Source organism: Mustela nivalis (genome assembly GCF_964662115.1).
Source record: "Mustela nivalis genome assembly, chromosome: 15".
Taxonomy (NCBI): domain Eukaryota; kingdom Metazoa; phylum Chordata; class Mammalia; order Carnivora; family Mustelidae; genus Mustela; species Mustela nivalis.
In genome coordinates this window covers 14981694-15105193 of record NC_139034.1, presented here as the reverse complement: position 1 = coordinate 15105193, position 123500 = coordinate 14981694, and the positions used below count along the sequence as shown (strand labels likewise).

The window sequence follows — 123500 nt, the reverse complement described above, 5'->3', positions numbered from 1 at the left end:
ATAACCCGATAAGGGGTAAAAGCACACTTGGGCTTCCAACAGAATCATCCTTCACTTTGTTCAATGTGCAGCCTGGAAGAGAACTTGAATTTGAAATTTGACAAAGACTTCTTTAGAATATTCTAAAAAAAAAAAAAAATGAGCTTTGGGCCACTGGCTTACATATCCTAGCAGGATAGCGCTTGCTAGAAAAAGAAGGGCAAAAAGTCACAAGATCTGTCCAGGCCTTCTGAGCATTTTACAGCGTCAGCAGATGTGTTTAAGCTTGCCATCATTTTATTCTAATAAATGCTACTGGTGTGATTTGGTTTCAAATAAATGGTAAAATTTTATTCTGATCCCATTTATGCTTTATAAAACAGAGCTACCTGTAATCCTATTTGTAGAAACTCCCTTCCAGGAATAAGACAAACCCAAGAAGAGATGTGATGGATAAATTATATCCTTACAAGAAAGTAAACTCGGGACGCCTGGGTGGCTCAGTTGGTTGAGCAGCTGCCTTCGGCTCAGGTCATGATCCCAGCGTCCTGGGATCGAGTCCCACATCGGGCTCCTTGCTCTGCAGGGAGCCTGCTTCTCCGTCTTACTCTGCCTTCCACTCTGTCTGCCTGTGCTCGCTCTCGCTCGCTCTCTCTGACAAATAAATAAAATCTTTAAAAAAAAAAAAAAAAAAAAAGAAAGTAAACTCAAAGTCCAGCATTTTATTAAGCCAATAACTTATTTCCGGGTCCCTGAGGCTACTTATCTGTTTTTGCTATTTATGGAAGAGAAGCATATATGCATGAACTAAGGAGAGAGAGGCTTATGTTCTTCTAGGATTTTAGCTCTGCCCGGCATCAGTGAGTTAGCGCAGACTGTCACACAGAACTTTTTCTAATTGTTACCTGCTTTTACCCTCAATCCATCTCAGAATGAAACAGACCTATATATGAATCCCAGTGATCTTGACAAGGTTATCTGACTTCTGAGCTCTTTTCCTCATCTGTAAAAAATGGGCAGTGAGGTGACTTCATGGGGTTATCATAAAGATTGTAAAAACTAACATTCTTTAGGTCCTAAATGATGCCTGACGCAGAGGTCATGTGGGGAGGGCTGGCGCCGTCCAGCTGTTTTTTAGCTGCTGTTCCCTTTTCTCTCCATTCTCCTCTTGTCTTTTCCTTCTCCTGTTCTTGCTTTCTGTATGCTTAAGACAGGCAGAGAAGTGTTGAATCCAGGAGAGTTTGGGTTATTCCACATTCTTTGCCCATTCTGCTATTTGATTAAAGCCTCATGCAGTATGAAAAAGGGCAAGTAAAAGAGCTTCACAAATTCATTCATATCCGTGACTTTGTAATTGGTGCGAATCCCCTTGCGCAAATTAACGAACAGCCTGGGTGTAATTTACAGATGGAAGTGTTGAGAGCTAGGAGGAGCCGGAGAGGCTCAGGGGAGAAGCAGAACCACTAAAGGGGGTTGTCTCCACACTTTGCCTCCTGCCCAGGGCATCTGTTCTTGTCCTTCCTGTGTTGCTGTTAACTCACTCTTTTGCAAACTTTACATCTGGGGGTACAGCTCTGTTTCTTAATTTCTCTTCTGTTTATGTTTGACTTTTAAAAAAAGATTTATTTATTTATTTTAGAGAGAAGGAAGGAGAGAGCATGAGCAGGAGAAGGGGCAGAGAGAGGGGGAGACCAGCAGACTCCCTGCTGAGTGCTGACCACCCCACCCCACCCCCAGATCCTAGGACCGTGAGATCACCACCTGAGCCAAAATCCAATGTATCAAGAGTGGTCGCTTAACTGACTGAGCCAGCCAGACACCCTTATATTGGACTTTTTTATGTAGCACATAGAAGTATTTGGGGCAAAGTGTGCTCTGAGCTCCTTAGGATTGAGGAAAGAGATGACTTTGTTAAAAGATAATGAATCATGGAGATTTTCAGTAATGAAAACTGCTGAGGTTCACTATTCAGATCTTCAGACTATCGTGTACAACGTGAACTGCTCCATCTATATCTTTCTTCAAATTGCAGCTATGTTTTGAAGTACTCACAAAATAAAGTATTGTAGGGAAATCCCATGTTACATTGTTTATCAGTAGTCTATAACCTTTTACTTCAACCTTGCAGGTGATTTAAAACCCATGCATGTTTTCATTTTCAAGCTCAATTGGAGAGTTTATGATTTCACTTCTGTTCGAAGATGGCAAGACACAAATTCCACTAGCTAGACTTAGGAAATGATCTTCTGGGGCTCTAAGGAATGGACAAAATTACTGTGTTTCTCTTCCATGAGCTCCGGATCTCACTGAAGTACTTATATTCCTACTTAAGGTCACTTGGGTATAAGATCAGGGATGGAAATGTGATGAAGGAAAAAAATGACAGTGGGAAACATGCAGTGAAACATTTCATGAAAAACCTACCCTCAAAGACAAAATAGAGATTTCATCTCCAAATCCCCACAGAATTTGAAACTCTCAGGACTGGCCGTACCGAGGAGCCAGAAGCAGCTTTGCTTACAAGTCAGAAACATCCTAATTCCCCACTGACTCCATTTTCTTTGCCTACCCAAGACAATCCAATAAATCTTGTAAAGCAATATTTCCCAACCGGAAGGATGCTAGAAGATTCCTAAGAGATGCAGACCCCAGTCACCTAGACTTCCTAGTTTCTTTGGCTTCACAATCTAACTCATAGAGTTTATTGAGCAACTACTATGTGCCAGATTGTGACAGCATATCAGGTAAAGCTAGGAATTTAGATGCTTCTAATATTTCCTTTATGTGAGGAATACCTGCCACCTTCTGACCCCCAGATCTTCACTTGGTTGATCCTTGTTTTCATTTAGTTGTCAGATCTTTTCTGAGAACATTGTCTTTTCTAAGGCCTCTGACCACCCACCCTAGAGCCCCCCCCCCCGTCCCCTGCACCTGTCACTCTTCCTTTCACTACTTTATTTTGTTTTTATTTTCTTGAAACATTTATGACTTCTTAAAATTATCTTGTATATTCATGTTTTTACTTTTTGGGTATATTAGCTGTCTCCCCAACTAAAATACAAACTTCATAAGAGCTGGGCCTTTTCTGTCCGGTCCATGTCCTCACCAGGGGCCTCACCAGGGGTCTGACACTAGTAGGCAAAGGAAGGCCAAAACAGAGTACATTCCTATGAAGGCCATATTCAAGTGATGCCCCTTGGACAAAGTGGTCCCCAGTGTCTTCCACTTATTATTTCTGAGGCTGAACCTATGATTGAGATTTGGGAAGTATATGGACTATTTCTGGTGAGGCACTGAGTTTCAAAGAATGAGTAGTAGTTAGTTGGGTGATGACAGGGGAAAGATACACCGAAAGAACAGCTCACACAAGGGTAGGGACCCCCGAAAAGTTCCCAGATTTGCAAGTTTTTGTGCAACTGTAAGAGGCATTGAGGGTGAAGATAAGTAAAAAATTATCGAGGGGGAGATGGAAGAAAATCAAGGAAGCAGGGGCCAGACACGGAGGAAGACAAGCTAGGGGATTTGGGATGTGGTTGAAACATTTTTAAGCAAGGAAACAAAAAATATAGTGGGGAAGACTAACCAGAGGCTCCTGAGTGAGTCAGACCTGGGTTCAAGCCCCAGATGCCTAGCTTCCAGGCCACGTGACCTACTGTCTGTGCAGCTCTAACACAAAATAAGACTAGAACTCACCTCACACACTAACTTTGAAGGTCAATTTATGCAAAGTTACTTTGCCTTGTGGTAAGCACATAAAAATGTGCAATCACTTTATGCTTGGATGATGATTATTGGGGACAACAAAATTGTTTGTACATTTTAGAAAGAGCTCTCTGGAATCAGTGCAGACTAGATGTGATAAGCTTTAAGATCTCATGACAAGAAACAGTTCACTTGGAGGGGCCTGGGTGGCTCCGTCCTTAACCATCTGCCTTCGGCTCAGGCCATGATCCGAGGGTCCTGGGCTCAAGCCCCTCATCGGGCTCCCTGCTTTGTGGAAAGGCTGTTCTCCCTCCTCTCCTGCTCTCCCTGCTTGTGTTCCCTTTCTGGCTGTGTCTCTCTCTGTCAATTAAATAAATAAAGTCTTAAAAAAAAAAAAACCCAACAACAGTTCATTTGTTTGTTTCTTTAAAACTTTATTGAAGCAGAGTGGATGCATAATGAACTATACATTTTAAGTATATTATTTGACAAAACACTTTAAGGGTATTTGGAGACCAAATAGGAAAGTTAATTCATTTTAAAATATACATAACAATGATGACCTACTATCGACCATTTCAAAAGAAATTGTTTTAATGCCAAAGAAAAGTTGGGAAAACATTCTCTACAAACAAATAGCAAATGTTTAAATTGGAATACATTACTTCATGGAAAAACCTACTGCATTATTTTCAACATTTTCCCACAGATCAGAGAAAGCCCTATCCTGCATTGGTGTTTGCAACCTCTGACATTCAGACTTTATTAAAGGGTATGAGCCTGGATGCAGGGAGGCAATCTGGGGGGCAGTTGGTCCCAGGAGGAGCTTATGAAGAAATAGACCCAGGTTATGGGAGTGGGTACGGAGATGAGGGTGATAGATTGAAGAAATACTAGGAGGACAGAATCAGTGGGAGTTGGATGTTGGAGGTGAATGATGGAAAAAGTCAAGGATAGGCTAAGGGAAGAAGGATGTCCAACTCAGGAGAAGGAGGAGGCTTAGTGGAGAAGCATGTAATGCTTTGATTTGTCATATGTTAACTCTGGAGTCTCTGTGGGCCACCCTAATAAGCGAGGTCTGGTGGGCCATTGAGATGCATGGATCTGGAGCCCAGGAGAGAGGTCTGTACTTGTGAAACAAAACTGGACACCATCAGGTTCAGTGAGGTATTTGAAACCACTGGAGTAGAGGGTGTACAGAGGGGGAGGGAAGAGCAGGGGAAGAAGAGCCAGGGGTATTGTCTTAATTAAGCTCCTCTGACCCAGGGAATCTTAATAAGCAGTCAGGAGAGAAAAGCACCATAAAAAGAAGCAGGTGAGATATTAAAGTTTGATAGGAACACCTCATATTTGTAGAGGGATGTAAAGTTTATAAAATTCTTTTTCATATATTGTCTTATTGAATATTTGCAATCAAACTCCGAGGGGAGAAGTACACCCACCCAGGTAAGGAAACAAAGACCAAAATCAATATTTAAGGATCAGATATTAGCATAGAAATTGGGGAAGGAGATGGGGAAGGAGCAAAGTAGTAGTTGGAAAATCCGGGAAGGGTGGTATTGTAGCAAACTGTGTGTCAATTTTTTAAAAGATAATGATAGTGAATGTTTCGAGAGTGCCTTTTATCTTTCAGACATTGTGCTAAGTGCTTTACAAAGGATTTCATTTGACCCTGAGAACAACCCTCTGAAGAAGATACTATTATTAACCATATTTTACAGTTGAGATGCTCACATTTGGCTCGGATTAAGTAAACTTGTTCACAGTGCTGTGAGTGGCAGAGCTGGACTCCAGTCCCGCCAGGTCTGATGCCAAACCCGTACAAGAGCAAAGGAGCAGCCATTATGTCAAGGACTCAGAGACCCGGTCAAGGATGACCAGGCCTGAAATTCGTCCACGGTATTTGGCAGTTCAGTATCTTAGCTCAAGAGTCTGGGGGAAGGAGGAGGAGGGAAAGCAAAAAGGACGAAGGCCACACTGGCATGGATAAGGCTATCATGTGTCATCTTGGAAAATGTGTGTCACCTTCATTACAAGAGGAGTCACTCTTGTGAGGTTGAGACAGCCCCACACCACAGCCCTGAGTGAGGGTTAGACGGAGTACACAGGACACACTCCCGTATACTTTAGAGAAGCTGAGGATAAGGGGAAAAAGATAGTTAGGAGTGGGACGCCTGGGTGGCTCAGTCGGTTAAGCCGGTGCCTTTGGCTCAGGTGGTGATTCCGGGGTCCTGGGATTGAGTCCTGCATCGGGCTCCTTGTCCAGCGGGGAGCCTGCTTCTCCCTCTGCCTCTGCCTGCGACTCTGCCTGCTTGTGCTCTCTCTCTGACAATAAATAAATAAAAAATCTAAAAAAAAAAAAAAAGTCTTAAAAAAAAAGATAGGAGTTAAAAAGAGTACTGAGGAACAAGGAGATGCTTTTAATTAATTAATTAATTAATTATTAAGATGGAAGAGATGTAAGCATATTACCATGGTAAAGGAGAGTTTGCCTGGGATAGTCCCAGCTCCCTGGAAAATTGTCAGCAAGGTCCCCTTTCCTCTAGCTTTTCCTGGTTAGGACAACACATTATATGGTCATCTTAGGTAGAAGAAACTTGAGAGGGAGAAGCAGAAGAGAGAAGTGTTATTTGTTGGAACAAAGTTCTGGAGACAGAGAGAGTGGCTCTGGGTAGGTAGGAGGAGGGCCACAGGGCTTCCCCCGGCGCAGGAGAGCCATGAGGTGAGAGTAAATGTAGATGTTAACAGGTCATGGGCTGGATGTAAGTTTGTGAGATTTCTTGCTTGACCCTTTCCTCTGGGAAGTGAGCAGCCACGGGATTAGAGGTCAGCATTCAGATTCATGTTCAATTTGCTTTTCAGTCTGTTAGCTCTGAGGCCAATCTTTTCCCATAGGTGTTTCCATTGGTCTCCGTAATAAAAGGCAGACAGTGTGAGTAGATCTGAGCTAAGCATGCACCACTAGCTGAAAACATGTGCCCTAAAAGAAGGGAATTTATTCCTGTTACTATGGCTATGAAAATGTTAGCCCAGCAGCATAATAGTATGAGACAGTTCTACACCACGAATGATTGAAAGCGTCTATCCTATTCCTTTGTCATTACAACAGCAGCTTATTACTGAGAGCTTACTATGTGCTAGGAAGAGTTCTATTTTAGATCTAAATTTTAGCGTAACACTATAAACGTACGCACTTTTGTATTTTTATGACTCTCCCTTTTTTTTAATTGATGAGAAAATCCAGTAACTCATCCAAGTTCACACACCTAGGAAATGGCAGAACCCCTATTTAAATTCAGGGCTCACACTCATATCCACTAGGTTATCTTCCTCTTGCTCTCTGTCATTACAATTTGTTGATTTAAGTTCATTTTAGGTCTTCTCCTTTTATCTGCGGCATTAACCAAAAGTTGTCATTATGATACAAATGACCACTGAGTCCCCCCAAAAGAGATGAGACAGTAATCTGATGTGAAGGCTGCTGGCCCATGGGACTAGAGGCACTGTTAAAGAGGGAATCGGTGCTTTGTTGGTTGCTAGCCCTTTGAGACGGCCAGGCTCTGGCTGCTCTGCGAGGTTTCTGGTGAGCATGCTCGAAGAAGCATGCGAGAAACGGATCATTTGGTTTAGGAAACGTGGTCATAAAATCCAGCCATGTGGGCCTTTGCCCAGTAAGGCCTGATCAAGAAGTGGCTCTGCGACGACAGAGGCCGCTCTCTGGCTCTGGTCCTTCTCCAGCTGTGGTGAGCTCCCTGGTAATGCGGGGCACACTGGAAACATTCAGGAGCAAACACAGGGCTTTGGAGAAATCTCTCCGATTTGTTATTCTGCTCTCTTAAATATTAATATAATACACAACATGTTTGTTGATAGACAATGTCACTGTCTCCCTTGGTAAATAGGAAAACAATTTCGACAGTGTGGGATAATTATGGATCAATCACTCAAAAAAACTAGTGTCAAAAAATGACTAATAGTAGAGGCTACTGGGGTAAAAAATAAATTGAATTTACAGTTCATGCCACAAGGTTAGTGGTAAGGAGAGTTCTCTTGTCAACACTGATGGGAATATAATGCTGATTTAAGATTTTAATTTGTTGGGTTTTTTAAAAAGATTTTATTTATTTAATTGAGAGAGAGCACAAGAGGGAGAGGGAGAAGCTGACTCCTCACTGAACAGGGACCCCAATACTGGACTGCATCCCAGGACCCTGGATCATGATTTGAGCCAAAGGCAGATGCTTAGTGGATTAAACCCCCCAGACACCCTGGGATTTTTTTAATTGGATAGATTTTTACTACTTTTGTCCTTAAAATTTTTTTTTCATTGAATAACTCTATGATGATGGGCTGATTTTTATGAGAATGAAACCAAGAATAATGTGTTTTATGATACAAATTCAATAACACATCTTATGCTCCCTTGGTGTGTTTGTCATAACCTAACTCAAAATCATAAAATAATTCAACAATTACATAATGTCACTAGGAACCATTTCGTCTCTTTGTTTCTTGGAACATTTTGGAGGAAACTCATTCTTATGCATATTTGAAAATTATAGAGAAACTGTGGCTGCTTATCAAGAAGGTTTTATTTCTTCATTTGTTAAAAAAGATGGAGATGATAACAGGTCCTTCTAGCTTTAGCCCTGGATCTTCACTAGGTGAGCAAAAGTAGGGTCAGGTCAAGAAGGAAGGCATTGTAGGACATTAGTAGGAGGCAGAACACAAGTACTACTTTTCTGGTGGCTGATGAATTCTTAGACTGCCCAATTCATATTGTTGAATGTTGAAAGAAGAAAGAAAGACAGAGCTACCAATATGTTACTGTTAAAAAATATATTTTGTTTTTTGTCAAAAGTGAATCCCAGCCTTCACACAGAAATTGTCTTCTTTTCTGTTGGTGTATACTCTTAATCATGGAAGAGCAAATGAGTTAAGCCTTTAGTATCATTTCTGTGTGAATGAGACACACTTCTAGGTCTGAGGATAATATGATCAGATCATCACTGATTTTACAGAAATGACAGGAGTAGGAAAGTTCATCTCTTCAAAGTATGCATGGACAAGTTTTGGGGGGTACTATAGATCTCTGTCAGGCTCTGCACTATAAAGATGAGTACATCCCAGCTCTGGCCCTTCAGGAGTTGGTAGCTGGGGTAGGTGGAGACCCAGCGCACAGAGGGAAAGGTGGATGTAGACTATGAGATGAATAACAAAGCTGCCAATCTGTAGCAAAACTTGGTGCGGTCTCCTCCATCCCTGATGCGGTGGCCCAGACGCTGTGTTATGTCAGCATGTTTTTGGAACATAGATTGGAACATAACTTCAGAATTTCATCAAATTTATATTTGTCCTAAGATGACCCTTTAGGGTTGAGAAAGTGAGTGTACAGTCCAAAAGCAAGCTCCCAAATGAGTGGTCTTCTGAGGAACTAGCAGGTGAATGGAAGTCCTGCTGTTGTCCTTGTGTTGCGTCCCGCATCTCTCTCCCATGTCCAGTGGGATGGAGAGGACCCCCATCTCACCCCACATCAGGGACGGGTCAACAGACGCCCCAGCTGTGAAGCAGGCCTGCCGGGCCTCGTCCCATACCTGCCCCAGACATTACCGCATTCGCTGCTCTGTTTCTGCTTTTTTTTTTTTTTTAAAGATTTTATTTATTTATTTGTCAGAGAGAGCAAGCGAGAGCGAGCACAGGCAGACAGAGTGGCAGGCAGAGTCAGAGGGAGAAGCAGGCTCCCTGCGGGGCAAGGAGCGATGTGGGACTCGATCCCATGACGCTGGGATCATGACCTGAGCCAAAGGCAGTTGTCCAACCAACTGAGCCACCCAGGCGTCCCTGTTTCTGCTTTCTTAAGTCAGTCCTTCAAAAATGTTTATTTCTTAGGCACAGAAGAAAGACTGAAGGGGCACCTGCGTGGTTCAGTCGGTTGGCTGTCTACCATGGGCTCGGGTCATGATCTCAGAGGTCCCGGATTGAACTCCCCATAGGGCTCCCCGCTGGGCAGCAAGTCTGCTTTCCCTCTCCCTCTGCTCTTCATCCTGCTGTGTTCTCTCTTGCACGCTCTCTTTCTCTCTCTCAAATAAATAAATAAAATCTTAAAGGAAAAGAAAAGAAAAGAGATTGAAATCTTTGAAATGCAAAATGAATAACCACAAAGCATAGGGGTTTTTTGTTTGTTTATTTTTGTGTTGTTTGTTTGTTTAGCTTAATAAATTAGCAAAGATAGCCAGGGCCAGCTCCCCAGTGTCTAAATATAAGGGGTTTTCTATCTGGTTGGAGTGGGTGTGGGTGTGGGTATAAAGCTGTGTTTGCTATGCAATTTGTAGTGGGTTTTTTTTGTTTTGTTTTGTTTTAAATTTGGAGTGTATCTTTTTTACCTGGAGTGTACCTTTCCTTAGAGTGGGGAGGAACTGATGACATTATCCAAGAGGGGCTCACACCTCTCCCTGCCACCATTGTGCACTGGGGCTGTGTCAAGGGCATATGTATGGACCAGAAACAGGTAGGTCTAGCTATAGATACATGTAAGGGCTGGAGGTATTAATGTGCTCAGTGTTCTCATTCATAGGTAGCTTTCTGAGCAGGGAAAGAACTTGGCCCTGTAGTTTAGGAACCGCAGGAAAGCTCACAGAATTTGACTTGGTGATAACAGTATCTGCACTCTCTCCTGAACAAGTAATTCAAAATGCAGAAAGGTTTACATGCACAGAAACCAAACAACTGGGAACAACTCTCTGTGTGTTCCTAAAAAAAAAAATGATTTCCTAAATTGTAGCATACTGATGCAACAGAATAGCATGTAGCATTTAAAAGTGAGGAATAGGAAGGTTAGGTAGCCATTTGCAAACATGTACATTTTGTAATGCTTAAAAAATGAATTTTTATTTAGTATTACAAGAATAATACTTACAAGGTAATATTATAAGAATAATATTTAATATTATTTAGTATTACAAGAAAAATATATGTATGCCATAAATATAGAAAGTCATGTAACCTGAAACCTGGAAGGAAATACATAAAAAGTGAAAATAGTTTTTCTAATTTCCTGAATTTCTGGAAATTAGAATAGTTTTTCTAATTTCCTGAATATTGATATTACTCTTTATTTTAGAAATAGCAGACAACCTGATGGTTTACGTAGAAGTCCTAAAGAAGTAAAACAAACAAACACAACGAGAACTAAAACAGAGGTTTAGCAAGGTTCTCAGAATACAAGGTCAACATATGAAAAACCAACTGTATTTCTACATACTGCTAATAAATAACTGGGAATTTTTTTTTAAAATTCATTTCTAATAGTGTCAGTAATAAATAAAATTCTCAAGAATAAGTTCCATAAAAGACATGTAGAATGTTTGTACTAAGAACTATCAAACATGACTGGGAGCAATTAAAGAAGACCTAAACAAATGGACAGGGGTATCACGTTCATGGAGCAGAAACTCAATAGTGTTGAGATGTCACTTCTTCCCATATTGACTTAATAGAACCCATGGAACCTCAATAGCAGCAGACTGCTTTTTAAAAATAGAAATTGACAAGTCTACTCTGAAGTTTATATGGAAATACTAGGCATCTAGAATGCCAAAACAATTACAGAAGAGAACAGATCTAGAAGACATATACTGCCTGACTTCAAGACTTGGATAGACAAAGAGTTCAATGGGATAGACCAATGCAGCCAAGCCCAGGAATGGACTTATTCTCATAGAGTCAGTTGATTTTAAACAAAGTTACCAAATAAATTCAATAGAAAAAGAAAAGTTTGGTCATCAAACAGTGCTAGAACAACTATAAAAATAAATAATAACATAAATATAAGAGTGGAAACAAAATAGGGAACACAAGATAATATCTTCATGTCCTGGAGGTAAGTAGGGAGACAGAATATCATTGAAGAAAAATACTGGTAACTAAGATTTCATCAAACGGAAACAATCATGCGTATCAAAAGATATTGTTAAGAAAATGAGAAGGCAAGCTAAACTGGGGAATATATTTACAAAGGACTTAGTTCTAGAATACCTACAATGGAATAAAAGAAAATGTCAAGAGAAAGAAAAATACTGTATAATCTCACATTTATGGAATATTAAAAAAAAAAGCCTAGAGAAAATACATCTTGGGTTGAATATGTATCGTGTAGTGGGATGACTGAAAGAATTTGTTTTTGTGGAACTTTGTTGGCAGAACAAGGAGTAGTCGAACAAGCACTATTTAAGGAGTTGGTTCTGGTCTCCCATGAAACTAGTGTCTTCCTGATCTGTGAAATGAAGAGTTAGCAGGTTTGACAAGCTCCAAGACCCCTGAAGAGCTTTTAAATTATGTGGATCCAAGAGGTCACATAACAGGACAACTAACTCAATACAGACAAAAGTTACCATCAGACTTTAAGGGCTTTTCCCATTTTTCTATGAAAACAAATATTATCATGACACTTCCATTGGTTCCACTTGCTCTCACAGTAAATCCCAACTGCTTAGCCTAAATGGCAAAGTCCTTGGGGATTGGCCTCCAGTTTCTCTAGTCCCACCCCACCCCTACTCCGAAGCAGCAACCTGAACCTCAGTCACCTCCTCTGCCTGCACCCCTCTAGCCAGGTCTTGACCCATGCATTCTCTTCTCAACCACCCGGCTTGCTCAACGGGCCTTCACCTGGTTCAACCCCAGATACCTCACTGCTGAATTTGCCTCATTGCCTACGTGCTTACCAAGTGCCCAGTGCTTATTCCTACAGCTCATCACATGGTATTTTAATTTCACATTATCTGTCTCTATCTCTTCCTAGACTCTGAGCAAACGAGAGCAATGTATTGAAAGAGAGAGACTGAGGCTATCAGAGGTGAGGTCAATGCCCTGGTTGCTAATGATTACAGTGGGGTGGGGCAGGGGGTGTGAGAGACAAGTGTGAAAGATTATTCCTTAAACCACTATGTCTGCGGCCAAAGGCCACCTGGACAAATCACGGTATCTCCAGGTTATCAGTCCTATAAAGCGAACCTGATGGGGAAAAAGGAGGGAAGCTGGATGGGAAGGTATCTGGCTTACCTTGTGTTTCTATCATGGTTGCACATGAGAATTACTTGGGGGAGCTTTGAAAAATACCAGCTCCAGGTCTAGCCTTGGAAAGTCTGTCTTAGTTGTGCTATGATAAGGCTCAGGCACTTGTCTTTTTAAATGGGTCCTCGTAACTCTTATGAGGATCATACTGAGAATCTCTGATTAGGGAAGTGTAAGGTTAAAAGGGCGGGCCATTTTTGCAGTGTGTGTAGGGGGGCTCCTGGGAGTAAAATTAAGTCAGCCGGAGTGTCCCATCTATTTCCATGATATACACGATTCAATTCTGCTCTTCAGATCCCAAACTCCTTCAGATCACAATTCTCAAACCAGAGGAACACAGACGTTCATTCTGCTCTGGCAAGAGTAAAGACTAAAGACTTACTAAATCAGTAAACAAATGATTTCTGCTTTCGGAGAAAAGACCTTGGCCGGTTGTGGCAGGGAATTAACATTTCTTGAGACCCTCTTCTACATTAGTGGTCTTTACATTGATATTAGGGGGCTTCCTGTAGATTGTCTCAAGAGAAAAAAAAATGTCTAACTTACAAAATGAACTATTGAAATGATTCCTCCACTGGAACTAAAGAGGACCAGACCTGCCTTGGGCAAAGTTGGACAGAGGTGGCAAAGGTTGTCTTCAGTGCTCTTGCTTCCTTCCATTTCCGGCAGTCCTGTTGTGTCCGTGCCTCCTTGGCCCTAACACCCCCTGCCCCCAAGCATTGTTGCTGACCTTCCTTTGCCTCTTGTGGCAATTTCCTAGTCCCGGATCTTTAATAACTGAGACTGGACGGAATAATGAGATAATCAGCCACAGTAATACTTGATTAAAGGTTACTGGTCTCACAGAAAGTAATACTTCTGTCTAGTTAAAATTCATGAGTTGGCTTGAGAAGGCCCTTAAGGAATGATCTTAAGATGGGAATCATTTCAGACCCTTTACATGGCAGATGGGGGAGATACAGTTTTAACGGCTTCATTGAGATACAATTTACATATTATAAAATTCACGCATTTTGCAATAGCCAAAAGGTGGAAGCGACTCATATGTCCATAATGGATGGATGGATAAATACATACAATGGAATATTTATTCAGTTTTAAAAAGGAAGGAAATTCTGACACATGCTATACAGGATGGACCTTAAAGAAATTATGTTAAGCAAAATAAGCCAGTGACAAAAGGAAAGTTACTGTATGATTCTGCTTATATAAGGTACAAGAGCAGCCAAATTAATAGAGTCAAAAAGTAGAATGGTGATTGCCAGGGGCTGGAAAGAGGATGGAATGGGGAGTTGTTCAGTGGGAATGGAGCTTGGATTCTGTAAGATGAAAGAGTTCTGTGCACGGATGGTGACAATGGCAGTACCCCAGAATAAATGTATAGAGTGCCACTGAATTGTGTACCTAAAGGAGGTTACGATGGTTAATATTACGTATATTCTACCATAATTGAAAATAAAAAAATTAATTTGCCAACTTAAAGTGTACAACATAATGGTTTTCAGTATACATACGGAGTTGTGCAACCATCACAATAATCTAATTTTTTAAAGATTTTTTAAAAATTTTATTTATTTCACAGAGAGAGATCACAAGTAGGCAGAGAGAGAGAAGGGGAAGCAGGCTCCCTGCTGAGCAGAGAGCCTGATGCAGGGCTCGATCCCAGGACCCTGACATCATGACCTGAGCCGAAGGCAGAGGCTTAACCCACTGAGCCACCCAGGTGCCCCACAATAATCTAATTTTAAAACATTTTCATCACCCACCCCAATTCCCCCCAAGCCCTCCTCATACTCATGAGCAATCACCTGGAGAAGATATTTTTAACATGCCATAGGTGTCACTCAACACTCATAGACTCTTAGAAGGGACCTGAGAGATTTGGTCTTACCTCCTCAGATGAAGAAATTGAGGGTCAGGTAAGCAGAGTGTGTTGTCAAAGGTCACATAACTAATTCATGACAGAATCAGGTCTTGATTTTCTGGGAAGTTCTTTGTCTTGCTACAAAAATGCTATCCCTCACTTTCTTCAAATTGATGCTTACGATAGACAAATAGTATCTGGAGATATTACTGCTCTCCGCTGAGGGCAACTGGGCTCTTTCTTCAGCCTCCCTTCACATCTGCCTGAGCTAGAAAGCAGAGAGGAAAAGAGTATAGTGGGGGAAAAATGGAAACTGTGTTCAATAATGCCCCCTGATGCCTTAATTACATTGGGGAAGAGTCATAACAAGTTTTACTGAAAATCATATCTCAGCCCCTCATAGAAGAATGACTGGAAACACAGCTAGGTGCAGGGATCTTACTTTTGAAGGATGTGGTGTTTATGTAGTGGAGACAGGGGCAACTGGCAACAAACAGCAACATCATGGGTCAGCAATGCCAAGGTCCTGGGCTGGCCGTGGTGGTCACAATACCCCTTGCTGTCTGGCTGTTGGAGAGTTGCAGAGGAAGTGGGGGCTGCAGCTTCTGTAAGTCTTGCAATCCTCTGCTTCCTGTAGCATTTAGGCCCAGCACGGGCTTGACCAAGGAAGTCATTGGATAAAAGTTGGGGTTAAGGGAGCAGAGGATAACTAACTTTGTGAGTGAAAGCCTTCCAAATGTGTTCCAGTATTCCTTTGGAACTCATTGTCAGCTGAAGCATTTTCAACTGTCCTTATTTCCAGGAGGGCTGGTGGGGAGGGCCTGTGGTTGCTAATGGTAGGGAATGAGCAACCAAGTATGAGAGGCCATGGAAAATCATGTAGCTGTAGATCTGGAAATTTCTACACCAAGTCCTGAAGCCTAATTGTGAGATTTGGGCCTCTCTCTCTCTCTCTCTCTTTCTCTCTTTTTTTCTCTCCTCTGGTTTCTCTGAGAATTTGAGCTATCCTCCTCCTTCCTGGTTACCACCCTAACTCACCACAGGCTGATGTAGGTCGCTTGGAACGTCTCCATCTGGGCTACTCAAGGGGCAAATACTCTAAACTCCTGTGAGTTTCCACCCTAATGAGACAAACCTGACTGGAGAGACTGCCGTGGGGAATGACATAGGTTTCTAGACAACAAATTCCCTGAGGACAGTGTCTGGATTATTCATTTTTACTGGTGCCTAGCAGAGTGCCTGGATCATGTGTTTGCTGAATGAATGAGTAGTAACATTTCCTATCAGATGATGCATTATTACTTACAAAGTGATTTATTTCCCACACATTAACTCATCCTTGCAACTGCTCCTACCTTACCCCTGGAAGGTAGGCAGCAAGACTGTTTTACATATGAGGTCACATAGCTGTAGGTTAGCTTTCAGAGTCTAAATCCGTTGGCATTCTCATACAGGTGTCTTGAGACTGCCCTTGCTAAAATATTCTGCCAAAGCCCTGCAAGATCTCAATATGGATTCAGATAGACATTGGTGGATTCTGAATTTTGTTCCTAAATTTGGAATATACATATTCTTCATCTAAATATAGTCTCACTAATGGTATGATTTTGTGCTATTTGCTAATCACTGTGGGTGTGTAGGATTCTTTATTATTATTACATTTTGAGTTACATAGAATTTAGGGGCTAGCCTGGTAAACTGGTGAATCCCCATGTAGTTTGTAGCAGCTATTTCCTGATATAGATTTGGCCTGATATACTATTGTACCTAATACAGTTTTTGGTGATTTCAATTAACTAGATTGTAGCTTTATGGACCTAGGTCTTCAAGAAACACATGTTCAAACATTCTCCCTCCTTAATGAGATCCTTGTTCCTGTTGAACTTCTATGACCTTATTGGAAATCAATGATTGCTTCTGATCCTCCAAATGTAATGTTGAAAAGACCTAGATGAAATCACTATACAAAATGCTTTGAGATTGCAGGATGTGGAGAGCATGCTGTCATTAAAATGAATGATTCTGCTTGGAGGTAAACCGTATTTTCAGTCTGTGTGTATATTGCGCATGAGGGAATTTCTCTGTGCAGAATGATTTTCTCCAAATAATTCGCACGCTCACAGCACTGCTGGTAGCAGGTATCACCTAGCTCCTAGGTGGCAGCTTGGCTAAAGCAAGCTTTCTTTTCCTAGCAACTGTTGCTAAGAGGGGCGTGGCTAAGGAGTCCAGCTAGGACGCGTTAGGCCGCCCCCCCCCGCCACGACTACACTTCCCATCATGCTCGAGGGTGGTCTCCGTAGTGACGCACTGGGTGTCCGAGCAGTGGGAAGGAGAGGCGGGGGCGGTGGCGGCGGCAGCGAGGAGGGGCCGTGCTCTCCCCGTGTCCCCGACTTGCGCTCGCTCAGGCAGCTGCCGCCGCCGCCGCCATGTTGGCTTGAGAGGCGATGACAGGAGGCGGCTGCGGCGTTTGGGACTGAAAAGTGGAGGAGAAGGAGAGACAAAGCTCCGAGAGGAAACCATTCCCGGGCTGAGGAGAGGGAGGACCCGGCCTCTTCCGGGGACCAGCCGAAGTCGGCGTCGGAGGGGAGGGGAAGGTGGCGGCGGTGGGGAGGCGGAGGCAAGAGAGGAGCGCGGAGAAACCGGAGACGATGCGCCCGGAGACCCGACGCTGCCCGGAGGCGCCCGCGGCCTGAGCCCCAAGGGGCCGTGGGGTCTCCCACGCGGCCCGAACGCCCCGCGCCCCGCGCTCGCCGCCCCGGGCTTTCGCTTCGGCTCCCAAGTAGTTAAATGCCCTTGAGCGCGGGTTTCCGCGGCCCGGCTCCCAGCCCCGGCAGCGCGAGTTGAGCTGTTTCCCCGCGCCGTCCGCCGGCTCCAGCGCGGCCGCCACTCACTGCTCACGCGTCCATGTGTAGCCACATAGTTATCTATGTACATCCACGCTGGGGCATTTTCCTCCTGCTTAATGAGGACTTGACTCGGGAGCAAGTGTGAATCACTGCCGGGCTGGGAAAGGAGGAAGGCAGATTTAACCCCCTCCCACCCCGCTCCATGTCCGTGTGTCACTCGGCTGGGTCTACCTGGTGCGGCCGGTCCTGGGGCTGCTGCTGCCGCTGACGACGACGGGGGCTGCTGCTGCCGCTGCTGCCGCTGCTACCGTCCCGGGAGTTCTCTCCGGCTTCGGCCACACAGCTCCTGGGGATTGTTCTCTTCGCTCGGAACCTCGGTCAGGCCGGCAATTTGGCTCCGAAATAACTTATTTTTTGGGAGGCACATCACGAACCAATCAAGATCGTTAAGGTTGATTGCTGTACCTTGAAGAGTTCTCCTTTTTATTTGTTGTTGCTTTTTTTTTGTTTTTGTTTTTGCCCCCGGTAAACATCTCTGGGTGTATATCAAACGGCAAGATGTCCAGTAATGTCCCGGCAGATATGGTAAGTGAAGGATAAGTTACGACATTCTTTGATTTAATTGTGGTTTCCAATCTTATTTAATCAGAAAAGATGCAGGCGTGGGGTGAAGGTTTGCAGGGGACTGTTGAAAAGCCACGGTGCTGGGAGATTTGGAGAAGTTGGAGGAGGTTCTGGTTCCCCCTCTTAGGAAGTACAGCTTTTAATATGGCTTTTCTCATTTGGTTGTGTTTTCTAAATCATCAAAGACAATGGAGAAGTAGGGGGAATGTGGCAGTGTAGGTCGAAGTGGAGAAAATATCTCCCTCTTTGCCAGAAATCTTTGAACATTTGTAAAGCTTCTGAAAACGTCAGTGACAGGAGGCAGAGCTGAGGACGGGTGTCCCTACTTACATACAGAGGTAGGCAGGGAAACTGGAATCTTGTTCTTTGACACTGACGAGATCATTAATGCAGTAGAGACAAACTTGATATTTTCAAGAAAACGGACGTGTATGTCTTCAAGAAAAAGTCTGCTAGAATTTGCTGTGAGCTTTTTGAAATGTCTGGGTGAACAACTATGGCAACAGAAATACTGAGATGTTTTGGAATTTTCGGAAATCTAGACTGACCGTCTATTGGTACTTAAGATTTTCCAGGACTTTTAGTACCAGATATTTAGTAGTATTACATCATTGGACTTTTAAAAGCTAATAAAACACAGTATTGAGCCTTGATCTTTGAATGTTGAGAACTTGAAACAAAAAGTACTATTGTTTATTGATGCTTTTCTTTCTGTTTCTAAAGGTTAATGTTTGTTAATGTTCTGAGTCTGTTGGCTAACAGAACCCTGTAGGCTTACAGTGAGGGGAGGTGGTGGATTTGTGAGTTGAAATTACACTTTGCAGTCCTAGGGACAAACATAATGCAATTAACAGGAAGATCTCTGAAGAATTGAAGTTAACATTAGTATTTGAGTGTTCGTGTATTCCAGTGAAAAAACAAAATTGAACCTGACCGATTAAATTTTTAAACGTCAGATAATTTCTGTAGGAGCGAACCTCATTTACAGACTTAAAAACAAACCTAACTGGCTGTAAATGGCATATTTTGACCTTGGTTTAAAGCCGTTTTGCTTACATTTGATTTGCCATTTGATGTACTATTTTAATGTATAGGAACCACAGTGTTCTGTTGTGTGGCCACACAGCAACTTACACTCTCCTTCCTGAGTCTTAAAACTCGTGAATTGTCCCTTTAGTTTTTCCCTTCCCTCCTGGTGTGCACATGGGAGAATAGTCTCCTGACCGACTGAGGATAAGCTGGACATGGTTTCCTCTACCCCAAGCTTGAAGTTGCCTGGAAGGGTGTGTGGACTGAGTTGGAAAATGTTATTTCCCCTGTCTGATGAGTGTTTGGGGGGCTAATCGCTTACAGCACAGATTTGTTCTCTAAAGTCTCCGTTTTATATTGTCGGTGGTGCAAGATATGTTCACTCTATTCTGTCATAGAAATTGTAATGAAATAGATTTGTGTCTTTAAAACAGTGCCACTACTTTCTTTAGGCCCAGTGATGAAGAAAAGCTGGAATGTGCGTAGCATCAGTTAAAAATTGAAATGATTTGGGGAATACTGTTTCCAAGTCAGAAGAAGGTTCGGAAGCTAATGTTCAGAACAGGGGAATGGGAAGTAGTGGCAAGATAATATTAATAGGTACAATTATAAAATATAACTATTTCTGTTTTAGACTGTATTTTAAGGCCTTGATTCGGTGGTGCTTTGAGATCCCTTGATTAAAGGTGATATGCAAGGGCAAAGCAGTATTATGTAATAAACATATAATGCCCTGATGATGCTGTTTCAGAGTATGTCTAATCTACAGCTCAGATTAGATTGTTCTGAGTATTTTTTATGTCTCATTTTCGAATTGCTCAACTTGTTGGAAGTCTTGAGGTTTTTTTCCTATGTCACAACCTCTTAAGCCTTCATTTACTCTTACTTATATCGCATTTTTGCTTAAAAAGTACCTTTATTTGAGAAGTGCCTGCGATTCTCCACTTTTTGAAATATAACATTATATGGTTAAAAGTTGTTGATTAAATGCTTTTTGTTTTGTTAAAGTCTTCGTATCAGTAATTGACAGTTTGTGTTTACATTTATGACTTAAAGTAAGAACCATTTCAGCACTTTGAATCTTGAACAACCTTAGCCTCCCTACCCCCACCTCCTTCCACAAGCTGACGTTTCTTTTGCAACGTAACTCCTAACTGATAAGGATATGTACTCTTGGAAGTATGAATGCATACATTTTTTCAATGTGCAGTAAAATGTTCAAGTTTCTAATGGTGACAGTCTGTGCTATGTAGAAACAAATGTTACGCCCTTTTACATGTCCTTCTATAGGAAAATCCTAGTTGGGAGATGAGGTAGGGCAGTGAAATTATAACCTCTGTCATTTTTTCATTAGAGATAATTCATTGTTGAGCTACAGTAATTGCTAAATCAATTGAAGTTTTTGGTAAAGTCTTCATATGGCAATGATTGTGACTGACTTTAAAACCAAATTTTTTAGCATCTTTTTTTGTTTTGTAAATACAACTCCCATTTCAAATTTGTTTCTAAACATCCAGTTAAGTTCTTGTGTACCATAAGGAGTCTCTCTTTTTTTTTTATAACCTGAATTCAGCAAGTTAATCTTTTTGGAGAGGAGTGGCACCCCTAGTGAATGGATTGCTATACTCTTTAAAAAAATTTACAGTTGGTACTTTAGCAATTAACATTCTGTAAATATGTACTATATATAAGTGTATTTACATAAAATATTGGTTTTTCTTTAGCTGTAAGTGATTGAGTTTGAACCAAAAGATATACTAGCATTCCAGTATAATAACTTACTTGTGGAAAAAAAAAAACCCTAAAAATACTGAAGAGAATATCATTGTAGTACATTGTATTTAAATGATTCATTTCCTTTATTTTTTTTTTCAGCCCAAATCATAATTCATGATGGGGCAGTATTCATTGTTGATAATTGTAGGACGAATTATGCTAATGACTATAGGTTTTCTGAAAGAAAATGTTTACTCTTTCTGTTAATGGTAAGGCCTAAGCCTGGATAGGTAAGGTGGTTAATTTTGTTTTCTGGACTGGGAAAATTATCAAGAAATAAATTATTTATAGGAGTATTATAGAAAACATCTGAGCTACTGTTTAAAGTTTTGAACTAAAATTATATTTTATGATATTTATAAAATTGAAAGCCCCTATGTAAAAAAGAAATTGACAGTGTGAGAATATTAGCAAAGCAATTCTGGTATTTGAAACATTTTAATTCATAAAACAAAGAAAAGCCCTGTATCTTTTTAAGCTATTAATATAGAAATTGTAATAGATACAACAATTTTTAGTCTGGGGTTAAGTATAAATAATGAGAATTTGAGTTTTTTCGTTGGTTAATGATTATTTTTTTTGTAATGTTATATCTCTTTTGTTTGTGGAGAAATGTGGGAGCCCTCTGGTGGACAGGAAATTACTAAAATGAATTTCCTTTCAAATTGAACTTTTATCATTTTTCCAAGTTAAAGTAAAGTGACAGATGTAGAGTATGCCAGGGGACGATGTCATGCTAGAAAAAGGTCCAGAGAAAAGAAAATTTTTAACTTTGAAGAAAGAATATATTAAGATCTAGTGCCCCAGATATTCTCTTTACTTATAGCTTCTTTTAATTTTTCTTTCTCTTGCTGGAGCTCTTATTTCAAATATAAGTGGGGAAGTTTTATGAAGCTAAAGGGTAGATAATATGTTTACCTATGTAAACTTGTGACAATGAACAGTTTAATAAATAATATAGCTCAAATGGCATGTTCTTCTAATTGTTTTACTTGAATATATCTTACATTTTATGTTCTGAATTAGACGTTTTTCATTAAGAAAACAGAAGACAATTTACTTCAGCTTTGAATGCCTTTTGCTTTCTGGCTCTAAATCCTGTTCCAGCTCATGTCCCCCTCCTGTGAAGATCGCTTTTAGTTCATTTCTAGCCCTCGAGTGTGAACCATTTTGTCTCAGTGTGTTTGAGAGTCTTCTTATACAGTGTCAAATTTATATGGATATCTGTCTTATATTACATCTCCCATGATTTTTAAAACAGACATTTAAAAGCCAGTGAGTGAGTTTCTTAACTCATGGAGCATTACTCTCTTTATTGTAAAAAAGTAAATATTGTTTCCTATTACTACTACTGATTTTATGAAGTGTATGATGCCTGCTTCTGTTACTACTTTGAATATGGAAAATGTATTTTTAATATTAAATCTTGAAATTCTTTTAAATTAGTGGTTGGTTACTGATGGCTCTAATTTTCTTAATATGGAACAGTAGATATATTGTAGGAAACTCAAGTATATGCTTCCTAAATATATTCTTTAAGAATTCCTCTCATTCTGGGGGAAAAGCTGAAAGTGACTATAGAATTCCTGGTAACTGGAATCCCTGAGGAGTATCATTCTGAAACAGTAAATTTTCTGATTTCATGAAGGTTATTTTGGAAACACCCGAATCTAACAAATAGGACTACTATCCTATTTACTTGAGCATGATATACTGCACATAATTCACCTTATTTTCGATGACCTAGAGCCATCATTTGAGTAATATTGATTCAGTTCAATGTATGTTCTTCGTTGAGTACTTCTCTGTGTAACATATGATTATTCTATAAGCTACAACTTCAGATCCTGAGCACTTAATATGGATTGTGAAGCTTTATGCCCCTTTACTGGGTCAATAAATTTACAAAGTGACACGAGGCAAGTCAGTTGAGATGTGAGAATAAAAATATTAGAATTCCTATTTATTATGTTTTGCTCCAAAAAGAGGAATTAAGCTTTTGTATTAATACATGGATTGGCTTTGAGGCTTTTCTGGGTCCACATTCAGATGGTTACAACAAGTGTGGTTTGCTGAGGGAACTTGTGTGAGTTCTGTAATGTGGAGGCCAACAGCAGCACATGACTTTCTCAAAGTTTTTGTGGTTTTTCTGTTACAGTATATTATATAGTTACTTTAAAAAATGCTTTTTAAAAGAATCTGTGATACTTTGAATTGAGATAGGGTGCAGAGGTTCACTGTCAGTGTTTAAAAGAGTTGCTATAAAAAACAAGTAAAACTCAAAGCTGAATTACACATTTTTATTTCACAAAAGAGGAATATTATAGACGCTGATATTTTCCATGATGACAAGAAGCTATCAATATTATGCTACCTAGCAGATATTGTTGAGAAAACAAACACTAAGTTGTCTCTATAAGGCAAAATTGACATTTTAATCAATAAGTGAGACAGTATCTGTTTTTCAGAAGAGACTAAGGTTATAGAGAGAACATTTTGAAAACATGTTTAGACATTTCCAGTCTGTTGAAAAATCTTACGGAGAATTTCAGTGGACTTTGGACCCATTTGTTAGAAACCTAGAAACACATTCTACCAAGCTTTCAAAAATATCTGACATCAGGAAAAATAAAATTTTCATAACACTGACATCTGGTAACTGACTTTTAACAAAAACTTGTGTATATTTGGTGATAGAATAGAAGAGTGATACAATTTAGTAAAACAGTAAGTGACATATTCTTCTGTAAAGATCGGTGCATCTTTGTGAACTAAGTTTTTCAGTTATGACTTAAACAACAGTTTTTAAAATATCAAAGTACGGTGAACTTCACAAATTAGGAAAGCAAGATTTTGAAAAAATAAAGAGACATATTGAATAATAGCGCTCTCACTTAAAACGTTAATAGCAGTAGCATTTTTAGTGATTTTAAGATCAAAACAAACGAGTATTTAACATAGTTAATAGTTAAAACAATATTAAAATCTTTTAATTTCTATTTTAGTATTTGTTTTACAATATATATAAAATATTTACAAATGAATATACATATATTGGAGGTATATGCTCAAGTATTTTATAGTTGGTGTGTTCAAAAAAAAAAAAAATTTAAGAGCACCTGGGTGGCTCAGTCAGTTAAGCATCTGACTCTTGATTTCAGCGCAAGTCATGATCTTAGGGTCTTGAGATCAAAACCCATGTCAAGCTCCCCACTCAACCCAGTGTCTGCTTGGGACGCTCTTTCACTCTCCCTCTGCGCACCACCCCCCTACATATGTATTCTCTCTCTCTAAATTGTTTTATTATTTTTTTAAATAATAAAAAAAATTATTTAAAAAAATAATAAAACAAAATTTAGAAGCCATTGTATAAGATGACTTCAGATTTTTGAACATTTTAAGTTTTTGTGCTTGATATTTAGGTTTAATGTTTCCTGCCTTGTTGAACAGTTACATTTTTGTGTGGTCAGTATGCCTACCTATTCCTCTCTAGCTATTTATAGTTGCTAATTCTAGTTTGCTGTGGGTGTGGAAGGCAGATTTTCAAAGTTTATTAAAGTATATTAAAAACATCAAATGGTGTCCAAGTAGGATTTTCAGGAGTTGCCCTATAGTAAAGTGCATAATCTTTGTTTCATGGACTTAAACATGTCAGTTTTGGCTGCTTAGAGTTCTCTTTACTTGAAGGGCTTATTTTCTAGCTCTTAACTGTGTTTTGTTTTGCAGAAATGTAGGTTTTTGATAGTGAAGAACTAGCTAGATGATTTAGAAAATAAAATTAACATGTACAGCTTTATTTTGAGCACATAGGAGAGAGAAGGTAGTATTTGTTGTGCACTTGCTGCTATACTAGGCAGCTGCTTGGCATTTTACACAATAACATTTTATTTAATCCTCACCATGACCCTGGATAAATACAGTTGGTATATAGGGAAAGAAGCTACAAGTGCCTGTCAGGAGGGGACCACCAGGAATGCAGCGGTAGTGAAACAAAGAAGGTTAATGACTTGCTGTAGTGAGGAAGAGCACACGCCTGAGAAAACCTTGCCTAGCCTCAGTAATAGGAAATGCGAAAAGTTTGGGGTAGGGTTTGGGTTGTGCTGAATGATTCTAATGAGAAACCAGGCAAAGTAGAAACTAGCTCTGGATTGTGGACTATGGGCCATGAAGTGGAGGTGGGTTTAGTAATTGGATCTGTCAGTGGTCTTTGTTCAGGAGGCAGGAGAAATGAAGGGGGCTGGGGCAGATCTAAGTCATTTTGGAACTCTAGTGTGGTGATGGGAGAAATTTTTGTTGCCTGTTGGTCTTCTGTTGGCCTTGTCTGTGTCTTTTAGAAACACCACAGTGTGATTATCAGCAGAGGTGAGTTTTACTTTCTCACAGTCTAGGTTTAGAGGGGATAAGGAGGTCAAAGAAGCTAGTAAAAAGCAGAGCCAGGATAGGAATTTGGGTCTGATGGCAATAGTGATAAACATGGGAAGTTCTTTCCCCCCTACCATACCTGAGCTAAATCACTGAGGCAGAATACCTTAGATTCCTTGCCCCAGGCATTCACCACTGGCTGGTCTGAGCTAGCCTGGTAGAGTAGAGATGACACCTGTTTTGTATACCTTCCCCAACTACTATGTAATCTCTAGGTTGGAATGATTTTAATGAGCATGGATTGTCTTATTGATTGCTAAAATAAGGGGAGTTTTCTTTAAATTTGTTGGAACTCTGAGTCTTATGTATATACAATAAAATACAGTACAATAGAATTTTTTCTATAAAGGTACCACTTTTAATGTAGAAACTTATTGCTTTATATATCTAACACAGATTTTTAATGGATTCAGTGCTTTCAGAATATTTTGTTTTTGTTTTTATACTCTAGCTACTTATGTATGGTGCAGATTTTTTTTTTTTTTTTTTTTTTTTGGTGTAGATTTTCTATTGACTGATTCAAACCCAGTAGCATTTTTTAATGGTCTAAATAAAATATATATGTGGGCAATTTTCTATGACGAGATTTTGAGAAGAAAATGTTCTTTCTGCTGATGAAAATTGTCTAAGTTAGGCATTATATCTTTTGTTTATGAACTTAAATTAAGATGGCAGTTCATTGTGTCTAGACAAAATGTTCTCATGATATATGTTCAGTTTTTTCACTTTTATATGAAATTAGTGTTTTTGCCTTAGAAATATTCCTACTTCTATATGCTGCTTTTTTCATTTAGTTGTGTATTCATGAACAAACAGCTATCCATACAAATAAGTATAGAACCATATTACAATTTTGAACTGATTCTGATAGATGTACATAAATTGTTTAGCTAATTCCATATCCATGGGCATTTAAAAGCTATTATAAGCAATGATATAATGCATATTTTATTTATTTATTTTTAAAAGATTTTATTTATTTATTTGACAGAGAGATCACAAGTAGGCAGAGGCAAGCGGAGAGAGAGGGGGAAGCAGACTCCCCACTGAACAGGGAGCCCAATGTGGGGTTCAGTGATCCCAGGACCCTGAAACCATGACCCAAACCAAAGGCAGAGGCTTAACACACTGAGCCACCCAGGCCTTCCTATGTAATGCATATTTTAAAACATAACTCTATGCCTTGCTTGACTCTTCTTTTTTTTTTTTTTAAGATTTATTTTTTTATTTGAGAGGGGGGTAGAGAGAGACAAGAGAGCGTGCTAGTGTGAGCATATGCCCATTGGGGAGGGGCAGAGGAAGAGGGAGGGAATCCCAAGCAGACTTCCGGCTAAACATGGAGCCCACTGTTCTGCTGGATCTTGCAACCCTGAGTTCATGACCTGAGCAAAAACCAGGGATCTGACGCTTAACCCACTGAACTACCCAGGCACCCCTGATTATTTTCTTAGGATAAAATTCTTAGGAATTTTAGTTGCTCTCTGTTAAGTATGTGTTAAAATTTGGGGAAGAGGAGAGTTACATATTAATTAAGTTTAAAACATCCTTGAATTTCTGGATAACCTTAAATTGTTTTTTATGCATTATCCTATTAATACGTTTTATTACATTTCATTTACAATGTGTGCATTTTTGTTCATCAAAAAGATTGACTAGTAAAGATTTAGTTATCAAACTTATGATGTCTTCATAAAATAGGCTGGGAATTGTTTTTTGTTCTTTGTAATAAAGACTGTGAAGATTAATTTTATTTCATTCATAAATGTTTGAAAGAATTCACTGGTGAAGCTCTCTGGATTTTACTTGTGGGGATTGTTGAATCTATTTCATATATATATGACTATTCACAGTTTCTATTACTTTTGTGTCGGTTTTGACAAGTTTTACTTTTCAGGAGATTTGTCTATTTTATCTAAATTTTCCAACATGGTTTATGATTTTACATGCTTTGGATTTATTTATCTTGATGTTCATAGTAGTGATACCTGCTTTTTAAATCTGCTTATTGATAATTTGTGCTTCCTCTTTATCTTGCTCAGTTTTCAGAGAGCCAATTTAATTTTCAAATTTAAAATGTTCTTTATTTTCTAATTGGTTCTGCTTTTAGCTTGCTTTCTTCTAGTTCATTTTTCTATTTTTTTTTTGAATTTGCTGTTCTTTTTCAAGTTTCTTGAGATGGATACTCAAATCATTAACTATCTTCTTTTTTAAATGTATGTATTTAAGTCTATGAAATTTCCCTCTAAGCAACTTTTCCAACAACTTTAACTGGATCTCACAAGTTTGATACATCGTATTTTTATTTATCACTCAACTCAGAATATTCTAGAATTACCTTTGTGGTTTCTTCTTTGATCCATGGGTTATCCAGTAATCTATTATATAATATCTAAACATTTGGGGATTTTTTTCTAGCTATATTTTTTGTTGTTGATAACCAGTTTAATACAACTGTGGTCTAGGATTATTCTGTGATTTTACTTGTGTGCAATTAATTGACACTTGGTTTATGGCCAAGTTTTAGAATATTTGAGTGTGCTGTGCTCAGTGTCACTTAAGTCAATTATATTAATCATGTTTAAATCCACTGTATTGCTACTTTTTTCTTTTTTCACTCAATTGAGAGAAGTGCATTAAAATCTCCAACTGTGTCCTCTTTGTTCTCTGAAATTTTGCCTCATATATTTTGAGACTAAATTACTGACTGCAAATAAATACACAATTATATCTTCCTGTTACTGTCATTCTCTAGTAATAATCTTTGTCTTAAAACTTATTTTTTTGGATGTAGTGTGCTTTTCTTTTGGCTTTTTCCCATCTTTTTACTTAAAATCTTTCTTTGTCCTTAGAGATGAAGATGAATCTCTTCAAGTATCATATAGTTGGGTTTTGTTTTTTATTAAACATTTAATTGCCTTAATACATTTTGGGGGCTTAATTTACAATTTGTTTTCTACTTGTACTGTCATTTGTTTTAACATCCTCCCTCATTTCTTGCTTTCTTTTGGATTAATCAAACTTTTTCCCCCCTCATATCCTGGCTCTTAGCTTGTTGTTATAAATTCTTTTATTATTTCCTTATGGGTAACCTTAAGTTTGCAATTTACATCTTTAGCTTGAATCTGCCATCAGTTACTTCCTTTACCTTTTCCAGGAAAATGCAAAGGCCTTAAATACTTGAATCCCATTTCTCTCTTCCATGCTTGGTTTTAGTTTAAACCTCCAAAGACGTCATTATGGTTGCTGTTGAGATAATAGTAACACTAGTAGTAGTAGTAGTAGTAGTAATAACAATGTTGTTATTAAAATAGCCATTACTCATTTCACTTTATCCTTACATTTACCGTTTTGGAAGCCTTCATTTCTTCTTGTTTGGTTTTGTTTTGTTTTGTTTTTAATATTTTATTTATGTATTTATTTATTTGACAGAGAGAGAAGTCACAAGTAGGCAGAGAGGTAGACAGAGGGGGAGGGCGAAGCAGGCTCCCCGCTGAGCAGAGAGCCCCACACGGGGCTCAGTCCCCAAACCCTGAGATCATGACCCCAGCTGAAGGCAGAGGCCTAACCCACTGAGCCAGCCAGGTGCCCCCATTTCTTCCTGTTTTACTGTATTTACTTCTGGGTCATTTTCCTTTAATATGAGGAACTTTAGTATTACTTTGAGTGCAGGTCTTCTGGTGATAAACTGTCTGTCTTCATATGCTTTAAAAATGTATTTATTTTACCTTCATTTTTAGGGGTCTCTTCTTTCTGCACCTTCAAGTTATATTATGACTTCTGGCTCCCACTGTTTCTGTTAAGTCAGCTTTTGGTTTTACTATTGCTTCTTTGAGGTTAACATGTTTTCCTTTAGCTGTGTTTTAGATTTTATCTTTGTCTTTGGTTTTCAGCAATTTTACTATTGTATGCTTATGTATGACTTATTGTAATTATTTGTAGAGTTTGTAGAGCATGTTGAGTCTATGGCTTGTTATCTTTTGTTTCTTTGGGCGTTTTCTTAGCTGGTATTCTTTAAATATTGTTTCTATCCAGTTCTCTCCTTTCCTTCTGAGACTATAGTTATATGTATGTTAGGTCATTTCATAGTTTCTACTCCCACCCCTACTCTGTGTTAGTTTGGATATTTTTTACTTATTTCAACTTAGCATATCTTCTCTGTCTAATGTCCAGTTATACCCAATTATTGAGTTCTTGATTTCAGATTTGTATTTTGTATTTCAGGCCCCAAATTGACAAAGGCTTAAGTTCTCACAACATTTTCATCAGTTTTCTTGAGTGTATTAATCATTGTAATGTTTCTGTTTGATGACTCTGATACCTAGATTACCTATGAGCCTATTTCTCTTGCCTGGTTTTTGATCATTTGATTCTTTTTTGTAGGACACCTGGTAATGTTTTATTAACATTGTGATGAAAAGTTATAGAGGATCTGAATGATGTTATCTTTCTCCAGGTAGGCTTTAATATTCTCTGGCATGCAGTTAGAAAAACATAGGTCACTTTGATTCATCAGGGTTTGATATGACATGAGGCCGAATTCCAGGCCATCAGGAAATTCAAATAGTCTTGAAGTACATAGCCCTTCTATGGTCTCACTTAAAAGTTTGGAGTAATTACCAAGATGCTTCTTTTTTGATTAGCCTTGGCAATTTTAGGTACAGTGCACCCTGGAACAACACAGGTTTGAGCTGCACAGTTCCATTTACACATATGTATTTTTTCTTCCTGTGATTTTCTTAATAACATTTTCTTTTCTCTGGCTTACTTTATTTGTTTGAATCCGTACATAATACTGTTAACTTAAAAATTATTGGTAAAGCTTCTAGTCAACAGTAGGCTATTAGTAAAGTTTTTGGGAAGTCAGAAGTTATATATAGATTTTTGACTGCTCAGAGATCAGCACCCAACCCCCATGTTGTTCAAGGGTCACTGTATTGCGAGGCTGATGAAAGGCCTGCTTAAGTTTTTAGTCTCTTTTAGTCTTTTTGCTGGGTTTTCCTGTATTTTAGTCCATGCTGTTTATGATTCAGCACATTTCTGGGAGGCAAAAACTGAGCAGAATGTTGGGCTTGTTCTTTGAAATTCTGTTTTATCTGAGATTCTCAATTCCTGGCTACCTTGGAAGTACAGAATTCCAGTTTCTGTCTTTCTAGTCCACTGAAACTGATGCAAACTCCAGGATGTTGCTTTCTGCTTGGCCTTTATGCCCTGTACTGATAGTTGGCAAATAACCCAAGGGGAAAAAGTAGAGATCTCAGCGTGTTTTCCTTCTCTCTGGGCTCTTGGCTCCTAATGTCCTGGTTCTCTTGATTGTCTTTCTATGTCTTCAAATAGCTGGGTTTGCTTGTTTAGTATTTTACTGTTTTTTTATAGTTTTCAGTGGGCAATATGATTGATACTGCTGTTCCCTCATAGCTTGACTAGTTGCTTTTTTTTCTTTCTTGGGGGAAATTTTGGCTATACACTCACCAGCTAGATCTCTCTTTTATTTAGAATAAAAGTGGCAAAGAATAGCTACAATTAATTAAATACGTAATGTATGTTACTTACTATGCCACCATTAGTCAAGCAGTTGCTTTAAGTTAGACATCTAAGAATCATCTTTGAATCCTCCCTTTCCCTTATCCTTAGATCTAGTCCATTACAAAATATATCTGGAATCCATCAATGCTCTTTGTCTCCATACCACTACTCTGGTGCAAGCGTCATCTCTTTCTCCTGGACTACAGCATTAGTCTTAGAACTCATTCTTCCATTTCTATTCACATTCCCCAAATACATTTCCAAAAATAGCTTGAGTGATGTTTATAAGACATAAATTGCATTATCTTTCCTCTCCGAAAAACAGAAAACTTCAGCAGCTTTCTATTGAAGAATAAATTCCCATAGAGTAAAGTCACAAAACCTTACCATGGTCCTTCAGAGTCATCATCTGGCTCTTTCTTGTCCCTGAGATCTTCTCTCATTTGACTTATGAGGCTTCAGTAATACTGAGTTCCTCTCAGTTCCTCAAATAAGCTCCAGGCTCTTTTCCACAGCTAGGCTGAGTCTTTGTATATTTTAATCCCTGTGCTTGCAACACTTATTAGTATACTTCTGTGCCCTCTCTATATGGCTAATGCCTTCTTATTTTTTCTCTCCACAGAGATACTTCCTGACCGTATCTAAAGCTGAAGTCCCTTGCTCTCTGAGTTTATGCCTCTGGACTCATTAGTGTCCTCCATAGAACTTGTCACACTTTGTATTTATTTGTCTTTCCCAGTAGACCATAGATAGAGTCTGTGAGAGTAAATACGTTATCTTTCGTTTGTCACTGTAGCTATTATCTAGTATGGTTCCTTTTGTATAGTAAGTTCTTTGTGAATAGTTGTGTATTAAAGGAATACATGACTCTTATAGGCACTGTACAAAGCTTATTACTCGAGAGGTTTAATCCTCTAAGAAAATTCTCAGAACAAGCCCATTAGGTAGGTAGGTTCTAGTGTTAGTGTTAATTTATTCATAAGGAAAGTGGGATTTAAGATTTTGCTAATTTTCCTGAAGCTACCAGCTAGGTGGGCTTTTTGTGTTCTTGGATTGTTTTTTACTTCTCTAACTTTTGGACCTTTATTACCTTACTTATAGCATATCCTCTTTACTATGTCTTAATGCTAATTTCTGTGATTATACAAATATTCTGGTATTTTAACTTCAGCTTCTTGCCTTTACTTAACGGAGGATTTTTGCGGCTATCAAGTATGGTGAATGATTTTTCAAGCTATAAAATCTCTTATTTTATGACTGTAAATAGACTGTTACAATCAATTACATATATTTAAATATATTATATATATTAAGCACGTATTTAAAGAAAACATTTTGTCTTTTTTACTTAAAGAACTATTCAGTTATACGGATTATTTTAAATGCTCAAAATATTAAAATTTCTGTGATAGGTATCATTTTATATCTATATTTATTAGTCTGATATAATAATCCTGCCCTTTTTATGTATTTGCATTATTCACTCAATCAGCAAGTATTTGTTGAGCAAATGCTATATGCCAGGCACTGTTTTAGGCTTTGGTGTACAGTGGTGAATGAAACAAAGTTCCTCTCCTAATGGAGCTTACATTTAAGTAGTAGGGAGATGACATTAAACAAGCAAGTAAAAAGTAGAGTATAGTAGGTGTTGTTAAGTACTACAGAGAAAAATAAAGCAGGATAGGGGGTTAGAGAATGCTAGGAGAGTATGCCTGTCTTGGCCAGTTTTAAATATTGTGTTCAGGGAAGAGCTCACTAGGATAATGACATTTTTATATGGATCTGAAGGAGATGGGGAACAAGCCATTCAGATATCTTAAGAAGTCATATTCCAGGCTGTGGGAATACTGCCTCATGATTTCTTTGTTATTTGATTGTCTCACTGTTTCTTCTGCCAGTCCTTACCTTAAATTTTTGTGTTTCTTACAAAACAAAAAGTGGTTTTTGTTTATTTTCCTTCTGTGTGAGCTAAGTGATTATTACCTTCCTCACAACTTTTTTCTTGCAACAAACATTTATTGGAGTCCTTTGTGCCAGATAGATTCTGTCAGTAGTTAGAGCTGATCAATTTTATTTAGTGTATTCCAAGTCCATTTCCTCTAAATTATCTCCCACCACCTTCAACCAAGTCTTCATTCAGACATTGGTCCCCTTTATCCACTGCTATCCACCTTTCACTCAGGTTTGTCTTTTGAAAATACAGATCTCATCCTTGGACTATTCCTCTTACTAATGGCTGGCTGTCACTTACAGGCCAATCCTGGCCAGACTCCTTAGGTGGTAGCATTAAGGCTCTTAGCAGTTGCCTTCCATCCATCCTCATCTCTTGCTTTTACCCCTTTGTGTTGTGATGAACCCCCTGCTTGACACAAATCTTTCTGTTAACTTTTATGCTTCTCTCTGAAACTTGCATAGACTTCTCTTTCTTTACCAAATGCACTGCCCCTCCTTTTTGCACCATTTGTACCTGAGACTTGTTCTCAATTGCAGGGCTAATTCTTTGGTAATATCTTAAAACTTTGTCAGCCACTCAGTCACCCTAAGTATAGCACATGCTGGAGGCTCCAAACCAAGTGACAGTTGAGGCAAAGCTGCCTTCTAGGAGGGACCGGGGAATTAGAGTAGCAGGACGGATTTTTTTCCATCAAGTGTTGGCGGCAGTGTAAAGCACCAAGTCCAGAGAGATGGAGCTTACATCCTGGTTAGGGCTTAGCATCTCTGGTTCTGAGCCCAGAAATTTCTAGGTACTGATGAGTCTTAGCATTTCTTGGAGAACCATCATACCAGCAGACAGACAAGGCCCAGTCTACAGAAGTGCTAGGTGAAAGCATTGGAATCCTAGTTAATTGGGCTGGAATTAATCTTATTACCTCTACGCTAGTACTTATAAATATTTTTAGCTGCTTCTTCAGCTAGATGGGTGATCTGCTTTTTGAGGGCCGAGAGGAGCCTTATCTTACTCATCTCTCCCTGTACCTAGCACAGTGCCTGTTATATAGAGAATACTCAGTGAATGTTGAATTAGCACTGCAGCTTTGTCCAGTAGAACTTTCTGCATTGATCAAAATATTTATGCTGTCCAGTAAGGTTGCTACTGGCTCCATGTGGCTTTTAAGCACTTGCAAAGTGGCTGGTGTGACTCAGGAACTAAATTTTTAAATTTCATTTTAATTAACTTAAATGTAAATAGCTATGTGTGGCTAATGGGTACTGCATTGGACAGTGCAGTTATATATGGTTTACATAATTAATTCTCTCAGTGGGTTAAAAAGATCACTGGGTTTTTGGCTTATCTTCCAAATGGTCCCAAATTACTGAGCGTTTGGTTTTATTTTGTGTGTGTGATTTTTCTGTTCTCTTGGTGTCAGCATTAATTTTTTGCTGTTCTCATTATGTATACTGTCATCAGCCTCTCTTTTAGCTTTTTGGATGTTAGTCTAAGTGGCATAGAAAGACATGTAATCAAGCTTATAGCATTCTCTTTAAAAAGAGCAAATAGTGTAGGAACCTAGGAGTTGTCTTTGACCTCTCTTTAACCCTAGTAAGAATGTGAAATTAGCCCTAAGGAAAGAAGAAAGGGCTGAAAATATACATTAGTGTGCACATTCAACTGAAGAAAAAAATCCTATCAATATGACATTACATGAATTCATCAAGGGGGAGGTGGGACAGCCCAAAAGTACAATGCCTCCATTTAGAGATAGGAGAATTTAAAAATGAGAACAGGAATAGAGTTAAGGGAAAAATTTTTTTCTAAGTTTCATTATTATGAAAGCCATGCAAGGAAAAACTCGAAGAGGAATAGTGGTGGGCTACAGCAGATATTGCAAGGAGGTGAAGAATAAGGACTAATTGAAGTCCATTTGGGGTAATGTGGTGAAGGCTAAATGGATCTTAACTCATTGTCAAGTATTTTACTGTGGTTAAAATAGTGTTTTCCTTGTAATTCTTCCATATTGAAGTGCTAGGCTTAGAAGGATTCATTATGGTCACTCTTTTTGAAGTCAGTATTATTTTTTAGTTTCTGTGTCCCACAGCTACCTTTTCTCAACCTTTTCTGTCAAAATGTTTTGCTTTGCTAGTGTAGAATCTGGATAGGCATTAATAGTACTTTTTGCTCTAAAATTGATTCTTTTTAATCCTGTACAGGTGAATTTCTCCATTACCTCATAGTAGGGCTGTTGTTTCAGTAGTGATCATTCAGTTCATGCTTTGATGCAGGGTTTACTAAGAGATAGTGGTTAGTGGTTTTTTTTTGTTGTTGTTGTTAATTTTCCATACCCAGAGAAAGACCGTTTTGCTAAAAATTGGGGCATCTTGCCTCTTAGGGGTGCTTTCACATTCCAGCTGGCATAGGAAGCAAGCAAATGGCTTTTTCATTTCCCGAAGTGTTGTCTGCGTTACTCCTTTGAGACTTAGGACAGGCAACCAAGGGGAAAAAATGAGGAAAATATTTTTCCTACATATCTTTATTCTAAAGTAAAGACGAAGTCACTCTTAGGTTGTGTATAGTGCAGATGTAAGCGTATTGTGTTTTTATTTTCAAGTTAGGCCAAGACATGAGTCATTTTTGAAGTCTTTGTTACTCAATTAGAACTACTACCTATACAGCTGAAGTCTTCTAGAATAGCTCAAGTAGCCATTCCTGTTGGACGCAGGGGAGAGTCTGCCCTGAAATTGTAAAACTGCTTTCTTGTTTCCCAGGTGACTTGACTAACTTATGTAAGTTACAGTTACCTGGGAAATGCACCAGATATAGTCACAAGTGCAAAAGAGATATCTGAGAATGGGTACATCAGATAGTAAAGTGGCAAGAAGAATAGTGTCCGCCACTTCCATTTTATTTGAAAACAGCACAGTATATTAATTTTAGCTAAAGAATAACTTTCCTAATTTGACCGTCCTTGTTTTGTAGCATCTCTTTTTTAAAATAAACTATTTAGAAGGAAAGGTAATCATAATTATGCATTATCGAGTAGGTTAATGAGCTTGTCACTCAGTAGTAAATGAATATAATATCTTACATAGTAAAATGAAATGGTATTTATCCTTTCTGTGATCTCTTTTTTAATAAGATATATTTAATTATTTTAGAGAGAGAAAGTGCATGCATGCGCGCATAGGGGAAGAGTGGAGGTAGCGGGGAGAGAGAATCCCAAGCAGACTCCCTGCTGAGGGCACTGAGCACAACACAGAGCCCAATGCCAAGCTCTATCCCAGGACCTTGAGATCCTGATCTGAGCGGAAATCAAGAGTCTGACACTTAACTGACTGAGCCACCCAGGCACCCCCTTTCTGTGATCTCTTCATTTACCTGACCAGTATTTTCTAAAGAGAAGTATTTATCTGGTTTGTCTTATTTTGCCATTTTTTGGCCATAATCTGTTTATTTAGTGTGTTTTTATTTACGAATCTGAATTTCATTGTTTTATTATTGTCTTATTCTAATTTTATACCTAATTAGAAAGCAGGAGAATTATTGTAAAACTTGTAAAAAAGAAAACATTTTAAAGAAAATAATGCCATTTATAAACCATTACTTAGTACGGATGCTTAATGTTTTTGCTTTCTACCCTCTAGCTTTTTTGCATGTGGTATGTGTGTGTATGCAGTTGATGATTCATTTTAGAGTGTTCTGATTTGGAGAGGTCTTAAAGATCAAATTTAACTATGTGTAGGCAGTTTATATTGACTCATTAAAAAACCTGTAAGTCTATGAGTTTGTACAAAGAATAAAGTAAGTTTCTTTTTAACACATCATATGTATACCATTACTTTCTTTTAAGATGCAGTCTTTGTGGGCATTCTGTAGAGTCTAATATGAAAGTATCTGAAAACATTTTGCTAATTTTAATTCAGTAATTTCTGTAACATCATATCAAAGCAAAACTTCACCTAAACCAGAGTACTTTAGTAGAATCAAAAGGAGGAGGAGTTCGAGTTTATTTATAGTTGAGATTTGCAGAAATGCTTATTTAATGGCTTTCTGATCTCACCAAAGGACTCAACTTTTTTTTCTTTCTTTCTTTCTTTTTTTAAACCCCCTCCAGTTAGTACTTTGCTTTGTCCTATTTCTAGTTTGGAAATACATATATGGTATATGATAAGATCTATATATATATGTCTTTATAGTACACAAGATTTTTTTTTTTAAGATTTTATTTATTTAGGGGCGCCTGGGTGGCTCAGTGGGTTAAGCCTCTGCCTTCCTCTCAGGTCATGATCCCAGGGGCCTGGGATCGAGTCCCGCATTGGGCTCTCTGCTCAGCAGGGAGCCTGCTTCTCCTCATCTCTCTCTCTGTCTGTCTCTCTGCCTATTTGTGATCTCTCTCTCTCTGTCAAATAAATAAATAAAATCTTTTTAAAAAATAAAGATTTTATTTATTTATTTGACAGACAGAGATCACAGGTGGGCAGAAAGGCAGGCAAAGAGAGAGGAGGAAGCAGGCTCCCCGCTGAACAGAGAGCCCGATGTGGGGCTTGATCCCAGGACCCTAGGATCATGACCTGAGTCGAAGGCAGAGGCATTAACCCACTGAGCCACCCAGGCGCCCCTACACAAGATTTTTAAAAAAAAATCCTATACTTTGAATTTTGTTATAGTTTATTTACTCCCCTGTCCAATTGTCAAAAATAAAGTGAAAACAAATTCTAAATGTATGCTTTACAAAATTTATACATTGTGTTTACTTTTTAGAAATGACATTTGTGTAAAGATTATGACTTACTGAGTTTAGTTTCTGCCAGTTATGAGCTACTTTACTTGCCAGATATATTCAGCCAAGGCAGTGTATTCCAGTGGTGGTATTGTTAGTTAGATCAAAATCAGTAACATCAGCACTGTTTCTCAGTAGTCCTGAGTGAGGAATTTCTACATCTAACTGAAGTAATTTAGCAAAAGGCTTTAAAAAGACCAGTTGCAGTCACCTGGTGACTACTTATAAAATACTTTTGGTTACATCTAAATTCCTAAAGAGCATGTTTGTTAATGATTCTGTTTGGGGAATTTTTGTACAATCAGGTAATTCAGATTATGTATTTCTTTATTATGTCAGTACAGTACCATTAACCAAAAGCAAGTTTAAAGAAAGTTAAAGTTTTTGTTTGGCCTTGTACTAGAGAAATATTAAGGAAGTAAAATTGGCATACCAAACCTTATTATCTGTGGAATATATATATATATATATATATATATATATATATATATATATTTTTTTTTTTTTTTCAGCAAATAAAGGATACATTCAATGATTAAAGAATGAACAAGAAAGATGGTAGAAAATTCAAAGAAGTTAGCACATTCTTTTGGGAAGAACAGAACCTTTAAGTTCTGGGTGAAATTTAAGATCTGCAAAGAAGTAGTAGCACAATATTTATTTGAAAGGTTTTAAAGTAGCACAATATTTATATGAAAGGTTTTAAAGTTAGGTCTACCTAATAAACTTGCAGAATGGCTTTCTAAGCAATTTGATTAGTTATCCAAAAACTGTGATTACTGTGAAATGGCATAGTAGAACTGTAAATAGTAAACATAACTCAGTCCTGGTATGTGTGCAGCTTTGCTATGTCATGAGGAAAGTTTTTTCTTTTTCTCTGTGATGAATTTAGTGTAATAAATCAGATACGTCATCTGCAAATAATAGGTTTAAAAAGCACACAGGCCTCAGATATATTGAAACTTTGCTCAGATTTCAGTCTTTTGGAGCTTAAGTCATTAAGCCTTCTTGTCTGATTTATGTTATTTTCAATATGTAAAGACAGTTTAGATAAGCACATACTGAGTGGCCAGATGGGCACTATTCTAAGTGCATCACACATGTATTAATTCAATAACATTTCCCTAACAGTGTCATGAGTGGGGTATTGCTGTTACCCCCATTTTACAGATAAGGAAACTGAAACATGGAGAAATTATGTAATTTGCTTGTATCTGGAGGAGTCAGGATTCAGACCCAGTCCTTCTGTATCTAGAGCCTATTATGTAACAATGTAACATCTCTGGGTTTCTGGGAAGTTGTGTTATATTATTAAATACTACATATATTAGAAATGAAGCAGTTCATTTTATGTATGCATGTGGTAATATTACAGAGCAATATGGCAGCATTGATTCAGCGAATAATAGCAAAAAAGCTAAAGGATTGACTTTAATATCTGTAGTATGCAGTTAAATTTACAAAGCTAAAGGGCTGACTTTATTATCTTTAGCATGCAGTTTACTGTTTTTAGCATGGTTGTAACCTAACATGTTGATTTGAACAATGTCCACAGTTGATTTTTTTAGGTTGGAAGAACAAAAGTAGCTTGGAAAAAACTCAAGAAAAAACAACAACAACAAACCCTTTAATATAATGTTTTAAAATGTCTAATACCACTTCAAATATAGGAACCATGATTGTACAATAAACTCCAGGACTGCAAGGAATCTGGGAGTAGCCTAAAATTCATTTTATGTTACTATAAAAAGTCTGAGGACCTTTCAGATGCTGCTGGTCTCTGGTACATCTTTGTTGCTGAGTCCCTACACTAAAACGAGGATCTTTATTAAAGATGCTACTTCCATGTGTTTGAAGTACTGTAAGTTAAGAGACATTGTTAAGCTTATCCAAACACCATGAATCATTCTATTAAGTTTATTCGTCAGATCTTTCATATTTCCAAAGTGGTTGATATTTCATCCTTGCAGTTGTCTATAGGAAAATCTGGGGGGAAGGGGGTAGGGGAAGGGGATGATTGTCCTTCCTTGTAATGGAAGTCTCTGGCCTTTTTTGTTTGTTTGTTTTGTTTTGTTTTAAGTCTCTGGTCTTTTAATTCGCCTTTAATAAATGTTGCTCCTTTTGAGGGGATTGGATTCTTTCTAAATTGTTTCTCTCTAAATTGTTAATACATTTCTCTCCTAACTCCCCCCCACCCCTTAAATTGATGTCTGTTCTGGTGGAATGAAGAGCACATTTTACTTTAGAAAACTGCTCTAAAAAAAGAAATCTACTTAATTTGCAGTACCCTGGTATTTTAATTTATTATTATAAGTAAGCAGTAGGTATCCGGGATGGGTTACAGAAAATGTAATATTATATCAGGTCTTCTAATTCCATGAATAGGTGGCTTAATTTTTTCCAAATACTTGGTCCTATTAAAACCATCTCCTTAGTTTATGGACTTGGCAGAAACTTGTGTTCACAGGTGGCTGTGTTTCTTTTGAACTATTACCATGTTTCTTTATTCCAGGACTTCTGGAATAGATACATACTGCAACAAAATAGTTAGTCTTGTTTGGCCTTTCCTCTTCAATCTTACACTGACTGCACGTTTTCTGTCCCAGAGCTAAGTGATCAGTTGTACAGTTTGACCCAACTCTTCAAGATTATAACGTTGAGAAATGGAGAGAATAGTATGATGAAACCACCTGTATCCATGTCCCAACTTCAACAATTAGCAGCTAATGGTCAATAATGTATCATCTGTAAACCTACTCTAGTTGCTCCTCCTGGATTATTTTGAAACAAATACCAAAATTATGTGTGATATTATATCATATATGATATGAGGATAATATGATATAGGATAATGACTCTTTAGAAACTACCACAATACTCATCACAGGTTTAGAATTAGCAGTAATTACTAAATTACTAATATTACTATTACTAAATATTATCGATATAAAGGTAAGTTTTTATGCTACCTTTTACCTGAAAATGCTGAAAAATTAACATTGCAAAAACGTATTTAGCATTAAAGTGGTTTTTGTCTTATGAACATTGAGAAATAGAAAATCCATAGGAAAGTTCTTTTTAAATCCCACTTTAGACGATATTCTTAGAGTTCTCAGTTTTTCTCTTGTACATCAGAAAGAAATAAAAAAAAAGTATTTTGACTGTACTGTCAGAATATATACATTAGCCAGTAATGTCAAGCACATACAAATTTGTGATATACGTATTTTGTAAAGTAGGATTTTTTTTTTTTTTTTTTTTAATAACAAGCTCTTTGAAAGGCTAAAGTAATTGCCACAAGATTTAGAAATAGTTCTGGAACAGAGAAATTTCTTTCTGATGATTGATTGGCTTTAGTTTGGGAAATCATTAGGTTGCTGTCTGTCTTTTTTATTGAGAGGAAAAGGAAGAAAATAAATAGTATTTTTACCTCTGGTCAAGTGACCTAAATAGTTTGTTCTCTTTTTCCTTTGCTCTCTAATAGATTAGTATTTATTTAAATAATTGATGTTAAGTGTCCCTGAATTCCTGTGGTTTGAAGGCTTTCCAGATACTATTAACTTTCTCTTCCTGAGTGGAGGATGAGCATGATAGTATCTTTTTTACTTTTGGTCAGTCTAAAATTAGACTTCTTAATCATGAATTAAAAAGCTTGTGAATGTATGTGAACTAGAGGTAAAGTATGGCTGTATTCTTAATTCTTCACTTTTTCTGCTTAACTTCCTTTTTTCACTCTTTGATGCAGTTAAGGGTTAATGGAGAGCTAAATATAAATGTTTATAAACAGCTCAAATTAGAAGTTATTTTTTGTGTAACTTTAAACTGAATAAAAGCAAGTGTTTAAAAACTTCTCTGAATCAAATTTAATTTGGAATTCTTGGCTTACAGAGAAAGCAGTTCTTTATGTCTGGTTGCCATTTACCAGGCTCCTGCTTTCCCTTCTCTCAAAACCTTGACCCATTTCTGGACTGGAGTAGGGATTGGCCACATGTACTTGTGAATTTAACAAAATTGATCTTCTGTTGACTAGAGATTATTTTTTTCTCTGATTACTTTCCGCTTTTAGAGTTGTACCACAGATTGATATTTAAAAAATTAAAAACCTCTAGAAATCTTATCCTAATACATTTGAACTGTTTTGTTTATGGCCCCTTCTTGTGACTCTCTTGACTCTGTTCTCTCGTTCCCATCACTGCAACTAGCCTTTTCATCATAGCCCTATATCTCTACCCCCAAGGTGGGTAAGGGACTAAAGCAGTGACTAAAATGTAAGAACAAGCCCAAAATGGCTTAAGTCATATTTTTAAGAATTTAGGGTTTCTGCTCCCTCTACATGCCTGCCAGACAAGAAGCAAGGTAAACAGGGACACTGAAATTTAATTATTACAATTTATATTTTCATTCTAAGCATTTAGCATACTACTTTGGTAACTACTAATCTTTCCTTATTGACCTTCAAAATCTAAACTAGAAAATACTCTTGTTCCTTTATTCCAGAATTCATGCAGTATAGCAGACAGATTAAATTTATGTTTTCACCTTCTATTCATGATTTTAAAGATGGGAGTGGCTTAGCATTTGGCATGGTAGCTTGGAATCAAACAGTCCTCAGCACAGAATGTCCAAGGATAAAGAGGACACATCATAGCAGCATTACCACAGGCTTTGTCTTGCTCTTGAGGATGTTGCATGCCCTCTAGGTAACTTGCGTTCCATATCTTGAATCAAGAAATGATGCAACATAGGATAGATAATTCCTGATTTGCGTAGTGTTTATGTGTATAGCAATCCCCGCTACCTACAGCTTAGTCAGGACTAACAGAAGAGCAGCAGAGGTCTCCAAACAGCAAAAAAATCACACCAATTCTTGTAACATTGATGAAGTTTATTACTAGAAGATTTCAGACTTCAGCATTGATGGCACTCTTCTAGATCCTTTTAAGTCAGTGTTGGTACTTTCATTTTAGAAATAGCTTAAAACTGATTACCTCAGTTTTAAGATTAAGATTTTGATTATCTTGATTATCATCAAGAGATCCACTCTCTAGGTAAGACAGAAATGCTGCCCAACAAGGCATCTTCTCTGAAAAAACTCCTTACTATATTATTCATTGGTTCCAAAAGTAAATTCCCTAAATTCTATTATTATAGTCCCTAATCTAGTCAGTTTCTTCAGTACATTGCTTTAGCCAAGGGGAAGAAGGGAACTTATGCAAAATAACATAGTAACAGTAACATTAATATTAAGTAATACCAAAAAATTGTAGTATATTTACAGAATACTTTACAATTTACAAAATGCTTTCATATTCTTTTTCTTTTTATTTTTAAAGAAGATTTTATTTATTTATTTGACACAGAGAGAGAGATCACAAGTAGTCAGAGAGGCAGGCAGAGAGAGGGGAGGAAGCAGGCTCCTTGTGGAGCAGAGAGCCTGATGTGGGGCTCCATCCCAGGACCCTGAGATCATGACCTGAGCCGAAGCCAGAGGCTTAACCCACTGAGCCACCCAGGTGCCCCTATCTTCTTTTTAAAAATAGATTTAGATTTCTTCTGAGTCTGAGAAAGGAAATCCTAAAAAGTGGCAAAATTCCTAGCATAGTGCCCCTGCAAGTTTAGGAAAAATATCCCTGAACACCTTCTTAATTGGTCCAAAAGGCATCATTGTATGATAAATATATCTACAGTGGCTATGCAGACTGATTATTTGATAGTTATTGAAGGATGCTAAGCATATCTGCATTAGAAATGTGTAAATTATGCAGCTGTTCACAACTTGAATTGACTTCAGAAGATAAAGCTGGTATAGGAATGTATAGGTTGTTTTCTTCATTGCATTCGAGTTCTTCAGACATCTTCAACTGAGTGCTTTTCTGTTTGGATTGGAGTCCATTTGATCAACCTGTGAATTATAGTCAGTTGTTTGCCCATGCATCGAACCTAACTTAGAGATAGATCTCATTGTGGTTCAGGAAGCACAATTGAGAATTTCCACAAAATGCCAGTAATGTTGCCTGAAAAAAAAAAAATTTTTTTTTTAAAGAGTGCGCATGCGCACCAGGGGGTTGGGAGGGACAGAGGAGGAGAGAGTCTTAAGGAAGCTTCATAGCCAGCACGCAGCCTGAGATCGCAAGACCCTAAGCTCCTGACCTGAGCCAAAATGGAGAGTTGGACTTTCAACCAACTGAGCCACGCAGGCACCCCAACTGGAATTTTTGCCCTGTGGTTCTCATTTGAGAAGATAATTCATATTTGGGGTATTCAGAAGACTGAATATAAAGTTGTATTTTTAGTTTTGCTGTAGGTTGTGTATATTCCATGGCTTCTGGCCCTCTCACGTTTATTTGTTCAGGAAATTTCTAACTTAGTGAAGTAGTTTTAATGTTAATATCTTTTGATTTATGGCAGATTGGTAATTCATGGCAATTTTGTGGGGTATGTGTATTTATAATTTTATAGCATTCAGACTTAGAGGATTTCAGAAATTTGAAGCAGGTTTATTTTAAGAAGTATCCCAACCCATCTCTCTCCCACTGCCCACCCCAACCCACTTCCCACTTGACTAACTCCTATTCTAGGTCTCAGCTTAGGAGTCTCTTTCTCTGGGGTACTGTTCTAGACCCTTTTAAGTCTGTGCTGGTGCTTTTTCTGTGTGCCTGATGACGCAAGATTTCTGTTGTAGTGTTGAGCTACATTTCAGTTGCTACTTTTTTGCCCAGAGTTAGGCCAGTTTATGTGGATTGGGAACTAACAGCATTCTTTAAATATTTGCCTAACATATATTTAATGGAAAAGGATAAATTTTTTGTAATGTTTTTATATAGGAACAAATACCTTATTCATTTCTACTGGTTGAAGCAAGATCAATTTTATAAAAATACTTGGACAAAACATTTCACAGATCTTGGTAGTTTTAATTTATGATTTTTCTGAACCAGACAACTTTCTAGAGGGCATTTAAAATTTAGAAAAAATCTCTAACTGTTCACTTGTGGAACTTGAGCTCACTGCAGTCAAATAATGGCCAGTATATTCCAGTGTTGCCTTAGTGTCCCCTGTAGATCTGAATTCCTAGGCAACAAACTGCCTACCTGGGCCATGCTTTCATCAGACTCTGGTCTCTCCAGTGAGAGCATGGGAGACACATCCAGCTTAGAAAAGAGTGGGTGTTCAGTAAATATGGGATTAACTGTTGAAAGAGTATTAGTTTTTCTGTTACCCTGTCCAAAATTTGGCTTGGAATTTCAGAAATAAAATTTTTACTGTTGTTTCTTATTACATATTAGTGTGTATCTCTGTATATTAAGTGATTTATTTATGTGAAGAATAGGAAACTTAGAGCAAACTTTCAGGTTGTTATCAAGAGTTTCATTTCTGGATTAAGTTTTCTTTTTGGTTCGATAGGAATTTGTTTTTTCTTTTTCTTTTCCTTTTTTCTTTTTTTTTCTTTCTTTCTTTCTTTTTTTTTTTTTTTTTTAAAGATTTTATTTATTTGAGAGAGAGTGGAGAGAGAACACAAGTAGAAGGGAGGAGCAGGCTCCTCTCCATCCCAGGACCCTGGGATCATGACCTGAGTGGAAGGCTTACCCACTGACCCAGATGCCCCAGAAATTTGTTTTCTTTGTAAGCCAAAAAGTGGGCTGTTTTAGTTAAGGACTGAAGAGTAAAATATGTGAATATGTAAAGATTTTGTTGCTACGTATGATACTTGAGGTAATTAGATCAACCGATTATTGGCTGTAAAATAAATAATTTCACAAACTCTATATCCAAATTACAGTACGTAATTTTTTTCCCCCTGAGCTTCTAAGTTAGACCCAAAACTCATCTTTCCTCTTAGGTTGGTTGTATTCATTCAGAATAGGAATGAATTCCCATGAATAAATTGAGGAGCCTGATTTGGATTTTTTCTTTTGTTACGATAAACATTATTTCATCAGATAGGCAGAACAGTGTCACTAATATTCACCCATGACACCTTTTCCTCCAAGGATTTTCATCTTATTTCAAAATGATTTTGGTTTTCCTTCTCCAAAATATATGAGTATTGTGGTACGTTGATTAAAGTTGCTTTATTTTCACTGAAATAAATGAGCTATGCATAGTGCAATAGAAAATGAGAAATAAATGAGAAAGAGCATTTTGAAGCATTGAATACAATTTTTTATATTTTCCTTAACTGAGTTTGCCTTTGTCTTGAGTTGTTTTAGTGTTTATCCAGGCTTTGATTCTTATTCAAGGTTACTTCTGAACTCATGACAACAAAAAAAAAAGGTGTGTCTTTCAAAAAGAAAAATAAAATCTGAGCAAAGAAAAAAGGGAGAATACTAAGTAATGGTGGGTAGAGTCCTGTTCTTGTAGACTCTTTACAATTATTAAAGTTTGGCTTTTATTTGGCTCTGAGCTTCCTGTGGGCAAAGAAAAATGGATAACTCTTCTCTTTTATAGTAAGATTAAAATTGTAAAGCAGAACTTCACCAATTACTTAGGAAAAGGAAATTGTTTTTGTTGGCACTGAGTGTGAAATTTGTGACATAGGTCTTTATAAAACAGACATCAAAAATGTAGTAAGTAACTCTCTCCAAGTAGATACAATAGGGAGTTTGAATATCATAAATCCTATTCACAATTTGTTTAAAAATGATTATTTAAAGAACAGCACTGTCAGTAAAAATATAATGTAACCAAATATATGTAATTTTAAATTTTCTGGTAGCTGCATTAAAAAGTGAATGGGTGAAATAATATTTTAAACCCAATATATAAAATACTATTATTTCAACAGGTAATTAAAATAAAATTAATGGGGGGCGCCTGGGTGGCTCAGTGGGTTAAAGCCTCTGCCTTTGGCTCAGGTCATGGTCTCGGGATCCCGGGATCGAGCCCCGCATCGGGCTTCTCTGTTTGGCGGGGAGCCTACTTCCCCCTCTCTCTCTGCCTGCCTCTCTGTCTACTTGTGATCTCTGTCTGTCAAATAAAAAATAAAAAATCTTTAAAAAAAAAAAATAAAATAAAAAATAAAATTAATGGTATTTTACAGGTTTTTTTTTAATACCAAGTCTTTGAAGTCTGTTTATAGCATATCTCAATTTAGATGTTAAATATTCATCAGAAATAACTCAATCTGTATTTAGATTTCATTACATTTACATTGATAATTATAGTTGAATATAATATGGGATATATTCAATATTATTAAGAAATGCAGCCCCCTACAGTAGGGAAAAAAAGAGGTTATTACAGTAAAGCCTAAAACTGCTTCATTGACACAGAAGCTACTGAATAAAGCATTACTAATCATAAAACAAAAAAAAATGAATTATGAGTATGCACATGTATCACTGAGTCAGGAGAGAGGACAAAGCCAAGGACAATATATCTTTTCAGACAATGGCCATGTATCCATAGAAGCAAATTTTAGAATGGAGTAAGTGTTTTTTAATACCTTTTTATATACAGTTTGTATTAAAGCTAAAGAACTCCTCACTTAGTATTTATAATGAAGCAAATATTTTGGTACAATTAAAAAAGGCATTAGACTGGGATCAGTAAATATATGGCACCCTTACATTTTAGCTTTGCCCACCCCTATGGTCCCCTAGCCATATACTTTGTCTATGATAGATGTGGGGTCACAACTCATGTTATACTGAGCCCAGAGATGGCTTCAGAATCCTTCTAAATGGAGCAGTTTTAGTATCTGCTATAAAGCGGTAGGAATTGGCAAGAGTTCTAAACCCTATTTTCCAGCCTGGCGTTAGATATTTTCTGGTTATTTTCTTTTCTAAAGTAGACTAATGTAAAGATTAGTATGTCATCAATAACCATGAAAGAGGAAATAACAACCCACTAACTGAGTAAAAGGCTTTTTTCCCTCCATGACACAATTTTATCTAATTGAATGACTTCCATGTAATTTACTAACTTAGGATGCAAGATGCTACTTAGGATGCCCACCAATTCATTTGAGAAAGGGATTTCCAATGTCCCTAGTTTTTTGTAAACCCTTCATAGTTTTCTTTAAAAAGTAGACTTGCTTATTAAGAGTGTATTTTTAAATCAAGCCTGTGTGTAATTTAATGTTGGATTAATTGAATGAAAATGGCATACAACGAGTATTTAAAATCATGCCCTATCATTTCAACTTCTTGAATGTTGTGAGGGTTGAGACATTCATTCAGTACAAACTGTGGCAGGACAAATTATGTGGAAATTTAGTAACAATGGAATTCATAATATTTCTTTCAGTTGTACTTTCTCAAATTGAAAGGGACTAATTTCTATGAAAAGATGCAAAGCATTTGTAGCCATGTTTCTCAAAAAGAAGGCAGTATTTAAGGTCCCTTTTCAAAGTAGAAATGACCAGGATTTCATCCAAGAGGACACATGAGAATTTCTCAAGAGGGGGTCCAGCCTATAAATATAATTTGAAAAGTCTCCCTACATGATTTTAAATCTCTACTGCTTGAGGGACTCTTGAGATTTGGGAATTTAAAAAATCTAGCTGGAAAATTAAAATTTGAGTTTATTTTTCAGACAGAATTTTAAGGTGAGAATTACTGTGGAAAGCTGGTGGGCCATTTATTTAATTGTTCTGTTGTCATGAAATAGCAGACATGTGTTTAGTTTGACACTTATGTTTTTCATAAATATTAGTGTTTCTGAGATTTTAAATATGCTTCAATCGTTTCTACTCTCTATGGAGTTTTTTGTTTTTGTTTTTTTTTTATTTTAATTGTTAGTTTAGTTTAATTAAAATGGTCCTGTGCTTCTGAATCAGTTGACAGTTTTCATATTTAACTTTCTGGTTCTTTTGAATTAATTCTGATGCTTGCAATACAAGATTATGTGTTATCAAGTTGTTATGTATGTACGTACATGTATTTGTGGGGCCAGATACACTTATATTTTGTATGTCAGGTCAAAGCAATGTAGAATGATTGAATATATCTTAAACTCTGTTTTCATAATCTTTGTTGTTTATAAAAGTGTAACCATGCTTATTTTAGAAGTTTGGGAAAATGCAGAAAGGATAAAGTAGAATTTCAAAATCACTAATTATCCTATCAAAGGTATCCATAGTCCACAAATATTCATAGTATCCCAGAAATAAGAGCTATTAATATTTTACATGTTCCCTTATTTATCTTTCTGTCATGCTATAAATACAGTTTCATGTTTTGCTTTTTAAAATCAGCATTTTGGAATGTTAATTTTTTTCAGGATACTAAATATTCTTTAAAAACACTATTGTTGAGCCTTACTTTCATAAAATATATATATAAAATGTCTAGCATAGTGTTGACACGTTAATAAACATGAAACAAATATAAATTCTCTTAGGTTGGAAAGGTCTACAGGTTATTTTGAGTCTAGTTTAGTATTCTAGCTAGTACATAAACAAGTAGTTACTGTCTTGCCCTCTGCAAGCATACTTATCAGGAAGGAAAACTTTTCTTTTTTTTTTTAAGATTTTTATTTATTTGACAGATTACAAGTAGACAGAGGGGCAGGCAGAGAGAGAGAAAAGGAAGCAGGCTCCCTGGCTTGATCTGAAGATCCTGGGATCATGACCTGAGCTGAAGGCAGAGGCTTTAACCCACTGAGCCACCCTGGCGCCCCAGGGAAACTCGTTTCTTCATAAGCTAGCCTGCTTCTTTTATTTCCGGCGCTGATGATTTGCTTTCCTAAAATCACCTCCCATTGGTCCCAGGAATGCCCTGAGAACTACCAAGAATTAGTCCATATACATTCCTCAGTGACAGATGTTCAAGTCCCTCTGAAGGTAATTTTCATGTCTACTTTTCCCAGTTTTTGCATCTCTCTTTCCCCACCTTCTAACTTTTATTTTACTTACTAATGTAATTTAAAAAAAAAAATCAGAGTAAGGTCAGTTAACCCAGTCTCCCCTTTTCCACACAGTTCTTTTTTTTTATAGGTTCAGGTTATTATTATATAATTTAAATCATAGCTTAATTTAATATTCTACTTGATCCCAATTCTGATAAGTTGTGGGGTTTCCCCTTCTATTCTACCATTCTTTCTGTGCAGAATACATATTTTAAAAATCATAATTAAGTTTTACTTTATTTTGTTTTAAGATTTTATTTATTTATTTGAAGAGATCACAAGTAGGCAGAGAGGCAGGCAGAGAGAAAGAGGGGGAAGCAGGCTCCCTGCTGAGCAGAGAGCCGGATGTGGGACTTGATTCCAGGATCCCGAGATCATGACTTGAGCCGAAGCCAGAGGCTTAATCCACTGAGCCACCCAGGTGCCCTTAACTTTTACTTTAAAAGATATAAGTGCTTAATATCAATAGGTGTTTATTAGCTTTTACTTTTAAAGAACTAATTAAAACATACCAGAATTCAACTTTTAATATAAATTTTGCAGTTTCAGCATTTTTTTTTTCTAATACCAGATGAATCTGAGACAGTTCTAGCCTTTTCATTCATGGAAAGTTAAAAAAATGTTTTCAACTCTTTCCCCCACCCCATATGGGAATAACTCATAATAATAAACGAGTCACTGAATTTTTACATTCAAATTTTTTTTTAATCTTTTTTTTTTTTTAAAGATTTTATTTATTTATTTGACAGAGAGAGATCACAAGTAGGCAGAGACACAGGCAGAGAGAGAGAGAGGAGGAAGCAGGCTCCCTGCAGAGCAGAGAGCCCGATGCGGAACTCGATCCCAGGACCCTGAGATCATGACCTGAGCCGAAGGCAGCGGCTTAACCCACTGAGCCACCCAGGCGCCCCTACATTCAAATTTTTAAAATCATGCCACGTAGACATAAACAATGTAACCATCCAGTTCAGGCGGCATTTGGTCACAGGTTTATTTAGGTTGATTTCTGACTGCTCATCTGTTAAAATTTCTAACACATGCTCATTACCCAGATAGCTAATGCCAGTTAACAATGGTCATAAGCTAAAGCAAAAAAAACTAAAAAGAAGCTTAGTTTTATAACTGAAATATGTCATATCATAGGATATATCATATAAAATAAATGATAATCTTTCTTTGGTAGTGGTTCTTTGGTGTCTGCCTAGAGACTGATGAGCTTTTTTCCCTCAGCCTCTCAGTGTGCTAATTAAGAGAACATCATTTATTTGAATGAACACGTGTCTGTAGGGCACTGTTGCTAAGCTTGTTGACAGACTGGCTTGTATTAGCATACCAAAAGATTGGCTTGACTTTTTCCATCCATATTTTCCCATGTTTTAGAAATTTTTAATGGCTGTATTATGTTCCATCAAGCTGGTTTGCCATATTTTTCTTTTATCTTTTTTTGGATATATTAAACCCATACTTGCCTTTTCATTTTTAAGATTTTTTAGAGGTAAAGATTTTTATGTCTTAACTTTGTTTCTTCTGCTTTTGTTTCGTAATGCCTTATATCAAATGAATTTTTAGGAGTGGAATCGATGAGTAAAAGAGGAAGAACATTTTTTACAGATTATAATATTAATCACCAAATGACTTTCTAGAAGTGTTTACACTGTTTGAGCTCCTCTCCTGAAATTTGTCCAACCATCAGCCATCGGAGCTCATTCATTCATGTGTCTAGAGTCAGAAGTGGAAATAAGAAGCTGAAATGTAAACCTCTTCTCATTCATGCAGTTAAAGTGAGAAGGGGAAATAAGCTGAAATTTAAACCTGTTAGTCGTAATATTTTTTTGGTATCTCTTGTCAAATATATAGGAGAGGAAGATTCCAAAACTAGTATTTCAAAGACATTTTAAAAATTGTTTGTGAAATTCAGGGCGTCTGGGTGGCTCAGTGGGTTAAGCGGCTGCCTTGGGCTCAGACTATGATCTCAGGGTCCTGAAATGAGTCCTGCATTGGACTCCCCGCTCAGCGAGGAGTGTGCTTCTCCCTCTGCCTGTTTGTACTCTCTCTCTGCTTGAACTCTCTCTCTCTCTCTCTGTGTCAAATAAATAAAATCTTTAAAAAAATAAAATAGTTTGTGAAATTCAGTGACTTATCTGTTTGAATTGACTGTATTTGGAGAAGTAAAACCCTTAGATGATCATAAATATAAACATGACAAGGAATGACTGCGCAGCAATTGGACTTTGAAATAAGCTCTTGAAACCATTGGATATTAGTATAGTCATTACTTCCCGTTCCCCTTCATCCCAGAATCGTTTTAGGAAGTTTTATCCTCAATCCATTTATTCTGCCATTGTATTAAATACTTTTACTCTTTGGACTTTTTCTTTCAGTATCCATATTTGTGGCAAGCCTTGTCCTTTAAGATCTGGGTTTATTTTGAAAGCAAGCAAAAGTCATTCAAAACAAAGTCTGAAATAAAATGATGATGTTAAATGGTGTAATATTTCTCTAGGCTAAAAGAAAAAGAAACATAGGTAAAACAATAAGGCAAAATTTGTTTATGTATATGACATGGAAAGGAGTTGATAAAGAACAAAAAAAGAAAAGTAGTCCTTAACTGGTCTGAAAATACTTTCAAAATGCGAATTTTGATTCCCCCCCACAATAGCAGCAATGGCCTATATTCTATCTAATGGGTTACCTGACACTCATCTGCACGTAAAAAGGATTTTTTTGTCTTTTGTTTTTTGTTTTTTTGTTACAGAGTCATAATTTTATGGTCTTTCTATATGGAGCAAAGAAAATAAAATACAATAGTGTAATTTGTTGAATTTAAATACCATTAAAACATTTTTACTTAACCATAGAATATCTTCAGTTAGTATTTTTTTTCAGTTGATCTTATTTCAAATGATTTGAAATAGCCTTTTTTGCTGTGTAGTTTAAAAGATGAAGTTACTCCATTGCCCTGGATTTCTCCAAGAATGTGGTTTTGGTGATTCAGCAAGTTAAAGTGGTTAGTCAAGTGATATTGCCCCCTAGGAGACATTTGGCAATGTCTGGGGACTCTTTTTGTATTGCCCTTACTTCAGGGAAGGCCAGGTCCCACTGGCATCTAGTAGGGAGAGACTAGTGGTAATACTACACAGCCTTTTATGCGCAGAACAGCCCCTCACAATAAAGAGTTCATTCTAAAATGCCATTCATGGTGAGTTTAAGAAATCCTGTCTTAGCCTTAGGTCTTGGGCTCAGAGGTAGTCAGAGCTGTATTCAGTCTTCCACTTCACATTGGCAAGGTGTTTAAGCTCAGTTGAGCCTCAGTTTTCTCATCTGGAAAATAAAGCTAATAATATCTGTTTAATGTAATTGTAGTTAGCATGGTTTCTGACATGGTAAGCAGTCAGTAAATCTTATAATTGTTATGAGCACCACCAATAGTAATATCAAACATGTCAAAAACTACTAAAATGGTAAATTTTGATGAGTATTCAATGAGGATCGCACAGTTCAATTTCTTTGCTGAATTCCCTCTTTTGAAAAGTAATTCATTTATATAATCTCTGTGTAATAGCTGTGCTATAGCATATTTAATAGTTTTCGTTTTCTGTGTATCTTATATGTGTTTCAAGCTACCTTATTCAGATTTAAAATTTCGGAATAACCATTGTTTAAAGATTGAAAAATTTATAGAATGATTGTAGATGTTCCGAGGACCTTGAGTCTTTGGAATAAGGATTGTTAGTAAGCATATGGACTGTAGCTGCTGCTTTTTAGAGCTACCTCTTCTGTCGTTGCAATAGAGACTGCATTGGTGATCATGGTAATCATGCTATTTTTCTCTTTCTCTCTAATGGCCCCCTGATGATTTTATTGACGTATGTTGGGGAAGATAATCAGCTGGTTCAGTACTTGTACCATGCCTTCATTAAGGATATTTAATAGTGCTACCAGAAATACCCACTCTTTGAAATACTGACTAATGGAGAGAGGAAGTAGAAGGAAGTAAAGACACAAATGCAAGAGATGGGATTGTGATCCTTGCCCTTGAGAAGTTTATAATCTAATTGAGGTGATAGAACTTACTTATATGTTTAATTAATATTCAAAGGATTTATAGGCTTAAATGTATGTTAACCTCACTTATAAGACAGGAAGTAACTGAGCAAGGTTAGGAAAAGGATAAATCGAGGGTTGCCATTTTATTTTATTGAAGCCGATTATTTCTTTTACATAAATATGAGTCTAACAGCACTTTAAGGTCTTAGAATTTACAGCAAGTGTTCATACTTATTTTATTCAATCTTTGCAGTAGACATAAAAGGTAAAGTAATAGTTCTTAAAGTGCTTCCCTAATATGCATGTAATGTGAATGAAATTATGGATTTGAACATGTATTGGGGAATGTCTCTGTGGAGTACAAGAGTAATAATCTGTTTCCAGCACTGCCCTGGCCAGTGGACATGTGTTAGGAGACCTTAAAGAAGATTAGCAGTGTTCACCAGGTAACTCTATCTTTTCTTTTTTTTTTTTTTTTAAGATTTATTTATTTGAGAGAGAGCATGCCTGAGCGTGAGTGTGTAAGTAGGGGGAGGGGCAGAAGGAGAGGGAGAGAATCTCAAGCTGACTACTCTGAGCACAGAGCCAGAAGGGGGACCTGATCCCATGACCCTGAGATCATGACCTGAGCCAAAACCAAGAGTCAGGCACTTAACTGACTGACTGATTTCAAAAACTAAAACCTAAGTAAACTTTTAAAAAGAATTTTCTGTGTATAAAAACTACCCCTGCCACAGAAACTACCTCTGAGGGTTCCAGAAGCAACTCAAATCTTTAGCCAAAAGGCTAAAGATCATGGCTGAATTTTTATCATCTAATTATTTCTATTAGGCCAGCTCTAACATGCCTCTTCCTTTGCAGTGGATTTTTTTAAAGCTTTATCTTTTGTTTTCTGTTTTCTTCAGTAGTTAAGAATTGAACAGCAGAACTAAATTATTTTTGATGTCATTGAAAATAAAGACTTTAAAAACAAAACAAAACAAAACCCAAACACCTACTACTGCTACTGCAGTTTTAAAAATGGTCCTCAGTATTAATTTTATAGCTAAATGGAAACTTTGACTTAATAGAGAGCTTAGAGTTTTAGTTTAACTTGTGATTGACTCAATTACTTTGATTGGAGCAATATTGAATAGGTTCCATTTGACCCTTGAACAACACAGGTTTGAAGTGCACGCACGAGTCCACTTATATGCAGATTTTTAAGAAGTAAATATATTGAGGGTGATGGGTGGCTCAGTTGGTTAAGCATCTGCCTTCGACTCAGGTCATGATCTTAGGGTCCTAGGATCAAGCCCTGCATGGGTAGGGGTTCCCTGGTCAGTGGGGAGTATTTGCTTCTCCTCCTCCCTCTGCTCCTCTCCCTGCTTGCATGCTCTCTATCTCTCAAATAAATACATAAAATCTTTTTTTAAAAAGTAAATATATTAGAAAACTTTTTTGGAGATTTGCGACAGTTTGAAAAAAGATGTGCAGATGAATTGCATAGCCTACAAATATTTTTAAAAATATGTTTTGCCATGAATATATAGAATATATATACATACTATTCTGTTTTATCACTTACTACCAGAAAATATACAAAAATCTATTATAAAAAGTTAAAATTTATCAAAACTTATGCACACAAATGCAGACCATATATAGTGCCATTCACAGTTAAGAGAAATGTAAACAATAAAGGAGCAGTATTAAATCATAACTATATAAAATTAACTATAGTACATACTGTGCTACTATAATAATTTTGTAGCCACTTCTGTTTCACATTATCTTTCCATTTTTGATATCTATTGTTAGTAATACATATAGCATCTATAGTGTTTTGTATCATATAAGATAGTAGTGATGTAGGTACTGACAGATGATTCATCATGTAAATAGATGACATAAGCTTACAGTATTGAGAAATATAATGTATATCGATTTTTTCTTATGATTTTATTAATAACATTTTCTTTTCTCTAGCTTACTTTATCGTAAGAATACAGTAATACATATAACATGCAAAATATGTGTTAATTGTTTATGTTATTGGTAAGGCTACTGGTCAACAGCAGGCTATTAGTAAAGTTTTGGGGGCAGTCAAAAGTTATATATGGATTTTTGACCATGTTGGGGTGAGGAGATGGGTGCCCCTAACCCCCTGCGTTGTTCAAGGATCACAACTGTATATACTTAAAAGAAGCAATTTCAAGAACACCAGCATGATTTCAAGGAATTACATACTGTTTTCAGATAGATTTGATTACTCTGAAGTCAAGTCTCAAGACAAGAGAGAAAGAGGCATTGTTCCTAATTTGAGGGTTCACATGGTGTGATCAGTCATGTGTCCACTCCTCTTCCACCTGGAGGGAAATTTCCCACTAGTCTGTTCACTTATACCTGGGTTGAGAACAGGATTTTTGTTTCACACTTGTGTCCCCACACAAGGTGGCCCAGGGATCCAGGACTGTTGACCTCAATTGTCCATCAGTTATGAGACCAACAAATAGTCCATACACCCCTCGTCTTTGAGTCAGCGATTTCTTTTCCCTCTCATTTGGGGACTGTCTCTTCATTTCTTTCTCTCTTGTTTGAATCATCACTCAGCTTTCTCTCCATTTTCCAGCCCTTCACACCTGCCCCAGTCTTCTTGTCTTCATGGAAAAACTAGTCCAGAACCATCCCACATGCATTGTAATACATTTTTCTGATTTGAACCTATGTTAGTACTTTGTTTGAATCTCTGTTTCTTGGGGTGAGGAGATGATGCTACCAAGATTTGTATTACCAAAAGCAGTCAGTTGTGGAGGGAAATTTACAGAAAATGAACAAATGAAAATATGAAGCTATAACCCTACCTCCCGTAACTATAACATACAAGACAACACTAAGAATTGGAATCAAATGTTAATTCAGTATATTTCTAGAGTGATTTTATAGAAGTTGTTTGCCCTTACAGTTAACTTCCTAACAGGTGTTTTGTTTTTAAAGCCAGAACAAGTCAGATTTATTTATTTAGGAAGCATATGTTTTGGAGATGAATGGGGCAGTCCAAGAGCTTCAGCTTACCCAGAAGCTTTGACATATAGTGATCCTGAAGTAAATTCTACATATATGTATGTGAGCAGTTAAGTAAATAACAGTGAGGGAAGTAATAAAACCATTGAACTTCAGAAGATCCTGAAATATCAAATGAGTCATTTGAAGTAAAACCATGATGTACTCTAAAAAATTTGAATGCTCTGCAGGTTAAACTACTTAAAACTTTTTAATACTTATAGGTAATTTAATGTCATGGCTAAAAGCAGGGTTGAGTTGAAACCCAGTTCTGGTATTTCATAGCTCTTGGACCTTGGGCAGGCTCTTGAGTCTCTGCTTCAGTTTCCTCCTCTGTTAAACATGGGCATAATGATAGTTTTCCTGTAGGGTTGCCACAAAGAGTCTAGAAGAGGAGCAAGCACACGTAGTAAGTTATATGTGTTTGCGATTATTTTCACTGCATATTAGGTATATTTTAGTCATATTATTAGATAAAATAGACTCTTAGGAATTCTCTGGGAAATTGATAATGCATATATAGACTTTTTTCTATAGAAAAGTAATCTAGGTTACAAACAGTGGATTTACAAATGAAACCTTGGGACATAAAAGTTCATAAATTAGAATTGGTTAGGATCCAAATTATTTAGTATTTGCTAAATTAAAGCAATTAATAGTAGTTGTTCCCTGAAGGCACAAGGTCCTATATACATAAAAGCTTATGTAAAAGTGATCAAAATCACTAACTCCATTCATGAGCGAATAGCCTGAATACTTGGATGTGAAAAGAATTGTTTCTAGTATTCAAAGTTTAAGAGCGGCCAATAAGAAATTATTTTGGCTTCAATAGGTAAGAACTATAAACAGTAACTTTGGGTAAATTGTGCCTTTGTTATTTTGTAGGCCCGATGCATTTAGTTTTCCCCCAAAACTGCTGTCAGAAAACATAATCAATGCGTAAGCCAATTTCATGACCTTAGAAGCACAAACTAAAGTGTACCTGCTAAATTCTCTTGCTTTTGGAGGTCTTGAATATTTAAGGATGCGCATAGTATGCCTGTGATAAGTGCCCAGTATATATTTGTTGTATGGATGAGTTCTCATACACAGTTAATCCTGTAAGCATGGGAGAAGGGGACATAGAATACCCAGGATGACCAATGAGTAGATAACTCGTGATAATGGTCCGAAGTAGGATGTTGATAGAGGGAATGGGGGCTCGGGATAGGGAAGGAATAGATGCAGTAAACACTGCAGAAGAAAAATTAATCAAACCTGGTAACTGAGTAGCTGTGGAAAAAATAATTGTGATCAAAATAACATTTAAAATCATATTCACTAGCAGCCTCCTTTGTTGAGGCATCATATGTTCTTCATATCTTCTTCTAACTTCTTAGATTCATTATCATATGCTCTACATTAACCTTTACCTGAGTACTTACTTTTCACCTAGCAAACAGAACTAAGCTAGACCAGGAAAGGTTAATATACACGTGGGCATGTGCGTGTGTGGTGTGTGTGTGTGTGTGTGTGTGTGAGAGAGAGAGAGAGAGAGAAAGAGAGAGATGGGGGGTTTGGGGGAGTGGTGTTAATAGAGAGTGCCTCTTAGCATTGTTGAATTGCTTCTGCAGAAAATTGGGAAAAAATGATTTTATTATATTACCTAAGATAGCAGCTTTTATGCCAATAGTCATACTTTATACAACTTTGAAGATGGATTAAGGACAGTACCTTAGGGACTGGTAATTATTCAAACATGAACGTCATGAATATTCTGAAAATAAAAGAAAATCTAATTTAGGAAATGAAAGTGATAGGAACACTGTCATTAGTTCTTATAATAAGAGGTCCAGAGACTCATTAAGTATCTTTCCCAGACTTTTATATCTGTTTTATGGTGTTAGTTACTCAGAGTTATTGTTGATATAAGTCAGCAACTCCTGAAATTTCTCACATATTCTTGCAGATGGTGTTTAATAGACAGGAACATAGGCTATTTCACTTGTTAAAAAAAAAGCCCCAAAACATTGCTCAGCATCTAGTCCAAGTCCGAGAGTTGTTGTACTTAACTGAACTACATCAATTGAAGATTTCTGTCTCCTGGTTTCTTCATAACCTTACACGAATCTTCTTTATCTCTGAACCTGAATTTCTAAATTTGCAAAAAATATAATGTGGTATTTTCAGCTCAGTGCCAGGAGTCCTTTAGTTCTTGAATTAATTCTCTAGCAAGGATACTTCCTGCTCTTTTCTTGTCCATGTATTCAGATAATTATCTAATCTGCTCATAACAATCTTTCCTGTTTATAAATATTTCTTTTCTTGCTGTTAGTCATTTACTTTTTCCCAGGAGCTCACCTGACCCTTTCTTAAACTATTTCTTTGTGAACATTTCCCTTTTAGTTGTAATTTGTATTTTATTACTCTGTAGTTCTCTTTTTCCCTTCTTTGAAACCATCTGCTGTCATTTGTTTTGCTTTCTGTATTGTAATACTAAATATTTTTGATATTGCTGGCTTTATATTTTATAACAACTTTATATGAACTTTCAGGTTTTTCATGTGTGTGGGTTTTTTTAAAATGAATAGTATGCATTCACCTCTAATGATTAGCACTCAATGATTGTGTTAATTAACATTCTTAGATAGTATATCCTGCATAGATCTTATGCTGTATTTTACTGATTATTGTATCTAATGTTATTTGCTGATATGGATGCATTTATCATACTCGCTTGTTTTGTCCCCTGTTTGTTATGTAGAGCTCTGCTGCTGAATAATTCATCAGCCTAATCCTAAGTAAATCGATACATTATTTGTTAAAATTTCAAAAATTAATAAATAAATAATTAAAGCACGCTTGTATTCAACTAAGATTCCATGAGTATTCCAGAGACATTAATTTATAAGGGAGAGCCTCCATATTAAGAGCACATGAGGTCATGGCTATCTGGGGCACCACTAAGTGACAGTATCACTAGTCACAGGTTGAAGCAAATTGTCTGTGCGGGCTGAATAGGACTGCAAAGCACAGGCAGCCTGGAACAATTGTTTTCTTCATGGGCAGACAAAATGTATTCTTCTTAAATAGGAGAGCCTGCTATCACTTTTGAATAATGAGTTGACTGACAAACATATTGTAAAGAATAGGATGATTTTTTAAATGTCTTTTTCTTTCTGCCCTCTTCAGAGCAACTGTTTTTCATTACCACTGTGGTCTGTTTCAGGGCTTATATTCCATAATAGTTGTATATGGAAAATGGTGAGTCTGTCATCACCTAACTGTGTAACAGTAAAAAATACTAAAGTAAATTTTTTCTTGGTAATTATTGGTAATCTGCTTGTAATCTTGGTAATCTGCTTCCTGGTTATACTGTTATAGATACATTTTCAAAATATTTTAAGAATATTGTCTGTAGTCTGGCATATTCTGGTACATTATTCATTCATCTTCCAGCATATTAAGTACCTACTATTTTTCAGGCAAAGTAAATCATATGAGGTTAACTCTATGAATTAATTTAATATGCATTTTTCTTCTTTTGATTTAAAATGAAGATTCAGTTGGGAAACAAAAAACAGCCAAAGGCGTCTCATTTCCACAACTGTTCTTGTTGATATCAGTTAACAACTTCTGAAGGAAGAGAACTATAAAGAAGTTTCAAGATTGATTTACCACCCTCAAAGACCATGATTTAATTGGAGAGTTAAGACATATTTATAAAATGTATCTTGCTACAATAAATGATATGATATGTGTAGGATGACCTTATAATGTATTATGTAGGTTGAGATACTTTTGAGAGTAAAAGGGAGCACTGTTCATCAGAATAGTAATACCACAAGTGTAAATCAGAGTTGTCCCAGGCAAACATGGATATATAGGACTGCTTCAGCACATGCCCATGATTGGATAGAAACACTGAGTGAGGAAGGGGCAGTGCAGGCTAGAGTGGTCACATAGGCTTCAGAAGGAGGCAATAGAACTGAGTGAACGGAATCAGGAATTCATTCCTGTGATTCTCTCTCAGCAGGATAGGATTTATAATGAATTTATCAATTTGGCTGGAATAGAAATTTGTTAAGGAAATAGTAGTTGGATTGGACTGAGAAGTTTGGACTATGAGCTATGAGATCTTAAGTTACTTAATATGAGCATCCCTGCTACAACAGGGAACTGGTAATACCTAGCTCCTAAGGTTGTATAACATAACTGTATACCTCATGCAAAGTACTATATACTTTTGACTGCTTTTGAGTGATCAGTAAGTGATCAGTAAATGTAAGTGTAGTGATCAGTAAATGTTAGTTACCTGTAGCATAATGACAAAATTTTAAACTGTCAAAATTGTCCGGCAATGTGCAAGGTGAAGTTTGGGGATGAGAAAGGCAGCACAGAGAACTTGAAAGAATCTAGTAACCCAGTAAAGGGGAAGAAAGAGTAAACGATGACGCTGAGCCTTCAGGCCTGAGTAACCGAGAGACCAGAATTTAGCAGAAATAAGTAAGTCGGGAGGGATACCTCTGATTTAGGAAGAAAGAATTTTAAACAGATCAATTTTGAAGGGACAGCCGGCAGTTGAAGAAATGAAATTTGTGTCCCATGGAGAATTGGTTTGGGAATGTTCCACATAGGTGGCCATTGAATGAAGGGGGTTAGATGGGATCTCTGACAGAGTGTTGGAGAAGAAAAGATTGATGAGGGAACCTAGGAAAGCCCATATGTGGAGTATAAGAGGAAAAAGTACAACTGAAAGAGAAGGTCAAAAGCAGGAATAGTAGTATTCCCCAAAGTATGTTTTACCAAAACCTAGATCTGTGGGATAGTAACAGGTACTATGGGAAAGAAAAATTGGTTCTATGGTTAAATACTGCAACTGTGTTAAAATTAGATGAATTTGTTCACTGCAAGAATTCTCTGGGTTTTTAATATGTTAACATATATGGCAAATTTCCAAAACAGGAATATATGAAGCAGTGTTTTGCAAATTCACCTGACCACTGAACTGTTTTCTCTCCCAGAATACTTCATGGAGTGTAGTGTTTCAGAAAATACATTTGAGGAATTACAAAAACCTAATGAGGAAAGACTTTCAAGAAGGAAGGAATAAATTGTGTCAGATGTTACAGAGAGATTAAGGAAGATGAGAAAGGAGAAGAAGCTATTTCATGTCTTTTACTAGATGGTCGTAAGTGACCTTCAAGAGTATGGTTGAGTAAGTGTGGTTTCAATAGGCAGATTTATAGGGAATTAAAGATCAGAGTTAGTGATGAGGAAATGAAGGCACTGGGCTATTAAATCAAATAAAAAATGACTGATTGGAATAACCTGGTCATTATTGATTGCTAATGTATTCTACACATTTTTTTAATCATATATAGTAGAATTGTTTTATTTCTAAATAACATGCCTATTTTATATTAGAGCTGGAAGGGACTTTTAACAGTCATCTAGGACAGTCCCTCAGAGAACCATTAGTTTCACTTTTCCAGGGCAAAGGCACACATTAAAATTATTTTGTTTTCTAGCCACAGCCATGGCATCAAGTCTAAGCCATTTTCCAAAAAAAGGTTATGGAAAAATAAGGCTTTCAAATGTGTGTTTTCAAAGTGTCCATCTTAATGTGAGTTTTAGTCAAATATTAAAGACCATCTCTGGAAATATCTTATCCTTTCATACAGCAGTGATGCAGGTATTTAATTCACAGTCATAACTACAAAAAAAAAAGTCACTTTGGCATCCTCTAACAAAAGGTATAAATAGGTTATTTTAATTAAAACTGTTTTAACATTTTTTATGATAAAATATTATGCCATAAGACTGATGACTGATTTTTCATTACACTCAAATGAGGCTCCACATCAACATATTATGCCCAACAAATTTGAAATTCAGTAAAGAAACTTTTTCAGCGGCTGCCTGTGTTAGCCCCACTGCCTGCTGAGGCAGTTGAATGCTTTATAGCAAATTTTGTACTGATTATGTTTTGGTCATCTTTGTTTCTTCTGAGGCATCTTGCATAGTACGTTGTTTATAGTAAACATTTGTGTATTCCATCATTTGAAGTGTCATCTGAAAGTAGAATCATAGGTCCTTCTTCCCCTTATAGATTCACAAAGTCATTTTGGCATATGAAACATTCTGAGTTCTGCAGTGAAGAAACTTGTAATATTTTTGTAAATAGTTTTTGGCTTTCAAATTGTAGTAAAATACACATAATATTTACCATCTTAATTATTTTTATACTTTGTATAAAGTGAAATACTTCATTATATCAGAATTACTTAAACGAGATTTCTCTCCAACTGTTTTATTATATTTCAGTAATTTAAAACATCAGAGGATCAAAATTAATTATTAATGGGGAATTATTTTTTCAACAAACCATTGTCTTTGTGATCCTAGCCATTTTTAAATGTACAGTTCAGTGTATATTTGTAATGCACAACCATCACTGCCGTCCCATTTCCAGAACTTGTTTCATCTGGCAAAACTGAAAGTCTGTAATCATTAAACATTAACTCTCCATTTCCCTTCCCCACAGCTCTTGGCAGACATCTTGTTTGAATTTTTTAACCTGGCATTTCCAGATTTATTTTACAGTATATAAGAGTGCTTTTTTTTCTCTTAACATTTACTTATATTCCCTAGAAGTTCTGTCACTCCGAAAAATAGAATTAGTTTTCAGCTAGTGTGTAGCAGATTAAGGAGTATTTTGTCTCAAAAGTTGTATGAATCCTAAGAGAAAAGCAAGACCTTCTGGAGTGGCTATTTGAATAAGACGTGTAAGTCCAGTATTTAGGAGGATGTCGGGGGAGCTTGGGAGGGTGTTTGGGGAGACACTGAAGTGTGCTAGAACAAACCCTGACCTCAGAGAGAAAACCTGGGCTGTACTCTTCTGCTTCACCAATAACTAGCTAGTCTCCTGGGGCCTCTTTTTTCCCTTGTCTATTCGCTATCTGCAAACTGGATGCATTCTGAGACTCCTTCTAGTCTTAAGTATTAAAAGTTGAATGAGTGAGGAAAATTGTAAAAGGCATGAGATTTAAAGTAGTACTGAGAATTTGATAATGGCATAGAAGAAGTATGAGTGAAAGAATCTGGGAATTGATACCCCCAGCAAAAGGGCAAGCACTCACCTTGAGGGGAATATGGTGCAAGGCTCAAATGATGACAAGCCCAGACAAATACAAGAGATAAAGAAATCTAAAAGATTATTCCTGTGTCCTACCCTGTTTTATCGTAGTTCTAGGTGATTAGAGGCAAGAGAAAGAACTATATAGTAGATACTAAAATAGGATGTGTCTAGAACTACTCAGATGAGATACTATCTGTAAGGAAAACTTCTGGTGTATAGTTGATATTCAGTAAATACTAATTTCCTTCCCCATGATTTTAGGCTTTAAGCCAAAAAACGTACACTGTCCTATTTCTACTAAGAACAGGAGATAGAGAACAGAAAATTGTCATCCTTCTGAAATAATGTGAACATAATGTTATGAATATAGGAAAAGGTACTCTCTTCCTTCCCCAGTGTCCTCCTTATTGCTTTGCCTTTGCCAGTTCTCTTTCTCCTATCTATAATTTAATATCTTCAGTGCTTGGTTGACAGAAACAGTTGTACTGAACGAACTGTTGTTCTTAATTAAGTGAGTCATAAGACCTGAAAGTCTTTCTCAAAACAAAGGTTTCCCTAGATACAGATCCAGTGTCCCAGAGAGACTACTTTGGTTTCATTCAAATTCACTATTTAGTTGATAGTATGTATAGGAAATTAGACAACTACACTTGCATATTGAAATCTGGTTAAAGCAGCTAGTTTGAATCCTATAGTCAGGTTTTAAAGTGATATAGAACTGTAATTCAATTTCAGAACCCACATGTTTTCTATTTACAGAATTTGGAACTTGAAAAATTGTAATTTTAAGAATAATTTGCAGGGTTTCTCAAGAAAATACATTGTTCAGCCTTCACATGAAATTTTAATTATAAAAAAGTCTCCCAAACTTATTTTAAAATAAATGTGTATTATAAAGTATTTAAAGAGAGAGCATTGTATTGTTGGTATAATGTGATGTACTTAACTAATGATGGTTATGACGATGACAATGATTGATAACTTATGATAATAGCTAATTAGGCACTGACTGTGTGCCAGGCACCAAATGCCTTATAAATTTTGAGTTACATTATTTGATTCTGAACTGTACTTATAAGAACCCAGTGGTTTCTTTGTTTCTTCAGTGATGAGGAAAAAAAAATTAATCTACATTTTCTAGCTGGCAAGTAGGCTAATTTAATATTGTTGTTAATTCATTTGCATAACTCAACAGTTTCTTGTTTGTGTTCAGTGCTCAAAAAATAATTTAATGACGAAATAGTTGACAGGGTCATATAATTTAAGAAGCATTAAATGTTGCATTGGAATGTTCTCTATCTGTATTTTAAAAATGAGTTAAATATTCTGGAAATTCACATGCCAACTAAAATGAGATGTCGTAAAAGTTTTACTTGGGAACTTAAACTGGAGAACTGTCTCGCCTCCCCTTTGCCTGTTATTCAGGTTAGGTAAGTGTTTTTACAAATAAAAAGGAATTCCACTGAGTTTTTACCTATAAAGATTTCATATTTCATGTATATTAGAATCAACATCATGCTGAGTACTAAAAAGAATATAGAAAAAGATACTGTAGTTTCAATCCATTTAGCAAATCCCAGTGTACCTTAGTTTATGACTCCATAAACCAGTAAATTCATAGACAAGAATTCGGGTGTATTTTCTTAGAAGTTAAAATCTGTTTCCATGGATGCTTTATATAACTTCTTCATAAATAGGATTGCTGCTATTCCAGTGGGTAATAGGAATGCTTCTTAGCTTCTCTAATTCTATTTTGAAATTCTTTTTCCATTTCTTCAAAAATTTAGTTTCATTATTTCATCTAGGAGGATGAGGCTCAGGAGGATTTGTTCATGCTGTCCTGTCTCAAACACATGTGAGCCAGAGCGTGTGTGGATTGGGGTGGGGAGTGTGGGGCACTCCATGCACAAGAAACCACCTGTGTAAAGGCCTTAAGACAAGTAAGAACTTGGCACTTTCGAGCAACTGAGAGAAGGTACCTGTGGTTGGACCATAGTGAGGGCAAGAGTGGTTGAGATGTTGCTGGAGAATAATATGGAGACATTGGTAAGGAGTTTGCTGGGACCACCTGGTTCACTTGACCCGAGTGGTTAACATCAAATATTGTGTTGTTAGCACATTCAGGTTCAAATCTTAGCTTGTCCACTTACTAAAGTCTCTAAATTCATTCCTACAACTCTAAAATGGGGTAGTAATACCTGCTTCAGAAATGGGCTAGGTGAGTCGTAACTAAGGACAGTAAAACCACACAATAAGTGGCAAGTGTTAGCATTTCTCCTTCTTTGTTCACTGTGCCATATAGACCTTACTCTGGAATGTCAGACTCACAGGTCCTCCTTTTGTTGTTTTAAAAATTAATTCAGGGCGCCTGGGTGGCTCAGTGGTTAAGCCGCTGCCTTCGGCTCAGGTCATGATCTCAGGGTCCTGGGATCGAGTCCCACATCGGGCTCTCTGCTCAGCAGGGAGCCTGCTTCCTCCTCTCTCTCTCTCTGCCTGCCTCTCTGCCTACTTGTGATTTCTCTCTGTCAAATAAATAAATAAAATCTTTAAAAAAAAATTCAGCTAATATTTATGAGCACTTAAAATTTTATATCCTAGCTACCCTCTCCCCCATAATTATGTTTTTATGTCTCTCTCACAGCTTCAAGGTTACAAAATCTTTAAGGCACCAAGCACAGTGTCTGTTTCAGAAAATGCTTGAATAAATGAACAACTAAAAGAAAGTTTATGAAATATATGATTACCATATTTTAGCACTGCAGTTGTTTGAATAATTTGTTTTAAAACAGTCCTATGTGAAAAAAAAAAAGCACATTTCTCCCTCATTCCATTTTTCTGTAATGTTTAGTAAAAAATCAAAATATGTCATTTACAAATGTGTAACTCTAGGAACAAGAAAACATGCTTATCTATTTTTAAATTTATACATTGTATTAAAATAATTCACTGGTAGACTTATATCCTTTTTTCTAGATCAAGTAGCTATTTTCATACAATGTAATTTTTTAAAAAGCATTATTCATCTTCAAATGCAAATAAGAATAAGACCAACATATAATACTACATAAATCTTCAGCCAGTTGAGTGCCAGTTTTTTAAAACATCTTATTTGGAGATTATTTATAGATTCACATGCACTTGTTACAAGAAACAGTACAGAGAAATCCCATATACCCTTCACCTGGGTTTCCTTGCTGGTACTGTCATCTTACATAACTGTAGTATAGTCTCAAAGTCCACAGATTCATTCAGATTTCTCCAGTTTTTCATGCACTTGTTTGTGTGTATGCATTTAGTTCTGTGTAGTTTTATCACATGTGCAGATTCATATGACCACTCAACCACAGTAAGAGACAGAACAGTTCATCCCAAGTCTCCCTTGTGCTTCCCTTTTATAGATAGAGCCACCCCTCCCCCTTCCCCTCTTCCTAAAACCTCACTACCACTAACCTATTCTCCATTCCATAGTTTTGTCATTTCAAGAATATTATATATTTGGAGTTGTATAGTATGTAACCTTTGGGGGTTAGCTTTATTTACTCTGTATAATCCCCTTGAGTTTTAAATTGAGAGCTTTTGAAAAGTGACTTGCAAAGAAAGTCTAACATCTTTCCACTGGCCACTTGCGCTTGCCTTTTAGCAAAGAAAGGCAGGAATGAGTACTACAAAAGCAAAAATTTCTTCATTTGAATGTTGGGAATTCCTTCCCTCCTTCCTTCTTTTTAAGATTTTATTTATTTGATAGAATATACTAGGGGAGGGCGGAATTCCTTTTCTGATCAACCTGTTGATCTCTTGGTAGAAAACAGTCACTTTTCTTTTACAGGGCATGGTCTATCTCCATACTTGTCTGTTTCATTTCCAAAGACCACTCCAGTTCATCTTTCACTTTCCCTGTTTACTTCCTCTTTTTTCAGCCTGACAAGTTGAAAACAGATTGTTGTGTGAATTAAGTTCTAGAGATGTCTCTAGATTGTTATAGACTGACAAATAGAGATAACAATTTGATCAAAAACTTCTTTTTTTTTTTAACTGAAATACATGCATAGGAGTTTGTGTCATTTCCATTGGCCTTACAGGAAATGATTAAGGTTGCTACCTCACTAAAAGTCTTGTTTGGATTTTTTTTTTGCCTCAAAAGTAACTATGAAATGTATCTTTCATTTGGATAATCTGAACACCATCCCTTGGAAATTTTATTACATAATAGGAGCTCCATCTCATATCAAGTAATTTGGAGTCTTGATTAACAGTTTTATTTTTAGACAAGTATGTACATGTAGTGTATCACATTTTAAGCTGTAAATAAGAGTTGTTTTTAATCCATTGTCAATGTGTCAAGAATTCTAGGACCCCACAAGCAAAAGTTCTTTTAAGGTATTTTATTGACTTAGCATGGCTTCAAAGAAGTAAAAAAAAATTTCATTAATATTTAATGGAACATAATCTTTTAAGGGAAACTAGCTCACATGTATAGGAATTGCCATACATTTACTGAGAGGAACTATAATTGACATTATTTATCTGAATGAGCTTGAGAAAGTTCTTACTATTATATAGGAGTAATTAAGTACTGACCACCCTGTGTATCCAGATGTTTATCTGGGTGATTGCTTTCAAGATTTTTTCTAAAGAAAGCATGGAAATTTAGTGTTTTCCTCCTTTGGTGTTAACAGCCCTAAGGTACACTTGCCTGTGTACTGAGGCAGATGTATACTTGTAGTCTCGGAGGAAGGTTGTCACCCAGACATAAACACAGGAACAAGTCCAGACTCATCCAGTAATCTTCCATATCAATAATCCTGTCTTTAGCTTCATTTAAAAATTAGGAACAATCAGAATTAATTTTGCTTTTGAAAATGCCTTACTAAATTATAGTATTTTATATAAACATGTTACTGACAATGAAGATCCAAAGCCTAACAAATTAAGCACTGAGGTGTTTACATGTTGGAACTATCCCTCTGTCCATACAACTACCAAAAAATGATTATTAACCATTCCCATTCTTTTTTCTTTTTTTAAGATTTATTTTATTTATTATTTTAAGAGTGGGGGTTGGGAGAGGGAGAGAGAATCTCAAGCAGAGTCCCTTCTGAGCTTGGAGCCTGATTCTGGGCTCCATCTCACCACCCCTGAATTCATGACCTGAGCTGAAATCAAGAGTCAGACCCTTAACCGACTGAGCCACCCAGGTGCCCCCTCCCATTCCCATTCCACATAACACAGCATTTGATAAAATGTCCAGAATGCTGAAACCTTCATTTGAATCTTAGTGCTGATCTTTCCAGTCTACATTTCCACTTGCTTATTGAAACGAAAGAAACTAAAATATTAGTCAACAAATACTGAACACCTACTATATATCACCCATTGTTCTAGGCAGCAAAAATGTTTCAGGCAATGTGTGACTTCACTCAGCAATTTAAGTTTGTGGGTTTATTGCTGTTATTTTCAATTTGGGACATAAACTTCCTTCCTGAAGCAGTCTTTAACTGTTATTGTCAGTTTTAGGTTGTTTTAAATGTAATATTTGATGATTTCTTAGATTTATGTATTTATAGACTTAGAGTTTTCATATTTTCTTTTTTCCCTACCCAAAGGGGTAATTAAGTTCTCAGTCGATTTTGAAATCTTACCTTGCATCTTGTTTTGAATTTGTAGCCCAGAGCTTTACCATGAGTTACAAACTTTAATGTTTTCTGGGGCCAGGCAGGTATCATAAGTGTATGCTATGAAGAAGGCCAGTGTGAGTAAGTAGGGCTCAGTAGGGTCTGTGTCAAACTAAAACGTTTATGTCCCCCTGTAAACATTAAAAACAAAGTTTTTAAACCTGTCAAACACAGCGAAGGGCCCAAAGTTTCCAACATTCTGAAAATCTAGATGCTCATGAATTCTTTAGACCATTGATTTTGAAACACAAAAATGAAATAATCATTTTACTGGTAACAGTGATATATATTAGTTTTAAAATAAATGCTGGGAATTTTGCTGCATGAACGATTTATGGTGTGGGTGATGTGTATTATTTAGTTTAATATATTGTGGATACCTTTCCATGTCACATCATGTAGATCTATACCTCGTGTTGTTTAACAACTAGAGATTTCTATAGTAAGGATATACCATCAGCTATTTTTCCATTTCCGTATTCATGGATAATAGGGAAAGACTGAAGTATGCTTTGGCATTGTCTTTGCAGATTCTAAGAATTAAGTCCTTTTTCCTCCCCTTTTTCTTTGTTACTTTTAAACATTATAATTTGAATAAAAGCCCAATAGAGATTAGTTCTAAACTTAGAAGACGATTCTGAGAAAAAGTAGATTTATATCATTTATATAACTCTTAGGAAGCTTGAATTTAATTATTTTTTTTCTCGTTAAACACATGGCTGAACCATTATGAGGGGCTTAATTTCTTGGACATTAATGGCTGAAGGACCCTTATATAATAGTTTGATTCCATTAAAAGATTCCATATAAATTCAAAGTATATATATATATTTATCAATATCACATATAAAGAGACAGCTATAAATAGTATATCTCTTGAGAACTGAAATTCATATTGTAGAGATCTTGCGTTCCTTGCTTTAAGAATCACTCATTACTTGTTTGTTTTATAAAATAAATAAGTGGTGCTTCCTTTTTTTTTTTTTTAAGATTTTTTTATTTACTTATTTGACAGACAAGAGATCACAAGTAAGCAGAGAGAGAGGAAATGGGCTCCCCGCTGAGCAGAGAGCCCGAAGCGGGGCCCAGGACCCTGGGATCATGACCTGAGCTGAAGGCAGAGGCTTTAACCCACTGAGCCACTCAGGCGCCCTAAGTGGTGCTTTCTTAAAATTTAATCATTCTTATAAACTTACTTGAATTTTGTTCAGATGGAACTTAAAAAAGTTTCTGGATTGTATTACTGTATTACTGATTGTATTACTTCCTGTATTACGCTTTGGTCTAATTTCAAATTTCATTCTGATTTAAAAAGGCAGCAAGAAATTCTTACTGGACATATAGAAAGAGCTTTTCACCTGGAATATAGATTTCTTTTTCTGTTATCTTCTAAAAAACTTTTCATGGAAATAGAATGCACATACAGTTAGAATATAATTTCTAGTATAGAGTCTAGTTCTCCTCCATCTAATGTGGGATCCAGTCACATCCCAGTAAATGAGAAATTGTTTGTGCTTTTAGCACTTTTCTAGAGGAGATATTTTATAACTTTCAGTACATTTGAGGCATTGGGAATGGCATTGGCCATGTTGGTGGTAGATAGTAAACCAGTGACCTGGCCTCTAAATGACTCTGTGGTAGGCACCAATTTATTCATTGTAGACTTGGCCATCTTAAAGATCTTCTGGTATTTTTTTAGAAGCAAAAAGTATTGGTAACTGAAGAAGAGAGCTTGGCTAACCTGGGACCAGGCACAATTCAAACCGGTACAGTGACATTCTCTGTTGTTTATATATAAAGAAGCTGGGCTAGTCCCAGGACTCAGCTCTGGACTAGACTCAACTTTTGGGAAGGCCTTATTTCCTCTCTTAACAGAGGCCCAGAAGTATAGAAAATCCCACTTGCATTTCTGTAACTTATAAGGAAATGAGTGATGTCACGGTTTTTAAAAATAAATCATATAATTATATAATTATGGATAGAGAAAAAAATTTAAAAATGAACATTTAGAAATGTTTTACAAAAGGTATAAACAGACATATTTACTTGAAAGTGTAAATTCACTGGACCACAAAAATTTTAATTCCATTATTTACCTTAGGTTATTCACTGAGGATGAATCTCTGTCCTTTGTCACCCATAGCTTCTCCTCTGCCCTCCCATAATAAATGATCGGGCGTTTGGATTTAACATATTATTGATTCCTCCTTTAACCATTGTAAAGTTCTTTACTGTTTCTGGTTAATTTGTTTACATTTGAATAATTTTTGTAGGATAAAAAGTTATATTGGGGCGCCTGGGTGGCTCAGTGGATTAAGCCGCTGCCTTCGGCTCAGGTCATGATCTCGGGGTCCTGGGATGGAGTCCCGCATCTGGCTCTCTGCTCAGCGGGGAGCCTGCTTCCCTCTCTCTCTCTCTGCCTGCCTCTCCCGTCTGCTTGTGATCTCTCTCTGTCAAATAAATAAATAAAATCTTAAAAAAAAAAAAAGTTATATTCATTGTTTTTAATTCATTATTTTTTCTAAGTAGATTATCAATTAAATTTTTCTTCTGTTTAGTGATGTGACCTGCAGCATCACCACTTTTGTTAGTTTTTCAGTGGAAAATATGTATGCTAAAGTAATAGTGATAACCTACAAAAGCCCATCTCTGAACATTGTTGGAGTAGTTAAAATATAAAAGCATAATGAATTTTGGTTTTCCTTTTATTTATTATGACAAACATATCTGCCCTCCCCCATATATTTAAACAATGGAAATGAAATCATATGCCAAATTGTCATTCTTTAAAAAAAAAAAAAGTCTTTACAGAATTTAAATAGATAAAACCAGAAAATAGCATTAGTAATAGTTCAGAATGTGATTGAAATGAAAAACCTAGGAGTCATTTTTATTTACTTTCAAAATTTCAAGATTTGTATTAAAAGAATCCTTGTCTTCTTTCAGATAAATTTGCGCCTCATCTTGGTAAGCGGGAAAACAAAAGAGTTCCTGTTTTCTCCTAATGATTCTGCTTCTGACATTGCAAAGCATGTGTATGACAATTGGCCAATGGGTGAGTGGTGTTTTTCTCTTGAGAATGAATAATGTTAATTCTTTATGCCCTACCTCCTTTCACAAACATTTTGAAAAAGTTATGAAGGTTTTTAAAAAACCAGATAATTGAGAGATTAGTCTTGGGAGTTAAAGGGGAAGGAACACTGTTATTTGTCACTTTATTCTTCAGCTACTTTATTGAAAAATGGGGAAGGAGCCGGTATGCAAAATCTGTTTTTGCCTTAGAACCATTTTAATATGAATGAAAATTGTTTTTTTTTAAAAAAACACAAAGTAGCTAACAGATGCACATAACTTTCATATCAGTAAATCTGTTTATACCAAAACACAAAGTAAAAGATAATAAAAATTATTTTTAACAAGTTAAACTATTTTCTCATTGGTCTATCCTATCTATAACTATAACCTAATTAAAATTGAGTTTGACATAAATTAATCTCTAATTCATGTCACTTCGTGTGTCCTCTGAACGACAAGGGCAAGAAGGTATAAAATCCATTTATGCATTGCATTTTCAAGTCAGTATCCATGACAAACAAAATTTGAGGGAGTCGGGGAGTGGTATTCTTACTTTCTCCGATTCTTTACCATGTGATAGGACTTTGCCTTGCCATCCTACAGTGAGTCTTTAGCTTGTTTTTTTCCTTCGAACTTTCCCTAAGTCAGCTTGGTCCTTTTTAGGGCATGTATTATAGTGATATCAATGTTCCAGCTGATTTAACTTAATTTTACTGGCCAAAGCAGTTTGGACTTTTAAGGGACAAGACTCATTTCAACAAAGAACACAGTGTATTCAAAATGAATCAATCAGATCAGTGTTTCTCAACCTTAAATAATATATGGAACTCCTTTAGAGGAAAAAATTCCTATAGATTCCCTAGTGCTGACTTAAATTATTTTTATTACAATTTTTTTTAAAGATAGAAACATAAAACTCATTTAAGATGCTTTATCCTTATTAACGCATTTACAACCATAAGACTAAAACAGATCTAAAAAGAGAATGCAAATATACTTCTAAAACCAATAATGTTTAAAGTAACAGCATTAATGATATATTTTTGCTAAAATCAACTCACTGCTTGTGCCATGAATATAGATAGTACTGTTGAGATTGGCATGCCTCTACTCCTGCTTGCTCTACAAGGACCCAGTTCTCTGCAGATTCACCACAAAACCTTCATTTGCATTGTGCCCGATTGTCATTTAGCCTTCACTTAGCAAGAATGCATTGTTTATGTATTTAGTGAACTTCTGTTCTTTTCTTACTAGCCTCTTGACAAAGAATTATGCTTGGCGCCATAAACTGCATATCTGGGCAATAAATCCAAAGACTGTAGTTGGTTATAAAATGATTATTTGAATTATCTAGATATTGTCTTCCAGATTATCATTAAAATGAAAACATGGTTTAAAACTTCTTGAGGAGGGCTTTCAGAACCATGCCTCTGTTGTTCTTGAACTCAGGATTCATAGACATACATTTAAGAAAAACTGATCTGGACAAATACTTTCAATTGACTGGATCTTTCTTCCCTTGATAATTAAGGGACTAGTCAATGTTAGTTCCTAAATCAGGTTAGAGGTAAGAAAGGAATTCAGAAAAGCTGAAGTAGACTAAACTTGAGGCTCTTAGGATATGGGAATTTCCTCATAGCCAGGCACAACAGTAACTAGGAAAAGCATTTTTAAATACTTGTCTAATAGTGATGTTATACTAAATGTGATGTAGAAGATTACTTTTGTGATATGGGGAGGAGAGGGTAAAGATCAGTTTTGACATCTATGGTATTGTAGAAAAGATTACACAAGACAAAAAAGGGCAGTTCCTCTAAAAAATTCATGTTTAGGGAGCAGCATTATAACTTGTGGTTTAAAAAAAAGTACTTTTACCTTCATAATTGTTTGACTTAGATATTAGAATTCCTTAATTAGAATTCCTTAAGAATTCCTGCAGGACTCAAATGCAGGTGTTTGTCATAAATAGTGTCCTAAATCAGTGAGCCAGCCAACTCCCAGCATTGGAAATTGATTTTATCAATCCCACCTTACTTAGTTTCACCACACAAATTTTTGAGCCCGGCCTTTCCTAAGTTTGCCACTTCACCCAGCAACTTTGGGCAATGCAGGGAAAACAATTTTTGTTTTACCTAAAATATTTAAATTAACAATCTAGTTCTACATTTTATCTCATAATAGGTCAGCAAATGTAAATATTTGTTGGCGCTAATAATGAAAGTATAGTAAATATTAAATCCGGTAGAAGGAAACACTTGGTGCCATCTAATTTGGAAAGAGTTTTTCTTGGTCTGCTCTTAGGCAGTTTAGTGGAATATAGTTAATAGGTAGAATAGCTCTTACCAGCTCAGAGGTCCAAAAAAAAAATCTGCTAAATATATGTTACCAGTTCCTGAAATGCCTCCTTAAAACATTGTCCTGTAGGTCTCTCTAAATTACAGATCCTCTGAGAGGAAAAGGTAGATAGCATATTAAACCCAATGAAGTATGTAGAAATCACAACACTCTGTATAAAATAGTGAAGTATGTAGCTTCAAGTTTTGCATCTCAAAAAAATACTTACAGATTTTTAGAGTATTTTTTTCTAATGAATTAGACACTGTCATTTGTCTTTATATGTATAGACACTTCAATCTTGACCTGGAATAGTCTGTTAAATGGTAATTTTGGGAGCAATGAATTCAGAGAAATCCATACTGAGGCTTAGTTGATCTTTCTTCTAGAAGAAGAGTTACTTGGGAGCACTAGTGTCAGAAGGCAACAGAGGCATACAAGTTGGGGAGGAAGGACCAGGAGAAAAAGCACCCGGGGCGGGGGTTGGGAGGTGCTAGAGAAGAAAGGACTTCGATTAATTTCTCCTGTCCCATTTCTGTTGTTCTGAGTCAGTGGGAGGCACACTTTTATCAAATTCATATTCATCATTTTGAACACTCAGAAGGAAAAGTGCTCTACTTACCTCTATTCTGTCGCTTCTCTTCAGGATATTTTAAACTCATCCTTGTGTTGACAGCTCCTTCTTTAGGAAACAAACACATCATACAAGAATTCTTGAGAAAGATGATAATGGAATTCCTCAAACCTTTGTCACAATCAGAGCTTAAATTATTACATCTACCAGCTAGTGAAATCACTAACCCTCTACCCTACCACAATATAAGTGTCCTTAACTCAGTATTTTAACAGAGTAGTATTCCATATTTCATTATAACAGAAGTTGTACACAAAATGAAATATTCTGCTACCCATATTCTACTCACCAGTTTGTTTTTTGATTTTCTTTATAAGTATATTTGTGTATACCTTGTAATATTTTTCAGTTTTCTTCTTCTGAATATTTTGGGTAAAGTGAACTTAGAGTAGTATCTTCTATAATGTTTATCACTTGGTTTCAGAAGACAGAATAATAAATCAATATTATCCAAAAGTAAACATTGTTAATTTTTTATTTTTAAAATTTGTGTTCTCTAGTTTTATTGAGGTACATTTTGTTGTTGTTACTCTATCAGTATATTAAAATCTTTGTTAAACTACTTGTCTCTAGCTTCAAATACATATTTTAACAGGTACAAAAATTGGAACATTATAGTATTTTCTGTTAATTACTGGTAATAGTAATTAATTTTCAAATGACATTTCTCTTTTCCTAGGATTAGATTTTCCCCAACTCATTCATTTTAATCTTTAAACTTCAGGACTATAAACAATGCAATAATACCTTAACACTGTCTCGAAATACACCTAACAAGTTCACTGCTTCTTTTCAGACTGGGAAGAAGAGCAGGTCAGCAGTCCAAATATTCTACGACTTATTTATCAAGGACGATTTCTGCATGGAAATGTCACATTAGGAGGTAATAGTCACCTTTGTAATGGGATTTAATGTCTGTCTCATGGCAGTGGCATTCATTTGTTTGTTTCAATGCTGTTGGCTGATTTTACAAAAAAAATTATTTCAAACTCATGAATTCTGCCTATTTTGGTAACTCTACTTCTTTACATTTTGCATTCTGTTGAATTTCATTTTAGCACTGTGAGAAGTGTTTACTCCCTTATAAAATAAACTCTCTCTCCTTAGATGTAGGAATCCATACCTATTATTTTGTAATTTTATTGTACTTCTGGATACTATATGTTAGATGTAATAGTTTTAACTTAAAGCCAGACACACAGAGTAGGCAAAGTTTATGATAATGCGTTTTCAGTCTGACTCTGTTATAATTGCCCATTTAGCAGAAATGAAGGTAAATGAGTTTCGCTAGAGAGACCTCAAAGAGCAGATTCAGAACCTGATTACTGGAGTTGTGCCTTGGCTCTGCTGCTTCCTGCTGTGGAATCTTGGGGAAGATGCTTAGCTTTCTTCATTGATAAAATGGGCTAACAATATTGCCTACCTCCTAGGGTTAAATTATATATTCAAAGCACTTAAAACAGTACTTGGCACACAGTGAACGCTTCTTTGGTATCACTGCTCTTTATATGTGATTGGAGACATATAGCTCAATAGTGCCCCCTTATGGGGTACATTCTCTACCATCAGCAGGTTTATTTTGTTTTTAGTTCCTGTTTTTCAAATATACTCTGATAATTAGAAATTTGTAGGTAAATGAAGTGATCCACTTTAATATTTTTCTGTAAATATAGTCTGACTTTTTTTCTCTAAACCTATCAATGAAATTGATCAATATAGCTGGGTGTTTGGTAAAGGTTGAATAACATCCAACTATGTGGTTTTTTTGGTCACAATTTTTCTTTTTAGTTTCCCTGTGTTCTTGAATGTGAATAATAAAGGAGAGAGTACACAGGGTCATGGTAATTATCTTCAAATACTGGAATGGCTGGTGTTGAAGAGTAGGCTAGCTTTGTATGGCTTGAGACTTGCTCTGTATAACCTTGAATTAGACTTAAGACCAACAGCTCGGGATCAAATGCAGACAGATACTATTCACTACAAAATAGAATTATTTGAGCATGTCAAGTTGCCTCAAGAAAGAATAGACCACTAAGGGAAAAGAGTGAAATCCTTGTTACTGGTTACATATAAGCAGTAGGTACAGCCATGGGTGGGGTTCAATCTTTTTGTGGACCGTTAAACCAGGAGACCTGGGCATTCTTTGCCACTCTTGGGATTTTACGGTTCCAGTAAGTTTCAGATTTAATTTCTTTGTTACCAGGTTTCTTAAAACATAGCTCTGAATCCCCTTTTTTTGAGATAAAACTTTTTAGTTCCATAGAATTTCAGTCTACTAAAGAAAAGGTGTGATAACAGTCTTACTAAGGATAAAGAAGATCAGCTACAAGTTTGACACTCACTACATTGCTGTTCATTCCTTCCCAAAATGTGATGGAGACTGTGGCATTCAGTCAGGAATCAACTAGGATACTTACTTAGAAATGCAGATTTCTACATGCTGGCTAGTTGGAGGAGAGCTCTCTCTGTCTCTGCCCCTTTCTTGTTCCCTCCCCTTTCCCCCATCGCCCAGTGTACTACTGAACTGAAATCCTGGGTGATTTTTATGTGAGGCTGAAAACTCCTGTTCTGGGAGCACCTGGGTGGCTCAGTCGGTTAAGCCTCTGCCTTCTGTTCAGGTCATGATCCCAGGGTCCTGGGAGTCTGCTTCTCCCCTTCTCCCTCTGCCTGTTCCCTGCAACTCGTACTCTCTCTTGCTGTTTCTCTCTCAAATGAATAAATAAAATATATAAAAGAAAAAAAAAGTCCAGTTTTAGATATTGTACAGAGTCAGAGTAGAAGCAGAAACATCCACAATGAAGGAAAGAGAAAACCTTTTGAATTCTTCCTTTCCCTTCTTTGAAACCGTTATCATCCATATCCACTAATTCCAGTTAAAATTCAAATGGCAAAGAAAAATAATAATCCCCATCAATCAAATCTGTAGCCTCAAATGGTAAGCCACTCAGCAGCTTCCCAGGCCTGTCCAAACTTCTCTAAATGTACCTCTCCTCTCACTTACCTGTTTTCTGAGATCTGTCCTCCTCGCTATCTCAAAATGAAGGTGATGATGAGGGTAATATTGACTGCGTGCTTTCTTTGTCCAAAGCCCTGATCTACACAGTGGTCCTTGACTATTTCAGTTAGTCAATACAGCTGTAAAGGACAAGTGATAGAATTACTGTCTCTGTTTGGGTAGAGGAAACTGAGGCCAGGGGAGCGAGCAGGTAGATGACTCACTCATGACTCATCTCACATTGGCAGGTATTGGAGATGTGATTTTCAACCCAGATCCAGCTTACTAGAGTCCAGGAGATGATAGGAGACTGATATGCAACTTGAAGTTCAGTCTTTCCCAGTACATTTGACGAAAAACTTTATAATCCAAAGCTCTATTATTTGCATGTTAATGTTAAATAAGCCCTAGGGGATGATCCAAAAAAGGCCTCCTCTTATTTCATCAAAGTGTGTATTTATGGACCATCATACTTCATTTGAACTTGAGAACTTAAGAGAATAGACTAAATAATGGCTGGCCAACTTTAAGTGAGCTAGAAACTCACCTTGATTATGAATAATATTGAAGATATTTAGGAGCCTTTTTCAATCTACATGTTAACCACCATCCTATGGAGTAAGACTTAAGAAGCAGGTAGCAGGAGGATGGTACTTGCTAAGTGATAATGGATGTCATAACTAAATCATCTCAACCATGGAAATAACTTTAAAAGTTAGATATACTGGCTGCTTCTAATTTTACACACAGAATAACAAAGCAATTCACCATGAAACTTAACGTCTGTATTTGCTTAAGTGGTTCGTGAATACATGGTGTGTTTTATATCATTCTGTGTCTGAAGCATTTCATAATAAATTTTCTTATTATGAATGAAAAAACCTTTTAAGTTAAGACTTGATTAGATAACAGCGATTATTAGTAATGCCAAGATAGTGGTTCTCTTAAATTAACTGTTTAAAGAAAATTGTTTTCTCATTGAAAAATATAGGGTTGATAATAAATATTTAAAATTGAGTTTGTTGCTTTTTCTATTTCTACATTATAAGTGGCCTGTTCAGTGCAGTAATTTTATTAGGTGCTGCATATTAGACAGATAATTAGATTCAGAAACAAATGTCTCTTAATCTAAACTTTTCCCTAATCTAGAAAAGGTATTCTCAGAAACTTTTTTTAGCTCCTTTTCTCCTCTGAAGGTTATCTCCAATATTAGTTAATGACATATTTTCTCTCGTCCCCTTCCTTCAACAGTATGATTATTGGTGTCAAACTAAGGGCCATAGCTGGGCAGAATAATTTCTGAATTGTTTCTGATAATATTAACCCAATTCCATTTTCTAAGAGATGCTCTAACTGGTAAGAAGTTCAGTCTGCTGAGGAGGTCCTGCAAAGAGCGATCAGTTCTTTAAGTGGTTTCAGTTCTGATTAGTGATTTCAGTAGATCAGTATATATGTAACAGACTATCTTCTGTTTTTCCCATAGCATTAAAACTTCCTTTTGGCAAAACAACGGTGATGCATTTGGTGGCCAGAGAGACGTTGCCAGAGCCCAATTCTCAAGGTAATCCTCACACTGCAGAGGCTTCTCGCTCAAGCTGCTGAGATAGGCACTCAAAAATGGTTCCGTGTTTTTGGACCTTCTGAGGGAAAGGAAGTTTTCATTGTTTATGATCAGAGCTTGTTAAGCAAATAACCAGACATCCTGGAAACGGGCTATAATTAAAACAGCTATAATTATCATTATAGCTTTTTAATTTTAAAAAATTGCAAACATTAAAAAAAACATTCTTACTATGTTTGGATGCCCCCCTCCCCCCACCCCCTAATTTGAGCATTTTTATAAATCAGGCTTTTCTGCATTTTCTCCAGGTCAGAGGAATCGTGAAAAGACTGGAGAGAGTAATTGCTGTGTAATCCTGTAAACACTGTCCGCTACGTGTGCTGTGATGTAGTCTTTGTCTTTCATGCTGCTGGGACGGAAGAGACCCAACATTGCTTCAGAATCCCTTAGGGAGAGTCTGCCTGTAAACACATGGAACTGAATGATCTCATGAACACTGTCATCTTCTCGCATCAGAGTAAAAAGAACCAAGAACATTTTTCACTACGATTTTTTATTTCTAGTGTCTTTGTTTATGTTGAGCAGTTTTAAAATATGTTGGTTTATGAATGCTGTCAATCTCCGGGGGCAGAGTTAACAAGTTATCTTCCCTAGCGGAAGCCATTTTGCTGCCACAGAAACGTTCATCACCAGAACTAACAAATCAATATAGTTTGCACTAAAAAAGATTGACATTATTTTCTTCATCAGCAGAATTTGCAACATGGTTTATGGCACCTAGAAATTCTCAGAAATACAATATTCCACACTGGAAAACACTCAGCAATTAATGGAGTTAATTAGTGGGCCAGCTGGAGAGGGAGAAATGGAAAAGAAACTGAAATGTCGGGGGCGTTCTATCAGAGTCAGCCCCGGTGGCTGCACTGGCACAGAACACACAACTGAGTGTGACTGTTTTCATCGCAACACATGGAAAAACAAAATGTGCCTGCTGTTTAAAGCACTCAGCGGAGAGCTGATGAAACAAATTGCTTTTCCTTTCACACACGCACTCCTCAGTCACGCGGTCACCGAGTGCTTGTCCACGCAGCACAAAAGGAGTGCGAGTGCGCTTCCTAGCCTTAACGTGGGAGGGTCAATGCCATACTCGTAGACTTGCATTGCCGCGCAGAGATCATAGAAAACCTCATTTACTCATCAGTTTCATGTATTTGAAGATCAGCAAATTGAATTTTTCCATAATTATTGCTCGTCTGTAACTGTGTCCAGTGTCACACTCACTCATTAGAGTTCAAATGAATTCTTAAAATTAAAATAGTTCTCCATAGTAACTAATTTTGTTTCTTTATGTAGTTTGCATTTGGTATTAGTGCTTGCAATTGTATTAAAATCAAAAGCTGACTTTTAAGGCATCCTACATGATTGAGGATGCCATTCTTTTGTTTTGTACCAATAATTTAAAAATTGATATGCTAAACCAATTTGCACAGCACTAAAGCATGAGCTAGTTTCATCTAAACCTGTAAAAATATAAAAGATTTTATATTTTTTCACTGGGAAGAAATTCTTCCTGGATGAAATTACAAATATGTGTAGAATATATTTAATAAAAAACTTATAAAATACCTAACTATAGAACTTAAATATAGATTGGCGTGTAGTATATAGAACAATATTCCATATAAATAACTTTAGCCTTTATAAAAACGAAGTTGCAGGCTGACATTATGTTCTGTACTTAAGTAAGTGTCCATGACCCTTAAAAACATTCAGTGTAAATGGTTTCAAAAGGTCAGCTTTGTCTAAAGGTAATCAGGTTATTTTGTTCATTGTCAATGCTTTGATGAAAAGGCTTTATATGCAGTAGATCTACGAAAATACTGTTCATACTGATCAGAATTAAATTTGTATAGAGCAGAGTTTTAAAACGAATGTAAATAGCACCAAACATTTTTCTTTCTGCAACCTGTACTTATAGATTCTTTCTGTAAACTAAAAAAAATATATATATCGTAGTGCATTTCAGTGCTAATTTTAAAGGTCTTGGTTAAGTCAATTATTGTTTAAACACCGTCTCATCCATGTTAAAATTTGTTTTCTACTTTTGTTTCTGAATCTTTAAGAAATTTGTTTAATATTCTCTTGTTAGTTTCAGGAGTATTCACAATGTATCTTTGATATTTAACCTGGTTAATTTGCACACAGAGCAAAAATGGATAGCATTATGCAGTCTCTGTTATCACTAAAATGTTGTATTCGGATGTTAAATATTTATATGCTTTGTTGACTAGCTCAAATGTGCATTCAGTTAGTGTTGACTAAAGAGGAAACTGATAGTTACTTAATTGGGCAATTAAGCCATTTATGGCTCTATTCTTCTTTTGTAAAACAAACTACTGGTAATTATTTTTAATACCTATTTTAATTCTAATTACTCTTCTGTCTTTCCAAAGTTAAAGACTATTAGTTAATTATGATTGAATTTTTATGATGGTTTAAAAATAATTATCTTTTAGTTTTCAATATATTTTTCTGTGTGTTCTCATGTTATAAATTTCCCTTTTACAAGACCTCAATTTAAAGTTTGCAAAATGGATAAACCGGTTCATTAGTAGAGAAGGAATTATGTCACTTAATTCCTGATAACATTAACATTGTTGTGCAAAATGGAGAACAAAATAAAATAGCAGTAAAATTATATACTGAAAACACCAAAAATTTAGATGCCTTAATAGTATATCCATGAAAATACTCAACTATCCCTTTGAAAATAGTTCCTTGGACTGCCTGAGGTTAAAATATGGTTAATCATATCCAAGGCTACTATTTGAAGATCCCTCTGCCAAAAATAACAGCTCATTTACCGAGAGGTAAAGGCTGCATAGATCCGTAATGTAAATAAAGCCTGAATTATGGGCCTGTGACCCTGCCCAGTGCTTGGTATCTAACTCACCTCTTTTACCTAAATTATCCTAGACTTTGTTAAGTGTTCTGGACAAGGCAAAGCTTTTCTTCTTTATTAAAACCTCAGCATGTCTCCTTGATCTGAATTATTTGCTTTCTGTTCAAGATAGGTTGTATCTTATCCTATCATGAAAAATAGAGTATCTAACATCGTCAGTCACATTAAATGAGGTTTTCTCATAACAAACATTTATCCTTAGTTTTATGTCATCTTGACCAATGTTGCAGTAATTTCTGTTAGCTGATTGTGGTAAACAATGTTTAATGTGAAAACAAATTAAAACTTTCTTCATCTGTTGTAGAATATTTTCTTCTTTTAAATAACTTCTATTTGCAATTTTGGTGTATTTCCCTGTTCTTTGTTTCTATTGCTTTTCTCTTCAATTTATTTTTATTACATTCTCTAGTAAAATCACCCTGCACCAGCCTTTATTCTTTCATTTTAACCAAAATCAAAGAGAAGTGATCAATCAGAATTTAGCATGCCTTCACACCATCCTTATTGGTTATTGTCACTGGCATGTCTTCAGTTTCTTTCCATTACCATTTTGTAATACAGTCGCTTGTTAGCCGAGCAGCAAACAGGTAGGAGGAGGGCTTGAGAGAAGAGTATATAACCTAGAATCGTGCCTGAAACAAGTATAGGCAGCTGGCTGCTCAGTATGGTCTCCCTGGCCCCGGGGACAGTGGGCTTCTTGGTCAGGACAACAGGTGACCGCCGTGCCTGCCCCCCACTCCCTCCAGCCTCCTGGTGCGCTTTCTTCCCAAGACTGCAGCACACATGAAGCTCTTTGAGGGACTTGGTGGGAGGGGCATGTCTTCTGGAAGAGTTCACCAGCAAAATTTATGAGAAACATACAATCCTTGGAGAGTCAAGTTTAAACCAGCACTAGAATATGAAAAACTTTCACTTACCATTTGGTGGTCTTTGACCATTCTATGTCAAATGTTCATCCTTTAATATTATTTTGTGTGTTCTGCCTCTTTTTCAAAATCACAACTTGCAAGAAATACTGCGTAGTGACACCTGGGTGGTTCAGTTGGTTAAGCACATCTGTCTTTGGCTCCCCTCATGATCCCAGGGTTCTGGGATCAAGCTCCACGTTGGGCTCTCAGCACAGTGGGGAGCCTGCTTCTCCGTCTCCCTCCGCCTGCTGCTTCTCCTTGTGCTTTCTCTCTCTCTCTAATAAATAAATCCGAAAAAAAAAGGCAGACAGTGAGGAGTGCTTCAACATACACCCCTCTTGCACACTAGCTGGGTTATGATGTTTTTACACCGTTTGACCCTACCCCTTCATGTGGCCCAGCGAAGTGCGTTCTTCTCCCATCACCAGGACTTTAAAAAGCCCATTCCCTTTGGTGCGGTCGGTTCAGGAGTGGGCATGGGACCTATCCTGGCAAGTGAAACTTGAAGGGAACTCTGCTGATGGTTTCTGGAGAAAGTTCTCACACCCAAGGCAGCCTTCCAAGAGTCTTTTGCCTCTGGACATGATTCTGTCTGGATGACCTGACTGAAGCCACTGTGGTCTGGGGGCAAAGCCGGTACCCTGAAGTTGCAGAGCAGAGGGAGAGAAAAACACCTGGTCCCAGAGGACATGGCAGAGCTGTGGGGTTTGCCCACTGTGGAGCCCGAGGCTGTCTCATAAATTTATTAGGGTTTTTCCCCACTTCCACTCATACATTCCTAATGATACATAGAAAGGAATACTAGACAGCAACATATACTCCAACTTTATGAAATTAGCTTGCAAAAGGAGAAAAATGATTCTGTGTTCACATCTCTCAAAAGTAAATTTCTGACTAGATAGTTGCCAATTATCCCGAAGGTGAAGGAAAACAGAATTCTTAAGACACCATCATGGCCACAGCCCAGCTCCACAATCATATTTTTTTAAACGGCACAAGCAGAAAATGAGAGTTTGGACATGAGATCAAGATGGAGATAGTAAGTGTCAAACACCCCTGTGCCTTGTGTCAGAAAAGCCTGGAATGAACTGGCATTGACCAAAAATAATGAAAAGTACATGTTCACTCTGCTTGAAAGAACAAAGCAGGAATACACCACTGCTTGTCACTGGCTGGGCCTTAGAATCATTGAGGGAATTTTCATATATATATATATATACTTTTTAAAAAAATATTGATGTCCAGGCCTCTCACATCAGCCAAATTAAATCTGCCTACTTGTGGCTTGGAGCTGTCGCCTGAATTTCTGCTGATGACCAAAAACAGAACCACTTCAATACCAGGAATACGAGGGAACACAGTGGAGGGGTGGGAGTCAGTACATTTCAAATGGGACTGGAACCCCAGTGAGATGGTGGACACAGGAAGCAGGGGCCAGCTACTGTAGGCTCAAGCCCCCAGACCCAGACCACTAGCATTTCCCAATTCTAAGGGAACATGGGCGAAGGCCAATCCTGTTCTGTTGTCAGGAGCAGAGGGGAAGCCCCAGACCCTCTCCACTCCTAATGGCCTTGGCACATGCTGGGACCACAAGAAGGCCCAGACAGCCCTCTCAGTATCCTCACCGCGATCCCCAACCCCCACGTGCCTAGAATGCTGCTTTGTGTTCCCCACTTCCTCTCCTCATTCCAGAAACCCTGTTACCTGGCCCTGCGGAATCCAGAATCCAGCAAAAGCCTGCCATATTGCCGCAACCTGGAAGTTCTTGTTCATCTTTGAACCCTCCCTTGAGGGTAGGTTACTACCCCTCGCCTGTAGTCCTAGAAGTACCGTGCTTTCAAAAGTGGCCATTGACTGAGTGCTTGCTTGGTGACAAACACCACTCTATGCTCCTGACCCGGGCTCATGCAACAGGTGACAAAACAGGCCCAGAGAAGTATAGTTTGTTTTTTGAACATCAAGGTTCACTTTCCCGGGCAGAGACTGTTCCTGAAAATATTCTTTGTTGTTCTCTTTTGTTTCTAAAATTAATCTTTGCCCATTGTAGATCATCTCATGACTACGGATGAGTATGAGGTGAAAGAAACTAACCCCATCATACAGAACCAATTACTAGTATCTTGGTGAATTTCTTCTAGTCCTCTTTATTAATATGTACACATTAAAATAAAAACAACAGACACAGTATAGCAAATTTATATACTATATAACAGACTGTATACTGAGTTTATACACTATTTTTATTCTTTGACATAAGTATATCCCCAGAATATTAAATTTCCTTTGATAGCTATGTAATACTCCATTTATAGGCATATCATTTTCATGTATGCATTTAATAAATGTATACTGTTAAAATTACATTGGAATAACACTACACCCTCATCAGAATGGCTAAGGAATGACCATATCAAGAGTTGGCAAGGATTTTAAGCAATGCTCATATATTCTTGGTGAGAATGTAATTTAGAACAACTGTTATACAAAACTATTTTGAGGTATCTACCAAAGCTAAAAATATGTATATCTTGTGACCTAAAAATTCTACTCCTAGATGAATACCCAACAGAAAAGAACATGTTTGTCCATAAAATACACGTACAAGGAACTTTATAGCCACTTTATACATAAACAAGAAGCAACCCAAGTGTCCATCCACAGTAGAATGGATTTTTAAATTGTGGAATATTCATACAATGAAATATTATTAAGCAGCATAAAACAACAAACCTCTGCTCCACTATGTGCAACATTATTAAAGGAAGAAGCCAGACATGAAAGAATACACGCTGTATGAGCTCATTTAGGGGAACCTGGGTGGCTCAGTTGGTTGGGCAGCTGCCTTCAGCTCAGGTCATGATCCTGGAATCCTGGGATCTCGTCCCTCATCAGGCTCCCAGCTCTGTGGGGAGTCTGCTTCTCCCTCAGACCTTCTCCCCTCCTATGCTCTCTCTCACTCTCAAATAAATAAATAAAATATTAAAAAAAAAAGAAATATTGAACATGTACTGGAAACACTCACCCCAGGAAACACACAGGCCATTGGGGATAGAGGTACAGTTGGCCCAGGGCACCTCCAAGCTTCATGCCCCTCACCCAGGCTTCTAATTATGGACACGTAGGCAATTTCAAACATTTCTACACATAACCCAATACAAGAAAATACAAAGAGGGTGCCCAGATGGCTCAGTCGGTTAAGTGTCCAACTCTTGATTTCATCTCAGGTCATGATCTTCAGGTCCTGGGGTCAAGCCCCATGTGGGGCTCCACCAGGCTCCACGCTTGGTGTGGAGTCTGCTTGAGATTCCCTCTCTCTCTTCCCCGTCCTTTGCCCCTCCCTGCAATACTCCCATGCACTCTCTTTTTCTCAAACAAACAAAAAAAGAATAAAGAAAAAAGGAATTACTAAGAAAATGTCAAATGTTTGACTATATGAAGAATGAAAATTTTAAAAATTTCCCCAACTTTGTATTTGAAAAATTACAAAACCTACAGAAAAGTTGCGAAAATGGTCCAGTGAAAATGCGTATATCCCTCATCAATATATCCATCATTTGTTACCATTTTGCCACGTTTGTTTTCTCTACATATAACTGTATAGAGAAAGAGGTACTTGGAATACAAAGATACAAAGAGCTAGGGGTGAGTCCTGAGACTTTGTAAGTGCAGATCTTGTATCTCTTTACCTGGAAATCCTATGGTATCTATTTTCTAAGAAATATTCAAGAAATTCCTTTCATATTCAGGAAATTTAAAGTATATTACTTATAAGACAGCTGATATTGAAATTTCCACAATTGTCCCAGTAACATCCGTTAAGCTGCACCTCCCACTCCTTCCACCCGCATCAATCAAGTATCACACATGTCATTTGTCACATCACCTGATCTTTCTCCCAGGGGAATTCCCTGTGCCTTTTGTCTTTCAAGACATTGGTATTATTGAAGGGTCCAGCTAGTTGTGCAGCCTCTCGAGAGACTTTGGAATGTTTTTACCCCTGCCTCCCTGTCCCTCTTGCTCCTGAGGGACCACTGTCCCTCCCCAACTGTGACTCTCCTGCCATCAGGCAAGAGTATCCACTAGCCTTTCTCTGTAGTCCACAACCGCACTGCAGGGAAATGGACTTCTGTGCTCTGGAAGTGGAGAGAGCCACTCAGAGGTCTTCAGTCTGCACTCAACGGCCGTGAACACAGACCACCCATCACACTCAGGGAATGGGACCCATAAGCACAGCTGCCTAGGAAAGTACATCTAAACATAAGAAACAAACTACCAAGAGCACTATTATTGCTTTGAAATCTTATTCTGAGAACATTATATTCTAAAATTGAATTAAGTGGGACGCCTGGGTGGCTCAGTGGGTTAAGCCGCTGCCTTCAGCTCAGGTCATGATCCCAGCGTCCTGGGATCGAGTCCCACATCGGGCTCCTTGCTTGGCAGGAAGCCTGCTTCTCCCTCTGCCTCTGTCTGCCATTCTGTCCGCCTGTGCTCGCTCTCTCTCCCTCTCTCTCTGACAAATAAATAAATAAAATATTTAAAAAAATAAAAAAAATAAAAATAAAATTGAATTAAGTGAAACTGGAGAAAAGTGAGAGGAAAGTAAAGCCATGGAATGTAAGGACCCCAGTCTCTTGTATGGAGCCTGATTCACACATGTTTTCTTTCCAGATTCTTTTCCCATTTCTGGCTCCAGGCAGCAGGGTGCGGAACATCTGTGTTGTACAAATATACCGCAGTTAAAAATCCATCCTACTATTGATGAGCATTTGGGTTGCTTCTTGTTTATGAATAAAGAGGCCGTGAAGATTCCTGTATGTGTATTTTAAGGACAAACACATTCTTATAATATATCCCTGTTTCACCCCCATGTTGGATCAGAAAATTGGGCACATGTATGACTTGGTAAGCTATGTGTGATGACTAATTTTGTGTGTCAACTTGACCAGACCGTGGGGTTATACCCAGATATTATGCTGGGTATTTCTGTGAGGATAGTTTTTGATGAGATTAACATTTAGATGAGTAGACTGAGTCAAGCAAATTTCTCTCTCTGATATGGGTGGGCCTGGTCCAATCAGTTGAGGGTCCTAATAGAAAAAAAGTTGCCTGTCTCCCGAGTGAGAGAGAATTCTTCCTGCCTGATGGCCTTCAAACTGCCTTTGGACTACGACTAAAAACCGTACTTCCTACATTTCAAATCTGCTGGCTTTTGGAGTGGAGCTATACCATCAGCTTTCTCTGAGTCTCCAGTTTGCCAACTTCTGATCTTAGGACTTGCCAACCTCCCTAACTGCATGAATCAGTTCCTTATAATAAATCCCTGTCTCTACATGTACATGCATCCTATTGGTTATATCTCCTGGGAGAACTCCAACATACTATGCAGCTGATAATTCTTAAAGGGATAAAGATTCAGCCACGTGGGGGTGGGGCTGCTACCATAATAGCTTCCAGGGATGTGACATCTTTAGAGATTCCTATCTCACTATTTCTTTTTTGTTTAGCTCTTTATTTTTGTTGTCTGCTTTCCGTAGCAGGTATGAACTCTGGTAGTCTGCATGTTAGAATGTGTGGGATTCTTATATTCTCTGACCTCAGTGGTCCAGCTGTATTACTAGAATATGCTGCAACCTTGGACAAGAAATCTCTTTCCTAAATATAATCAAGTGTTGCCTGTGTCCTAAGCATTTGGTAAGCCACCAGGGATCCTGAGTGGACTGGAATGACTACTGCTCTAAAGAAGCCAATAGAAAGATGCCGAACAGTACTTACATGTCAGCAATTGTGGTACAACTTGAGAGATACGAGGGTATAGGCACAAGATCTCATGAGGACACAATGAGCATGTACGATTCAGGGATGGCTCCTTGGGGGAAGATAATGTCCAAGTAGAATCTTTAAATAAGTAGGATTTGTACATCATTGTTCAGTGTTCAGCCTTGTTCACAATACCGCAAAGGTAGAAGCTATCCAGATGTCCATCAACAGAAGAATGGAAGAGCAAAAGTGGTACTCTGTCCAATGGAATACTACTCAGCCTTGCAAAGGAAGGACATTCTGACACATGCTATAGTGTGGATGAGCCTAGAAGGAAGGAAGTAGACACAGAAGGACAAATACTACATGATTCTGCTTACACGAATAACCTTGAGGAGGCAAATACGTGGAGATAAATAGTAGAACAAAGGTTGCCAGATGCTGAGGGGAGGGGGGAACAGGGAGTTAGTGCTTAGGGGGGGACAGAAATTCAGTTTGGAAAGATGGAAACCGCCCTGGTGATGGATGGTGGTGATGGTGGCACAACGGTGTGAATGTACAGGATGCCCCTTAATGGCACACTTAAAAATGGTTAAAAAGATAAATTTCGCGTTCTTATAATTTTACCACCATAAAAAATAATAACAAGGGATTTCAAAAAGAGGAGTAAGCATAATATAAGAAAAGGAGCATGGCCGAGTGCCCAAGAGGGAAGGTAGAAGGGGGTGCACAATCAGAAATGAAGAGGCCATGAGAGCGGGCCACCTGGCTGGGAAATTATGAGTGGCTAAATATGCCTTCAGCATGGAAGGCATGACCTTCATGGAGGAATGAAGAAAGTGAGGGGTGCAAAGGTCTGCAAGGAATGTGACCTGGGGAACCTGGGGAGACCTGCCAATGACTTTGGACCTTTCTGGAGATGGTTGCTCAATTAGGTATCATCCACACTTGCATCACCCGGAATGAACTCTGGTCATCATCTTGGCACAATTCCACCAGCCTTTCCATCATAATAAATTATAAATTATTGCTTTTGCTTTAAAAATCTTATTATCCAATCTCAGACCTATAAATACAGAGAACAAATGGATGGTTGCCAGAAGGGAGGAGGGATGGGCAAAATGGGTGCAGGAGAGTGAGAGACACAGGCTTCCGGTTGTGGGATGAGTAAGACGGGGATGAAAGGCACCACACAGGGAATACAGTCAATGGTGTTGTGATGGCGCTATGTGAAGACAGAGGGGAGCAAAGCCCAGCATCACACAAAGTTGTCCAATCACTCTGTTGTGCACCTGAAAGTAGCATTATGTGTCAACTCTATTCAAACTTAAAGATTTTAAAAACAAAATAAAACAAAATATGTTTTGTTATGAAGAATTCAAACAGTCCTAATGCAGAGACAACCTCAAGCCCATCACTCACAAATAAGAACATGGTCTGAGTATTTTCTATTTATACAGCTGGTGGAGATAGTTCATGGGCACAATCACTTTTACACACTTGGGATCATATCACAGAAGCTGTCTTTAATTTTTCAGGTATTTAGTATCAGTTGATAATATAAACCAAAGTGAAGCTGAAAGAATTACTAAGGTCATATAAAAGTTTTTCAGCACAAGAGGGCTTTTTCCCAAAGATCCCTAAAGGATTAAAAAGAGAGTGATTATGAAGGAGAAAGGAGAGGCTGGGTTATTGTTTATTTCTGTAACTTTCTGAATCAGTTTCAGATAATACTGATTGACTCCTTTCTCTAACAGATGAAAATGTTCATACTTCTTCCATTCAACAACCCCTGAATTTTGTAGGTTGTGTGATAATTTCAGTATTTTCCAGATTCCTAAGGCATACCCTCTGCTCTATAATTACATGTTCTCATAATTATTTAGTTTTGACTCTATATTTAAGTGAATTCCATATTCACTTGTCAGTCTTTTATCAGAGCTTCCTTACCCTTGATGGCTTTTGTTTGTTTTGAAACCATGATTTATGTATCAGTTAGTAAGGTTTTCATGTAAATTTTTTAAAAGAAGACTCATGATACTGTCTAAAGATGTCTGTTGCCTTTACATTTGAATGGCATCTGGACAGGTTATAATAATCTTAGGTCACACTTTGTTTCAGAGCTTGGCAGACATTGATCCACTGTGTTGAGGCTTTGACGGCTGTGAGGCATTCTGAGGTCAGTCTCATTTGCTTCTGTTATAGTTGATGGTGATCTTCTGGATGCCCAAAGTTTTCCTCATGTGTGCCTACAGTTCAAAAGCTTCTTCAGGGTAAGCCTTGGAATAGAGCCTAGAGTATGGAAATCTCCAGGAATGTGGAGTTTGCTTTTAACCTGCACAATCAGTTCTGTCTGGGAAGTTTTTCTATATCGTCAAGTACATTTTTTACTTCATTTGTCAATCCTGTAGTTCAGGGACACCAATTATTCTTATGTTGGATTATCTTCATGTCTGCGCCACAGCTATTCTCGTCCCTGTTTGCTTTAACATTTGTGTCTTCTCCGTTTACATTCACTGAGATTACTGCAAGACTTCCTTCTGTGTCAGCATTTTGATTTTCAGCTATGTCTGGTCCTTTGGTTTTTAAATGTGTACCTTAGTTCTCTAATTATGATGCTCTGGAATTTGGGGAAGGGGGAAAGAGGAGGGGGGGAATGGAAAGAAAGAAAACTCAGCTGCAGTGGTGTGCAGTCCCTGTGGAGAAGTTCTACCCTGCCCTCTCCACCGGCATGTCGCTGAGTGTCTGGAGCCAGGGTTCCCTCCATCTGGCTGGGGGCACTGTACACTTCCATTTGGGGCTACCCTCAGGGTTCAGGCTGCTCTCCCAATGTAGACATAGTCCTGAAATTCTCATTTCTGCTGCAGAATCAGCTCCATTGGTTACTTTCTCCTCTTTCTCCCCCCTTCAAGCTCCTCAGTCTCTCCCCTGACTCTTTGTAAAGTGCTCTTTCTGTTTGCTTCTCAGGCTACTAGAAACAAAGAGGGGATAAGAGCAGCACTGGCCGACTTATTGCTTCAAGTAGTTATTTGCTCATCTGCCTTCTGACAATCACATCCCATCTTTGACTTATCCTTCTTGTTCACTCATAAAGCATATATTGAACACCTACTACAAGCCACTCATTGGGAGAGACACTGAGAGTCAAGGACAGACGTTACAGTCTCTGTATGCAGTTTAGGAGTCACTTTGTTACCCATCTCGTCAGTCATCACACATTCTCAACCTGCTGTTAGTTACTACTCTCCTCCTCTCTACCCCCATCACTCCCACTCTGTGCCATCAATATCTTTGACTTTAGAATATTACAGCAACAATCTCCAAGACTTCTTGGAGACAAATCTAGTCTGAAGAATGTTTTTCTGTTTCCAGAATTGCTGTTCTTCTTCTCTTCGGTCTGCCGATGGATTTTCAGGTGTTTGCAATCTTTAGATAAGCCATCTAGCTGATCTCCGGCTAGCTGAAGCAGTCTCAGCTTGCTACCTCTCCGCCATCTTTTTTCTGAAGAATGTTTTTCGATAAGTCTTTTCAAAATCACTGGCTTCCTAAAATACAGATTCAAAAGGGTACAATGCATCCTGATGTTTATAGCAGCATTAGCAATAATAGTCGAAGTATGGAAAGAGCCTAACTGTACATCAACAAAAAAAACCCATGGCTAAAGAAGATGTGGTGTATTGTAGACACACACACACACACACACACACACACACACACAAGAATATTACTCAGCCTTCAAAAAGAATGAAATCTTGCCATTTGTAACAGCATGGATAAAACTAGTATGTATTATGCTAAGTGAAATAAGTCAGTCAGAGAAAGACAAATATCATATGATTTCACTCATATGTGGAATTTAGGAAAGAAAACAGATGAACATAAGGGAAGGGAGGAAACAAAAAAAGGAGAGAGGGAAACAAACCATAAGAGACTCTTAATGATAAAGAAATAATCTGAGGGTTGATGGAGGGAGGTTGGTGGGGGATGGGTGATGCCATTAAGGAGGGCATTTGTTCTGATAAGCAGTGGGTGTTGTAAGTGATGAATCACTAAGTTCTGCTCCAGAAGTCAATATGGTTCTGTGTGTTCACTAACTAAAATTTAAATTTAAAAAAAAAATCACCGTCTTCCTGACTTCCCTCTGGTCAAGAGCTCATCAGCGACCGCTGACTTTGGACCCCATAAACCCAAGCTCCTAGGAACAGCTCTCTGTCCTGGGACTCCAGGCCCTCCGTCTGGAGTGATCACTGTGGACTGGCTTCTCCAACATCCATTCCAAACCCTCCTAGCTTTCCTCCCACAGCTGAACGAGTGAAGGCTAAAACCACATTTTCCAGACTCCCACACAACTGGGTTCCAGCTCTGATTTAGGTACCCCCTGTTGGAGGAGGAGGCACCCCAGGGATTTCCATGCAGAAGTGAGGTAGGAGGAAAGATAAACAGGGCCCAAAGCATCCACTCCACTGGCACGGGTTGAGGCAGGGGTGTGTGGTGGGGGTGAGGGTGGTTCTGGTTTGGAAGCAGTGTGTGCTGGCTGTGTGGCAGCGTCTTGTCTGGCAGCTTTCTGATCCTGACAGAGACCTCAGCTCTCCTGGAGCCCAGTCGCCGCAAGGCTGCAGGAGTCATTCTCGAAGGCTCAACTCAGAAACAACGGGCTTCTCCTTTCCCATAAGTGGGACGTGCGGCTGCATCCCCTCTGCTTACCCAGCTAGCATAGGCCCTGGCTTCTGTAGTCATCACCTCTGACGAACATACTCAGCTCGGCTTCTCCCTTCTCTTCAGGCTGGCCTCCCCCCTGGCCAGGGAACCACTCTATGTGCTCCTGCTCCATGCCTGGCGGCTAACCCTCTCCCCCGGGCCTCCAATTCCAGATCCAGAGCTAGCCCTGTCTCCTCTGAAGCTTTGGCCCCTTACCACCGCCCCCCCTGCCCTGTTGGGCCCCACTGGTCCTCTTCACTGTTGGAGAGCACCCGACTGACACAACAGGCTGCCCTGTCACCTCTTCTGTTCCAGTTGTGATCCCAGAAAAGCTAGTCCTCCCTCTCCTCCGCCGTGACATGGAGGCCTGACCATGTGAGCAACGCCTTCTCTTCCAGTTCCAAAGTCGTTGAGACTCTGAACCTCGCAGAAAAGCCACTTCCCAAGTCAAGAGAGCCAAGCTGCTCTTAAACACATTTCATGTCAGATTCTGTGGCGTCTTGATTTCCCGACACCTCTTCCCCAGGTCGGCTGTGCACATGTGGGATTGTTTATTTTAATTGGCGGGACGAAATCCCTGCAGCTGGCAGAGCCAGGCACCGAGGGATGAGGAGCAGCATTCTTCCTTAAGGCCATTTCCCCCTCAGCGCGTTCCCGGTGTCCTGGACAAAGTGAGCAGCGCGCATGCGTCGGGTTACCCAGCTAGTCCGCCCAGCTCCCCCGACCCCAGGCCAGGTCTGGCCAGGGAGGGTCCCGGACAAGCTCTCAGTACATGTTCCACGGGACACGGACGACCAGGCCCAGACGACAGGCTCTGGCCACCGCGGCTCCGCGGAGATCTGCGCTGAGGAGCACCCCTGAGTGAGCTGGGGGGACCGACCTGGAGAGCCACGAGGCCAATGTGACGCCCTCAGTCGCCCTTCTGCTCCAGAAGAACAGGCTGCTCCGATTCCCTGGCTCCCGCAGGGCCTCGGCGGTCACCGGGAGGACGGGCTGCCACCGAGGAATAATCTCGGAGACCGTCCGCAGGTACGTTCAGCAGGTCGTCCAAGGACACTGGACCCCGCACATGCGCAGCTGCTTCCACACCCGTTTGTCCCGGCTCCTTTTAGGCGGCTCTGCACCCAGGGGCCACACCCCATGACTCGCGCCACCCGCAGGAAGGGCTTCCTAGAACTAGACTGGGGTAAAGTGATGTAAAAAGTGGCCAGTTGGAAAATGTCGATGCCTGCTTATTTATACGTCTTTATATATGCACCCCAAAGCGGCTACTTAAAATGAACAAAACACATAAGCAGATGACCTTTGGGTCAGGGTTGACTCCAGATTTGCCCTGTTTTCATCTGCTTTGACCTTTCCAAGAACTTGTTCCTGGGTTTATGGACGCGCATGCGCACAACTCGTGCCCCAGCCCCAAACCCACATGACTTGGAGACCCAGCACCGGCCTGGTGGTTCTGATTCTGGCCTGGCATCGCCTTGGCACCGCCCTGCTTCCGGGGCTTGCCACCCACCTGCCTACACTGCCCACACTCCCTGGTCACCTCCCACAACTGGCTCCATTCCGTCATGGCCCCCACTTTATCAGGGAGGGAGATCAGACAGTTCCTGAGCGGTGGGGGATGTCGGACATAATTATATCAGCGCCATAATTACCAAAGATGTTGAGTGAATTTGTCTTTTTCTTAATGAATTGCTTTGGCCTATTTATCAGAGGAGAGCCCAGTAATCTGTTCTTTGGCTGCCTGGAACTCTCAGCTCTGTTTTATACCCATTTACAGCAACGATCTCTAGCCTGCTTTTCTCTCCTCCTTGTCTGCACGGCTGCCCAGCCTTTATGTAACCTGTTGGTGATGTGGAAAAGGCACCGGCCCCACCGTCAGGAAGATGCGGTTTTTGAATCCCTGGCTTACCATAAACGAGTCAAATGAATGTGGGCACGCAATTTAACTTCTCAAAACATCAATTTCAACATGCGAAAATAGAAATGCAATACCTAGTCTCCAAGTGGGTTTTCTCTTTCTCGAGATTCAGTGAGCTAACGTCTGCACAGAAACCCACACGTGGTGTGTGCCCCAAAGATGTGATTTCCATTTCTGTTTTCTTTTTTAAATGAACCCATCCTAGCTGTGTTTTGCTTACGGGTGCATTTGCAGATACCTGTGAGGAATCCATCGTGAACAAAAAAATCACCATTAACATCCGGACTGTGTGGTGCCTGGCCCATAGCTGCTAGGATACCTGACTTGTAAGCAAGAGAACATTCAGAAGCTAGCCCTCAGCCGGATGGGGTAAGTGCATGAGCCACAAATGCAAATTGGGTCTCTAGCTCAGTTCCCCAAACTGCTATGGGGATCCCCAAGGCCAGCTCCAAGGAAGAAATGTAGCTGTGGCTGCAAAGCATCCAGAATGGTCTCTGAGCTGATAAACAAGCTGATAAACAAGCATGAGAGCCAGAAGGACCCCAGCCTGGCCCAGGAACCCATGCTGCGCTCTTTGAAAATCTGTGCCTGCAAGTAGGTCTGTGTGGCTAAGTTTGAGGTATAAAGTACGCGTCTCCTCGTCTGAAGCCTTCTTTGGGTTAGGCATGACTTGGAGCAAACGGCAACTTCAGCACTCAAACACAAATGTTCGATTCCCCAGAGGTAGAATGAGGCATTCTGGGCGGTGCCAGAAATAGGCCTTTTTCCTGTCACCCAGAAGCCCGCACCATCTTGTCAGGAAGAGAGACAGCCCCCAGGGGACAAGCCACTGAAGAGAATCCCATTCAACAGTTACTTAGAGGAAGGGGAACCGCGTAGCCCCAGGATGCCTGCTGCCAGAGGACACTTTTCGTAAGGCTTTTTTTTTTTTTTCCATTCTGTTTATTGATACACACTGTGTCAGTTTCCCCGGGGCTCCCAGAAAGTACTACAGACTGGGTGTCCCACACACAGAAACTGATTGTTTCCCAGTTCTGGGGGCCAGAAGTCCAAGATCAAGGCACTGGAAGGACTGGTTCCTTCCGAGGCAGTGAGGGAGAATTTATTCCATGCCTCTCTCCCAGCTTTTGGCGTTGGCTGGTCATCTTTGACACTGCATGGCTTATAGAAGGATTGTGCCGATGGAGGTCCTCATGGTCGCGTGGGTTTCTCCCCATCTGCAGGCCTGGGTCCAAATCTTCCCTTTTTTTAAGGACACCAGTCATTTTGAATTAGGGGCCCCCTAAGTTGCATGTTAGTGAAGCTGAGGGGGACTGAAGTATCTGAGATTTTATTTACCAGAACACATGTTTAAAGTGCTCTTTGGCATAACTTCTGGCCTCTTTGTAGAGTAAAACTACACAGTCACCGTGAAAGCTGATAGGCTATGGAACCCACACAGTCCGGTCTGGAATTCAAAATGAAAATGCTGGAAGTTTCAAATAATCAGTCATGGTAAGAGTATAATTTTAGTTTAAATTGTTTTGGAAATGTCTCGAAGTAAGGCTGTAATCAGCGTTCAGATGTTCATGAAGGATTGCTCTCCTCGTGAGGTTTATTAAAATTGTGTGGCATTTGATAGAAGCAGCCTGAATTCCCATAAAATAAATAAAATAAAATGAACATCCTCTGGTGCAGGGCTGAATGGTGTCCCTGTGCCAAATTCATCCGTTGAAGTCCTCACCCCTAGGGCCCCAGGACGTGACTGTAAACAGATAGGATCTTCACAGAGGGGATTCAAGCTACAAGGCAGCCTATAGGCCGGGCCCTAGTCCCATAGGGCTGGTGTTCTTGTAAGAGGAGATTAGCACTCACAGGGGGAGCCCCCCAGACGAGCACCCACACAGAGAAAAGGCCACATGAAGACAAACAAAGGGAAGAAATGCCGCCAATGAGAGAGGCTCGGGAGAAACCAAGCCTGCTCACACCCGGCTCTCTTGACTCCTAGCCTCCAGAACTGTGAGAAATCAAATCTCTATTTTTGAAGCCTCTGGCCACTATTTTGTTGGGGCAACCGTAGGGAACTACTACATTCTTCGCTAGTTTAGGAGCCCCAGGGTTCTTGTTTGCTTGTTGGTTTGCACTTGGTTTTGCTTTGCTTCGTAATAGCTAACTTCAAAATAATACCCGAATCCTCACCTTTGTGCCCTCTCCCCCCACCATTTCCTCTTCCCGTGAAGCCCTTGTTATAGTTTGGAGTCTGTGAATCTATGCATCTAGAAGATTCTTTTTTTTAATAAATCTTAGGGCATTATATATATTGTTCTACACATTCTTTTACTTAATTATATGTCTCTGGGATATGTTGTATTTTGACATTTCCTTATTGATATATTTTTACATTGTTTCCAGTGTTTGCTAAGAAAGCCTTTGTTTAAAAAAAAAAAAAAAAAAGCTCTTTGGGTCTAGTTGGTAGTTTATACAGTCCGGTTTCTTTAAACTCTTAGTAAGGGAACAGGAACAGCATTATCAGCTCGAATAAGCGGTCATGCCTTTGACAAATGCAAACATAACCAAATGTCCAAACCAACCATAACCAAAGTCCGCAGATTAAGAATTCAATAGGGCCATATTTTTTAGTGGTTTCAGTGATAAAAACCAAAAAACTGAAACTCCAGTAGAACAATGCTCCTTTTTTTCAGCACATACAACTTATACCCAAATCCAAATTGGTTTCTGGTTTATTGGTGCTTAATTCCTTAAAATGTTGATTGAGGATGGCGATGGCCAGTCAGGCCCTGTGGGACTCCACTTCTTTAGTCTTCAGGTACAATCTTGGAAAGGTACAAGGCCGGATGACCATTTGCATTTTATTGTAAGTTGGTGTGGAGCCGAATTGCTTTGCATTAGAATCAACTCCTAGGTTAAGAAAGGCTGATATCATTTATTTCAGACATCAAGTGACATACAAGGTGTGACAGCCCCTCTGATTTGCCTTTACCTTGGAGAGATTTAACTGTGTTTTACAACACTTTCAGTGCATACCATTGTTTTATTCTGTTTCCAAAGGGCTGTTACTTTAATGAGTCATGAATGTTTTGTCAATTATTATTTGCACATTCTACACGTTCAATTGAGCAGCAACTAGCTTTTAGTGGAAGCCTGCAACAAAAGCCAACACAGGAATCTGAAAGAATGGGTACCGATTAAAACAAATCTATGAGTTTCTTTTTTTTTTAAATCAATCTGAGGCAAGCAGTGTACAGCAGGTCCTAGAGCAAGTTGGTAGTACATTCCTACTAGGTTGTAGTTAGAATACACGACTTCAACTAAATACAGTGATAATTTAGACTTAATTATTTTAAATATTTAGAGGATCAATGAAAATGTGACTTCTGTGGTGCTGAACACTGAAAGCAAGAAAAGCTTTCATTTTCGGTTGTCATCTACGCTCCCCTATCAGAGCTCTGTCCAAGGCGCCACCATGTTCTCAGCAGAGTCTGAATATACCACGAAGCTGCAGTCAAAGACCATTGAGCCAGGCATCTGAAAACCTTCAGCAGTGGAAGCAGTGACAGTGATGTTAGCAGTAGGAGCAGGAGTACTCGTGATCCAACTTAACAACGCGAACATCTGTCATTAAAATTTTACAGGAATTTGAACTTGAGGTAAGCCTCTGTAGGTGTTCCCATAGATGAGGTTCTTGTCCCACCAACCAGTGGGTTAACCATCCTAGGAGGCAGACGTGAGAAGGAGCAGACCTTTCTCCATTTTTTACTGGGCTAAGAGCAAGCTGCAGATGGGAGGGTGCCTCGGCGAGGGGTAACCAGTTCCGTTGTTGAGATCACTCTTCTCCCTCTGCAGCTCAGGACTTGGCTCTGAAGTTCCATCATGGTTCTAGGACAACACAAAACCAATTTGGCCCTTTTTCCTTTTCTCAGAGAGGCTGGGGCTGTGTTCTTGCAAAAGCACAATTTTGGGTGATTCTTGCCATGAGCTAGGGAGGCAGAGCCAAAAAGGCTTCGATGCCAGACTAGCAGGGTCTCAGTTCCTGGTTCCTATACTCAGTAGCTGTGGGATCTTGGCGGAAACTACTTGACCTCCATAAGGCCCAATGCCACCCACCACATAGGGTAATGTAGTGATTGAGACACCTGCCATATGTTGCATGAAGGTCTAGGCTCTTCCTCTGGTTGAAAAGTCACACGACCTCAGTTTGGATCAGACATTCCAACCCAGTCAAGATCAGAGCAGGTGAGCTATGACACCTTCATCCACAAGCCCGATCAAGGTCAAACTCCAATCAGGATGAAGTGTCATGTCATAAACAGGGTACCCAGTGGCTGGCCAGTCTCCACCTCTCACTGCTGTGGGCTGCTGGGGCCAGGCAAGAATAGTGATCACAGAACTGAAACAAAACAACAATGTGGGCGTGTTGTCAATAACACTTTATATTTATAATGAAGTATTAACATTAACACTGATAATATTTTAAAAGATTTTATTTATTTGAAATAGAGAGGGAGAGAGAGCACGAGGGCATGAGCAGGGGGAGGGGCAGAGGGAGGGGGAGAAGCCAACTCCCCACTGAGAAGGGAGCCCTACACAGGGCTCAATCCCTGGACCCTGAGGTCATGACCTGAGCCAAAGGTAGATGCTTAACCAACTGAGCCACTCTGGTGCCCCAGCATTAACACTGATATTTTCATGACTGCAAAACTTATTAAATAAAAAAATCAGTGCAAACAAGTATTTTATATCTTACACACAGAGAAATTATAAACATATTACAAGTAGCAATAAAAGCACATATAATTGTTGTTTTATTATTCAAACATTAAATTATTAGGCAACCTCAATGAACACTGAAGTGTTTAGAAATAAGCAAAAACTGCATAAAAGGAAGAACACTTAATTATCAATAATTGTTCTTTCTTTTCAGAGCTCAGTCGTAAGAAACAAATGGTCTAATCATATCACTGTTGATGATGAACATATTTTTGTTGAAATTTTTGCAGCTACTAGGAAAGCTCATTTTTCAACTTATGCTTATTCTAAGAAATTGTTAGAAGATAACTATGAACCAAATTCCATCTTCAAACAGTCTTGTCCCCTATTTGATAACTCCAAGGATTCTTTGAAATAACTTTTTGGGTTTTGTTGGGAGGTTGGCCATCAGCAACTGAAAGTTATTGCTGACAGCAAGTCGTAGTTTTAATCCCCCAAAGACCATCTTGGTTTTATCTTTACCCTTTTCCTTTTGTTGCCTGTAGAGATTCTAATTCAGTTTCCATATTAATTTCAAAGCTATTCCACAGATATGCTACTTACTAGAAACTTTTATTATTGGAGTATGAATCTTCCCATAGAAATGTTCCTGCTCTAATGTCTTCTACAGAACTGTAGCTTTGTTCTACTTGAAAATTAATCCGGCATGGAATTCTCTGAGTATATCTTAAGACAGTGCATGATCCCAATTCCAGACTATTTAAATATTTTCCAAAAAAGGTCCACCAACACAAGTATCTGTAGTTCAGTAGTCAAAACTAGAGCCCCAAGTGACATACTATTAGCTACCATTAATGCTATTTTTATGCATTCATGCAAAAACCATTCCTTGAGCCCATATGATCCACCAGGTGTTCTGCTAGCCATTAAGGATAAGTGACAGATGTTATTATCCCTGTCCTTGTGATGCTTATGGTCTAATGTGAGGTGCAGTAAACAATTAAATGAACAAATAATTGCAAATAGTGATTTGTACATGAAGGAAACAACTGAGTGCTGGGGCAGAGGATAATGTGATCAGCAAAGGTCTTTCTGAGGACGTGACATTTTGGCTGAGTCACAACTCAAAGATAGCAACAAACGGGCAATAGAGGAAAGTGGTCCAGGCAGAGGGAAGAGTGAGTGCAAAGGCCCTGGGGCAGGAAAGAGCTTTGTGGATTCTAAGAGTTTAGGGATGGCCTGTGTGCCTGGAATGGAGTGAGTGAGCAAGAGGCAGGCAGGGATAAGATCATAAATTTAAGAGGAGATGCAAGAGGAAGCACCTGGGGGATTTGGAGATGATACTGACCTTATTTTCAATAGACAATCACTGAAGGATTTTAAGTTGTGAAGTGACATAATTTGCCTTTCAAAGAATACTCTGTGGAAAAGTCGTTGAAAGAGGCAAGAGAGGAAGTAGTGAGACCAGTCAGGAGGCCGCTCAGTTAACCACAGGAGACATGACAGTAGCTTTGACCCAGATGGTTGTGGTGGAGACCACAGGGAGATAGGCTCATAGCAGATCTGTCTGAAGGACAGCCAGCAGGACTTGCTTTAGGGTTGGATAGAGAAGAATGGAAATGCAAGGGGTGAAGGATGGTCCCCAGAAACTTGGGGACATTAGTAGTCAGGTGGATGATGGCAGATGCTTCACCCTGAGGAGTGGGAAAGAGCCAGATGTAGACTGAGGGGGGTGCATCAAGGGTTCTGTAGGCCTGTTTTATCCATTAAGTTTGAGATGCTGAGGAACAATCAAAGCGTTTGAGATTGGTAAAGAGAATCACTCAGAAAGCAAGCATGGGGCGATGGTGTCCATGATCAAAGGAGTAAGACTGAAACAAAGTGAAGGTCAAGTCAAGCGTTATTTCGTACCAGCATCGAGAATCAAACCAACCGGCCGGGGCTGTCTCCTACAGAGAGAGCCATCACCCCCAGCCTCACAGACTAGCTTTTATAGAGCAAAGGCCATGTGGTTGAGCCTGGCCAATAAGATTGTAACACACAGAGCAAGTTGTATAGTCATGTTAAGTCACACACAGGTGGCCAGTTGAATTACAGTTTACCCTATAGTAGCTGTTTGAACTAGCCTATCACTCTGGTCAGAATTGGCACCCTAGTTTGGCGCCCAGAAGGCGGGGTTTACATTCTTTGGTGGTTAGGGAGATGTGTATGTGTGCTTTACTGATTGGATGTCTCGACCTGGCCTGACTCGTCCTTGCATTCTGGACTCTGTTATCTCCACCTGACTGACCCGTCCTTGTATTTGGGCTCTGTCCTCAGGGACTGGTTGATCATATTTTACTGGTTTCCCAGACTTGCTTTTAAGTAAGTTCCCCTGGGGGGGCGGACAGGGTCAGTTTAAGTTTTACTGAATAAGCAACACAATGGCTGTTTAACTGAGATGGAGTCGCTCTGGCTAAGTAGGCCCCTACAGGGAAAGACTGAAAGAGGGCCCAGACCAAGCCTCGACAGAGTCCAATACTGAGGGAACAAAAGGAGGAGAGAAGCCAGCAGAAGGGAACCACAGAAGGGTCCGTGCAGTGGAAGAAGAACGTGGACAGCGGGGTGCCCTCGATGCCAAGGGAATAGTGCTTCAAGAAGGAAGAGGTCGTCGAGTGTGTCCAATAGAGCGACATAAAGGCCATCAAGTACATTAGGTTGGGCAAAATGGAGGTTGTCGGTGACCTATCGAAGCAGTTTCAGAGTAAAGGCAGATATGGGCAGTGGCTAGAAACTCCGGGCAGTGGGTTGGTGCAGCCGGGGTGAACAGCTCTCTTGAAAGCTTGTCCTTCTTGCCAAGCAGGGGGGTCCAACACAGAGCCCTGTACCACTGGGCAAGAGGACAGTCATTTCCCCCAGTTAACCACTCTCACTCCCTCAGCCCAGACACCTCTCCCAAACACCAAAGCCTCTTTGTCCCCCTTCATTGCCATCATCCTCATAGTTACACTGGTGAGGGCAGGAATGAGACGGAACCACTTGTTTTTGACCTCTAAGGTAGACATCTCTTGTTTTGTTGGCCCAGATCTCGTCTCGCAGTTTTTCTCACATTTTTCTTTTTCAAATTGTGTTTTGTTAAACTAACCACATTATCAGAAATTGCCAGTGGAGGCATATTGATTTTTCAAAGCAACGCAAAGCCTTAGGAAGAGATGACATGCTGTTATCACCATCACAGAATGGCTTTACTTTGTGCCCTCTGTGGTGGCCTGGGGGAAAGGATGCGTACTACATTTAAGAAAAGGGATGGAAGGAATTTCATGAAGGGTACGATGCTAGAACACGAAGATTCCAGCTCTTACGTAACTGAAGGATAGAAATTGCCTTTCAGGAACAAAAGGAAAGAAATGAAATAAGATGTCACAAACTTAACTGATGCTTGTCACCAGCCAGTTAAACCCTCCTTTGCAGATCAGGCATCTTTTCTCTGTTTGCAGCAAAACTTCAAAGCCACAGGCTGCCGTTCTGCCATGAGAGTCACTCAAACCACAATGATGACATTTCTTGGAGTTCAGCATCCAACCCTCGTCCCTCTCTCTCTTCATCGTCCCCATCCTGTCACCAAAATGAAGAAAGATAGAAAAGGAGAAAGCTGTGTCATTTCCCCTTTTAAAGCTCCCTGGGCCTCCCGGGAATGTAATATATCCCCCAACTTTCCCTAAATCTCCAAGTCCCAACACTTCCAGGCAGTTATAAGCCATGAGAATCGGAAGACCCAGAAGAACGTATGTCTTTTGCTTTAAAAGCTCTTGTGGAAAGTCCCCCCTATTCTACAGGGGGAGGAACACTGTATGCTTTGTTCATTTTCTGTTTCCAATGCCTAGTACAGTGCCAGCTCCAGGATCGACAACCGTGTTTCTTTAATGAATAAACAGGCAAATGAGCGAAGCTTTCTAAGTGGACATATTCAAATGCTAAACACTTGGTCTCTATGTCCATGTGCTTCCACTGGCTCCTAAAGAACTTTCCTCTATTTGCTTTTGTATCTTTATTCCTGGGGAGCAAGAGAATCAAAACAGCAAAATGACTTTTTGCTGGATCACAAAGCATGAAAGTAAAAGTGTCAGAGCTTGGCAGGTCTGTGAGGCTGATGACAGCTTTGATGGGTTGACTTCTCTTCCAAGGTCTGGTTCGTAATCTCTCCATCCCTCCCCACCTCTCCACTTCTTTGACTCCCTGCTGCCCCGCACTCCCCCTGAGATTCTCTCTCTCCCTCTGCCCTTCCCTCTCATGCACTCTCTGGGGCTCAGCTGTGAATCCAGCTGCCTAACGTATAGTTCATGAAGACTAAATTCTTTTAGGATTACGTGAATTTCCTAAAAGACTAGGAAAATAAAAGATAGAAGATCCTTGAGCTCAAAGGAATAACACTGCATGTGACAATTTCCAAAGGGTGGGAGGAAGGACTTGATTGTCCCACCTCAAATTATTCCAAAATGGTCTCTATATATTTTGGCCATTCATAAGGCCCAGTCTGCTCATTGCTCACTCTGATGGACCAAATTGGGTTAGGACCCAGAGTTGCAAGATCATTTTTAAAAAGATTTATTCATTTATTTCCGAGAGGAGAAAGAGAGTGCATGAGAGGGAAGGGCAGAGGGAGAGAGAGAATCTCAAGCAGACTCCATGCTGAGCACAGAACCTCATGTGGAACTTGATCCCAGAACCCTAAGATCATGACTTGAGTTGAAACCAGCTTCACCCAGGCACCCTGCAAGATCATCTTTAATGAATATCTACCATTCCTGCACCCATCCATTCATCCATTTATCTCATTCATTCATTCATTCATTCATTCATTCTCTGAAGGGCAGTGGCGAGAACAACAAGGACAGATCAGATCACTAGCAACTTACAGACTCGGGGGGAGAGAGAGTAACCAAATAACCCAGCAACTGAAAGAAGCCCCTCCGATAAAAGGAGTTTATACAGAAGAACCACAGAGGCTGGGTGGGTCTAGAGGTGCCTCCCAGAGGAAGGAGGAGTGGGAGTCAAGGATGGGTAGAAGGAAGGCCTGATTGGAGAAGGAGCTCCTTGAAGGTAGAGAAAGCAGCTGGAGTGACTGCCATTCAGACTTCTGGGTATACAGTTAGCTAGACATGAAGGCAGAAGCCAGGCCATTTAGGCTCTTGGGGACCATATTTAAGAGTGTATTCTTTATCTTCAGATCGATAGGAAGTTGCTGAAGGGTTTTAAGTGGGAGAACAGGGGCATCATCCTGCCTTGATACATTTTCAAATATATTCATGTGTTGCTGTGCTTTTCTTCTTTTGCATTTCTAAATCAGCGCCTCTATTCCCGGGGAGAATTAAGACTGTGCTCTTCTGGATAGCAAAGACAAAGACAGTGTCAAGGTTCAGCCACTGACTTTCACTTCAGAGATAATAGTTGTAAAAGCCAAAGCTTTGATTTATAAGAGCAGAGCTTTTAGTGAATCCAAAGGCAATGTCCAGAAGAGATTGGGGGGGGGGGCGGATACAGTTTACTTAAATGAGTAGATAATAAACTGGACTCTCGGGGGGGAGGAGGGGAGTGATGAGAAGCAGGAGGGCTGGGGCCAGAAGGCCTTCGTGGCCAGCAGAAACCGCACAGAGGGAAGTGTCAGCATGGAGACCCCGCCCCACATCTGCCCTGGCAAGCATCAGAGAGCCAGGTGGGAACCTAGCAACACCTGCCGACTGTCTACCTGTTGGAGAGAGAGCAAGATCTGAAGGTGGCCGGGGACGAGGAGCTTTCTTTCCCGCTGCCTGCACTTCACCCATCATTAGCCCCACAGGAGTGATTATCACCTTTCGACTCACACAAACTCTCCCCACCGGCTCAACAGCTCATGACACACGTCGGTCCCCTGCCCTGAGAGAGAACAGTCAAACAGTAACCTAGCTCTCGTCAAATGGGGTACAGCGATGCTGTGGTTGGGAAAGCCCCCTCGTTATCTCTCCCGGGGTGAGAATAACAGAATCACTCAGATCGAGAGAGTGGTGAAACCCAGCCCTGTTATAAATGAGATTGGCCATTTTCAAAGGTTAACGTGGTTGCTGGCTGGAGAGCCGAGAGAAGCCATGCAAGGATGAATCGTGAACAAACAATTCTATCTACCTTAAGAATCAAGGAGGCATTCTAGGTCTCTGGCTTGCCCAGCTAGGTAGAGTGTGGTGCCCTTTCTTTAGAAAGGAAACACAGGAAATGGAAAAGGCTTGGGAGAGGCTATGTGCTCAGTCTTGGATACTTGGTTTGAGGTGTCCTTGCCTACAAAAGCGGCAGGAGCTACAGAGAAGCCTGATCTGGAGGGATGCATTTGGGAGATGATAGCAAAGACTGCCATCTACTTACTCCTTCTTTAGCATTAGAACATCTCATTTTTAGCTGGAGCTGGGGTAGTCGCCTGGCTAAATTTTAGCCAGTGAAATATAGGAAGTGTCTACGACTTTCATGAAGTATCCTAACAGGATAGGGTGTGTCTTTCCTCCTGCTGTATTTCTCGCTGCTGGCAGAAATGTGGTTGTGGTAGCTTAAACCCAAGATGCCATCTTGGAGCATGAGGTAAAAGTCCAATGTTGAGTGAAGATGGCAGAGCAATGAGACAGAAGGAGCCTAGTTCCCTGAAAAGAAATACACTTTAATAGTGTTTTGAGTTACTGTCACCTCTAGTCAAACCCCATCCTAACAATCATCCTAACAACTCGTGAGAGCAAGGAAGTGCTGGAAACCACTGAATTTAATATCAAGATTCCAAGAAAAGAGTATGGAATCAGAAGTGAGGAGAGCCTAGGATGGAACTTCTGGTAGCTCCAACATGTCACCGCCAAGTAGAGGAGAGAAATACCTTTGACAGAGACAGAAAGACGCAGACTGAGAGATAGAAGCAAAGGAGAGACTGGTTGTCATGAGCATGAAAGGATGAGAGTGTTTTGAGGAGGAAGGAGTTGAAAGTTGGAATCTAGCCGATAATTCAATGGCAGAGGGTATGAACAAAGTTCAGAATATGACAAGGACATGAAGGCATCATGGTCTTTGATCTAGAGAATTTCCTCTGAAAGACTTAGGAGTAAAATAAGACTCTATTAGGGCTATTAAAACATAATTCCTAAAAGAAAAAAACAACAACAACACATAATTCTAAATATTCTTAAACCACCAACTGTCCAGAGTACTACTGTTCAGGGTATGTTCAGATACCTTCTGAAAGAAGATGAGCAGAGGTGATGGGAAAAAATTGACGAGACTCAACATGACTGTTTTTCCTGACACATCAAGTTTTCCTCTCCACTCCCCACCTTTGCCCCAACCTCCGCCATCATTAGGCCTTCAAACAAGCTTCTACCTTGCCTACCCCTTGTCGTGGGCCCACACTGCTTCTCAGGTTATTGTCTTACGAAAGATATGAGAACTTCACTCTTTAGCTCAAAATCCTTCCAGGACTCTCCACTGACAATCTTGCAAAGTTTCAATTCCTTCATCAGGCATATTAATATTAGTCTTTCAAGATTCAACCCTGACTTTCTGCTCTCACCTCTCTTACACATGCTGCCTCGGTCACATCAGAATATGAACTCTAGTCACATGAGAAAACCTCCAGGGAGTACTACTCATCTGTGACTAGTCAGAATGAAAAAATGTAAAACAATGCCGCTTTAAGACACTAAGTTTGGGGATGGTTTGCTCCACAGAAGTAGATAATCAGAACAGAAATGGGTACCAGGAGGGAGATGTTGACATTAAAAACTTGAACCAGATGACATTGGCTTTGGAACGGGCCATGGCCTCTGGAGTTTCAGAAAGAAGGTTATTGGGGCCCATAAGAACAGTGAGAAAATTATTGGCAGTGAGAAAATCGTTACTGGAAACTGGAGAAAAGACCCGAGAGGTGTGGCGGTAGAAAGTTAGCAAGGCTGTCACCTGCAGTAATGTGGAAAAGGAAATATATAACTAATGGATAGTGAAACTGGCTAAGGAGATTTCAGGCAGGCTGATGAAAGTGTCAGCTGACTCTTCTCAGCCATGATTGATAAGGGGCAGATAGAAATGAACAAAAGGGGGAAATCGTTAGGTTTCAGATATAATTCAGAGTACATGAAGAGAATCCAGGACTTTCTAGGTTGTGTCTTTCTAGGTTCAAAATTAAACAGCTTGACATTTCCATCCTCCCCAGAGAGTAAGTTATTCACAAAGTAGGACAACTGAAGATTCTTTCAAGGATGTGGCTCTATTTTAAGACTTCAGAAATACTTAAGGGTGTGCCTCCTAGACCTCTCAGCTAGTCAAAAGATTTCTGAGAATTTTAACAGTGCCACACAGAATCCTAACTTTAAGCCCAAACCAGACAGGGTCTTGTCCTCAAAAATATTTCTGAATGTGGGTTTTGTAAACGCACACAATTCCTAGGAAACCCACAATGTGTTTGTGAGTTTAAACTAATGACGGCACCATCACACTGGACCAGAAGGGGTAGAGATGATTGAAAAAATGAAAAGAAGCCTCTAGAGCCTCAAACTTATATGGACAGGAAGCAGGCTAAGGAAGCTCTTCAGTGGCAAACATGAGCCACTTCTTGTAGCAAAGAAAGGGTGATTCAGAGGACAGAATCATGGGAAGTAACTCACTGAAGGTAGGACATGACCCAAGATAGAATAAGAGGAATACTGCCTTTGGCTCAGGTCATGATCTCAGGTCCTGGGATTTAGCCCTGCGTTGGGCTCTCCGCTCGGCGGAGAGCCTGCTTCCTCCTCTCTCTCTGCCTGCCTCTCTGTCTGCTTGTGATCTCTCTCTCTGTCAAATAAATAAATAAAATCTTTAAAAAAAAAAAAAAAAGGAGAGGAGGCATATATGTAGCTAGATTTCTGAATTACTACAGACCAGTGACTGCTATATGCCTCCCATTCCCCCTACTCTTTTTGAGCAAGAGTGTCTTCTAAGGGCTAAGGGTATCTTGTACACCTCATTGTTTATTGGTGTGTGTGTGTGTGTGTGTGTGTGTGTGTGTAGCCCCCCCCCCCATAGCCGGTCTTTAACTCACAGTATTCCTGTTGACAGGAAACAATTTGAGGAACCCCACCCAAGGAGGGAGCCATTTGTGCTTGCATTGTATTTAGATGACAAGATCTGGACTTTCCCATCAGATCCTCCTGAGTTTTGGGAGCATTGCAAAAGGGTTTGGATATTTTTGCATGTGGCAAGGATGTGAACTATTGTGCCCGGAGGGCAGCTGGGATTTTTCAGAGACAGTCACAATGGTATCTCCATCCCACAAACTGCACTGGGAACTCGCCACTCCCTCATGAAGGGATGAAGATTATTTCTCTCTGCCTGCTTCTACTAGGAAGGCCCTGGGTCATCTTGACCAATGGAACGCGGCAGAAATGGTGCTGGGCCTCTTCTGGGCATGGCAGCTTCCATTCCCTCTTGGGATTCCCTGCCTGAACCCAGCCTCCATGCTGGCCCTTCGTGGGAGGGCCCACAGAGCCCTCCACGGAGGGGCCACAGCCAACAACCCGCATGAACTGTCAGCCACATGAATGCGCCATCTTGAATGTCCAGCTGTAGCCGACCCCTCCATGACTGTAGCCCCAGCTGACATCTGACCAAAACCATGTAAGGGATCCACATGAGAACAACTCACTGAGCCCAGTCAACCTGCGGAGCCAGGAGAGATAATAATAAATTGTTATTTTTACGTTACTAGGTCTTGCAGTGGTTTGTTCAGTCCTTAATACTTATTCGTTGACTTTCCCACACAATTCACTGCAGCTTGGAATTTCTGAAGCAAGTAATGAAACTGGGAACAAACACAAATAATTTATACCACGTGCCAATGTGCAAGTTTATCAGCTTTCTGGCTTTAGGTGATAGATGACCCACCTGTACGTGGCTTAAATTAGGGTTGGCAGACATTTTTGTAAAGGGCTAGAAAGAAAGTATTTTAGGCTTTGTCTCTGTCACAGCTATGCAACTCCGCCATTGCAGCAAAGGCGGCTGTGGTCGGTAAGTGAACGAAGAAGTGTGCCTGTTGCCCAAGAAGATTTCACTCATAGAAACAGGCCGCAGGTAATTTGCCCCATGGGCCATAGTTTGCTGACTCCTGCCTTTATTTTATTTTATTTTATTTTTAAGATTTTATTTATTTATTTGACAGACAGAGACCACAAGTAAGCAGAGAGGCAGGCAGAGAGAGAGGAGGAAGCAGGCTCCCTGCTGAGCAGAGAGCCCGATGTGGGGCTCGATCCCAGGACGCTGGGATCATGACCCGAGCCGAAGGCAGAGGCTTTAACCCACTGAGCCACCCAGACGCCCCTGACTCCTGCCTTTAAAAAGAACAGGGATTTATTATTTCGTAACAAGAATTGAGATTGGTTAATTCAAACAGATCAACAATATAAGCATGAACGTGGGTTCTCTCCACCCTTCTGCTCTGTCATCCCCGATTTTGTGGGTTTAGTTCTCAGGCTGGTCTCCACAGGGGGTCATGAGGTGGCCGCTCCAAGTCCAGGCATCGCGTCCGAACACTCACATCCCCAGTGGGAAGAGAAGAAGGCTTCTCTGCGTCCTATTTAAGAACCACGACAGCTTTCCCAGAGGTCCTCTGGCACACTTCCACGCCTCATTGGCCAGAAGCGCATGGCACATCCATCGATGAATCAGGAGCTGCCATGGACTTAGCCTTAGACTGACTCCTCAAGCTTCACCCCATCGGAAGCCTTGCCCGATACACGAACAAGGTGGGGTTCCCTCAGCAAGGAGTCTAGCTACGGGGTGTGTGGGGGGGACCAGCAATGGCCGCCAGCCACTCAGCAGGGCAAGTAGGGAAGGAAGAGACACAGAAGTCATAGCAGGTTTCAGACAGAGCAGGGGCTGGAAGATAAAAGTACAACAAGCCTTGGGCAACCTGGAAAAGAAAACAGTGAAGCAAGATAAAAAGATTCACTTCTGGGCAAGCATCCAAAAAGAAAACCGCCCTGGTGTGGGCTATAGCTGGGTGGAGTGGAGGACTTTGCCCCTGGACAGCCTCCCTTCCCTGGCTGGGAAACAGCCCCATGGAGCCCCAGGATGAACGGGGCTGGGGAAACATGCGGCTGACACAGAACACCACGTTTCCAGCTGCATGTGCCCAACCCAGAAGCCGGTCAATAAAAAATAAGCCACACCACCCTGGGATTCTGGATGGGCCTGACCATGTCCCTGGGAGACCCGCAGTTCAGCACCCCAGGCTCGCACTGGGGACCTTGGTCCACTGCAGAACCCCACCTGGTGGGGGGATCTGCAGGCGCTGGGAGTTTGAGGAGGGATGGCCTCTGTGGGACCTAGGAGAAGTTTCCTTGTTTACCGAAGGGCAGGGAAGCGGTAGCCTATGGATTGCAGGGGGCAAGAGGCATGTGGTTCTCGGGGAAACCCGGGCAGACGGGCCCAGTCAAGGCCACATAGACAAAAAGCTCCAGCCCTTTGGTGATGGCAAACAGTGCCATGTGGGCTGCCTGAGGGGGCACTCGAATCTCCACGCCGATTCTCCTGGGCCTTCCCTCCTTTAGTCCTGGCACCCTCAGCCCTGGGCCCCACACAGTGTGCCTTTGGCCTGCTTGTCTGTGCACTTCGTGCCACGCCTCCAAACCTGGGACTTCCTTATTTGGACTTTACCTAAGGCTGCGGCGATGGGTGGCTGAGGCCGTCAGCTCTGCCAATCCCCTGGGTCGTTAGCGCCATGGATGTCAAATCTCCCTCACTCCCCTATGCTGAGCTGTGGCCTCAAGCTCGCAGGTTCATGCACGTGAGCGAGGGGCCCGTCAAGCTGAGAAATCCACGATGCTTGTTTTCCCTTCAGTTCTGGCCAGATAGGAGCCTTGTAGGCAACGGTGGGCAGCAAACTTTTAGAAAAGTGGGGCCATGGGCTTGACCCTTCACTCTTACCACGTTCCTTCAGATGGGCCCTCGGCCTTGCAGGATGACTTTCTGGTGGAATGTCGCACGTCCTCAGCCTCGTTCTGGGGTCCCTGGCACATGGGCACCTGTCACGCTATATAGGCTGTGTGTGCTTTGTCTGTCTCTCCCACACCATGACCAGCTTTGTGAGGCTTGATGGGTGTTCAGGACCGTTTCTGAGCCTGGGAAGCACATGATAGATGTTTGACGAACAGATGAACAGATCAATGTCAGTGATGTTTCTGTTACATACACACTCCCCCCCCCCTTTTTAAAAAGATTTTATTTACTTGAGAGAGACAGAGAACAAGCAGTGGGGAGAGGCAGAGGGAGAGGGAGGCAGACTCCCCTCGGAGCAAGGAACCCACAGCAGGGCTCGATCCCAGCATGCTGTGGGGATGACAGGAGCCAAAGGCAGATGTCGAACCGACTGAGCCCACCCCTTCCTGGCAACACCTCCCCCACACATACACACACCCACATTTCAATGACCCCAGAATCAGGTGTGTTGGAGAATGCTGGTGCCTTTTTTCTTTAACTAGCTCACTCCCTAGCTCCTCTGCACAGAGCCAGGGAGCCACCGCCGCCGCCGGAGAGATTCGAACAGAGAGCCCTTGCCAGGGATCACCTGCTGACCTACCCCGAGGCCTCTGGGTTCCCCTGCAGCCATACCCAGGGCTCACCTGGCCAGGACCATGCTGATGTGGGCTGTCCTGGAGACGTGGTGGGACTCAGGGGAGGGGCCAACAGAGAGCCACCCCTCCCTCACTCAGGGGTGGCCGCCTTCCTCCTGTATCCTCCAGCAACACAGGCAGAACCCGGGTCCAGGCAACCTACAAGTCCCAGAAATCCTGCGAGGTACAGAGCTTGTATCGTCGCACTTCACACACCAGCTGTGATGGGAGGGTTTCACCCAGGCCATGTTATTGGAAGTGGGTCCCAGCCAGTCACCGTGCTCTTGTTCTGGCCACTTTTTTGTGCTCCTGGAAGGATGGCGTCTGTGAGGTCAGGCAGTTCACAGAGGCCAGCCCGAGCACGGGGGGGCCTCAGGAGCCCGATCGTTGCCATGCCCCAGGTCATGAACAAAGGGATGCCCAAGGCCACGGGAGGGCCCCTGCCTACGTCTTTAGACCCCCCCGCCCTTCTTTGGGAGGAAAGTCTGACTGGAAGTACAACCAGACGAGCCTCCCCTTCTGCATCCACCTCGTCCTCCTCATCCTTGCATCCAGCCACGTCTGAGACTCCCGCCCCTGTGGCCCCCGTGGCCCAGTTGGGTGACTTGGCCCAGCATCACACACAGTGCATGCCTGGACCAGCGAAGCTCCCTCAGCTTCCACAGCAGCTTCTTCCTCTTTCCGGGGGTATCTGGGATGTAAACAGATCACAGGGGCCCTAAACAGTGCAGCTCTACACCTCATGTCGAAGAATCATGGCCAAGTTCCCTAAGCATCCGTCAGCCTCGTATCTTCCTCTGAAAAGGATGAAAACAGCAGCTACTTTTCCTGAGACTGTGGCAAAGACCAAATGACAGACAGCATGGAATGCACTTTGCCCACTGCCTGGCACTGGGGGAGACTGCCTTTCAGGGTCTCCACCGGGGAAGCACGCTCGTGCGTGAGAAACGGCAGGGCACCTCCCCTCTGCTGGCTCAGAGCCTCTGTGAGCTCAGTGTCTGAGTGCGGGTCTCCTTGGAAGTGTGACCCTCCTCCCTCCTACCGCAGAGGCTACCTTAGGAAAGTGGTATTTCTCAGAGTCTCTGTGCATGGGGCTCTGTTTACCCACACAGAAAATTCAGCTTCTGGTTCCAAGCCACATCTGTCCCCAGAGCATGGCCTTCAGGGAACAATCACATTTGAGCAGAAAAGTTCAGCAGGGCTTTACCGTACAACAGTGCAAACACACCACAGCCTTTACTTGTGCCAACATCAGCCTCGGCCTCCCCATGCCCACCCCATACAGGGACTGCACTAGGCTGCCCGAAATGCGTAGTCAGACCCAGCTTCCTGGTCTCCCACCTTGAGCACCACCTGGGGGAATCCCGGGGGAATTCTGTTGTGCAAAAAATGTCAATCCCAAAAGGCAACGACCTCGTGATCGCATCGATTTTTAACACTATGGACACAAGCAAACAGAAACCAGGGTTGTGGTTTGCGGGGGTTAAGTATTGAGTGAGGGCTGTGGAAAGACAACCTGGGCAACCCCCGTGGGGACTGAAATGTTCTGTGTCTTGACTGCATGGGTGTCAATATTCCGGTTGTGATTTGGTTTTTTAGAATACCACTGGGGAAAACTGAGTCATCTCTCTGAATTATTTCTTGCAGCTGCATGTGAGCCTATAATTATCTAAAAATTAAAACTTTAATTTAAAAATACGCATAATGGTTATCTAGTTGGATCTGAAGTTTATAAAACAGCAACCGTGTTTACTGATTGCTCGCATCTGTTTTTCTGTTTTGCTCATTTCCTCATGCAATGTACCAACTGACCTATTTTACAGATAATAAAACTAGGTCCTGGAAAAATTAAGGCCATAAAATGGTAGAGAGTCACTGCACCCAGGTCACCTCTGATAAGGACATATGGCACATTCAGGATTTGAACCAAGTGGGGCTTACTCCTCAAACCAATTCTAGGTACACTTAGTTAAGTGCAAGGATCACTGGCCAAGAGAAGACTAATTCAAAATTATTATTTAGAATTCCTTTGGGGGATGATGACAATGTCCTGGATTAGATGGTTGTGGTTGTACATATCTGAGGATGTGTTAAAAACCATTCACAGAATCGCACACATTAAAAAAGTAAATCTCATGGTTGTGTGAATTGTCTCTCAATTTTTAAAATCTACACCCTCAACAAAAAAGTTCTTACTGTCTGGAAATGAAGAAGCTGATCTTTGGTGGTAGTGGTGGTGGTAAGAAAATCTCCAAGAAAGAATTCACTTATTAATTAAAGTAGGAACCATGACAAAGACAAAGAAGGCATCTGAGGTCCTGCCTCTGGTGACAAGAAGAAAGGGGTAGGAGGAAAAGGAGGTCACAGAAGGGTGTGGAACTTGAGATAACAGCAGAGGACCTCTAGTAGACCATCAGAAGCCCACATTAGGAAGCAAGGGCACAGAGGTTTGGAACCCAAAAGCAGGCGAAATATCTCAGGGAGAAAGGATCAAGATGGTAGAACATTTATTAGTGAGAGAGGGTGGAAGGCATTAATCTCCAACAGAAAAATAGAGCTGAGCATGTAAAACCTGTCATCTCTAACCACAATTGTTCTTTCCTCCTACAAAAGGCTAAACCAGATCCATTGAGAGAACAGGACTCAGAAAAGCAGAGTAAGAAAAATCACATTCCCTGGGGAAGGACGTCACCTGGTTTCCCTCATCTACCTTTGTTATTGGAACGTTTTGGTTGTCCCAGAGGAGACTCTGAGCACAGAGAAGGCAGCTTCAGTGTGGAAAATTAATAGTCCTTTTTTTAAGTTAAAATATTCTAAAACCCAGATTTTCTTGAGTTTTCAAGTTAAACTTAACGAATCTTATTACTTTACTTACAAATCTATTTAAAGTCACTTGATTATTTACAAGAAGACTTCAGAACATAGTTAATTAAATTCTCTTGACCATTATGGTATATCTTTATAATCTAAATAGATTTAATTTTCCTTTAAAATACATCAACTGTCAAATAAAACTTTCCTAAATATTTCAATAATGCTTACAAAATGAGTAAGTCAACCTTTATACATATGGTGAGAATTAGCTTCTTCTTCTTCTTCTTCTTTTTTAAAAAGATTTTATTTATTTATTTGGCAGAGAGAGAGGGAAGCAGGCTCCCTGTTGAGCAGAGAGCCCAATGCAGGGCTTGATCTCAGGACCCTAAGGTCATGACCTGAGCCAAAGGCAGAGGCTTAACCCATTGAGCCATCCAGGCACCCTGAGAATTAACTTCTCTTAAAAGAGGGGCCACTGGCTGCCTCAGAGGACCCCACAGAACCTAATAGCCTAGGAAAAGCCTGTCAGGAGCTACTTTTAGGAGAGGCTGGGCTCAGAAAGGCAGCTGTTCCTCATAAAAAGCAAGAGAACCGGCCTGGAGAGGACGTGGTACAAACCTGCCCACAGGAAAATTGAAAGTTGTCTCTAGAATTGGTCCTATGTTAGGCCACACCTTGCAACAGGAGAACTGAGCAGAATGACCTTCTTGTACCTGATTCACATGTCAGATTTAGAGTACCATCCCTCTCTCGCCCTCTGTTTCTGCCCACCACTCAGCACATAGTCCAGACTTTGACTTTGACTACCTAGGTCTCCAGGAATGGCTCCATCTCTGAACTTTGGTTTGTATACTCTCTCTCTCTCTCTTTCTCACTCTTCTTTAAATATTCCAGATGTAAATATCCTATCAACAAATTCGCACAGTTCTTAAAGTAATTTTTACCATTTTTAAAAGTCCCACAGTGCTTGTCACAGAGCTAGCCACACAGTAGAAACAGTAGTCAACCCACACTCATCAACTGATGGGAGCCATAGTAACCATTGGTGGGGTAGCTATAATTCACTTTATTTTTTTTTTAAGATTTTTTATTTATTCATTTGACAGAGAGAGAGAGAGATCACAAGTAGGCAGAAAGGCAGGCAGAGAGAGGGGGAAGCAGGCTCCCCGCTGAGCAGAGAGCCTGATATGGGGCTCAATCCCAGGACCCTAAGACTATGATCTGAGACAAAGACAGGGGCTTAACCCACTGAGCCACCCAGGTGCCCCTATAATTCACTTTAAAACAGTTTGGTATAAGCTGCAGGATATCATGCAGTTAGTTGTTGGTTAGTTCAAGGTTCAATTCTACGGAAATCAGTTTCATTTTTGGGAATTCACACTCTAGGAATATTGGATTGATCCTCAACCCAAAGCTCGGATACCCAAATCTTGAGCAATATCTGAGGCTTTAGGAACATGTAGGGTGAATGTCTGAAAAGCGTATTATTAGAAAAATTAGTCCCTAACAAATTAACATCATGAGTATGAGAATGAACTTGTTGATACACGTGATCCTAGCCAAAAGGTCCAGAAGCTATGGACTTCACTGATGCAAATAGAGGTGTTCAGAACTAGAAGTTGGCAACAATATTTGAAGGTCACACTCCCACCCTAAACAGAAGGTGTAAGTCTCGTGGTACCCATGGCCTGCGCTGTTCAGGACAACATTCAAGCCTTAATCTGTGAACAGCCCTGTGTCCAGCCATGGATTTAGGAGCATTCCTGGGCCTGATGCTGACCATGAATGAGACAGAGCCTGCATTAGAATGCTGTTGTGTCTGTGTGTGTTGGGGGGGTGGTCAGATGGGATAGGAGGTCAGAACACCTAAAATATGGAGACCTGGGTCACCTGCAAACTTAAAAATAGATTGAATGTACTATTTTGTAACTTTTGTTAATTTTTTTTTAATGACCGTGACTGCTTTTAATTATAAGCTGGTAGGAAGGTTGTGGGGAGGGCTGTCTCCCATCAACATCTACCAGAAAAGACCCCAAGAGCTGGGCCTGTGCATGGCCCAACAGGCTGCCCTCTCTTGTTTCCAGGAGCCCATTGTTGGGAGGGTCTGACCAATGAAGGGGGTTCTGTGTTTAAAAAAAAAAGCTTGGCAGGAAAAAATTCCTCTTTATTTTCCGCAAGGGTCCTGGCATATCTCTGAGGGAGCGGAGTGTCAGCCTTGGGTTACGGTCCCCTCTAAATCCAGCAGAACTCCACATGAACACAAATGCCTTTTGGGTCAAACTGCCTTCAAATGGTACCCATTACACTGCTCTAGGAAACCAACTCTTGGTGACAAACTTCAAAACGGATTTCCCTTTTTCCACATTCGAATCAGTAGTAAATAGCAAGAGTTCAGATCCTAGGAACATTTACCAAATACCTGATATGCATAAGGCAGTTGCATATATGGTTTCTCCTTTGCTCCTCAGAGAAGTCTTGTGAGAAACTTCATATTGTCCCCAGTTTGCATTCGAGGAAACAGAGGACTGAACAAAGACATTTTCTTTGCAGCAATTTCCATGCCTGATGCCCATTTGATGACAAGCCTCCTCCCTCCCTGTCATCTCTGAGCAATGACGCAGAATATTCGTTTGTCTGGCAACCCAAGGAAACCCAGATGCAATCCCTCAAACATATACATTTGGCCGGAGCCACGGGACAGTGCTTGCGATCCAGTCCAGAGGGTTCTGTATTCTTGGGGGGAACAGCTGGGAGGTCAGGAGGAGGCCACCAGTGTGCGCAGATGGTCAAGGCCCAAAAGCAGCAGCTCCAAGGCCAACAGGGAACCCCTCTCCCCGCCAGCTCGCCACTCACACTTCCACCGATTATTCACGCTTAATTTGATCGCTATTCAGGGAGGTGCTCAAAACTCACGCACACTTTATTCTGGATGAAATGTTGGACCAGAAGTCTGGGAGACTGTCATCACAGCTCCGCTGACGACTGAATCCTGCGTGCTCGGCCCACGCCGGCCGTGACCCCCCAGCAGAAAGCTGCTGGCGTTTAGAGCAGTGCACACAGCGCGGTCCATGAGCACTCCTGCTGTCTCTGGCCCTCCTCACAGACAAGGCCCTACCGGTAGTGTCAGCAAGTGCAGACCTTATGGTTCTAGGGCTGGGGATCTGTGGGCACTGATTTAATAAAAGGATAAACTTGGCCATTTAAAAAATAGATCTCTAAGACTATACTTCATTGGACTCTTGCCACGAGGGGAAAAAGGAGCAAAGTCTAGCTCCTGCTGTCAGTGGGCTGGCCGCCTTGGGGAGGACAGAAAGCTGGGACACTCAATGCCTTCTCCCAGGGAGACCCGGAGGATGTAGGGAGCTGGAACAAAAAGATCGAGGCACACAGAATTAGAGATGCTGCATCAAGTGGGACAGGTCAGGGAGGTGGTGGGAGGCCCTGGGGTCAGTCTAGGAATGCCAGTCCCTGAGAAAGAGCCTCAGAGATTGCCCTTGAATAATTCCCTGAACCCTTGACGCCACTTCAGCCAAGTCCAGGCAGTGGGGGCAGAACCATCTTCCGTCCTGGCTTCTCCATTGTGGCCAAAGCCTGAAAGTACAGAGGCCCCTCCCAAGCAGCTCTTGGTAGGAAGCAGAGAAGTCTCTACGGTAAAGGCCGACAAACCTGAGATATATATACTCTCCCAATGTGTGGAACATAGAGGGAAGCCAAAGGCTTGCACCCCAAGACTTTGTTAGGAAGCAACGGCCATGACTATGGGTCTAGTCTGGGTAGTAACTTGGATCAGGGAGTAGCTGAGGTCTTAAAGCCCTTTTATGAACATGAACACAGGCTGACTATTAGGGGTGAGAGGCTGAGCAGTGTGCCCATGATTTTTAAAGCCTTCCCTTAAGAGTCAGGGTGACTTGGCTAAAAGGACGCGAAGGCAATCCCTTCCGATTTGCTGAGACAGTCAGCGTTTGCTTGCAATAGCTTCCCCTTTCCGTTGGAGCCCAGGGATGCATGGTCACTCTGCCTGCAGGAATCACTTATTTGGAAGTCATTTATTTTTTTATTTTTTATTTTTTTAAAGATTTTATTTATTTGACAGAGATCACAAGCAGGCAGAGAGGCAGGCAGAGAGAGAGAGGAGGAAGCAGGCTCCCCGCTGAGCAGAGAGCCCGATGTGGGGCTCGATCCCAGAATCCTGGGATCATGACCTGAGCCGAAGGCAGCGACTTTAACCCACTGAGCCACCCAGGCGCCCCTGGAAGTCATTTATTAATAGGAATCTGCACTCATATCTTTAAAAGAAAAAAAAAAAAGGTGTGTGCTGACACCCATGTATTTGTTCAGATGAAAACCGCAAAGGTATTACTAACGGTGAGATGCAGGCAAGTTATTTACCTTTTTGGAGCCTCTGTGAATACTAGCTTGCAGGGGCTTGATTGGATAGCGCAGGGCAGTGCCTCTGAATTTTTAATGCATTTACAAATCACCTGAGATCCGGATAAAGTGCAGATTCTGTTCCAGGAGGTCTGGGGGCCTGAGAGTCTGCATTTCTAACATGCTCCCAGGTGATGCTGCCACTGCTTCTGGTCAGGGGGCCGCACTCTGAGGAGCTGCCCTACTAGAACACCATCCTATGCAGGGTCTTCCCAAATGCTGTGCCCTCCCACAGGAAGGATCCCCACCTATGGCCTGAGTAAAGGTTCATTACATAGTATCAAATGGATTCTATATATACATACATATATGAACTATAACATAGTTTAGGGTAATGTTGACAATTGATAAATGAGAGCTAGTTTTATTTCACCAATAGCATTGGGACAGGGGCGGGTAATACTTGATTCTTCTCTTTTCCTTAGACTCTTGGGCTAGTGGCTCCCCTGTGACTTGGGTCAGGGTGAGACTGTTTCTCTGCCCTCAGATTTGATCAGGGACTTTTCAGGCAGCCTGTATGCCGCATAGGGAGTGCTCCCTCTGGATCCCATGTGTGATGACTCCTCCCTCTGCTCCAGTCCCCTGGACTCTCACTAGACCCATCCCACCGGGGTGCCAGGTGGAACATTCGGCAGACAACTGTGGGGGGCCACGAAGAGCTCTGTTTGAAGCTAAGAATTCTGGGAGTCACCCTGCGTCGCTGACTCCCTGCCTCAAATTCACCTAGAGGCTCATTTAAAATGCCGATTCCTGGGCCTCACCTCAAACCCATCTAAATGAGGTTCCTGGAAGTCGACTGGAGGGTCCTTTGTATGCTGGATTCTGAGACTTGCTTCTCTGTCAGCAGCCGGGTACGGGGCAGGGATGCAGGAAGCATTTATGTGAGTTTGGGAACTGTGGATGGTTCTCCTTGGAGTAAGGAATTCCGGAACATCTTTATGTTTTCTCCGGGGACATGAACACGAGTTCTGAACCCACCTAAGGAATCCATTTCCTTCCCTGGTGGTACAGAGATAAAACTTTTTCTCCTTGGAATGCCACACCCATTTCAGGGCAAGCCCCTTCCTGGACCTTTAGGATGACACTGGAGATGTTGGTGTTATCTCGCACATGCAAGTTCCCTTGGGAATATGGAGGAATCTGGACACGAGCAACAAAGTGGGGAACCTCGTGCTGACAAGAAAACCCCAGCTTGCCAGCCTTGAGGGATCAGGTGGGCAATCGCTATGAGACCCCTCTGCAGGGACTTGCCTTCCCTAGCAGGTGTGGGCAAGGACTATCACACCAGGAAAGAAGAGCTCCCTGCTCTATGCCAGACCTGCTGGCCGTGTCAGAGGCTGGGTGCTCTGACCAACAAACATTTAAGACCTTTTCCACACTCGTATGAAATTGATGCCTCCCCCCACCCCCATGAATGGATTTGGAGATTGTGCCAGAATCAGAAAAGTTTCTGTGGATTTCGCCTAGAATTTCAAGGGTCTGTAAATCCTACAGCTGGCTGGGAGCCTACTTTGATTATTTTTAATGCAGAAGAGGATGTTTTTGAGCATCTGGCCCCCAAATCGACTAAATCTGTCTATAGCGTTAATTGGTTCGGAAAGAGCAGGAAGACACATGGAGGCTGGTGGATGTAAACAGGAGAAAAGGTGGCAGAAGGGGAGCCAGATGGGTGAGCTCAGACGTAAAACACATACAAACAAAAGCTGCCTGAGAGAGCAGAGGGGCACATTTGCATCTGGGGTCCAGAGTGGACTGGCATGCTGGGCTGCCCTGGCTCGGAAGCATCCAAACCCAACGTCTGGCTCCCAGAACAGAACCTGTGTCTGAAGAGCAGGAGTCAAGGTCAACTTCCATCCGGGGCCACCCTTGACCGCACAGGGACAGGGGGTCCCACGGGGGCCTTGCTGGTGAATTCACAACACAAAAAATCAGATGAATCATTCGGTTCCTTAGAGAGCTTGGGCTCCAGGCTGAGGCAGGGGTGTGGTCGGAGCCAAAGATGAGGGGCAACGACTTTCTGGTGACTTTATGTAATTGTCCCTTTTATGTGGTGACATTCTGAAGCAGCATGTAGCAGAGCATCTTGCACGTGGTGGGACATCAGTGCGTATTCGAAGACAGCGATGCTTCTGTTCGGCGATAAAGAGACGTCCTTGTTCTATAAAGCCTTGTTGTGGCAAGGAGGGAATAGTAGTTAGAAACATATCCCCTGATCTGTATCCCCTGCTCATCTGTTGAGAGCGTATCGTCCAACAGACACAACTTCTAGCTCTACCCAACGGAGACTATAATTAAAAAATAAGACATTTTTTGTTTGCTTACAAACACTGAAAACCCTTTCCAGGAGGATCAGGAAGAACCTGGGAGGGAGGGTGGAAGTGAGAGGTGACATTGAACGAGGCACCTGGTTAGCAGCACCGGAAATAATGACAATGGCCCTTTCAGAGCCATGACCATGACCGAGCCCACGAAGCTCCCGCCAGCCCCATTCTGATACCCTCTAGTTCACGACAGCCCCTTCACGCTTGTCATAACATCATTGTTTTCTGAGGCTGCTCCTTTTGGAGCTCCCACTGCACGCAGGCAAATTTCATGCTTCCAGGATGAAAAATAAAAATGCCAGTTCTCATCTCTTTAGGGGAAATTAGTCTTATTTCTCCCATAAATCACAAGCATGCTTCAGCTGTAAACAGCATTAGCAATTGTAGAGGTAAATGAACTGCGGTTCCCGGGGAGACCCGAGGTTCCAGATGGATTTGGTAGTTTCGACTTAGGGAAGGGGTGAAGTGGGGTTATTTCACC

At 39.7% G+C, this 123500-nt stretch overlaps 1 protein-coding gene and 1 long non-coding RNA gene across 2 annotated transcripts; both read left to right on the top strand.

Moving 5' to 3' along the window:
- Positions 1-17002: 17002 nt before the first annotated feature.
- On the top strand, positions 17003-83145 carry UBL3 (ubiquitin like 3). Its single transcript, XM_082701289.1, has 5 exons — positions 17003-18045; positions 72228-72336; positions 76121-76207; positions 79803-79880; positions 80189-83145. The coding sequence occupies exons 1-5, from the start codon at positions 18019-18021 to the stop codon at positions 80239-80241; spliced, it is 354 nt and encodes a 117-aa protein (XP_082557415.1). The 5' UTR covers positions 17003-18018; the 3' UTR covers positions 80242-83145.
- An 11783-nt stretch (positions 83146-94928) lies between these two features.
- Positions 94929-110205, top strand: LOC309848866. Its single transcript, XR_014303346.1, has 4 exons — positions 94929-95234; positions 96361-96495; positions 99569-99773; positions 109906-110205. It is a non-coding gene; the product is annotated as an uncharacterized lncRNA (long non-coding RNA).
- The last annotated feature ends 13295 nt before the right edge of the window (positions 110206-123500 follow it).

Bases quoted from the DNA above. Each gene is read 5' to 3' on its own strand.
- UBL3 (XM_082701289.1), top strand. From the start codon at position 18,019: ATGTCCAGTAATGTCCCGGCAGATATG. The intron at 72,337-76,120 runs GTGAGTGGTGTT...GCTTCTTTTCAG, and splicing joins GTATGACAATTGGCCAATGG to ACTGGGAAGAAGAGCAGGTC. The intron at 76,208-79,802 runs GTAATAGTCACC...TTTTTCCCATAG, and splicing joins TGGAAATGTCACATTAGGAG to CATTAAAACTTCCTTTTGGC.